This window comes from Manacus vitellinus, unplaced genomic scaffold (assembly GCF_001715985.3).
Source record: "Manacus vitellinus isolate BGI_N305 unplaced genomic scaffold, ASM171598v3 scaffold_33_pilon, whole genome shotgun sequence".
Taxonomy (NCBI): Eukaryota; Metazoa; Chordata; class Aves; order Passeriformes; family Pipridae; genus Manacus; species Manacus vitellinus.
In genome coordinates, this window is record NW_021940478.1 from 5,584,849 (window position 1) to 5,729,027 (window position 144,179).

Here is a 144,179-nt window from a genome sequence, read left to right on the forward strand (position 1 = left end):
CACTGAGCTAGAAATTGTGACAGTGCTGTTCAGACTGATGCTGATTCCACAAGAGCTTGTAGTCTCATGCCTCTGAAGTTATGCCATTTTCCAAATACTAAAAAGTAGACTGCAGAAGACTCTGATGGGCTGAAAATCATGGCCTTTGAAAGAGTTCCCTCACTTCCTTCTTAAGCATCTGGTATTACTTGATTTAGGTAGATGACTGTGCTGCAGTTTAGATCTAAGAGTAAGTCTGAATAGGTTCCTAGGTTAGTCAAAATGTTCAGTTTTGTTGAGAGACCCAGTCTGTTGTACCTGCGTTTGTGGATCCTCACAGGGAGACTTGCAGAGAATGCATCACAGAGTCATGCATGTACCTTCTCTTGCCTTAATATGCCAAAGGGATTTGAAAATAAACCAATAGCTTTCTTAATAGAAGCTATTGATGCAGAAAGTAGTGCAGGTTGACATGATTGCCATTTCAAGGTCATGTGAATTTTATGCCTCACTGAAAATAAATCATAGTATCATTAAAAAAAGTTTATTGATTTCTATTGATTTCTAAAATCAGAATTTCTTCTCAGTGCTAGCTTTGTACCTGCTCCTCCCAGCTCCCAAGTTAGATGAATTTCTGTGGCTTTATACTGAGATTTTTCATAATTTGAGTGGATGAAAAAGAAGTGCGACTGGCAATTCTTACTGAATGTGAAGTATGTTTGGAATGCTGCCTGAGGATTTCCACTGAGCAGTGGAAAGCTTTTGTACTGTGTGTTGCTGTACAGAATGGGAGAATTTCAGTACAAGTGTTCATTGGCACTTTTCAGAATGCTTTTAGACAATGTAAACTATGAGTGCATGCTGGAATTTATTTTGGTGGGTTTTTTTCTTCTCTTCATCTTCACAGACTGCTATGAAGAGATTTTAATGAAGTGGCGTTGGATGTAGACAACCAGCATCATGTGGTCAGCTAGTGACTTAGAAGCTGTTTTGTCTTTGAACCATGCTTCAGAGTGCTTGGTTGCAACAGCAAATGACAGTCAGATGACTAGGATTTCTTTTTTTGTTTTTTCTTTTTTTGCAAAAGCACCCTTTTCCAGCAGCAGCAATGTCACAGCTGCAAACAGAGATTAAGATATATTGTAATGAAAAATCTCGTCTGTAGGAACTTTGCTCTTCTAGTTTAAGCAAATTCATGCTGTGAAGGCATTAACACTATTCCTTTAGATGTACATTACTTGCATATGGTCATCCTTCATGTCCCGTGTCTCTTCTAGATCTTCCCAAACTTCTGTGAGAGCTTCTTCCACTGATTTCAATAGCAGTAGCTCCACATCTGCTGACCATTTTGATAACCGCTTTTCTAGTGCTACTCAGTGAGTGGTATGTTTTGGAAGTCCCTCCTTTTTACTGTAAAGCCTTTTAAAGGCCTTAGTTAGCACCTACACATTAAATTTAAATTTTTGTCCCTATCATTTTTGCTGGAGGAGGTACGGTACAAATTGAGACACTTGAAATTTAGAAATAAAACTGTGGCTCAAATGTCTCATCCCAGTTCCTGTAAATCATATGTTTTTCCATATACCCATGACAGTAATTCAAGCTTGAGATAGTGGATGAAGAAACTTTTTTTTTTTTTGTAATATGATTGATATGATGCCCTTTGGTTACTGTACCTGATGAATACCCTTTCCAAAAGGGATGCAGCTTACACTGTTAGAACTAGCTTTAATCTTAAAATTTGCAATTTATTTTTTTCTTTATGGCTACAAAAGCTCAACATTCCTGAAATTTGAATTAGCTTTAATGAAAATCATAAAGAAGAGGTTTAAACACTTATGTTACATTTGTGGTTTTCAGAAAATTATTTGTTTTTAATTATTGCCAAAATAAAATTTTTATAACTTTTTGGGGATTTGATTTCAGTTACATTAAGCAAATCTGTGAGCACAAAAATATTAAGTATTACTGCTTCTTCATAGTAAGCTCCTGGCTTTGTTTACAAATTGCAGTTCTTGGGGTTTTGGTTGGGTTTTTTTTTTTTTCTTTTCATATTGTGAAGTATCACTCTGTTTTTCCTTGTAGCCATTGAAATTCAAATGGATCCTAGTGGAAAAATCCACGTGGGAAGAGCATATTGATTATACTTCTGTGAGAAGAAGGTGTCTTGGTAACAGCTCTCAATCCTGAGTCACAGACATTGTAATTTTGTGAGAGACTTTGTCATCAGTGTTCCACCAGATTTGTGCTCTGAATGAAAATACAGCAGAACAGGGCTACCTCAAAGCACTTCATAAATACCTCAGCTTAAATGGCAGTCTGAATAAGAAGGAAATTAGGAAGATGACAAATAAGTTTTGTTGTTCTAATGACTAGTTGTTAGGTGTTTTGTTGTTGTCAGCTCAAGTCTTTTGCTTGTTACTTTATGAAAGCAAGCAAATATCTCTAGTCCTGTTGTCTATCTCTGCGGATACCAGGATGTAGACTGACAACTTGTGGATAAGACAGTGGTTTTACTGTCTGATTTGGAAAAGGTGCTCCCCTGAGTAAGGACAGGATGGAAAGGTGCAGATAAATAGGTACTCAGAGCTGCTAGTATCGACAGATGGGAAAGACTGAATGTTGTCTCTTCAAATGAAGTAGAGAAAACTGTTGATAGAGTAGAGGTTTCTGTGTAACACTGAAGGAAAGGGAAGCCGAGTTCCCTGCAGACCTGCCAAAGACAGTAATGCCTGGATGAAACCAGAGATTTTGTAGTGCTCTGATGTTGGCTTTACTGATAGAGAAGCCAGTTGAACTTTCTCCAGTTGCGACTGCTTTAAGCTCCCCTCCGTTTTACTGACTCTGGTATTTCTGACAAGTTTTCAGTGACATGCGCTTCATAGCTTACGAGCTGCTTAGGTTAAGGCTTTTGCAGTTGTTGGACTTGTCAAATGAGTGAAACCAGGTCTGCTGGAAGCTGTTCCTGATGGAGAAGTTTAAGCTTTGGCTGATATCTGTGTTGAGGTGACTTGGGATGTAATGGTAGATTGTTCAGGAGACAGGTTAGTCCCAAAAGTGTATAACTACACAAAGAAGTAACAAGATAAGGTAGCATGAGATAAGCATGACAATGATGGGCAAAGGAAGACAGACCAGAAGCCACTAGTACTGGGCAGGCAAGTATCAAGTTCTCAGCTGAGTAGCAAGTGACTATGATTATGTTGTATTTTACCCTATTGTAACTCAGTGCATGGTTTTGTTCTTTTAGGATCTTCACACCTATGCTATGGGGAATTTAATCGCTTTAGCCCTGGCTTTCTGTTCCCGTGCCAGAATTCCTGTTACTTTTCAATGTTGGAGAAGGCAGAAGTGAACCCTCTATCTATAGGCACTTGTAGCTAGTTCAGTTCTGTGTGCGTTTAACCATCCTTTGGCTGAAAGCTTCAGCCTAATGAGCAGGATTTATGCTGAAGCAGCACACCATCCTTCTGATGGTTTTGCTGTTAGGGAAAGGAGAGATTTTTTTGAGTGGGGGAGAGAAAGGGAATTAAGATGAGCTAGAGCTTTGGATTTCAGAACCAACCACTGACAACTTGTCTAAGTTCTCCCATACATAATTTCAGTTCCGTATAAGCTGTATCGAATTTCCTGTACCTTATTTTCCTCTGAGAATTACCTTTTTCTTGACTGAAGATGTGACTCATAAACTCTGTTCAGTGAGAGAATGCTTGCTGAAAATTTTATGCCAGTTTTATTACCTGATATAAAAAGATTTGTCTGGTATTTTGTAAGTCAGTATCAAGTAAGTATTGATGCCAGCTATGTTGGAAGCCCATCTGTGTGCAGCTCACCTCTGCTAATTTAAAACTTGTAAATACTGGACTTCTGTGTTCTATGAACACAAAATTAATGAAAATACAGAAAAAATAATCTTTTTCAGGAAGTTCTTACACTTTCCAACTAAATTAAGATTTGTTACAAAATCTGATTTAGGTAATTTGAATCTATGGAGCTCTTTAAAATATAGCATCACAAGTCTCTTTTCTATTAGTATTTAAAGATAACTCCTAAAATCTTATGCTGTTGAGTTCAAAGTTACGACTCTTTGTCCTCAATGTATTACTTGTATTTGGGATTCTAGTGTATTGTAAAGATGCAAGTTTGAGAAACTGGGTTGAAATCTCCTGTAGTATAGGCTAAAACATTGAATGATTCAGTACAAGTTGTAGGCCTTATATTGTTATTTGTGATGTGCATGCCTGAGATGTGGCACTAAGTATATTGAGTTTGTGGGATAAATATTTTTTAAAAATGTTTGTGTTTTAAAGATGGACAAAGCTGAAAAAGCCTTTGAGAAATAGTGACCTATTTCCCCCAGTGCACCATAGGGGAGAGGCAATTTTCTTCCTCCCTTCCTGCAGTATATTGTACCATGATGGTGATGCAACTGATTACTTTGTTGTTGAATTGAAGGAAATACTGTTAGATAAAAAGTCACAGAACAAAAATTTCTTATTTATGTAACAAGTACTTTTTCATCTTAGTTTGATGTTAGAGGAGAGATAAAACTATCAGCTGTTTTGTCAGTTGAAAAAACCTGTTAGAGTAAGAGAAATCAAGGCAAAAATAATCACAGAATGCCAGCATGGTTGGGATGGGAAGGGACCTCTGGCAATCATCTGGTCCAGCCTGCTCAAGCAGAGCCACTGCTTTCCCAGGATCACATCCTGGTGGCTTTTAAGACTCACCCCTCTGGGCAATTATGCCAGTGCTCAGTCACCCTTACAGTAGAAGAAGTATTTCCTGATGTTCTGGAGGAACCTCCTGTATTTCATTTTGTTCCTATTGCCTGTAGTCACAGGTCACCACTGAGAGGAGCCTGGCTCCATCCTCTTTGCACCTTCCCTTCAGTTATTTATACACATTGTGAAATTCCCCTGAGCCTGCTCTTCTTCAGACTGAACAGAGAGGCTTTGGTGTCTAGTTGCTAGTTTCTATTCTTTTTTAAATTTTCTGTAGAACCCATGTGGACACATGTTAAAACTTAACTGGAAAATTTACGACTGTCTTGAGATAATGTAGAAAGTAGGCAAAGGAGAACATACTAGGATTTAAATATTAAGAAAACTGAGGGAATACAATGCTTGCGAATGAAGATAGATATTATCTATGCACTTAAAGTATAAATGGCAAAGTATAGATATTATCTATACACTTAAACTATAAATGGTTGCCCCTCAACAAGGGCAACCATTTGAGGACTAGATTGGTATGATTTTGCTTCATGTCAGAGAATATAACAGAAAGCTGGGTTACTGCGGAGAATGGAAAAATCTTTATAATGCAAGTTAACGGATACATTTTAGAAAATGCCGTTCTGCAGCATCAAGCATATGGAGTTAATTTGATGCTGCTGATGCTTTCTGATTTCTGCTGAAGCCAGCTGAGGTCATGAGCTGGAAGACCTACCTCCACGCCATGCTTCTCCCTTAGCTGTTCTGTTTTGGGAAGCTCTGGTAGCTCAAGCACACTGCAGCACATGTGTAGAGAGTCAGGCTGGGATTGATGCTTTCCCCAAGGTTGTATCCCTCTGGACCTCAGTGTTCACTGCAGCAACATTCAAATGGTTTTGTGCAGAGCCAGCTTAATTATTTCAGACTCTCTGGATTTGGATGCTGTCTGAGAATGTCTGTGCAGTAAGCCTCCCCCTAAAAGCAGCCTGGTTTTGGTATGGCTCTCCACGAGATCAGCCCAGGTGGACCTGTATCTTAACCCAGTTCAGTGAGTGTGTTATTTCTGTGCTAGGGTGCAAGATCTATCTATGTTCTACTTATAATTTCATCTTTCTGTTGAGGTTCTGCAATGTGTCTGTCGTGGTAGTGAGGCTTATAGTTCTTTACTGCAATGTATCTACAAAGTGTTTGTTTTACATATCTGGTGGTTGGGGTTTTTTGTTTGTTTGGGTTTTGCTGTTTTGGTTTTTTTTCCTGTCCTTGGCCAGCAAGCATAGATTAGTTTTCTCCGAGTAGCTTTAGGGGGTTTACCCTCATATACGTTCCATGAATTTTTATATCTTGTTATTAATATGAAGTAGATAAGTGTATTGATCATCTGTTTTCAATCTGGATTGCCCATCATGGACTAGTATGGAATGTCTGTTCTAGGTAATTTGTAAGTGGATTGCACTGACAGCTCGAAAGTTAATTTTATTCTGGTAGCTTTACTTAACTAAGTTTCCCTTTCATTTGATAAAGGTCTGAAGTCTTTTCAGAGCATACCACCTTTGAAATTCTGCAGGTCTTATTGAATAAGAACATGTGGGAGAGAGCAAAAGAGGCACTTGCAGTTGCAAAGCAAGGTTGGTAGGTTAGCTGCTTGCAATTTAGTGCCTGATGCAATGAATTACTTCAAGGTTCTTCATTCCATCCCAGAGTTACCATAGCAATGTGGAATGTCTTTGTCTGGTAAAATTTACTCTGCAGACTCAAATTGGTTTAAAAAATTGTTGTGTAAGTCTGTTTCTACTGTAAAGGTTTTATGCTAGATCAGGTATCTGCTGCCATGGATCAAGTTTGCTTTGCTGACTGATCCAGCACTGGTAAGCTAGGAACAAGTTGAAACATACCAGAAGTTTTAAACTCAGCAGTCATTTAAGACTTCTCAAAGTAATATTACTCAAGAGTTGTCTTATGAAATTCAGTAAGGCTTAAAGAAATTTTAACTATAATTTGTGGGCAATTAAATAGTTTAATTCATTTATTCATATGCATTGCACAACATACATATTTCAGTTGGTATATAATGTAGCAACAAATACAAACTGTGGAGTGATGATCATTTGCTGAAGAGTTCATGATGTCTTGATTCTTTGATTTAATGTAGAAAGAATACCATTAAAACTGTTCAGGTTTTTGCATTATCCCACATCTGTGAATCGTATCTCTCTTGCCATTTGGTTTATCCACATATGTGTATGTGGAGTTCAGTATTAATAGGAAGCTTAAGCATGTACCAGTAAATACAAGAGGAAGTTTATTCTTTCTCTCAAATAACCTCTGTTCCCAGTTTCCTTGGCTTCTGCTGGGTTTTGTCTGTGATATTGTGCAGGACAGTGGAAAATGCAAGTTATTCAAGGACACGCTTTTCTAGATCAGTATCTCTAGAAGAGAGCAGGCCATCTGTTGCATGGCCGTAGGGGCTAGTTTCTCTAGGTCTGGAATATTTAAGGTAGGTAAAATACCTAGTTTGCAGACCTCTTTACCGTCAACAGAAGCAGATCTAAAATACATATTAATACATCTACATTTCCTTAGGAGTGAACAGTTCTATCATTGTACTTGTAGCATAGAGGAAAAGGAAAAAAGTGGCAGACCTGAGTAGTTTCCATAGAAACTTCTCAATTGGGATCTGTCATCAGAGTACTTGCTGATATGCCTGTATCTCTTTTTGGATTTAAAAGTTAGGTTGGGCATCCTAAATGTAAAGGTAATCTGTACTCCATAAAATATAGATACTGTTGTCCTTTCCAGATGTATATGAAGTTTTTTTCCAGCCTTTGATTTGCAGACCCCTTAAAGTTTCAGCTTTCATCTCTTTATGACATAATTTTCTTTTGGATGGAGAATTTTCCACCAGTTCTTCCATGTAGGAAGGGTTTTATATTGGAAGGAGTGCGATCTTAATTCAAAGCAATAGCACAACTCATCAGGAAAAACTTCTATATGTTTTCTGAAGTTACATGGAACTACATGATTCTTTTAAGCTTGTCTTAATAAGAGTCCATGTGTTGTAAGTTGCAAAACATTGCAGTAGGGGGCTTTTATAGCTTCTCACTTTTCATAGAGCTGAAAGAGTATCTCAGAATTAGAAATTTTTGCTTTAATTCTTTCACATATAGCTGTAATTGCATGGTTTTCTGACATTTATAAAATCCCCAACAACTGTATTTGTATTGTGATCATAACATTGGAGTCTAATTTACTGCCATATATTAAGTTGTATCATATTTGTTGGTTAAATTATCCTGTTGTATTTTTTTAAAATTCATAGTAAAACTAAACCTTAGCAGTTCCCTATTTTAAAAATTTTGTTCTACAAAACAAATTGTCAGTGACCAATTCAAGTATGAAGTGCAACTTATTTCTACTGCTGCAGAGAAGTGCATCCTGGAATTCTATTGGGTTTTTTCTTTTCTAGAAATAGCCATCAAGATGATGATGTTAAGGAATAATTTTTGATGGCCTCAGTCGTTCACTTATGTAACTTTCAACATCTGGTTTTATTCAGATGAAGCTGGAAGGCATTAACCTGAGGTGCCTTTTAAGTAGGGTTGTATCTGACACTGAACTGAGAAGACTTGTTAGTTTCTCCATAGTGAAATCCTGTGTAGGGAAAATTCAATTTAATGAAGAGAGTGTATTAATATAAAATAAAATTACTACTAGTGGATTAGGTTGCTCGTGTGATACTTCTAATGCCAATGCTAAAACACTAAACTAAAAAAAAAAAAAAAAGAGAACTAAAAATTCCATGTTCCTGGAAGCAGAGCTCTGCTTGGATGAGTATGCAGAATTCTCTATATAAATCCTTTGTAGTATGCAGTATAGTGAGCAGTGTTCCATAACAGTTTTTTCTAAGCCTGTGGTATGTTGTATGTTCTTATTTGGTAATGCTACAGTAAATGACAAATGGAACTGTATGAGGTGATCAGGTAGGTCTTCAAAGAGTGTTCTTTGTTTGGTTTGGTTTTTTTAAATGCAAAGTGGTATTTAGTTTTTTTCCTCCAAATAGTGATGTATGAGGATGGACATTGGAGTCCAGATGATGGCTTTGTCATAGCGTGATAGGTGTAAATTATAATCCAGACTAATTAACTTTGGACTTTTAATATCTCAAAAAAAAGGTTGTATCTTCCTGTGATATGTGTGAGCTGTTTACCTACAGCTGTTTCATCCCATGTATAACCATGTAATTCATGTAAAACTTGGCTTAAACTGAGAAATGTATTTTCCTAGTATATGCAATATCCAGTGCGAGGCTGCTCTGATCTTGACTGGGAAGGATTCACTTTTAGTTCCATATGTATGCGAATCAAACCCCAATTTCCGATAGCCAGTTATTTCTCTGATCACCTTAAAATGCGGTTAGCCAGCTATTTTGCACAGCACTTTAAAATATGGCAACAGTCTGGTTTCAGGGTTATAGATATTTTTCAGTACAAGTGAACATTTCATTAGAGATGCAGAGTGAATCTGTCTTATACAGGCATAGTATCATGACTTATCTTTTAATTTCAAGGAAAAAGATGGAGTTCTTGCTCTTCATATGTTCCGTTTGGTTGATTGTTAGTATATGGTGATATGATTTCCTGTAATCTTAGAGGAAATATGACAGCTTCTTGGCTGCTTTATCAACTAGTAGTTTTAAAAATCGATTTGGATGTTTGCAAAATAAATTCAAATTGCTTGTAAAACGTTAGTTTAGTTTTTAAAATATTTTTTCTTGAGCCTTCCTGTCAATAAATAATATCACTTAGTTTGTCTATGTTTTTAGATGATTTACAATGTAAATGCTCATGTAAAGATTATGTAATGTGGTTTTGTAGAAGAATGCAACTTCTGTTTTATTAATGTACTGTGAAAATATGGCTAATATGAAAATATGGCTAATGTGATCCCTCTTGGTGTCCCTTTAGGTAAGCTGGTAAAAATAATCTCATTTTACCATCAGAGTGAATGAAACTTAACTTTTTTCATATTGTGTAAGTCAGTAGAAGGGGATGTATCACTTCAAGATCTTATATTTTCCTACTTCTATAGTTATGCTCTATTTTCAGTGACAGCTGGATATGCCTAGGGAACACGAGCTGTCAGCAAAAATCTACTTTTCGTACTAGTGACAGTTCTGGGAATAAGAAAAGAAGTGAAATTCCTCTGGAGTGAAGCAATATTTTAAACGATTGTAGAAGTTAATAAGCAAAGTGTGGTGTTGAACCTGATTTTTAAGTTCACAAATGAAAGTAAAAACATTGCATTTTTTAACAAATGGATTAAAAAAAACTTCTTAGCTTAGAGTATCCAATATGAATCTTGGCATTCTGACTTTGTTCATCCTATTCCACTGGTAAAGGTAGGAGACAAGAACTATACACAGGCTCTCCTTTACTATCCCAGTCTCTCTCCTGGCTTTTCACTAGTACGTACTATGAAAAGCCTAAGCCTATTTCACTTTTCCTCTACACACCCATGGCACTTTCTTGTCCCGTATTGAGGTGATCCATGTTCTGCAGGTGTTGATACCTCCTTGTCAAAACTGTTCTTGTTACTTTGCTTTACCATTTCTGAAACATGAAGCTGACAGCAATTATTTTGTCGCTATTCACTAGGAAAGCTTTTAGCAAAAATTAATTGCTGCTTGAAAAGTGTTTTAATTCAGAGAAAGAAGTCTAAAATCCATGCACAGGGGACTGTTGGTAAGAATGCACACCTCAAGACAGCAAAATGAGTTCCCACTGCTGTGTCACATTGGATTTCCTTCTGGGAAAGAAACACAATTCGGCCCAAGTGTACTTCTCCTTTTCAGGAGAAAGATTATGCTTTGATATTATTGGCCAAGTAACTTAAACCTAAGATTTTTATTTTTTATTAAAAAATAAAGTGAAGAAATGTGTTGTTTTCTTCTAAAAAATTAATTTTTTTTTCCTTTTTAAGTTTCTCTTTTCAGTTCAGAAAATAGTACTCTTTTCTGAACACTGTGGTTGAAATACATCCACTCAGTATGTGGAGTACCATTGTCAGTACTTCAGATAAATGGTGATGTTTCACATTCCTCAGGTGAGCTACGTGACTGAGCATAGCCCTTCCCTTGCCAATTCCACTCATTCAAACAGCCCTTCCCATTTTCCTGGCAAACAAGGCTCTTGAGTTGGCAGCAGGGAGGTACCTTTTCCACCCTCTGATCCTTTGCTGAGCAGGTGCATCCTTTATGGAAGTGTAAAATTTGAGATTATAAGATGTTATTGTGTGATTTTCTGGATGATGGCATTAGTTGTAGGAGCTAAACCTCAGCTGATGACTGCCTACAAAGACATTGGTTAGGAGTGAGGCCTCAGATAGAGTTACCCCACAGAGACATTTTGGGTAGGTGCAGCGATGGGACCGGCCTGCTGCTGTTCACCTTTGGGCACTGCTCAGCACTGCCCTGCCTGGCAGCACCTGTGTGCTATGGCCCTACTGATAATGATAGATCTGACAGGTCTGGGTCATATTTTCTCTCGTCTCGTTTAGCTTTCCCTTCTCACCTTGTTCTCCCATGTTCTCTGATACCATAGTATCATAAATCCCTCTTTGCTGTGTAAACCCACTGGTGCGAGTTCCTGTGTGATGCTTGGCTCTTCCTTGAGGTGCTTCATTTTGTTGTGCAATTACAGCCCCAAAATTCATCTTGTCTACTTCCAGAAGGTCACTAGTGCTGCCATGGCATTTGAAAGAAGCAGCAGGCCCCTTTGCTGCCTGATCTTTCCTGAGCCCTGACTCCACCACAGCTGTCTCGGGCAGAAGCTTTGAAGTAGCCAGGGCAGGCAAGGACTATGTGGCACTACAAGCTTTGCAGTGTGAGCATGAGGAGGTGGAGCTGCCATTTGGACCTCACCCAGCCTGGCTGTGGTGGAAGCCCATCTTCCCAGGTGGGTGGCAGAAATGAGTAGCTGTGCCAGCACTGAAGGCAGAGGGAGCTGCTCCTGCATTGCTTCCTTTCCTACTGCTTGAAGCACCTGCCTCAGTGGGAGCTGTGGCTGTGACTGGGCTTTCCCTGCACTGGGGCTTGGCAGGGTATAGCCCTAGCACTGATGGTTCATTAATGCCTGTGGAGCCCCTTTGCCCAGGAGGTGTCTCAGCTGAAGTGCTTCAGCACTGGTGGCCTCTTGCCATGAAGAAGCACTTCTTTAACCACACCACTTATTTTAAAGGCAGTATCCTATAGCAAAGCAGTGGTAAAAGTGTAGCTGCATTATAAGATGTTACATATACATTACAAGCTGACCATTTAGTTGGCATTGCATTGTGGAAGTTATAATTTCACAACTTGAAATTTGGCAGTATATATCATCTAGTGGGACACTCAATTGAGAAGATACCATTCAGCCTGTATGTGTGTATAGGTTGTCTTTGTTACTGTTTCATTTCCTTCAGCTGTTTGTTTGGATAGCTGTAGGTAGTTCTCTGTGTAGATTCAGGTTCCACCAATGGAATACATAAAGACATTTTTCATTTTAAACCTTATCTTCAGATTGAACACTGGACATAATGACTTCTAGCACCCAAATTGGCTTGTTCTAGTAATGACAGCATGCTTGGGGGGGTGATGATAGCTGGGCTATGCTTTTTTGTAACAGGAAGGAGGATCAGCATTACTGGGAGAGAGCAATGATCGTAGCAGAAAACAGACCATGAGGCTGGTGTTCCTCAGCAGACTTTCATTTTGTTTAATCAATCTGAATCTTTGTAACATCAGCCTGTATGAAAAGTGTCAAATGTTTACTGTTATTGTGAACACTATAGTGATAAAGAGAAACCTAAATGGTGAACATTCTACCTTACAAATTGCTGCTGTGCATGTAGATGTGGTGCATAAGGCTGTTTCTGAGTGTTAAAATGGTGAAAAACCCTTGGTGTTCAGTTTCTCTAGGACTGTTAAAGCTGTAGAACGAATTGATACGGCAAATTGTTGGATTCATAGCCACTGGTATCATCTTAAACAGCTTCCATTTCATACATCCTGACAAAGATTGTGATTGCCCCATGCATTTTTCTAGACACCTGTTTTTTGGAGGTTTTTTCAAGAACTTTCTGGCTGCTTTGGCAAGTACATTTGTATTTTATAGCTGGATTTGTTTTATCACTTTTCAGGAGAGAGCCCTTGCCTCAAAAGTGGGCCATTAGTCATAGGAAAAAAAGGTAGTGTTACCTATGGCTTTAGATGCTTCAGTAATGATGATGTGGTTGACTTTACCTGAAAATTTGAGCATTGTTTCTCTGATTGTTACCTTGCAAACATGGCAAGACTGTAGGAGGAAACAGTTGTATTTCTGTTTTTGCCATAGCAATACTATATGAGACTGGTTCACTTTTCTTAAATATCAGTTTTTCATTGGGATCTCTTTTTCTTTAACTCAAGACTTGAATTGGATTTCAAAAAATTATCTTGCAGCTCCCAAAGAAATAATTTGGAGCCATACATACTGATCAAGGTGTTGAGTGTTTTGAAAGTCAGCTCTCAAGACTTTCATGCTGTGCATGCAAAGTTCATGTTTACTTTTGACTTAACCACTCAATGTGGTTCCCCACTGGTTTATTTTCAAAACAGTCCATTTTGCAAAGATGCCGTAAAAAGAAGAGTTTGTACTGTGCTGCTAAGTGCTATAGAACAACCTGGAGAGAATTATTAAATCAGAATAATGTCTTGAAAAAATGCAGTAGAAAAGACCAGAATCTGCATATGAAAAATAAGGGTTAAAACCAATTACTGAATAGACATCATTGAGGAGCAACAGTCCTTAGTTGGATGAGAAAGCATAGTAATAGGAAAAAAACCCCTGTTATTAGATATAAACTATATACTGTCATATACTTTATGTCCGTGGAACAAACAAGTTAGGGTTGCCAGGCACTTTTGGTTTGGTACCGTGTCACTCAGCTAGAGTTGGCAAATTTAGTATTCTCTGTAGCTTTTCAGTGTAGATGCTTTAATCAGTCTTAATCCAGGTGTTCTTTTTTCAGTCCAGTGCTGGTCTGTATGTAGAGAGGATGTCACAAGACCTTATGAGACAACTTAGACATAAATATACAAAATATACAATTAATAAAAAAAATAATCCTTCAAAAAACTTCTTTTACATAATGCAGAATGAGAGGAGAGGTTAAATACTTAGAGATGTTAGTCATGACAAAATTTGACTGACAAGTGATGAAATTACTTCTATTTCCACTGACAGTTAGGAGGTTTTCTTGACAGCTCTATGGAGTTTGTTCTTTGTTAATGTGACAACAGCTCTAATGTAATTAAATTTATTTCTGAAGTGCTACATAAAAATTAATTTCAAAGGGAGGGGAAAGATGTTAAGGTACTTAATATAATTTCTGCATGTTCAATTGTGTTAGGAACATGTTCAGTTTATTTTGAGTTCTGTTACTGAGTATTTTATGCATTTTTCTGATAAAAAGGTGAATGTGTGCATCAACAGACTTGAAATTATCAAAATTACATTTTGCTTGATCATTTTTCTTTCTCCTTCCCCTGAAATGAAAAATGTCAGGATCAGATCAAAACCTTGTGTTTGTTACTGAATTTCTTGAATGTTTTCATTTTTCTTTTTTTAAATTAAGAATTTAATTCTAGAATGTGAACGTTATGCCTGCAGTAGCATGAACTGTACTTCCTTTGCTTTTCTTAGGTAATATGTTTCTTGGTAAGCGTTGATTAAGTGGGTATATAGTGAAGTTAGTGGCCAGATCAGGAGATGTAGAAAAGTATTTGGTCATGGTAACATGCCTCAAAATACAAAAAATGGGAAAACGAAGTAGTGTATTTGGGGCAGTTAAAAATTTCTGTAGAATGGGAACAGAACTGCTTGGAACCTGTGGCACAACACTTTGTACCTCTTTGGTTTCTTGTGAGTGCTCACCTGCATGTCCAAGCCAAGGTCCCTGGCCCTTGTGTGAAAGGGGAAGCGCTACACTACAGTGCTCCTCACCTGCTGTGTACAAGGTAGAAACACCACCTTTTAGGGGGAGAAAAAGTGAATTTCTTACAGGCTGTTCAGTGAACTTGTTGCAATGCTGTATTTTTTGTTCAAATTTTCTGACGTAGTCTTTACTTAGAGACACTTTTAGAAAATGCAGTAAAATTCAGTCTTGCAGAACTTATTTAGCCTTCAATTTATAATGTGTTTTGTCTTTCTCTGTCAAAGACAGGCAACTCTTCAGGGTTATTTCTGATATCTTTTTTTTTCTTTCCTCCCCTTTAAGATCGCGCTGGAAGCATCAGTACTCTTGATTCCTTAGATTTTGCAAGATACTCTGATGATGGCAATAGGGAAACAGATGAAAGAGTAGCAGGTAAGTTTTCTGTATGATTTAGGAATCTTAGAATGTTAATTTTACTGTTGGACTTGTTTCTAGCATAAGTGTATTTAAATTAACATTTCTGAAGATGACAAGACTTCACTGTAATGGTTTAACTAGTCACTTGATGATATCATGTTTTAGACATTTCTACTACAATAACTAAATATTCAGTCAGGTGTACTTCTGTACGATTCCAGATATCGCTAGGGTAGAAATAAGCAGTATACTTAAATATATACCAGCTTTTGACAATAGAACTGTATCTTGATATTGTCTACTGACTACTACTCTCTAGCTGAAACATATGCTAAAATATTCTACATAGTATTCTGTGACTACTACGTGGATGATAGATTTCTGATATAAAAATTTCTTTCGAGTCATCTCTTAAATATAGCTTTCATGTAGATCAGTCAAATAAGCATTTCCAAACCCAGAGCAAATTTGGGATTTACTTAGTTCCGTAAATCTTTTTTGCTACAAATCTTAACTGTAGTGCTTTTCTCTCCCATTTGATTCTTTGATTGTGTAAGAATGGTTTAAGGAAGTGGCTTTATTTGCCTCTTGTTCTGAACTTAGGGGCCTCTGGCACTTTTAATTTCAGGATCTTTTATCTCACCAAAGGCAGAACCTTCTCTCTATATTTGAGATTATTTTAGTAATCTCTTTTGCATTTGAACCGTATTTCTCTAGTCCAGGTTTTTTTCTAAGTTCAGATGTTAAGTTATTCATGGCTTCTGTAGAGAAACCCAATAAAACTCTCTAGAAACTGCTGCAGAACTCTGTTTACTTCTTGTCACTTAATGCTGTTTAATATCACAAGTACATGAAGGTTGTCGATGCTGGGACTTCTGCTCACATAGTCAAGCTTTATGAAACCTGAAATAATACAAGCTGCTATGTCTCTGTTCCATGCTGTTGTCTGTACTCTGAACCACCAGCTTCCTAGCAGAAGCACTGTCATGTTCTTAAGCAACAAAAAGGCTGATGAAACACTTCTGAAAAGGATCTTGACTCAGAAATTTTTCTCCCTCAGTTAGTCTGAAATGGCAACCAGTATTGAACCAGAGAGAAGAAACAAAAGTGGTAGGAAAATCTAATTTTTCTTACCTAGTCAGCGTTACTGAGTTAAAGGACTGGATTAAATTCATGAACATGAAGCAACTTCAGGTATTTGGTGCTCTGGTCTAGAACTATAGGGACTTAGTGTTCTTCAATTTATATGGAAACTTCCAGATTTTTATTACTATCTAATTACTCTCTTTTTCAATATAAGTAGTCTGTTTCAAGGAGGCAATAGCTGTAAATAGACAACTAATCTTCTAAGCAAATTGCTTTAGGAACCCAAGTGCTTGTGAATTGTGTCCTGGAATACAAGGAAGAAACAAGCAAATTTCCAATACTTTATTTATTTTCATCATCTTAGTAGATTTTCCTGTTTCTAGACAGTATTACTTGTCAATAGTATTACGGAGAGAGCTAGTTTGATCTGTGCTTAGTGCTGTCTTTAGTACCTGAATTGGATTAGATGTGCTTATAGAAAGTATATTCCCAGTCAGAATTGACATCCAGTAGAACCATTAATCTTCTGATGGAACATTAATAACAAAATAATGATTGCTCCCAGTATGAAATGAATATACCCTAAAAATAAATATTAAATTTAATTAAGTAATCCTACAATAGATCAATATTTTGGACAATTACAGTATAGTTGATTGGCTGCTGTCATATGTAATCGACAAAGAAATTATATGTCTGGATATTTACGTTACATTTCTATGTCCCTTTGGAGATGTTTTTCCCAGAGTTTTCAAAAAGCATCATAAGAATTTGAACAAAGCAAGACTGGAATATTATTTCTGGATATTCATGAAGACTCAAAGTTTTCCAAAATATCCTATTTCTACTTAAAATTCTGGTTCAGTCATAATTGCTTAAAATATTTTGCCTCAGTTCTGTTTAAAGCAATCTTTCTGAGAAATAAACTTCAGAAAATGGATAAGTATTTAATTTGCACATGAAAAAATTATGACAGCAGAGGTTTCAAAAACTTTGCATATCTAGTGCCTTCTTAGAACAAACTCTGGCTTATAACTTCTGCTTTTGAAGTAGTTCTTAGCTGCAAATGCAGTTTGAAACTTAAATGGAAGTCCATTTTGCTTATTTCTTCTCAAATTCTTTCTTTACTGTGAAGAGCTTTGATGATTAGGAGATAACATTGTAATCTGTTGTGAAAGCTTGAGGCCATGATCTAATAGCCATATTTTCCTTTTGATAGTTCTCAGAGTGGGGTTTGAGTAGTTTCTTTTTGTAAGCGCCCTTCTCATGCTGCTATCTTTGTTTTTTACAGTTTGGACAGAATGCAGGATTTCCATATCAATTCACTAGTCAAATGAAAGATAGGACATAAATGCACATCAGTCACTAAATGTAACCCATAAACTGGTTCCAAGTCAAAAGGACTTTAAAATTTATTTCAGTATTTCAAAACTGTTAGCCCAGTTCATTCCATCTGGCATTAGAATCAAAATTTGGCATAGAAGTAAACACGTTTTGAAGAGTTGGTGTAAACTTTTCTTTTGGGAAGTGTGATCGAAGGAAGCGAAGTGAGTCTCTTCTGTGATACTATGAGCTTGACTAAAAAGATGCAAGTTGAGGATGTAGATAAGCATGAGAAAACTAACTGCACTTTCGAAAACATTCTTCATTATCTATCCAATCCTAATGAAAATGAGAGCTTTCTAACAATTTGGATAATACATTTGTAATCCACTAAGAGTTCAAAAAAAATACTTGCATCCTTACAGTTTACAATTTACTAGATGGAAATAACTCGTTCTCTAAGATTGATAAGTCTTGAATCTGAACTCATGTATTCAGTGCTTGAAATGCTGCTAAGATAAACTCAGTACTGAAGGATTTATTAGGGTTAAAAAACCTCCTCCAAATACTAATTTTCATAAAACAACAAGGGAATGGAAAACCTATTCCCTTCCTGTGGAATAAGAATATACCTAACTTGAAGTCAAATACTCACAGCATTTGCTTTAAATAGGTCATCTGACATTCAGTCTAAGGAAGTGAATCTTCTGCCACATCTTAAATTGACCATGTGCACAAGTATGCTTGTGATCTAAAACCCCTACTTTCCATAATTCAGAATCCTTATTATTGCTAACTTACCTTTCACACCTACTATTCTAAGAATCTGATAGTTTTAAAAACAGGTTTTGTTTTTCATGATAATAAAGTTAATTCTCATAGTCAAATTCCATTTCAATCAATTATGCTCTCAGATCTCCCGATGTTAGCATCGATTTCTGGCTAGACTATGTATCTCTGATTAGCAGAATGAAATACTGTCTGTGTCAGGATTTGAAGGGAAGAGACAAGCTCAAAAACCACTGGATTATTTTTGAGAATTTCATTTATCTAGACTTGGGTTCACAGTTTCTGCTTTTTATAGACCTTTTTATTTTCTTTTTTTAATGATTACTGTTACTTGTGCACAATCAAAATCAGAGGAAAATCTTAAAAAACAGACAAACAAAAACCAAAAAACCAGAACTCAAAAGGCATCTGTAATACAACAGTCATGTGCTAACACTGTGTGTACAGTTTGTTTATCCTGAAAACGGGTTTTGTCTTCCCATTTCCTGTCTCAGGCCCTGTGAAGCAGTTGTAAGCCTCTTAAATTTCGTTCCAGGTTGATTGTCTCCAAGGGTTGAACCTGAAGAAAAGTCTGCTGTAGTTGAGGTTTTCTCTGTATCTGGTCCTGTCTCATTAACTCAAAAGCATTAATGAGGTTGCCGAGTCAAGTGTTGGCTTCCCACTATGGCAACAAGTTCTCCATTATCTTGCTCATGAACTCTCATGCTGGTCTTAAGCTTTGTAGTGTGGTAGTCATATCTCATGCTGTAATGCAACTTTCTGGTTCAGGTCTATTTGTGTTATGTCCTGAAGTGTTTCACAACAACTGTAAATAAGGTTGCTTTTCTTCTTAGTGCTTGTTTCAGGAAAGGGGGACTTTGGACACCTTAAGTACGTTTGTGATAGCGGCTTCATTGCTAACTATTGTCAGAGAATTTAAATTTTTTTCTGATTGACTCAAAATGTGTATACAAATCCATAAATGTAATGGGATATCATACATGTTTTAAAGGGCATGATTTAGGACATCTGGAGTTCTACATTTACTTTGCAAGGAGGAAGATCTCAAAATAACAGTTAAGGAACCAACAACAAAGCTTGTAACAGTATGAAAGTTTGAGGAAAACTAGGTAAGCACAGGGGCCCTTGATACTTCAGAGGAGAACTACTTTTAAAAGAAAATGTCTGAATGCCGTCTTGTGGCTTCACAACACAAAACTACCTTTCTCCTGTTGTCTGAAATACTTCATAGTGAAGTATGCAAAAGTCTAACAAGATATTTCATAAGTGAAACGTAAAATTCTGGTTTAATTGGAAATAATACTACTTATACAAAAGCTAGTATTGAAAAAATTTTAGAAATACTGTTTAATTCTTCAGCTTTTTGGCCTTGGCCCCACAAGACTGCTGTTCATGTAGATTTCAGCTTGTTCCATCCCAAATCTCAGATTGTTTTTTATAGCTGTCTTCTCAACCTATGATCCAAAAACTTATGAAGTCATTAACAAATATGAGTGAATAGAATAAGATCCTTGAGGAAACTTCACTTTTAAATGTCAAAGCTCAGCAGACAAGCTACTCCTGATATGCACTTCTCTTTTAAGGTGTGTTAGGTTAGCTTCTTGAAAACTGAATCATGTAAAAATGGCTAATCTGAAAAACTTTATCTAATGCCTGGTTGCTCACTTGAAAGATTCACTTTTTGAGTAAGTCTAATTTTTTTTCAGAATGGTAGATGTAGTGATTAGAGTTCTTTTATAAATAAGAAGCAAGAGATCCATTTCAATTTGTCTCCCCTAAGGCAAGCCAGATTGTTCAGAAATGCCCTTTCCTGGCAGGAAGATAAACTGAGCTCAAGGCTCCAAATTTCTGTTCTCTGCTTTCCTGATGTAGAGGAGTGTCACTTGGGTTCTTTCCTAAGTTATCTGCAGCAAAGCTTTGGTGTATCATTTGAGGAGTGTCTGCTCCTTCACCAGGTGCAATGAGTTCTACATGTTATCAGCTCACTTGAGCATGAAGTTAAACTTTAGCTGGCTTTATCAATGCTTTTGAAGGTGTAACTTCTCTAAGGTACGACAGCTTCCTAACAGAAGGAGAGGGGGAGACAGATCAGATTATTATGTTAAAAGTCAGTACTTGATAATGGTTACAAAGAACGGGGTTAGAAGTTGCCTTTTTATTTAAGGGATTTCCGGTGTTGATTTCATTAGTACACGTGCTGAGTTAAAAATCATTACAGATTTTGGTAGAAGATCACATTTCAGTATAACTTCTAAAATAAAGACCTTTTTATCATAATTTAACATTTGATTGAAATTATGTTATAGATACTTACAAGTATTTATGCTTATATAACAAAAATACAAACAAAGTTCTTCAAATAGAAGCTAAATTTGTGACCGACTCGAAATCATCCAGGTTTGTACGGTGGCAATTATAATGGTGGCATTAGTAAGGCTAGATGAGGTACAACTGTAACAATGCTGTGTTGTAGTAGAACTGTGTAGCTGCAAAGTGACAACTTCTCAAATATACCATGTCTAGAATCTGTGTAACAGAAAAACATGCAGCAGAGTCATCTACTTTTAAGGTTGAATGGGTAAAATCCTGATGGCTTCTAAGAATTTTCAGCATCATCACAGTTCACTAAAAATTAATTCTTGCCGTCTGACATGGGTTTGTCTGACATGAGTTTTTTGGCTTTCCACGCCTTCAGACATGTCTTATTCCTATTTTCCTTAATGGGATTTCCTGAGTTTTTATAGTTTGTGTTGTTTTTCTAACTTTTTTTATTATTTATATCATTCTAGTGCAGGGCACTCCTGATCTGCAACTGTTCTGGTCTTTGAAAATATTTTACGAGAGTAAAATGTTAACACATAGTCATTTCTGTCAGAAAAATTACTCAATTTGAGTTCTTTACAATTTTCAAAAACTAACAAATTAGTAGTTTACAACTTAGAATTGTAACTGTGAATAAGTAACTCAAATGCAAGGAAGTGCTAAAATTAGGTACTTAACTATGAGAGCATTTTCTAACTTTGTTGCACAGAAGTATTTGCAGATCAGCATTGCTGAATACTAGAGAGATTTTACATATTTTATTCATTGTATCCTCAGTTGCGCTTTTGTATTGCTGCAGTAAAATTCTGTGCATCAAACTAGTTATTTTCATGTAGCAAATGTGGTGTACTGTAGTTACTCCTTCAGTTTTTATGGATAATTTGCAAACTGAGTGAATCTTTTTTCCATGCGTGCTAATTATCAGAAGTCTTAGCAACAGATGCTCGAAAGAGGAAACATTTTTATTTGCAACCTTCAGTAGCATTTCATGCAATCTAGAGCCAATGCAGTGATTCTGCAATGCATTGTCCTCTATGTACATATTTCAAAAGTCCGTGTTAAATTGTTTCCAGGCAGTGATTAAAGGTATCATTGATATTTTCTTATTAAAAGCAGCTACAATGGATTTTTTTTGCATGGGAATAAGGTAGACATTAAAATATTCTGAATAGGCTGTCTAACAGTTCAGTATTGTAGCTGTCTTGTGCTCATCTTTTCTAGTTAAGTATAAGAGTCCTTCTTTCTGGTAACTGTATATTTTGAGTGTGATTAGATTAATCTGAGAATTAATTAAATGCGTGTATTTATCTGGTAATTCCTTAAATAGGTTCCCTTAGATGGTCTAATTGTAAATGGCTATTAAAAGAACATTTGCTCTATGTTTTGCAAAAGTACAGGGTTTTAAAATTTAAGCCACCATACATGACCTCAACATCAAAACACATGAAACCCCAGTGCAAGCAAAGCACCACTGGCCCTTTTTGGAGGAAACACTGGAACATGAGAAACACATAACAGTGACCAGGGGAGTGGAGAGGAGAAGCAGGTGATAGCAACCGCTAGAATTACATATTTTTGACTCTAAAGCTGACTCTACATCTTTTAAAGTGTTGTAGAGTCTGGAATCACTGTAAACTTTTAAGAATAATGGAGCAAAGGCTTTTTTTGTTTTAGGTTTCTTTATAAGTACTGTAGAAGAGCTGCTTTTTTTGCTTTTTTTTTTTGGTTGTGCATCTCTTCAATGTATTCAGTTGAACGCAAAATCTTAATCAACTCTAGGGTATTCCTAAGACTCTTCTATTTTTAAATAGAGATTTAAAACTACTCTGTTTTTTGCAGTAAAATAAAGTATGTTTCAAAATCTCCCCTTTAAACTACTAAAATTTCAGTGTGTAATTTTTTCCAGAAGTCTGTAGTCTCAATGGGACAGTACATTCACTTCATGGTTTAAGCTTTGCTACATGGAGACAGCTTCCTCTGCTGACAGCACCTATTTGCTTCCTTTAGATCTGTGCTCTGATTGCCTGTATACTCCCCTTGCCCCAAGAAATCAAAACATTTGACAAGATCAACTCCCAAATACTATCCCAAAACCCTACAGCGAGTCCTTGTCAGACAGCTTGAAATTTTGATTTAGCTAACTTAAGGCCAATGAAACTATGGAAAACCTTCACCAGTTTGCTTTCAGACCAACTCTGCTGCATGTGTTCATAAGTTCCATAAAGATTGCATGCTTTCTGTTTAATACAAACAGTATATTTTTTTTCACACCCATCCTTGCTTTTTATATTTTATTTTTGTTTCCCTTGCCTTGGTTGGATGCCTGTGTATGTTTAATCCAAATCCCTGTCCAGTCCTGGAGTTTGAACTACGGAAAGCCAAGGAGACCATACAGGCCCTTCGAGCCAACCTGACTCAGGCTGCAGGTGGTGTACATAAACCTTTTCTTAAGTCTCTACTTTGAACAATGTAGAAGTAGCTGAGCTCATCCTCTATGAGAGAGTAAAATTCAGTTACTTTTTTTTCCTCCCCAGAAAATGAAGTTCCTTTGCAGGAACGAAAAAATTATAAATCAAGTCCTGAAATTCAGGTAGGTGGCTGGTGATAACTGAGCTTTGCATGGACTTTATGACGGGAATAAAGATGAACCAAAGATGTAGTGTATTGTTTTCTTTTTTTCCAGGAGCCAATCAGACCTCTTGAGAAAAGAGCTCTAAACTTCCTAGTTAATGAATTTTTATTGAAGAATAGTTACAAGCTTACATCAATAACATTTTCAGATGAAAATCATGATCAGGTAAAGTTTGCTTGTGATTGGGTTTTTTTTTTTACGTGCTTGCTTGCCATATTCTGATCTTGTCATAAACTCAAGTTAATTACAATGACTTCTCCTGAGCATGTAGTTCACTTCATATATATATGATTACTCTTAAAGTTAAATATGTTAGTTAGCATTCTCATATATAAAGCTTGGTTTGAAAACACAGCAGTTTGTGGGTATTTTCCCAAAAATTATAGGAAGGAAACAGTGTGTTCTTTAAAGGAATCAAAACAAGAAGCGAATTACTGTGAGTTATGGGTACCTGTATACTTTCTTGGATTCTGATGTGACAGATCTGGATCTTGAACATAATCTTTTCCTTAAATCATACTCAGTTGATTTGTGCAGGATATACAATTTACTCGTTGTTTGTGATCTGGGCATATATGTGAGTGTACTTAATGACCCTGTGTCGTTTAATACAGCACTGAAGAAACTCTCTGTCATAAGGTGTTATCTTAGATCTTTCCAAACATAGCTAAGATGATTGCTTTTATGTCTAATGTTCTAAATGATTCTGCAGTACTGTAACAGTCTGCCTCTGGGAAATTACACCTGTACTTGTGGCTGACATGGGAACAAAACCAATACCTCTATCAGTAGAAAACCTTCTATCAGCTGCACTGGCTTCTGCTAGAATTTGAGCAATGTTGTTTCTGATTCTAAAAAGTGTTCATGTCCTAGAAAAAAGATAAATTGTAATCTGTGTGGTTTTGAAAGGTCCTGTCTTTAGTATGTTACCTAGAGCTGCCTTTAGGATGAAAGTGCATTGCTTCATGAAGTGGATCCTTTCTCTGCTATTGTTTCTTGCTGTTTGATTTAAGCTTTCATCTGCTCTACTACAATGCAGTCTTGATGTAATTATTTTGCTGTTGTATGGCCTGTGGTCAAATGAGGAAGAGAAACAAAAATAAAAGGAAGTATTTTGTATGCTTTAGTTTTTTTTAATTCCTTTGAAGGATTTTGAACTTTGGGATGATGTAGGATTGAACATTCCAAAACCTCCTGACCTGTTACAACTCTACCGTGACTTTGGAAACCATCATGTTACTGCAAAAGATGTGGTGGATGCGTCAGTTGGTGTAGAAGACGATGAGTTAGAGGCTGATACTCCTATACTTGGGACCGTCCCTGTATTTGAAACAACGCCACAGTCAATAGAAGTAAGACTGTACAGAAGAAATGTTACATCTGTTTGCAATATTACTTTATTGTACTAAACTCTTTTTTTTCTATCTTGTATTTAGCAATGTTTAATAGTGCAAAAATTAGAAGATCAAATCAGTGTGTTAAACAGTGAGAAATGGTCTTTGATGGAACAAATCCAAAGACTTGAGAGGTATGTACTTACCAATCTACTCAACTGCTGATAAATGTTGGATAACTTCTCAGTGTTTTTCTAGCACATATATGGAAACATACAACTTACAGGTATGAAATTACTAGGAATTCTTCAGGGCAGGGCAGTATTTCCTTTTCAATACATGGTATTTCATTAGAAAAAGGGAGAGACTTCAAACTGATTATATCTATTATTGCCCATATAATTTAATTTTGTAATCAATTTTGTTCTTTCAATGTAACTTCTTTATTTTTTTGAAACATAATCTGATGTATTTTGCATAGGTTTTCTTTTCTCTTAGCTTTGTAACTCCTTAGTACTGTGGTGTGCACATACTGGAGTTGAGGAGGGAGCTCTTTTCAGTACATTGTCCTTATTTCTGTGCTTCAGTCTTGTGATTTGAACAGCATTCTTATGAAAGCTACAGAAATATTTCATTTGCCTTTCCTTTTCCAGTGAAATAGATCTTCTCAAGAATGAAAACTTTGCTGTGTCAACAGTTTATGGTGTAGCTCCCCATCCTTTAAAACAAGTGCCTCTCACGGTCTCAGAGGACAATGGACGGTACTTGGATATCAAGAGCTCTGAGAATGACAATAAACATGGAAACACCGAGGAAACAAGCCTTGCTTTATCTGCTGAAGTGGACTCAAGGACTTCTAAAGACGATATGCTAAATTCTGTGTCCTGTAAAGAGACAGAGAAACTGTCCTCACGTGCTCCATCATCTAAAACTGCAGTCCACTTTGATAAACCTAATAGGTTAGTGATAGGTTGTAAACTGGCATGCTATAATTAAAAATTCTTGTAAAGATAGTAGATGTTTTTCTAACAGTAAAATTCTGCCACATGAATAGATCATGTGTGTTTTGAATGCAAGTAAAATACTTACCATACCTCTAGGATACAGTACTGATATTTTTATATTGTTCCTAATCTTTTTAGGAGGGAGTACACATGGCAAACCTACAGTTTCAGTATTAAGTTTCAGCGTTTCTTTTTGCCTTCTGCTTGTTTCTAAAACCAGTCCTGTTTGCTGCAGCAATAGATAAAATCAGAATAGTGAATGGGAAAACAAGATTCTCTTTTAAGTTATAATTTCATGATTATCTTCTGTTCTGCTTGAAGAGTTGTTTGAAAAAAAATTTTTGTTATTTCTATGTAGATGTGTATAACTCAGAGTATCTAAGAGAGCAGTACATTTTTATTTATATATTTTTTGAATTATCAGAAAGGGTATCTGATGGCACTCTGCTTTTTTGAGGTTTGATTTTGGGGCAAGTCTTCACTGGGTAGCTATGATTCTTTTAACTAAAATAAGGTATTCATGTGGTGTTATTCCTTGGAGACTGAGTTTGTGTGTCTAAGAGTTCTTGAGAAAGCCTCTCCAATCTATAAAAGTCTTTTTATAGTGAAGAGAGGAAGTGAATTGTTTGTTAAGTGGTAGAATAAACCACTGTGTAGCCATCGGGAGTAACATGTACCACAGAATTAAGGAGGGTATGTACAGCTTTTAATACTACCATTGTGGACAAAGATGTGCAAGTAGATCACCTTACAATCTTATTGTTGCTGTTGCTAGGGAAGCAGGCAGCTATCTTGCTTTGTATTTTGTCAGTTCATGTAGCATTCTTTTGCTGGTGTTGATACTGTAATATGCTTCTAGAAATATCTTCTGTCTGAAAATACCAAGTAGAAATCTGTGTGACATTCTCTGCAGATGGAATATAAATGCAAGCTGTTGGGAGGCAAGAAAAAGAATACCTATAAAATGGAGTTGCTACCCCTGCTAGTAATTACCTTTTCTTGTAAACTCTTAAGTATCCTGCTTTCTCTGGATTTTCTGAACTTCTTGCACTGACTTCTAGGGTCAGGGGCACTTTTTCAGGGATATCAACTTTAGAAGTGGACAGGAGGAATGATTTCTGATTTTTTAATACAGTCCTTTAGAGTCTCATGACAAATTTCTTCTCTTTTAGTTGAGTATACTGGTGTTTAACAGGAAAATAAAACAGCTTAGATTTTTCTGAAGAATGGTCAGTGGTTTGATTTAAGCTTTCCAGAGTTTGTTTTCTTTTTAAATTTCTCTCGTATCTTAACTGAATATTTAGATTAGGTAATAATCAAGACTTAGATCTGTTGTACATGGATTGCTAAATACTTGTCTGCCTACTTTCATTTGTGGCTTGTTGCAAGTTTGTTTGCTCAGAGTAACGGTGAGTGCTGGGTGGCATTAAGTGCATGAATATTAGATTGATGGTTTGGGGATAGTGAGGATGTGTATCAAAATAGGATTAAATCACTGACTGAGGAAGGAACTGCATATTTCCAGTGGGATTTATGACAGTAGAGTCTAGAAGAACAACATTTGTTTCGCTGCTCACAGCTGTTTTAAATATAACAGCACATGGATTTATTTGAAAAGTGGTTCAATGAAGCCATGAATCCCCATTGAGTTAACTTCAGAAGTCCCCTCAAATGCAGTTCACTGCAGAAATAAGTAATGCCTGTGTAATATGTAGCTATTTTTGTACTCTGCTTTGGGCTTAACACCTCAACGAAGGGTCAAAGGAAACCATATTTGATACAAAATTTTATAGAACAGTATGTAGTACTAAATTTTTTTCCCGGATTATGCACTAGGTTTTTAATAACACAGTAATATTTTTCACTAAAAAATACATTATTTGTTAAGTATTTTGAGATCTGTGGAAGAAGCAGCACAATAAAAGTGCTGGATATTTATTGATTTCAACCCAAGGGTGGTTATTTGTAGGAGACAATTACAACAATTTATTCAGAATGTATTAAGAGAGATTAAAAACTAAGTCTCTATCCTAAAAGGCAAGATTGTTACTACTGTATCTAGAGAGTGGATTCTTGGCATAAATCTTGCCCAGATGGGAAGAGAGAATAGAAGAGCAAGTGAGCCTGCTTTGTGTGACTGCACTTAGAGCAGCTGTGCGTGCATGATGGCAAATGAGGACATGGCCATCATTGGAAAAATGCCTCATCTAACAGATTGCAGTAGAAAGCAGTAGCAGCAGTTTAAATAGACTACACCACATGTATTTATTCAACTAATTTAAGGTGTTTGGTAATTTGCACCAAATACAAGGTGGTGTCTGTATATAGCAGTCCTGGCTTTTTGAGTAAATTCACTCTTGTGGTGGTGTTATACGGAATAGAATAGTAATACTTGGGTTTTGTATTCATCATAGTTTCATATATTTGAACATCTTCACTAGTGACGTCTTGAAGAGACTTTCCACTGACTTGTATGCAAGAGGCTTGGGTCTTTCATTGTTTCTGTCCAGCATAGCCATCAAGTGCAAGGCTTGCTCCTGTTCTTCCAGTGTAAAAAAACTGTAAAGCCTTTAGTAGAGCCTGTAAATCTGTCAGTCAAGAATATTTTACAGAATAGGGACTAACTTATTGTTTAACAGAAGTTCTTTACAACTGGCTAGCATTTAAGTAGTTTAGTAACTTTTCTAAAATGAACCTTGCACAAAACCAAGCTGACTAGAAGTAAAACATGCTTCCTTCATTGAAATTTAAAATATGGTTTAAAACCCTGTACTGTCAAGAAACTTGATTCTAAGTAGTAAATTTAAAATCTGATCGTATTTTCTAAATAGTAAGAGGAGGAAAACTGGTGTATTTATGTGTATCCTCCTGGATTAAACAGTTATAAGTAGGAACTTTGATTCTTAATGTGATTTTTTTTGGTTAGCAAAGGTAAAATGTATTTACTATAGTGTTATATTTCAATCTATTAGATAAAAATATATGTCCATAGACATAATTAGATGTGTGTAGGATTTTGTGCACTCAGGTGCATTTTTAAGAGTTCAAAGATGATACCAGTTTCCACATAAGAAATAGGAATTGTGCCTCCTTTCTTAAGCTGATATAGTGTCATTAGAGGATTCAAACAGCAGATGATGATACAGAGTGAGATACTTTTTGTATGTGTTTTGGAAGACAAATGTTGATTTTCCTCTTTAAATATAGCAGCATTAGATTAGCATCTAAGTACAGACCTCAGATAAGGCAGAGGAAGTTGTTATTATGAGGAAAAATAGGATGCTGATGCTGCTTTGCCTGTGTAGTGTAATGGTCAGTAACAGTTTTCTGAGAACATTTTTGCCAAATTATCCTCTTGGGACAAGGGTGTTTTGAGACTGTTATCAGATTTTATATGTATGCTTAACGCTTTGAGTAGCTCGGCTGCATTGGCTGGTGCTGTGTGTGGCCATGAGGCAGTGCTTCTACAGATACACATTGTATGAGGGCTTAGATAGCAATTTAAATTTAATTGTGAGTTTCTGACTATGCTTTTGAATCCAACATTTCAATCCCAAAGTGGTGGTTGAGCAATCTCTATATAATGCTGAAGCTTGTAAGTTGACTGACTACTCAAATGCTTTTATGCAATGTGCAGAATCAGAGCATTAGGCAAAAATAGAAAAAATACTGTTTCTTGTGATTTCTGTGCCCACACCCCTCTGTTTGCATAATTGTGTGCTTCCTCTTGTATTGCTAAAGCTTCCTTTTCTTCATGCTTTAGTCCTATATTTGTCTGTGCAGCAGTTTGAAAGATGTTACATTTTTCGGAACTAAAAGTAACTTCTTAATTAGGACACACGGGTTTTTTGTCTTGCTACAAACTAAACACCTTGAAAGTCAACAATGATTTTAAACAAAAACTTCTGTATTATGCTTCACTTAAAACATGCTTTCCGAGCGTCATTTTGCCTAGCCGAGTAAACAAGAATGAAAGGACTTGTTTTATCAACTTTCTGATTTATGCTTTTTTTTCCCCACTCCCTTTTTGATGATGTTTCAGGAAATTGTCACCAGCTTTCCATCAAGCACTACTGTCTTTCTGTCGGATGTCAGCAGACAGCCGTTTGGGATCAGAGGTATATTTCCCAGTTGACGTAAACTAAAAGAGCCTCTATTTTGCATGGTAGCAGTAGTTAAACAAGCAATAATTGCTTTGAAACAAGACATGAGCATAGATGGAGAGGTGAATCTATGTGCATGAAACTTAAGAAATAAGGATGTGATTTCAGATTTCAGCTTAAATATGGAATCTAGTGATAGATATGTAATTACTGGGAAGGTTTGAGTCTCTAGCAGTGGATTCATGCTTTTGAAGTTACTGATAGATCAAAAACTTACAGCTTAATATGTGGGAGTAATTGAAGTATTTTTCTGGTAAGTGGTCAGCCTGCTGTAACCCTTAGTCCTCTGAAAGGATATTTTTCTGTCTTTGTGCTTCTTTTAAAAAAAACAAACAAGCAACTTGGTTTTCTAGGTATCTCGGATTGCAGACAGTGAAAAAAGTGTCATGTTAATGTTGGGACGCTGCCTGCCTCACATTGTTCCTAATGTGCTACTTGCAAAGCGAGAGGTGAGGAACCCTGAAATTTTACATTTTATTTTTATCTGGATGTTTTCTTGTTCATTTTGAAGATGTTGTATGTCATTTCATGAAAGTCTGTTACTTGCAATCATGTTCTTACTTTTGTGCATGCATCTCTGCTCCTAGAAAATGGGTTTGCACCTCTGTCAGGTGAGTTCAGTAAACCTGCATGGTATCCTAATACTTCTTCCTCTGCTTAAGGCACCCATTAGTGTTCAGCAAGACTGTTACTGTAGGTCCATCCTTTTGTGGTAGCACAGATATTTTTTTTAGAGAAGATCATGTTAATATGCATTACAAAGAGCAGAGGCTATAAGTTCAAACATTAAATTTGGTTTATTTTGACTATTAATTTTAGTAAGGATTAATGTTTGGGTTCTTTTGCAGCACTATATACTTGAACAAAAAAAATATTTTAATGTCTTTTTCTAGAAGCTCCATATATCAGCCAAGATAAGGTTCATCAAGAATAGTCCTTTGGTCATTTTCTTACAATCTTGCTCATATGTTTTCCTTACTTTTATAATGAAACTAACTAAAAATTATGAAAATGTAATGTGTATTTTGAATGTAACTAAAGATAGTGGTTTGCATAGTCATTCTTGCATAGCATAGGAAAGGAAGACTGGGATTGAAGATGGGGAAAAAAGTGACTGGTTTTGTGTGCTTTGTTGTAAGTATTGCACATTACCTGTATGTGTGGAAAAAAAACCAGAAAAACATATCAAACAAAAATTCAGTGGCCTTATAATTGACACTGAAATAAAGGGTTTGAAGTAGCATAGCTTGTTGAGCGAGTTTTAGTCCTTGTTGACAGGACCTACAGTATGGTAGCCTTCATAGTGTGTTTTGCATAAATTCATTGTAAGGCTTTGAAAAATCCTCAAGAAATTTGTACTGATCCTGTAATCTAAAATTTTATACCATACAAGTAATTATTGGTGGTTGACATGGTGAACCTCAGACATGTGCCATGTTTTGAAAGTTCATAAAAGGCTTTTTTTTTTGCTGAGGGAGTGAGGATGTTAACTGGATGCTCTGGAAATGGTTCTGTTAATAGTCTTTCAGAATAATTCTGTGAATGTTCATGGATCAGTGCCTAATTTCTGATTTCTTATTTATTCCTTTCCTTCCTTCTGCTTGGCAGGATGTGGTATTTTAGCTTCTTTTCAAAGCTTGTAGCATAATCTGTGTTAATGCATTTAATATTTGTGCGACCTTTTAGCCTATTTCCTTCTTATTTAGTTTTACAGTTGAAGTTACATATGATTACATGTATTTTTGCCTTAAATGAATTGACTGTTTCAGTTTACTTGAAAAGCCACAAGTGAGAATTGGGTAACTGAATTGCATGGGATGCTTAATTTTCCAACTATTGAAATTTGCTGTAAAAATACCTGGTTTTACTTGCCACCCCTTGCTATAACTATTGTAATGTTCTTTCAGATGTAGTCATGGAATTTGAAGGAAAAATTGGGTAGACTATCTGTTAGTATTTATTAATATTGATATTATGAAAAGCTAACCTAAGAACTAGGCTCTCTTCAGCAAGTTATAACTTTGAGTCTTGTCCAAAACCAATGTTATAATGCAAGTTTTACACAATGTTACAGAGAATTGATGTAAAAATATACCTAAAGATCACTAATTGGAGACACGTGTAACGAGTTCAGATTATAATGCAAAGCAATTGCCAGTCTGCTCTGAAAAGATGAGTGGTAGTATTTAAGATCTTACACTGGCAGTGCATTAGGCGTGAGAGTTAAACATCATTTTTTGATGACTCCTTGAAATACCTTTGTTCTTTAAGCATCCATTATGTTGAAATTGGTTGCAAAATCTTAAGCTGAAAATGTTGCGTTATGCATCTTTATTTTGGAGAAACTGAGTTTGCTGAGGTTGACAACCTCTCAGTAGTTATTATCCCTTAGCAGAGATTCAGAAGCCATTTTTCCTATGCTTTTTGCCATCTTAAGGTCAGTAGCAGCCCACCTAACTTGGTAGTAAGTGTTCCAGTAGATACTACAGTTGACACATTTCTGAAATTATTTCTTATTCTTCTGTATTGGTGCAACTTTCATGTCTGTACTTTAGGTTCCAGTGGAAGGTAAGAAAGAAGGAAAGACACAGTATTGAGTAGGGTGACTGAGGGGATCATTTTAGTTGTTTCTAAAAAAGTGGTTCAACTGGGTAAAATCAATAACACAGGATAATGGCCTGAAATTTAACTACATTGTAAACGGCTTTCTCAATTGTTTTTTACCGCTTAAACGTAAAACACATTTTAAGGTGTAAAAAACCTAAAAGTAAAATCAGCCACCAAAATCTGTCAAGTGGTATACCATAATAATTCCTTTGGCGAAACTGTAATTAGAGAAAAGCAATCTTTTAAAATTTTTGGGATAACTAATCAGTGCAATACTATTTCTTACCCTTTATAAGGTGTAAAAGTCAATGTTTTTTGTCAGAAAACAGAAGTAATCCTGTTTGTATGTACAACTTCAACACTCTGCAGTATGCAGTATGCAGTCCTTTAATGGAGTTTGGGCCAGAGTATACTTTTTGGCTTAATATTTTGTTACTCCTGTTCTTAATCAAGAAACACTTAACTTTTAACTACTTACATCCTTTATCTCACCTATTATTCCAGTGTTAGTCCTGGGCATGAAACTTGTCCACCATTAGTATCTTCTACATGACTGTTTCTATTTCACAGAATATGGGAGAACAGAGAAATTTAAATTAACAATATTACAATATTTTCTTTTACTCTGTAAAATTTAGATTGTGGTAGGCTTCTATAATACTGTGTGTCTGAAAAACAGGAATAGTGTTGACCGCAGCCTGTTTGCTGGTCCTTTTTTGGCTTACATGGCGTGTTAGTTTTGGTTTGCAGGGTTTTTTTTTTTTCTGGGGATGGGAGTGCTCCACTAACATCAGACATAAAGTAAAAATTAAGTCCCTTAATTCCCTTCTCTTGGATGTGAGGGGGTGGTGTAGTTTTCTAAGAATGAAATAGCTCAGTGTCATAGAGTATCCTTTTTATCTCTAGTCTGAAAGTCTTTCAACACTGTCTTTAAACCTAACATAATTCATGGATGCAAGGAGTTGAATGTGATGTTTAGGAACTGAATTGCTAATTGTTACTAGTTGTATCACTAACTTTTATATGCAGGTTTCCAAATAAACAGTACATATAGACAAAGAAGTTTAAAGTTTTTTCACACCCTTACCTGCATTGATTATTGTGTAAAACCATCCCTTTGGGATCTATGATAGGCTTGATTTCGACCCTGGAGTAATAGTCTCATCTCATGAAAGGCAATTAGAGTTGTGATTTTAATATTTATAAGATTAATAGCTCAATATTCTGAGTCATGCACTGATGTTATGATTAAATATTTTTTCACTTTAAAACTCAAAAGGTGAATTCTTAACTTCAAATACAGTCTTGCACAAGACAGTCCATATCAGTAGTTTGTTAGTAACTGCAGGTATTTCAGTTGCTGCCAATAAGATTATTTTATTAACTTGTTGTCAGAGGCTAAGTTACATGGCATTGGTTTACAATATAAGCATTTACTATTAAAGGAACACATTAAAAAAATAGATCATAATGTCATCCTGGTTTATACATTGTCACCTATTTGCAATATTATTACATTAATATTTGAAATAATAAAATATTTTTATTCTAACCTATTGAAGTAACCTGTCTTGACACTTAACGCTAATTAAATTTATTCTTTGAGATAATTATTTGCTAAGGAACACTCGAACAAGAAGACAGTATTTAATGAGTGAAACTATGATGCGGAAGACTTGTTGGAATGCTTAGCAAAAAATAGTTATAATGATGGAAAAAACACAGACAGAAAATTCCTTGCTACCTTCTAAGATGGTTGCTATACGATACACTTTAAAAAATCCCAGACTTTAATACTTTGTTGTAATACTTTTCATATGCAGGAGGAACCGTCTTGCATATAGCTTAGGTGATACTACTTACTATTAAAAAACCTCTTTCTTTTGTCCATAATGAAGAGCTGCTCCATATGCCCATGTAAATGTTGTCTTTATTGAGAACTTTAATCAACTCAAATAGTGAATCCTCTTCCAAGATAACAGAACATGTTGTTATACATTAGGAAGATGTTCAGAGATACTATGGTTAGAAAAATGTGGGTTTTTCTTTGGAGAGACCTATGTGAATAGTTACACAGAAGTAGAACAGAGAGAAGACAGGTTGTTTCAGTTCTCCTGTGCAGTGCATTAGGCCACTTTCATAGCATTGTCTGTCATTCACCTGTTTGTAGGTTACCTCACAGTAAAAATAACTTTTTTCTCTCTGTTATACATCTGGGTACCTTACAGATATAAACTGCTTCAGATATGAATTTGTCCTTTCAGTAGTAGAGGTGAAACCTTTGACACATGATGTCTTATTTCATCAAGTTGCAAGTGCTAACGATGTTATAATGTCAGTCTGCTTGGAATCTAATGAGAAAAGCATATCAAAGTTCTGGTACCATTTCTTCTAGTATAGTCACTGAAGTCACTAGTCACTCCTGTTGACTAACACTAATATGAACTACCAACATGAATTTTCCAAACTCACATTCCAAACTCGGAGGCAAAAGGGAAAAGAGGGGCTTGGGGATGAACAGAATGTTTAAGAAGGATCCCAAATTAAATAGAGGGAGAGTTGTTGGGTTTTTTTGAAACTTACGTTCTTGCTTTATGACTGTAGCACAAGTGGTATTCCTTCCCAAGGAAGGCAGAGTGTTTCAAAAAGCATTGGAAGTCCTCTCCTTGATTATTAATAAATATTTTAAGTCTCTATAACCATATCATGAACTTTCCTCTTGAATTTGAACAGCCAAATGCTGGTACTACTGTGTCCTGTTGAAGAATTACTACTTTCTACAGAAATTCTCTGCTGGTTTTGAGAATGAAAAATCTGAGATTTGTTAAACAAATCTACATCTAACACATGACCCTTAGCAGCAGGAAGGAATGAGCTCAAACTGAGCTGTAGGTTGGTCTTTGTTCGTCATTGTGCTGCATATCCCAAGAAGAATCTGCCCCTTATAAGTCTTTGAGAGACTTCACTTGATCTGTTTTGTCCATCTGTGAAAGCAGTTTTTTTCTTTTTGTCCCATGGAAAGTCCCCTTCACCTGCAGTTGTACCTTCCCATCCATTAGGTCTATAAGGGAGTACAAAAAACACTGTTCAAGACTTCTCACTATTTCTCCACTCCCCTTAATAGAAGGAACTGTAGAAGCACTGATGCAGCGATGCAGAGAACACTCTCTTCTCCCATAGTATGCATGAGAGAATGTGACCAATGGACAAGAAAATACAGCTAATTCCGTCAGCTATAATAACCAGCTTTCTGAAAGGTAAAGAACCAGCCTTGTATCTGCCCCGTGTCAGTGGTGTTAGGTTACTCATTAGCTTTTCAGACACAAGGTAGTAGTTTCTAGGTGAATATTCTGAGGTTTTTTTCCTTTCATGCAGACTCAACTGGAAGAAGGCAACTTAAACTTCCTTAAATTCTGTAAGAAACTTTAAAAAAAAGCAGCTCATGGCACCGTTTTGAAATCTAGCAATAGTTCTGAGTGAGCAGTTGAGATTTTTAAGTAGATATTTGAACATACTGAGAAAGTGAAGTCAATGTGATGGTTTCATCAGATGAAACAAAACCCCCATATATGTCCCATTTCATGGGGTATATTCATTTTTAAAAAGGGTTTTCATAGGAGTGCTTAAGAATACTTGCAAGAGCAGTTGGGCAGTGTGAAGTTAGGGCAGATTTCAGAAAGTTAGATCTCACTAAAGTAACAGAAGGTTCCTTTTTAAAAGTTTTTTTCAATGAGCTTTATTCTTTATGGTAAAGTTAGGAATTTTGTTGGGTATCTGCAAATTGCAATATGATTTCATAATTAAAAGATCTTAGCTTAATGTATAAGTAGTGTGGTGGGTGTGTGTGTTATTTTTGTAATATTCTTACAAATCTTTTTGAATTAAAGCAGTATTTGCAGGAGAAAAAATTCTTCTGTGAAGTACAAGAAAAAAGTAAATAGATTAACCCCCTGACTTCTCAGAATTTTAAATGGGCAAAAACTGAATTTTAAGTATCCAAAAAAAATAACCTCTAACATGCAAATTCTGCAGGGAAAGGAGCTTTCAGCTGAAGAAAGTTTAGTTCTTCATGCAGTGTTTCTTTAATGCAGGTTTTCAGTTCGTGTTACTTTGCGTTATGCTACACTTACTTAAAAACAACACCCAAAACTGACTCACTTAAAAGTATTAAGAAATAGAAATGTCCAAATTGTTCAAATTTAATTCTCATTTCTCTTTCTATCCTTTTAGATTATTTTTTTAAGCAGCGGGTAGGATATTTCCACATTCATTCCTCTGTCATAAATTCCCTAATCTGTACCATAATTGAGTTAAATATTGCCAAAATATGTACCAGAATCACATAATGTTAAAATAGATTGTGTCTTGGTCAGCTTCAGGGGTGGAAGATAGCACATTGTGTAGAATTCTTGTAAAATGAAGAAGTTTGTCAGGAGTTGACTATCTGTTCTAAAATAGAGTATTGTTTCAACATAGGACTTGCTGTTCAGGAAAAGACAAGTTGTGCAGTGAGGGTGTTGCTACTGGTGTTTACACATGTCCACCTTGTTTAACAGGCTTACTCTCAAGAACATTGTAACTAGGTCACTGTGAATGTCTGTAAGAAATGTACACCTCCTTTCAAAGTCATTACAAATAACCACAGATTTTCCCAGATTTTGTGTAATCTCTCCTAGTAGCATTAGATGTGTTTCCCGCTATCACCTGCTTGTTTGTCACGGTTTATTAATTCACAGAAAGCCTCTCTGGTGAGAATGGCTCAAAAGTACATGGCACATGTGCAAGGAAGTGTCCAGATTACCTGTCCACGTTTGTTTGGGGGTTTTTTTGCAGACACCTGGGCTGTCCTGTTCTTTTCCCCTGACCTCCCAGTCTGATGTTTCTGTCCCTAGGATATTAAATCACCTAGAAACTGTGTGGCTTCCAAATTCAGTTGGAATAAAGGCTCATATCAACAAGATCAAGGAAAGGAACTTCCAGACCATGTTTTAGAAACATTTGTTTCTTCTGGGAATGAATACCATGAGCTTTGAAGGCATATTTAGAAAGGAGGAGGTCTAAGCTATTGTGAACATCCTTATATATTCTGTCAATTAATGTTTTACACAGTATTTTCTTTGTAGTTTGTTCCTTAAGGGATTTTTGATCACTCTAAAAAGAAAATTCAGCTTTAGATATTGCCTCTTTATGGAAAAAAACCCCATCAACAAACCTTCAAAAAAATCTGATAGGTCTCAGTCAACACAAAATAGGGGATATCTGTCTGCAGTCACCTTTACCAATGTGTGTTTCTCAATGCTTGCTCAAACTTGTGCACAAAACTGTGTGCATACCTAATTGGAAATTGTAATCTTTAACTCCATGGCATTTTTCCATAGGAGCTTTGTTCCATAGATGTCTGTGGAGCTTGCTTCAGTTCAGTGGGTAGTGAAGACAATGAAATCATGACTGTCCTCTACTTCTGGTTACAGATGACCTGCATATGTTAATTGTAATATTTGCAGAGCTTTTCATTTTATGTGCTGGTTCTCCCCTGATTTTTCCTAGCAGGAAAATAGTTCTAACTTTTGTAGACCTTCACTTTTTTCAGGTCACTTAATAAGAGATCAAGACTCTAAAACATCCTTTCAAACTGTTTTGATGTTATATGACTAGATTTGTCTTCTTAGTTTCTTTTGCCATTAATGAATATATGCCCAAAGCATTTTTACTTTGTTTGGTTTTCCCCTACCCACAATCTTTTAGGAATTGATCCCACTCATACTGTGTACAGCCTGCCTCCATCCTGAACCCAAAGAGAGAGATCAACTTCTACACATACTGTTCAATTTGATCAAACGACCAGATGATGAGCAAAGGTGTGTTTGCGTTTGTGTGTTACGGGACAAGGAGGAACTTTTTTCTCTGTCAGATTAACAGAAATAATAGAAGTTGGGTATTATTGGGTGATTTTAGGCAAGTTTCATTTAAGATGGTATTTTGCTTGTACAGTGTTGACAAATTTATGCAAACATCAGGACTTTCCATTTCCATGGCCTATACTTTCTAGTTACTGAAATGTAAGAATGTGCTTGTAAGCTGCAGTGTAACATTTCAGTTCCTTTTTTTGTTTGAAGTTGAACTGAAACTCTTTTGAAACTCTTTTGTTAAAATGAGCTTTAAGATCATAGTTCTTAGCAATGGTTGATAGAGAAATCAAAGCAACTTTTTTTTTTTTTAAACCTCTGTCTTAATATGACCTAGTGATCTATATGTTTGTAAAGTAACTACCATGTTTATGTGGGAAAACAGCATGAGAAAATAGTACTCTTTCTATTTATGGTTCACTATGGTAGCAATAAAAAATTCAGAAGACTGCAGCAGTGGTTTAGGTCTGACAAGTGTTAAGAACTTTGTTTTATTTTGGTTAAGACTCTAAAAAAACGTATACTTTTTATTCTATAAAATTAATTGTTCCTTAGTACTCAGGAAATCTGACTTTGTACCGATCTTGATGAGAATATCCTTAAGGTTGAAAGACAGTACTCTTAACTGGTATGTTTCCCTCTCTAACTGTGGAAAGATTTTTCATGTTTGACCTGTAGCTCTTCCATTATTTTCATTAGAGATGTTTTCTAAAGCATCTGTATCTATTGTTGCTCTAGTCTGTCTTTAGACAAAATAGACTTTATGAAGTAGATGGGAAGCATTTCTTTTGAAGATTCTCCAAAACAGTTCTAGTATCTTTCTAAACCATTCCCATAGTAAAATTTACAGATTAGGGATAACTGAAAGCCATGGCTTTGGAGACAAAAAAAAGCTTAAATAAATAAAAGCAACTTGTGGCATAGTGGCACCATGCGGATTGAAATTACAAAAAGATGCAGTCCTTGTTCTGCTACAGATTCGTTAGAAATCTACTTCTGAAATATCTGTCTAAGTTGTTTCGAATGTTCCATGTGGATTGAGAAGCTAAAATTAATTTGTGATTGAGGGGGAAAAGAAATTACATCTCACTTGGAGTCTTTTTTGTTACAGGATTGATTGCCTGTCAAGTAGGTTTTTCATATACCTGTTTAGGTGCATTAGGTGTGTCTTTTCCAGCAGCTAAGAAAGAATAAAATCCAAACTTTTTTCCTTGAACTTGTTAATTCTTTGTTGTGAATTAAAGATTTGTATATAAGAAAACTTGTTTTCTTCAGAAATTTGGGAAGAATATTCTGCCATAAACTCCAGGACAAAACATAATATACATTTACACACATAAACATCATAATCTCTTTTAGAGGTGCCATAATAGCTGATGAAAGAACAGTTAAAATTCCATTCAAGTAAAAGACACTCTGAATAGAAATGAGATAGAAAATACTTACTAAGAATTTCAGGGGGTTTTTTATACTTATGTAATGGAAGTGTATTATGCATGCTTGGTTTTTATTTAAATACATTTAAATGATGTTTTAAGAGTCTTGTGCCATGTGAATTTAACATTCAGATTTAGTCCCCAGAACAATTGGTGTTAGTTATCTCGTGTTATTTGTTTACCTTCTGCTATACTGCACAGGCCTACATTATACATTAATGTAGCGGTTGATAAGTTGACATTTTTAATTTGCTAAATGCAAGAAACTGATATGTGATATTGCATTTCTAAGAATGAAACCATTAAAAGAAGTAATTTACTTTACAAGGTCAAATATCTAAAGTATATAAACCATTATGTGGAAAGCCTGTATTATACTTCTTGCCCGTGTGAAAGGCTTTTTGATGTGTAGCATATTGCTGTAGTCTTGTATACTAACATTATATTTAACAAGGCCACTTTTGTCCTCAAGGCTTTGATCATTAATGTACCATTCAACTTTTCAGAATGTCTATTGAATTTTCTTCTGCAAAGGAACAAATATGTGTTAGCTTTACCTAAACTACTTTTTGTACAATTATGTTAGTTTCGGAAGCTAAGGAGCTGTGAAGAAGTTAGACTGATGTTCAGGCCTTTTAGGACAAGGTTAAAACATAGTTCAGACTGTGAACTCTTGAAGATTATTATGTAATGTATCCAGAAACAGCACTCTTCACAAAAAGAACCTAAAATACATTAAGCTTATCATATCTACTCTGATGTTTTGTTGGCCGTATGATACCACTTCTTACAGAACACACATAACGTGCTGACATATTAAGGAAAACTCTAGTAAGTAATTTCTTAATATAGCCTTTAGAAGAGACAAAAGAACTCTGAACTCTGTAGTATAAGACTGAACTATTTCCCAGTGCACACAGTCACTTTTAAAAACATCTAGGAAGAATTTAGAAATGCTAGATAATATCTGCTCTACTGTATCTTCTGCCTTGTTCCTCTAGTTTGATTCTTGATTTCACGTTGTCTTCTGCACTGATTAAGCAAACTGGTGTCTGCTGAATCACACTGATTTTCTTCATATTCCTGCCTAAGGGATCAGAAGTCCATAACCTGGAAGTTATTCTCATATCCAGTCTGGACTGCAGTATTTTTAACAGCTTAATATTAACATTTTTTGTTTCAATCACGTGTTGCTGAGATCCTTACAGCCTTTCCCTGGAATGCAGGCTATTGTCATATACTTTTAAGATGCTTGCAGTAAAATATTTCAAACATTATCTTTTAATATTTTTGTAAGCTCTTGAAGTTCACTTCTTTATAGGCAAGGCAAAAGGAAATCCCAGTTAATTTTGAGTTTTCATGGAACACTTTTGAGAATGTTTGATTTGAGAAAGAAATATATTTTAACACATTTCTAATGCAGAAGATTTCAAGTGATGACTGTATTCTGCCATTATCTTTTTTTAATATCTTAAAAATGCATATTTTGTTTCCCCATTCTGTGATTAGGTGAAGTGTATAGAGCCAAAGATAGTAGTTTGAATGCCTGTTTTGGTTGCTGTAGAACTCAGAATTACCACAGGCTTTTGTCTCCATATTGCTATCACATATTAGATGTTGTTTTCTTGAGTTTTATCTGACGATTTCATTTCCATTTTCCCCCATCCTTTTTATCTTGATCAAAGGTCTAGTTCCTTGTACGTTGTAGAGAGGTAAAACCCTCGAAGATCCACAATACAATACCAAAGAGCTTGCTCTAATTGTTGGCCTAAGGAATGCTGAGATAAAAAAAAATCTTTTTTTATAGACTCTTTCTCCTAAAAAGATTCTGAAAGTGAATGAGTCTTTTTTTGATGGACTATATTCTGTAATTATTAAAGAAATAACCAGCAGAATCTCTGCCTTTCAACCTTAAGGGGATACTGTTAACTACAGTAAATATTTAGGAGTTTAGACACCACACTAAAATGGTAACAAGTTCATTCTGACTTGATTGCACAAAGTAATAATGAATAAGTGTGTCCTAATCTTACTGTGGAGGTGGTAAAAAGAGTGTCTTGTGTCTATGCATTATGATTTGAAACTGGTTATTTAAGAGTTCATGTAGGCACTAAAAGTAAATAGAACTGTTGAATTGCATGCAAAGTTGGTATTTTTGCAATCCTATTAACAAGAGAAATAGAAGTAAAAAAATCTTAGCAAGATAAACACTCATTAAATAAGTTAAAGTACCACAAATTACAGATAAGTACAATCTTACTGACATTTTAAATATATCTCTGCCTATGAATTTGATAGAACAATGGCAATTTCTTGCAAACTTTGAAGAAAGATAAAAAAATCTAAGAATATGAATACAAATAACAGGTGATCATAGATACTACTGATTGATTAATTGCTTCCATTTTGTAGTGGGCTTCAGAAGACTTCTCACAAGAGTGAAGTCCAGCGTTTTAGGAGAGATGACAGTAACTTGCATGTTAGAATATTGCAAAACCATGTCAAAAGAATTAAATTACTCGCTTTGAACAAAGTCCATTAAATCTCACAAATGCTACTAAATAAAAGCAGTATGTGCACTTCAGTGTGCACACAGTATTAAGTAATTTAGATCCTTTTACTGCATGATGCATGATAGTATTCAGTACTAAGAATTAAATGAGAGATTCAGTCAGAGACTCCCTATCTCAGACACAGGAAATCAGAAGTAGCCAAATCAGAGATTCTCAGGTTCTGGTTTGTGGAGTTTGGGATCTGCAAGATTCTGGAAAAGGCCTCTTAAATACAAAACAAGGTAGAATCATAGAATAGCTTGGATTGGAAGGGATGTTTGAAGGTCATCTGGGCAAATCCCTGCCTTGCAATGAGCAAGGACAATGGTGGCTTTCAATTTAAGATTTAGACTTTTAAGTCAGTGTGTATGGTGTGAAATCTTGACTATAGACAACTACCTGTTGCCTGTCAGCATCTGCTTTTCTCAACTTAAAGAATGTATTTCATATATTATAGAACTTTATAAACAAATTAAAGCTTTAAATTTATGTTTTCAGACAGATGATACTAACTGGATGTGTGGCGTTTGCCCGACATGTTGGACCAACACGTGTAGAAGCTGAACTTTTACCACAGTGTTGGGAGCAGGTAACTGATTATTTTGTGCTTTGCACTGGAAAATTAGTTAAAAATTCATAGATGTTTGTTTGAGGAGGTTGTTTTGGTTTTGTTTTTCAATGAATGGCAGTTCAAAGTATTTTTCAAAAGATATTTGGATGTTGTTGTCCTCATTATATATATTTCTATATAGCATTAAAAAAAACTTAAATGTGGAAAACATGTTAAAGACTATCTAGAGATTCTAGTTACTTGCATATACCAGAATAAGTTTGTTATATTGAAATGTAGATATACACATATTCATCATCAATGTTACCTAACCTATTGCTAGATAGGTACCTTTATGATTTGGACTGTGATTTCCAGACTACTGGAAGTCCGTTTTCATTCAAAGATTTCATTTGCTGATTCTTTAGTGTTGTGTTAAATCCCTGGAGTAGTGTCCACACTTCAGCTAGTTTAAATTCTTAAAAATCAAAGATTAAAGTAGTCATAAGTAAGTCTCCTGTAGATGGGCATGATTTTACTCCTGTGAGATCAACCTGAAGTTTACATGTGACTTCTAGAATCACAGTGGCTTTTTCCACAGATACTATAAATTAAAAGAAATAACTGAACAACCGAAATGAAATGCTTTTACTGTTTCATCTGAGGCATAGAAACAGAGTAACATGAGTTCAGGTGAAAATGTATGGCACTTTTCCTCTATAATGAAGAAAAGGGAGTTCATCATTGACCAAAAGACAACAAATAACTAAGCCGTGACGGAGTGGTAATGCTTGCTTTGATGACACAGTCTTTCTGGTCTGGTAATTTTCTACTGTTTCTTGCATAACACAGCAATCTGTGTCTCACAATAAAGTCCAAGCTTTAATGGCCTTAATGCTTTCTGACAGTAGAAGTATGTATTATATGCAGCAGTTGTGCTTGTATGTATGACTGATCTATCTGTTGTTTAAATGAAGCTCTCATGACAATAGAAGTTGAACATAAAATAAGCAACATTTTGTTTTCTTAGTCCTTATGAAATTTAGATTGTGCTTAAAAAAATCAGTCTCACCTCAGTAAGAGCACATCTTTGTCATCCATTCCTTGCGAATTGCTGATGCAAAATAGAAACGAGTCCAACTGTATCAGTACAGCATATCAAGCTGCCAACTCATGTGTCATAATGCATTTATTTAATGCAGTTTGCCAGAGTTGGAACCAGGTCATTATTTTCTTCAGCAAATGCCAGCTGAATCTCATTGTCACAAGTCTTTGTAGAAGGAACTCAAGTATACGCATCATTTTCTACCTTTTCACTGCTCTCACCTTGTTCATTGTGCCAGTCATCTCAGAAAGCTGTCAGGTTGGTCATGTGTGGTTTTTCCTATATAAATATATACTGGCTATTTCCAGCCCCCTTCTTGCCCTTCGTATGTTTGGAAATGCTTTCCAAGATGAATTGCTCCAACACTTTCCCAGGAACTGATGTGACGCAGGCTCGCCTGTGTTTCACTGGATCCTCTGTCTTGCCCTTCCTGAAGGTAGCAGTGACATTTACTTTCTTCCAGTCCTCAGGAACCTCCCCCATTGCCACAACATTTTGTTGATTGTCAAGAGCGGTCTTGGAATGACATCAGCCAGCTCTCTGAGTGTTCATGGGTGCATCCCCATCAGGGCAACAGACTAGCATATGTCCAATTTCTTTGAATATTTCCTAACCTGATAATTCTCTACCAAAGATCTTCCGTGCTCTAGAATTTGGCATGGGGTTTAGGGACCTCAGACTACTAAAAGCAATTCTTCCCAGGAAAGACAGAGACAAAGAAGGCAGCGAGTACCTCGGTTTTCTCTGTGGTAACATGGTTGTCTTACCAAGGCTATACACTGCATAGCAAGAGAGAAATAGTTGCACCACATGCTGCATATCATATTTTATCTGACAGCATCAGAATATTCACATTTCCCTCTCACCATTTTACCATGAAATTTTTTATTTGCAAAATTTTTTGTGTTTCATTGTTCAGCCATTACACTGGTTCTTAAATCTGACTCTACCAGGATGCAAACTTGGTTCCAAAGTGTCAATATAAATTTGTAAGGCAGAATTTTCAAGCAACTTTTGAGTGGAAAGGGCAGGTAGCATGGGATCCAGAGGTTCTCAGCAATAAGAGTTGTTTTCAGCCACATTTTTATGAAGGACTTGAGAGCAGAACTTCAACAGCATACAAATGCTTTTTGGCTTAATATGTGTGCCTTCTTTTGACCCTGATTGTTCAGTGAGACCTAGGCAGCTCTTCTACACTGGTTGGCTCAGAGCACTAGAGGGCACTTGTGTAGTTCTTAGAGGAACGTCTCTCCTGAAGGGCTACATAATACAAAATATTTCATGACATTCCAGCTCAGGAGTTATGCATATTCTTCATTCCATACACTGCTTTCCACCTTCTCTTTATTCATCACTGTTTATTGAAGACGCGCAGGCACATTCCTCCGTTGCAGTGCGTTCTAACCACATTTGAATACAGGTTACTGCAAAGCAAACAGCCAATCTGCTTGTCTTTACCAGATCAACCACAAATACCCAGAGCGACGGCTACTGGTAGCAGAATCCTGTGGAGCTCTTGCACCCTACCTTCCAGTAAGTATTAATAGACATCAAATACCTCGCTAGTAAAAGCAAGGTGAAAATCTGTTCCATAATGTAAACATCTTGTATAATTTTAAATGTTCACAAGTGTGTATGTTGTGCATAGACAGTCACATTGTCTTCTACTTTATGTACACATGTGAGATTCAGTAAATCACACTAAGAAGGAGATAGCTTATTATGAAGAAATACAGATTAATCTAGGTATAAAATGTTTCTAAAAACAGTATGTTCTGAAAAAATACTTGTTTCAGTAAAAATTAAGAAAAGATAGTTAGGACCAATTAAGGAAACAATCTGTGAAAAAAGAACTGACACCCAATAATAGAGTTCTTCAGACACTGTGGAGTGTTACAATAAGAGTGCTGCCAGTTAGAAGAACAAGCAAAATTAAGTCAGTGGCAAACTAGAATTTGAAGCTTCAGAACCAAATTAAAATGCCTCTTCTTCAATTTAGTAATGCAGTGATTACAGATTCTGTTTTAAGTCTAAACCTATAGTAGTTTTATTGCTTTAGTTATCTTTGGTTCCATACAAGTTAAAGGACTTGAGTTCTGTGCTTAGTAGGACAAAAGGCACTCTAATGAAGCTACTGACATTTTATATTCGTTCATCTTCTTTTGTGAAAACTGAACATGTAATATTCATAAAGGGATCTATGGTTGGAGGAAGGGATTTTGTTTGTGAGCACTAACAGAAATGCAAATTATTTATAAAAACTGATACAAACCCACATTTCTTGTTTCATTGGATTTAACAAATATATTTTTCATTTACAAACAGAAAGAAATTCGTAGTTCGTTAGTACTTTCCATGCTGCAACAAATGCTAATGGAAGATAAGGCAGATCTGGTACGAGAAGCTGTGATCAAAAGCCTTGGCATCATTATGGGCTATATTGATGATCCAGACAAATATCAACAGGTATAATTTGTTTTGGGTTCTGTATGTATAAAATTTTTTCTATAGATACTTCATGAGTAGGGGGGTGCATATTTCCTGTATTTTTATTAAATCTTTTCAGATACTTTTAAAAATTAGGAATATATGAATGTCGATTTTACTGTTTCACCAAGACCAAACAGAAAAACTACAGGTAGCATTAAAACTTCAGGTGTAAGCCTTATACAAAAGCTTCTCTAATAATTCATAATTTACCTTTAAGAACATACCATTTCACTGCCCACCTGATACTATTAGGCACTTTGATATCATCACTTGCTAGCAAATTCATTTGCTACAACAAAGCCTACCTGTAGTTCAACTTAATGCTGCCTAATAATGTTTCGCAGAAGTGAAAATAAAGTACTTCTGTCTTCTGAGTTTTTGAAGGCAGAGTGGTAAAATGTGTATATAAATTTTAGGGAAATAAGTACATTCTTCATTGTCTTTTGCCAGGGCTTTGAATTGCTGCTTTCAGCTCTAGGAGACCCTTCAGAACGTGTGGTTAGTGCAACACATCAGGTATTTTTACCTGCTTATGCTGCCTGGACAACAGAACTGGGAAATCTACAGTTCCATCTTATACCTACACTGCTTAATAAAATTGAAAAATTGCTCAGGGTATGTGTTCAGCTGTTTCTACATTGGAGAATTTTCTATATATTCTTATTAAATATGCAGACTTTTAAAAAAAAATACAAAAATGCAAATAGTTGGTGCTTAATGTTCTATGAGTGAAAATTTTTCCGGACATGCTTGTTGTAACTCTTTTACTTGTCCACTGGAAGAAGGAGGAAAAAGAAAAGAAAAACCACCAACCCCTCCAAAACTAAACATATTGTTCCTTAATACTCTTCTTCTTTATAGCCTAATAGCATTTGCCCAATATTTAAATTTTATAGTTTTTAATAAAGTGCAATTTTTATTAAATTAGCAAACGAAGAATTGAATGGCTTAGTTAGGTCATTTGCAATTATGATCCAGTTTGCACACTTGATTTGGTAGATATCTCAAAAGTTCTAGAAAAATTGGGTACCTCATAACTGTCTAACAGACTGAAACAAGATGCTTGCTTTCTCAGTGCAGGCGACTGCTTTATTCAGTTTAGGTGCCTTGGTCTCTGAGACAAAGGTTCCACATTTCCAAAATGTGCTAAAAAATGTTCTTTCAAAATATCAATCTGTTTATCAGCATGAACTGCTAAATGTATTGCCTGAATCTTTTGAGTAGAGGTGACTTAAGGGTGACAAGGGGATTTGGATGATGAGACAAAGTAAGTTTGTGGTTAGGCTAAATTACTATATAATTAGTGTCTTTGTGTAGAAGCTCATCGCAGATGTGTTGATTTCTTGCCAATGAATACATCATCCAAATTGACAACTTTGAGTAAATGTCCTGTTTGTTTCAGGAAGGAGAACATGGCTTGGATGAACATAAGCTTCACATGTATCTGTCTGCTCTGCAGTCATTGATTCCTTCACTGTTTGCACTGGTGCTACAGAATGCACCTTTCACAAGCAAGGCTAAACTTCAGGGAGAAGTACCACAAATAGAAGGTAAATGATTAATTTCTGATATGGATTTTTTTCATATTGATCTCCCTTAGCAAATCCTTAAGTAATGCTTCCTTTTTCCACCTCTTACTATGCTTGAGAGACTTGATTATCACCAAAAATTTTTATTCAGTCTCTGTATTCTTCTCTACTTCTTATAAGAAACTTTGAGAATGCAAAGCAATTTTTAACTGTACTTCCTAAAGGTTTCTGAAGAACTGAAGTGCTCAAGACCAGGTTGGGTGGAGTTTTGAGCAACCTTGTCTAGTGGAAGGTGTCCCTGCCCATGGTAGGGAGGCTGGAACTAGATCATCTTTAGGGTCCCTTCCAAATCAAACCATTCTATTAATCAATGGCCTCATGGTGAAGTTGAACCAGAGTCTACTTTCAATCCCTTCATATCCCCCAGCCTATATTGGTACAGGGAGTTGCCCTGACCCAGGTGCAGCACCTTTTACTTGGCCTTGTTGAACCTCATGAGGTTCCCATGGGCCCACGTCTCAAGCTTGTCCTGGTCCCTCTGGATGTCATCCCATCCCTCAGATATGTCAGCTGCAGCACACAGCTACATGTCACCTGCAAACTTGCTGAGGGTGCAATTGATCCCACTGTCCATGTCATTGGTGTAGATATTGAACAGTATCGGTCCCATTATGGATGCATGAGGGACACCACTTGTTGCTGATGTTTATCTGGGCACTGAGCTGTTGACCACTCCCCTCTGGATTTAACCATCCTGTCCGTTCCTCATTCACTGAAAAGTCTATCCATCAAATTCATGTCTCTACAGTTTAGAGAGAAGGATGTTACAGGAGACTGTCGAAGGCTTTACAACCTCCCTTGTTCACAGATGTGGTCACTCCATCACAGAAGGCCACTAAGTTGCTCAGGAAAGATTTGAGCTTGGTGAAGCCATGCTGGCAATGATAATTGCATAATCTCCCTGTATCAACATTTCTTCGTGTTAAGTGAGAGTTACATAATCTCTTCAGAGATTATTTTAACTCACTAATTTTTTAAAAAGCAAATTGATAACCTTATACAGAAGACACCTAATGATTTTCCTGCTTTCTTGGCTCTCATTTCAGACATCACCTCCATGGTGTTATCGTCTTCTTTTGTTCACGATTGCTTGTTCTCTGCTGTTACAGTCACTAGATTCCCCCGACCCATATCGCCGCTTCAGGATGTGGCCATCATCATTGGGAGCCGCGAGCAGTTAGCGGTGTTGTTGCAACTCTATGACTATCAGCTAGAACATGAGGGTACCACAGGCTGGGAGTCTCTGCTATGGGTAGTCAATCAACTGTGAGTTAATTTGTATCTTAGGATTCCTAATTTTAAAATGTATCAAAATTAATAGTTCTTAAGCATGGCCATGTTTAACAATTACTGAATAAGAGAATACTAAGTGTGATTGTCTTTGAGAATTATCGAAGAGGAAAACATTGGATTTATTTCAGGCATTTTAATTTTCATGCTGAATTGGCTTTGATTTTATTCAAAAAATATCAACAATCTAACAGAATATGTAGGTAGCTACTTGCTCTGATAAGGTTGGGTTTTTTCTTTTTTTTTCCTGGTATAGTCGATTCTCTGTTGAACTGAAGACTGTTGTATTCCATCTATCTTATGATAGTAACACGTGTTTGAAAATGTAGGTCAGACTTTTCTGGCACCTGAACCCTTGCTTTCTTCATGGGTCAGGAATTGTATGGAACAAGTAGTTAATTTTATTAGAACCAGTAGTGCTCTGTGCATGTATTTATTAATATAAACAGTAAATCTATACAAATGTAACTGGAGAGAAACAAAAGATCAGAGTAGTGTTTAATATCCTTTTGTTTCCTGATTTTTAGGCTACCACAGCTTATAGAAATAGTTGGCAAGATCAATGTAGCATCAACTGCCTGTGTCCATGAGTTCTCTAGATTTTTCTGGAGACTTTGTAGGACATTTGGGAAAATTTTTACAAACACTAAGGTAAGATATTACCTTAAATATTCTACATACAGAGTACCTTGATAATATATGTTCTCTATATTTATGGTATGTCTGAATACTCACACCTTATGTGACCATTTATATTTTCAAGTCACACTGATGCTTTTCCATAAGTACATTTAAACCTGGTATTTTTGAAGTTCTATTTCCGTTTTCTGGTTTTAGTCATTTTGGAATGGCTGCCTCATCTTGCCCAACAAGGAATGATTCGGTTTTTAAACTGTATTCTTCATATTGCTTTGTGAATGACAGAGAGAGTGGGAGAGATCATCGTAATTTTGGTGATTTAACAATTTTCTTTCTTCAGAGCAGCAGCAGTTTGTGATGTACATAAGTACTCCAGTCTGTACTTAATTGAATATTTAAAATTGATGCTTTCCCAACCTGAAATATTTTCTGTAGGTGACATCTAAACATTTTTATCAGGGAATTACATAATTTTTCTCCATAAAATAACTTCTGAATATAATGAAAAAAATATATTAAAAGGAAATCATAAAACATGAGAGGATTACCTAAAGATAAAATTATACAAGTGTGTTAGCATTACATGCTGCTTCCAGAGAGGAGATTAAAAAAAGTCTCTGGTCTTTGAAAGCCCTTTCTGTAAGTTATTTGTAAAACTATTGCTTCTATAAAATTGTTCTGATACTGATTATCATAGCTGTATTTGGAAGAGAGTCCGTCATTGATAGCAAAGATACAAAACGTAAACTTTTTTTTTGTTTTACATACTTCAACTTTTTGTGTCACAAGTACTAAATACTGCTACTTGTGTTGTGGGTACTCACTAGAAATTTTTCCTCTCTTATATCATACTGTCAATTTTTGCCAAAACTGGCTATGCTTTTTAAAGATTTTTGTTCTTTCTGTACCATCAAAAGTCCTTTTTGTGGTTTGGGGGGGAGTTGTTCTTTTTTTGGGGGAGGGGGGATTTTTTTTGTTTCATTTTTCAATTCTTATATTTTTTTTAAGTTAATAGACACTGGTAACAGGTTTTCTTACATGAGATTCATCATCCTTTGCATAGGTAAAACCACAGTTCCAGGAAATCTTAAGACTGTCTGAGGAAAACATAGGTAAGTAGCTTTTTACTCAAATGAGTTCAACTTAACTGCAACTTCAAAAAAAATGTCAATCTCTTGTTCAAATAACATTTTCAGAGCACAGTTCTCAAATTTGTCATCTTTGTGAAATGTTGAAAAATCTAATCTTAATATGAATGGAACACTGAAGTTGTAGAATGTGTGTAAGGTACAAAATAAGAATCAAATCCAAATACCACTTAAGCATTATTTTAGCATGTGTGTGTATATATGCATACATGTATATAAATTCTCTATGGTTATATAAAAAAAGTGATGAAATCTGTAATACTTAAAAACACACATATAAGCATACTGTATATAGTATATGTATTATACACATTATATACACCCTCATATGTATGTGTAAAACCTAAATTTTTCACTATGTTTCATTAGATTCCACAGCAGGTAATGGAGTGCTAACAAAAGCCACAGTTCCCATCTATGCAACAGGGGTCCTTACATGTTATATTCAGGTAAGTTTGTTTTTCTGTTTCTTCATTAAATGTATAATAGTGTGTAAAATTTATTTAAAAAACAACAAACCTTACTGTTTTCTCTGAAAACTTAATGTTTGGTAGATGAATGGGCAGCTGTAAACACATTTAAAAGCAAAGTTTTCCAGTGAGGTGGTGATGTACATTTAGATCATGTGCTGCCATGTCCCTCTATCAACACTATTAATGTTATTCCTTAAGATTGGTAGATGAATGGGCAGCTGTAAACACATTTAAAAGCAAAGTTTTCCAGTGAGGTGGTGATGTACATTTAGATCATGTGCTGCCATGTCCCTCTATCAACACTATTAATGTTATTCCTTAAATGGGTTCTTGACCACTTAACTATGAACCCTGCAAACATTATTTCGCAAAACAGATAAGCAGGTAAATTGCCACATTGTGCCTAGTTGGAGTCTTAAAATGTTAGTGTTACCTAGTACTAAAATAAACACACTATAAATAAGATTACCTAATCCTCCAGCAACCAGCAGTTACAGATTGGCATAGACATATCTTACAGGAAAAAGAAGAAATTCTTCATTATCTTACAAATTTTTAGTGGACTGTGAGCAATTAGAAACTTTCAGGAGTAATAAGTGTGCTTAAATATTGTTCTTAAAAACTTTCTTTAGTAAAACAATATGGGCAATTCAAGCACAAATATGGCATAGTTAATGAAATACCTTCTCTTCAGTGTTTGCTTTGAAAGGTTCTTGTTTTTTAACCACATTCTTGAAGTTCCTAAGGAAATCGTTAGATGCTTATCTGGTTTGTTCTCATTCATAGTTTGTCTCTTTGGTACCTGTAGGTTGTCATCACAACACTTCTACTACATTCATCATTGTACTCTCTTCTTTCAGGAAGAAGACCGCAAGCTGTTAGTTGGATTTCTAGAAGATGTAATGACCATGCTTTCACTATCCCATGCTCCTCTTGATAGCCTGAAAGCTTCCTTTGTGGAACTAGGGTAAAGAGTACACCTTGGTATTGACTAGATCTAAATACATTAGAAGCTTTTATTAAAAGCTGGTAATCTGGCTGTAATGTTAATAACTGTAGTGCTTTGGGTGAATAAAGGGTATACTTGCTTTTTTTTTTCTTGGTGCAAATGCAATCTCTGGATTAAAAATGTAGTGATAAAAGTAATTCTGACGTGTAAAAAGGAAACACAAAATTTCCACAAAAATCACTAATTGAGAATACAATAGAAATTAATTTTGTATTTACCATACTATTTTCATGTATTTGCATTCAATATCATAATTTATTGAAAATTATGTTCTTAACGTTGTAGGGGTTTTTAATTATTTGAACATGCAACATATTTTCTGGACTGCAACATGTTGCTTGTCCTTCAAAATGAGATAGATGTTTTGTTTCCTTCAGAAAGGATAAATGGTGGAGTTTTAGATTTGTTGAACAATGGATTCTTAAGACTACATTTTGCAGGTAAAGAACAGGGTTTGGAAGTATTTTTGTTTGATTGATTGCCCAACTATTTTCTTTTAGTGCAAACCCAGCTTATCATGAGCTGCTTTTAACTGTTTTATGGTATGGAGTTGTCCATACTTCTGCTCTTGTTCGATGTACAGCTGCTAGAATGTTTGAGGTAAGTGTTATCCAAACTTTTTTTGCACCTCTTTAAAATTAGAGTTTACTTTTAAAAACAGGGGTTCAGGCAATGTTGTAATTCTTAATAATTACAAACAAATAAGCTGTGTACTGTGTGATGGAGCAGAAGGTTGTCATGCAGTTGTTTCTGTATCTGTTTTCTGTTCAACAGCTCATCTCTCTGTAGGTACGTAGTTAAACATATCAAGCATCTCTGAGTTTTAACTTCTACTACTCAACCCATCATGAGTATCTAACTCACAGTTATCCTTTTCAGTAGGTTTTGTGTATATTCATACAATACACTTGTATTGTAATTCAAACTAGTTTTCATTGGTACCAGATAAGGTGGTGAAGACATACATGTAACCAATTCTGTATTTTTTGTAAAAATGAAAATAATTTAAAATAATCTACAGTTACTTTACATGCCTCATAATGACAGCTCCATCTTTCCCCTAACATCTGTAAATTTTGGTCAGGATAAAGACTGATACATATAGCTAATAAGTTTGCTTTTATTTCCACTTTATGCCTTTGTTTCATCACATGTTCATTTTAAAAGGCTCATGCAAAAACCCTAGGACATACTCAGACATACTCCTCTTGCTGCATAAAGAGAAACTTTTTTCCTTTGCATGCTAGAAACACATTTTTCTAATCAGCATTACTCTTTTTTTTTATTGTGTTTCTTCTACATTTGACTCATTTCAATAGCTCTGCAGTGGACCTCTAGCTGAACCTGCCATTTTGTATCCATTTGCAAAAAGAAATCTCAAGTCTGCCTCTGAAAAAAAGAGCACTTAATTTATCCATTAGCATTCTTTACTGCAACTCTGGAACTCATAGCAGATAAGACAGTAAACAGTCAGAATAAGCACTATCCTGAGACTTTTTTCTCCCTCTTCTCCCTTTAAAAAGAAGATGACGATTTTTGGACACCCTTAAAAAATGTTTGAGTATTTTTAATCTAACAAAAATATTTCTTATATCATATTTGTAATAACAAGGGGTTCTTTTCTTAATACGTGTTAGCCAAATATGAAAGACCTCAGTTACAACAGGCTGTTGCCTTGATTGCAGTTTCTTTTCAAATTCAATTGCATGTTGATTATTTTTAGGCGATCTATACATTCTTTTAGATTTATAGTTTCCTAGCATACTTCAATTTTTACTAAAGCACAGGCAGCTTTATTTTAGACACTCGAAAATAGTAGCATATTGTCACTTTATTGATAGCCATAGCATACATATTTATACATGGCAGTACATAAATTTGGGACGTCATCTGTGTAAAGTGGTAATAGTTGGTTTTACTATTGGAAGATTCCTCATTCAAGGAATCTGACACCTCAGAGGCTGCTGAATGGCAAAGGCCAGCAATTAGGTAATAAGATAAAGAGTATGTGACCTGCAGGACAACTGTATGGGAACAATAAAGATTCTGAGCAGCACAGAAACCACAGGCCCATCTGCATTACCCAACCATTACAGTCCATTAAAGATTGGAAGGACACCGAAGTGATTTGGAGCCATTCTACTGCTTCACTCCTTTGGTGGCAGGCAGCTTTGTGCTGCCATTTTTAAGGTGTAGTATGTATGACTAATGATCTAGAGGAATTAAAACAGGATAAAAATTTACATTGTCTGTCTCCCTCCAACCTTACATGCTGCTAACATGGCTTTGTCCATCCAGCTGTTTCTGTCGCTTCTATATATTAATGTTTTCAGTCAGTAGTTTCCTGTTTGAATATTGATGCAAACGGATTTGATTGCTGCTGATTTGAACATGAAGTGCGTAGTTGAGTTATATATAAGCTTTATTGGTCTGTTTAGGTTCAAGGCTAGGACCACTTATCTTCAGAATGACACTTGTGTTATAAAGCATGTTTTATTTTCTGTTTACTGTGCTTTACCATACTTAGAAGTGTGGTAGACCACATAGTAATGAAGCTGAGATCATTCTAAATTGTTTGCTAATTACACAAATCCCAAGCATTTTTTATTCTAAGCACTACTAGGTCTTTCTCAAAATGAAGATTGGTAAAGAAAACTTGAGTCCCTATTTCCCCAAGATTGAAAATAGGAAGCATTCTCTAGTTTAATAAATGGAAAATTGGTAAATCTGTATCTGAGAGTAAGATCATCATAACCAGTGAACTATGTCCTTAACAGCTGTTTGAAGAGTAGCCCATAAACTCAACAGATCAGCACTTTAAGTTGTCACCAGTGTTAACTCATTGTGAAATGTATTAATGTTAAAATGCTGTAGTTGAACTGATATTCCTAATACTTTCTGAGTAACAAGTATAGGAAGCTGCAAATTTTTCCCTCCAGGTGCTTTGCAGCAATAATGCATATGTTCTTTTACAGCTTTTCCCCATTCTTCCTTCCCTAGTTACTACCTTAAGGCCACACTGTATTCCGTGTCTGTGTGCACACTTGCATGCATGCACATACATGCACACACAAATATTGCTAAATAAAAATGACTGCTTTGTATAGAAGCTTCCGGAAAGTCAGGTTCCTTCCAATCTTTCACAACTTTCTTCAATTGATATTCAGAGTTGGTAAAGCAGGAATGCTCAAACAAATAGAATATAAAATCTTCTCTAGTTAGAGGGTGTAAATATTGCCTGATTTTAGTACTGATATACTGACAGCCACTGCTTTCCCCATGCTCTGTGGATCTCTTGTTGCACTGCTAGGGGAAAAACTTAGAATTTAATTTGTGCTCATTATGTAATGTGAGTAGTTAGAATATGGCTAAATATTAAAAAGACATTTCAAATTTCTCACATGAACTTACTGATTAGCTTTTTATGTTTATCTCCTAAAACCAGCAAATACATGCAGACTTCCTTACATGAGATTCAAAATGGAAATATCTAGGCTTTCCTCTTTTTATTAATGAAGACAAAAACCACTCTGTTTTGTTGAATATCTGGAGAAAGTGTGCAGCTTGTCATTTTTGAAAATTAGCAGCTTTTTGTATGTAGAAAACATGTAAAGGGCATCTGCAACATATACAGTAAATGCTGATGTATAGCTACATACGTAATGTAAAACAGATCACCTGGGAACATCTGAATTCAAACGACTTTCTCATGTTCATGGATAATAAATTCCACTGTGATTTCAAGTTTTTAAAATTCGGGATGTATTGCAAAAAATACATCTATTCCTTAGTTTGCAAAAAGACTTGATGAAGTACGTTTCATGGATATTTCAAGGATTTTCCATTTCCTACCTGCATAGACCAGCATATATACTGCTTGGATGGTGGTTAAATGTAAAGTAGTCCTGAATGACTTTCAGGAAAGCTTTTTGGCATCTGGGAAGGTGCTGTTTGTCACATTGTAAAAGGTGTGAAAGGTATCAGTCAGTGTGGGAAAACTGCATTTGGCCTACTCAAGACATCTGTTTTGCATGTGACAGCCACCTACTATGATAAATGCCATTGTATTGAGTTAAGAGCAGCATTTAGATTAAATTGTCAAACTCAGATTGGCATTGGTTTAGAATTTAGTTATACATAATTTTATTTATAATTATAATACATAATTAGTATTTGAATTATAATACACAGTTACTTGCTCAAGCTGTGAGTTCAAGTTTTAAAATATCTGAAAATAGAGAAAACATTGTATTGTTGAATTTGTCATGTTTGTGCTGATTGCCAGACCACCTCAGCTTTCTTCATGCCTTTGCATTTACGAAGCACTAGTGTAGCAGTATTTGCTTAGCTTCTAATTTTGGTTCGCTTTTTGTGTTTTTTCTTTCTCTCTCTTGGTTGTGCCACTCTTCTTCCCATGATACTGTGCTCGCTCTTTCCGTGCATCGCCTGTGATATCCCCCTGCTCCGACCATTCAGCTGTTGGTGAAGGGGGTTCATGAAACTCTGGTAGCTCAGAGAGTTGTTCCTGCTCTCATTACTCTCTCCAGTGACCCTGAAATGTAAGTTCCCTGACTATCTTATATACATAGCATCCCTCTTAATACTTAAAAAGAAATAACCATCAGTTATGTTTCTTAGTCTAGCTGAACAAAAATTGGATTACTTTTAAGCAAATGTAACCTTTAAATCACTTATTTTTAAATAAAAAGTTTTACTGCAATGCCTAGAACTAAACTGGATAAAACTGCTGAATAAAATTTAAATAGAAAACTTAGATCCGTTTAATATATTTTTATGGGTTTTTATATTTAATCATATTCTCAGTTTTCAAATTGCTTAAATCATTTCTAGCAGAAAGCTGGATATTACTATATTTTGTAATGCTATCAGCTTACTACTGCTAAATTAAGTGTCACCTGCATTAATGAAATGCCAAGTAGTTTTGACCGTACCTCATTTCTGATAGACAACTTTGGTACTTCATTTCCTGGACATTCTGATGTGATATTTCTTTCAGGCTAAGGAGGGATGCTTTTGCTAATCTCACTAACAGGTTGTTACTAACAAATGCTACAGCATGAATAGAGTCTTAGTCGCTTTAATGTCTTGTGTGGGTGACTAAACCAAGAACAACCCCAAGAGTCTACCTGCCCATCCTCAGTCACAGCTAACCCAGTTCTTCAAGTTTACCAAACCGTTTTTTATTGCATGTTGACTGGTTTACAGCTGACTCTTCGAGGCATGAGTGAAGCATTAGTTGACAAGCGGGTTGCTCCGGCCCTTGTTACCTTGTCCAGTGATCCTGAATTGTGAGTTTCAGATTGAGACCTTGAGTTAATCCTGTCTGTCTTTTTCCTGGCCTGCTTTCTTTTTTGTGTGTGTCATTGCTAGAAACTAATGTGTAACTTAAAAGTTCTAATTTTTTAATTTTGCTTTTATTAATTTTGTTCTTAATGTTGAATACATTGTAAAGACTCTATTCTTCCATTGTAGTTCAGTAAGGATTGCTACAATTCCTGCTTTTGGGACCATCATGGAAACTGTTACTCAGAGAGAGGTAAAACACCTGTTGTCAGGCTGCTGGTTTTGTAGCATAGTAGATGGATAATTTTTTTATAAATCCAGAGTAAAAGAAAGGGCAGCTTATAAATTATTTCCTTTTTTGTCATATTCTCTTCCAAAATGCTTTCCGGTTTTGCAACAGCCTTTTTTTTTTTATTGTTCTTTTGGAAACAAATTCTTAACTAATAAAAACATTCCCTTCTAAATATCAAACCAAACATAAACAAAGAGAGATGGATAAGTAAAGGGGAGGCCTGTGCTAGAAGATGGGAAATCCCATGCTCAAAATGTTTGTTAAAACATTGTCTGGTATGGTTGTGAAATCTAACTCCATTATTTCCAAATAAAAAAGCTTTATTTTAAAATGCTAACCAAAAAGACATGATGGAAGTCAGTTACCTCCACATAAGTATATTCTACCATTTTAGATGCTTTAGGATATCCTGCTTGGCTCCCAACTATTTTAGAAGAGAGGACAAGTCTCTTGTAGTTCCAGTCATATCTGCTTGATGTTCAAGAATGGCACTAAAAGACATAGTGACATTACCAAAATAATCCTTGAGGATAATGTAGAGATGCAATTCCTCCTTCTTTTTAAATGATGAGACTTTGGTAATAGATCAGAATTCTGAAGACACCCAGGATTCTGCTGTAAGCAGTAGAAATGCTGGATTTTATTTTATATAACAACTGTACAATTGAATTTCTTCTTAAAATCTTTGCAGCTTTTTGCAGAGCTTGCATTCTTCCCGTAATTTCAACATATTCTAAAAGAATGTGTTTGAGGAAATGTGAGTAATGTGAGTCAAGTCAGTGATGACTCACAAGCACTTAGAAGATGGAAAAGTTAGAATTTTGTAGCTTGGAATGCATGCCTATAATCAGTTGGGAAGAATATTGTTTTGTTACCACACAGAAATTACTGTATCCATTGCACTAATTAAAACAAGCCTTAGAGTACAGAGGTGATAGCACCTTCCTAAATGTATCATAAAATATTATTTTTTCAACTATGAACGCAAATAAAGTACTTACGTAATTTTATTTTCCATTTTTCTAACCTTTAGTTGAAGAAATCTTTTTAATTCCATTGATTTTATAATGGTTACTTTTGCATCTCTGTCCTCTGCAGAAAATTTTTCAGCCTATTAATTGAGCTACATTATAAAAAATCTCATTAATGAAGTTCTAATTAAACAAGAAAACTCCATAGTTATTAATAGCAAGTGGGAAATTTTAATAGGTAAAAAATGGGAGTGTCAAACCCAAGGAAACCTCAGGAGGAAAGACCAGCTCTATGGAAGCACCTCTCTGTAGTTAAAAGATAAATCAGATTAAAACCCTGTTAACAGTCTTTAAGGCATAAAGCTGCATTGAAGAGTTTGGAACATCCTGTTAGGAAAAAAAAAAGTAAATTAGAAGAAAGTCTAACATTTGTCATCTGAAATATGGAAGATTATAAACATACTCTGAATTGACCATAACAATTTCTAACATCTTCATTCTTTTGTGTTCTTTCTGTTTCTCTGGGAATATTTAAGCTTCTGGAGAGAGTAAAAATGCAGCTGGCATCTTTCCTGGAAGACCCTCAATATCAAGACCAACATTCTTTACATACAGAAATCATAAAGACATTTGGAAGAGTTGGACCTAATGCTGAGCCCAGATTTAGAGATGAATGTAAGTTGCATCTGTGAGAAGATGCAGTCTTGCTCTTTCTGTCCAAAAGCTAATAGGTATGCTGATTATATTGATTTTTTTTTCCTATGAGTTGTTACTATTTCAAAGGTACTCTGAGATACATTTTTATTTCAAGTGGTGCTACCACAATCTTTATTTCAAGTTTGAGTTGATCAGTTAAATCTGCAAGGGCAGTGCCATCAAAAGCAATTATTTGCAGTTCTTTTTCCACACTGTTGTGTGTGCCTGCAGGCACACAGGTGTCTGCAATTGCCACATAGCAACTGTTTAATGCTAAACAAGTCTGTGGAAAGCAATTTCAAACACTTATTCCCGTATTTACTTTTCCAGTTGTTATTCCACACTTGCACAAGTTAGCCTTGGTCAACAACCAGCAGTCTGTGGATTCGAAGAGACTGGATATCGCTACCCACCTGTTTGAATCCTACAGTGCTCTTTCCTGTTGTTGTATCCTTTTTTGGGGGGAACTTTAACTGTTACTTCTGTGGTGGTGGTGGAAGTTTAATACTTGAGAAATAACTAAGTTTGTCTTTGAATATGTGAGGTAAAACATGATATATTCAGCATAAGGAAGAGGTTTTCACAGATGGTAAATGTGGTGGGTTAGTTGGACACCAGATACCAACCAAGCCATTCTACTCCTCAGGAGGATGGGGGAAAGGTGGGGGGGAAATAAAATGGAGAAAAAACTCATGGGTCAAGATAAAGGCAGTTTAATAAACAAAAGCCATGCATGGAAACAAAGGAAAACTGAAGATTTATTCTCTGCTTTCCACCAGCAAACAATGTCCGACCACTTCCTGGGAAGCAGAGCTTCAGCACACGTAGTGGTTGCTCTGGCAGAGTAACATCATAATAACAAATGCCTCCCACAGCCCCTCCTACTTTCTCATAGCTTTTGTATCTGAGCAGGCATCATATGGTATGGAATATCCCTCTGGTCAGTTTGGGTCAGCTGTCCTGGCTGTGTCCCCTCTAAAGGTCTTGCTAACCCACAGCCTGCTGGTCAGGGGCGGAATGTTGGAGAGACAGCACTGATGCTGTGCCAGTGGTGCTCAGCAGTAGCCAAAACACTGGTGTGTTATCAACGCCTTTCAGGTACCAGCATAAAGCACAGGACTGTGAGAGCTCCTATGGGAAGGTGAACTCACTCTCAGCCCAACCCAATACAGTGGAACTGATAGATACTTTTAATAGAACAAAGCTACAAAATCAAAACCCTTGATCTTGACCAGTAAATTAAGAAACAATACTAAATGAATGGTATGGATGTGTGAAATACATGATGTTAAATATGTTTAAGATCCTTTTTGCTTTTTATTAATCATGAAATTTTCTTAGTTTTGCTGCTGTCTATGTGTTCCACAGAATGACATTATCGGAAGACAGACAAAAACTTGTATAATTTCAGAATTCAATCCTTATAATACCTTAATAACCTGGTTTTTAGTTATTTCAGAGGATTTAATGGTCAATCACTTTTTACCAGGACTGAAGTGTTTACGAACTGACATGGAACATCTCTCACCGGAGCATGAGGTGAGCAGCTGTTTACTGAGTATGAGATGCAGGTGGCAGAAAAAGTTAAAATGTAATGGTATTTAAAACCAGAATTTAAGGAGAACTGCTCATAAGTGTATCAAAACATAGGGGGTTTTTTATAAGGAGTAGGTCACATTATTTAAAAAACAATAAAAGCTTTTTAAATTTATTTCTAAACTGAAGATCTCTGCAGAGAAATATTCAACTGTCAGAAATTCATGTAGAAACAGATCTTTGTAGACTGAAGAAAAATTAATGTTTTTACCATCTTTCTTTTTCATCAAAACAAGGATACACTAAAATGAATGGCTACAATATATCCAAAGAAATACAGATGAAAGTTGGTGGAGTTTAGGAAAGAAATCAAAAATGAGGAAAGTATAGTCCTGAAATACATGGAATGTACTTCATATCTGGAGTACCATGTCCAGTTCTGGGCTCCCCAGTACAGAAGCATGGATCTACTGGGGAGAGTCCAGTGAAGGACCACAAAGATGATGACCGGACTGGAGGAGAGGCAGAGAGAGCTGGGACTGCTCAGCCTGCAGAAGAGAATGCTCAGGGGCATCAGCATATAGACAAACACCTGAGGGTCCAAAGAGGGCTGAGCCAGGTTCTTCTCAGTGGTGCCCAGTGACAGGACCAGAGGCACTGGCAGAGGATTTTTTTACTGTGAGAGTGACTGAGCACTGGCACAGATTGACCAAACAGGTAGTGGAGTCTCCGTGCCACAGGTAGCTGGCTCCAGATGGCCTTGCTTGAGCAAGGGCTTGGACCAGATGATCTCCAGATGCCCCTTCCAACCTCAACCCCTCTGTGATTCTGTAAATTGTAAAAAGCAGATTAAAATAAGCAGATAGGACAACACAGAAGCAAACATGATTTTCTCTGGTAGGAGGAGCTTACAGAAAGCAGCAAACTAGAAGAATTACAATGAGAAGCCAACTTGAGAAACTTGTAAATCTTGGTATATGCACTTTTTGTAAATACTTGAAGAAGATGAATAGTATCTGATTGAAACACATAGATGTTAAGTCAGCAGCTGAAAACAAGAGACATAGTTTAGTTGCATGTTGGAGGAAACCTTAGCAGGATGAACATTTCAAGAGATGAAGAAAAAGATTTAATCAGAATGTACAAAGGAACATTGTTGTGGTCTTTGAAGGTTAATACTGCACTTTCATGGATTACATTGTATATGAGAAAATTAATTTTATTTTCCTTATGTTTGCAAAAGTGACTTACTTGAAATGACTGTATTCTCTAGGAGTCCTAAGTCCTTATATTCAGTAACAAAGTTCCTTCTTCCAGTTACATTTTTAATCTAATAGTCTCATTCTTTTAATTTCTGTATATTATTATTTGAGGAACTTTGCGACCTAAAAGGAAAGAATCTGACTTCAGAAGGGTGAGTCAGGAGGAACAGTAGTAAACTGAGCATCAGTCAAAGGCAACAGAATTGTGCTTCTTTACCACAGGCAGCACTGGAGATGTGGCAGTGATAGATACTGTGTTCAGAGAGACCTGGGAGATGTATTGTGGTTTGGGAAGTCTTAAGAATATATCTGAAAGCTGCAGTAGGCAAAAGTTTAATTTTCCTTCACTAATGGGATAACTGATACAAATACTGCTTACTTCATTTTTGTAGTTAATGCAACTTCTAAGGTTTAAGGCCACAGTCAGTTCAAAAGATGCCCTGAATTAGAACAAAAGAGCTTATTTGACTGAGTTTGTCTTGTTAGTCAGAGAAGGAACTGAGGACTTGAATAGGATTAAAAATAAATCAATAAGGAAAGACAGCTCTCAATCCTCCATTACTACATTTTGCATCACTGTGATTAAGTGGCTTCAGGCATGATGCCAAGTGCTTTGTTTTTTAACTGGAGAGAAATATAAAATTAAAAATATTTGCACTGTGGTAGAGGCTTTGAGGCCTGGTTAGTTCTAGTGTCTGTCTTGGAAGCCTTCTGTCTTAAAGTAGTTTTCTGAAATAAATGCCATTTACTATCTCAAATAGTTAGATATTTGCATAAACAGAATTAACCCTTTTCTCAGTATTTTGGTTACTCTCGTGTTATTCACAATTCAAATGGTTATATGACTTACAAAAGTACAGATGATTGGAAGTTGGCGAATGTCACACCGATCCACAAAAAGGGCTGGAAGTAGGACCCAGGAAACTAGAGTCCTGTCAGCCTGACCTCAGTGCCTGGCAAGGTTATGGAGCAGATCATCCGAAGTGCAATCACACAGCACCTACAGGATGGACAAGGGATCAGACCCAGCCAGCACAGATTTAGGAAGGGCAGGTCCTGTCTGACCAACCTGATCTCCTTTTATGATCAGGTGACCCGCCTGGTGGATGAGAGGAAGGCTGTGGATGTGGTCTATCTGGACTTCAGCAAAAGCCTTCTGACTACGGCATCTACCATAAGCCATGTCCTGAAAAGCTGGCAGCCCATGGCTTGGACAGGGGCACTCTCTGTGGGGTTAGGAACTGGCTGCGAGGGCCGGGCCCAGAGAGTGGTGGTGAACGGGGCTGCATCCAGTTGGCAGCCGGTCACTAATCCCCCAAGGATCAGTGTTGGGCCCAGTTCTGTTTAATATCTTTATTAATGATCTGGATGAGGGGATTGAGTGTACCATTAGCAAATTTGCAGATGACACCAAGTTGTAGGGGAGTGTTGGTCAGCCGGAAGGCAGGAGGGCTCTTCAGAGGGACCTGGACAAGCTGGAGAGATGGTCTGATTCCAACGAGATGAGGTTCAATAAGGCCAAGTGCCAGGTCCTGCACTTTGGCCACAACAACCCCCTGCAGCCCTACAGGCTGGGCACAGAGTGGCTGGAGAGCAGCCAGGCAGAAAGGGACCTGGGAGTTTGGATTGACAGGAAGCTGAACATGAGCCAGCAGTGTGCCCAGGTGGCCAAGAAGGCCAATGACATCTTGGCCTGTATCAAAAACAGTGTGGCCAACAGGTCCAGGGAAGTGATTCTTCCCCTGTACTCAGCACTGGTGAGGCCACACCTGGAGTACTGTGTCCTGTTCTGGGCCCCTCAGTTCAGGAAGGATATTGAGGTGCTGGAGCAGGTCCAGAGAAGAGCAGCAAGGCTGGTGAAGAGACTCGAGCCCCAATCCTATGAGGAGAGGCTGAGGGAGCTGGAGTTGTTTAGCCTGGAGAAGGGGAGGTTCAGGGGAGACCTCGTCACTCTCCACAACTCCCTGAACGGAGGTTGTAGCCAGGTGGGGGTTGGTCTCTTCTCCCAGGCAGCTCTCAGTAAGACAAGAGGGCATGGTCTTAAGCTCTGCCAGGGAAGGTTTAGGTTGGATATTAGGAATTAATTCTTTACGGAGAGGGTAATCAGGCATTGGAATGGGCTGCCCAGGGAAGTGGTGGATTCTCTGTCCCTGGAGGTTTTAAGGTAAGACTGGATGTGGCACTTAGTGCCGTGGTCTATTAACTGTGGTGGTAGTGCATCAAGTCCAACCCTTGATCATTTCAGAGGTCTTTTCCAACCTAGCTGATTCTATGGTTTTCTCATTTACAGAGCCTTAGTTTTTATGGCTCTAACATCAGTACAGAGTTTATGCTTATCTTGGAAAGGTAACATTTGTGGAATTCGCTTGTGATCCTGTCGGGCAACATTTACCACTTATCCCTCATACTTGCTTTCCTTTTTTCATATAAACAAAAGAGTAAGTTGGGCATTTAGGCCAGACCTTCTCATCTTTAAAAGAAACATTTCACCTTGTGCAAACATTTCAGGTACTTTACCAGCATCTCTAGTTCAATGTTAAGTCCCTTCTTCCCTCTTCTCCACTTGCCTTCTATTTATTTTCAAAATAACTGGATTGTGAGTTGCATGATAATGAGATATAGTCAGTACTTGATGAAAATATTTAGTCCATATACTGTTTATAATACTTAAACATGTTATATCTCTTAAATGTCTTTAAATATAGAGTTACAACTCTAAAATCTCTCTCTTAAAGGAGGTCTACATGATTTCATAATCAGTCCTAGGATCAAACAAAGAGAACCCAAGGGAACAGGTCAGAGCAGTATGTGCAAAGCCATAATGTAGAATTGCCATATGATATTATATTTATATCTTTCCTCTGTTTTACCTTTAAGATAAATTGATTTGGGAAAGAGGAAAGAATTGCTCCACTTCATCCAAAAATTAACAAAGCCTTCCCAGAAGGAGGTGTGCAATGGCCAGCAACTCCATCATGTTACTGAAATGATTCTGAGTCCCTGATGAATTTTTCTCCCCTTTGATCAAGACTTCATATTGTTGATGTTTGGAACATCTACATTCAGATAGATGTACAAAAATGTAGAAAAGCTCCAGTGCACAGGTAGAAATGCTAAGTAACCAAAATTATGGCCACTGTACTTATAAATTTCAGGTGATTTTTTGATACAGAACAAAAAGCTTGCTTTTTCACAGGAGTTCTGAATGTATTTGTCTTGTATCTCTGTACTACTGAGTTTAAGTACCTTGTATAATGTTTTATGCAAATGAAGGACGGCAGATTTAGCAGTAAGAGTTGTAGTCCTTTTCGAATGCTGCTCTCTGAAACATTCAAGTGTATATAACACCTGCTACCTAAAACGTTTTAAATGCTGGAGTAATATTTTTGGAGAAATAGAGTGAGGGGTGGCACAGATCTGTAGACCAGGCCACTTCTTACCAGTGTAATTAAAGGTTGTGCTGCAGATGTCCAAAGCAACTTGACAGAAACCAGCTTCTTAATGTGTATAAATACATTTAAAAACAGTTACCAGCTGGTAGTAACCATTAGTGACTGATCCATATTTTAAAGATTGAAATTGGGGTTTTTTCCTTTATTGTATATATTATGGTTTGGTAAGACACTACTAATTTATATTGCTTGTAGCTTTGAGATTTTAAGTTTAGTGTCTCAAAAAAAATTGCTTCGCTTTCTCCTGAGCTGTGAGCAGCGTAAGTTTCCACTTATGCAGTGTGTGTGTGTATATATACATGTACATATACATATATATATTTATAGTTTCACATTTTGCATTATGCACATTTGCCTAACTGTTTTGCCTAAGTGTTTCAAATGCTTTTTGTCTTAATGTGTGTGTACACATTAAGTACTGTGTGAGCAGGGCAGGGAGCCATATACCTGTCCCATGAACTGTATTTTTTTTTTTTTTTAAAGCCTACTCCTGGGAATCATTCCTTATTTTTGGAGAAATGTGAAAATGTCAGTGTGGAGGTGTTTTCAGTCTTAAATACTTTGCAGAAACCTTTAACACTACAGTTGCTTAAATAAAGGAAAAAAGCCATGATTCATAGGAACCCTGGAAGACACCAGTGGAAGGATACCAAGTTTGCTTTAGCAATTCCTTTCCATTAAGGTGTTGTCTCGGGATGCCATCACACTTTTTTTTCCCTTCCTTTTTCTTTCATGCATAATGTTCATGAAGATATGGTATGTCATAGAAGCAAGTTCACTTTATTTCAGAAAATGAGGGGAAACAGGAGGACATCTGGAACTCCTGTAACTGTTTCAAAAACATTTACTTCCTTAAGGTATTTTGAACATTTTTGTTGTTTCTAGCCACAAGACATCAGGTAACTGGAGAACAAAAAAACTTTTCAAACAGTTCCGCTAATGTCAGAATTAGTTGCAGAGTACATTTCGTAAGAAGTGTTAACGTAAAAGGAAAAATGTCAAATGTCATGTATCTCTCTTCCTTAGGTTATTTTGAGCTCCATGATAAAAGAGTGTGAACAGAAAGTGGAAAACAAGACCGTCCAAGAACCACAAGGGTAAGACTTCCACTTCCTTTTTTTTTATATGTCTCCAGAGTAATGTTCTGCAGACTGTATTCCATAATGGTGTCCAAGGTTTGTGACCAGAAATCCCATACTGACATATTCTGTATTTGAAAACAGATTTTAGGAACTTTAACACAGTTTGTGGTTGTTTCTGTCTCCAGTGAAAAAGACAGGACAAGAAATATTTATTTGTATCAATAGCAATGACTTTCTTGTTTTCCCGTGTTACTTTGTCCTTAATTTTTTATCCATTTAAAGCAGTATTTAAATTTCTGTCCTGAATCTGAGAAAGCAGGAGGTGTCTGGCCTAAGTGCTTAGAGCAAGGTATGTGGTACCCACCTTGCCACCCTGGGTGGGGGCAACCTGCAGGCTGAGGGAATTGTTCTGGTCCTGAGAATGGCTTGCTCCAGGCTGCTGACCTTGCTTGCCTGTGACTAGTAAACACAAAAACAGCTTCTCCAGTGTATAAATTGGGCTACCTGTGTGAATTTCCTGAAAAGAAAGGTAGCTAACAGACCCACATTGGACATGGAGATTTGGAAAGCCTAGTGTTATTATGATGAGTTGTATGTGCTCTTTTGCATGCTTGTTGCTTGGAATGGCGTCCTGACAGGTAACTTCTCATGGATAATTATATAACTTAATAAATCCTTAGTGGTGTTGCCAGGAAGAGTTTGAGAAGAAACAGTAGGTATCTTAAGAGAAAATCTGTCCTCAATCCCAATACTTTGCCATGGGAATTGAGGGAGTTACTGAAGCTTGTTTGTGTCACACTTCCATATCTGTAACAAATGGATAGAATTTACTTCTTGAAAGAGCTCAGGCATGGTCCTGGAAGCAACTGGTAGTTTGAGAATTACCAAAATAGGAAAGCTGTACAAGAATTGAACAGAAGAAATGTGGTGTGGAAAAAGGGTCAGTCTCTCATGCATCAAATAAGATATTTCAGGGATTGCTGGTAGTAAATACTTCGAAATCACAGTTAGTCCTATTAAGCCATTGCAGAAACCAGTAAATGCAAACCTGATACAACATCTAGTATATTTTCTTTTAGGATGCAACTGCTGAAAACTTAAGTTTTGAAAAGGATAAGTCTTTGCAGTGTGTTCCTCTCTTCCTTAATTAGCCTTCCCCTTTTTTACTAAAAATCAGACTATGGTCTGATCTTTTACTGTACAAAATTAACAAGAAATATTTTACCACTGAAGAAATGACCTTTTCATATACATAAATATCTCCTTTTTTTCCCTAAGCCCTTGCTAATTTCAGTTCCTAATTTCAGTGACAATTATATATTTGACAAAGGATTTAAATGCAACTGGGATATAAATTACTGGGTTTTGTTAACAGCATGAGAATGCATGCACAGAAATAAAAACAGATACAAAAGCAATCATAAGATGCTGCTGATAATCTTGTCTTTCCCCCTTGCTGTTAGAAAAGGTTTGTCAAATAATATGGGGTCAAAGAAATAGTTTTTTAAGAAGATTAAACTTAGCATTTTTATATATTGGAGAGCCACTTCTGTTAAGCATTTTCTTTAACAATCAACAAGGTATTTCAGTCATGGCTAAGAACTTACGTTACAAGCTGATTTTTATAAAATGCCCAGCATGAATGTTTGTTTTGGCCTAGAGCTTTCCCATAAAACAGGCAGAACTCTATGTAGCATGTAATTCATCTAGACACTGGTCAAAAATTTGACATTTACACATTTTTTTTGTTTGTGGGTTGGGTTTTGCTTTGGTTTTTAAATAATTAATAAATGCAAGGACTTCTCTATAGGACCAATTGTTTCAAACAAGATATGCTACTGCCTTATTTGGATCTCTGATTACTTTTTGAAGATGTGAGACTCAGATTACTTGATTTCATATTATTGATATGTTTAAATGTTCAATTTGCATAGTAATATAAGTACTTTGGTGGCATATTTTAAGTCTGCTGAGTGCTGTGGATTATATTTATATTTGCAGTAACATAGTAATAGAAAACACGAAGTCCTAGACACTTCAGTTGTTAAATTTTAATTTTTGACAGCAGATGGCTGATATTCCCCCAAAACTGTTTTGAATGTCAATAGTACATTTCCTGGGTTTCCTCAAACTTATTCAGGAATATTAGAATAATGAAAGCACAGTTTGTTTGAAAACTACAGGTTTGTTACCAGCTGATGGGCTTTCTTTTCTGAAGTGGGCAGTTTTATTTTCTCAGTGCTGCTTATGCTTGGAAGGTATAGTATTTTCCAAATAATTTTTCCTCGTTACACACAACTCTAGGATACGTCAGTCAGGAATAGCTTCTTGTCCTTAACCAGCTGATAGCGAGTCTAAACTGTTATTTACGTAATTTATATGCCCTTGCTTTATCATGAAATCAAAGGAAATTGCATCTTACAGTAGCAGTAATTTACCTGCTAAGTTTTATCAGCTGGAAATAGGTGATTCATTACTTGATGGGAGGTGTATAATCAAGCCAAAGATATTGATTGTGCCTGAAAGAAATATTTGACTTAAAAAGTTTATAATTAAACTATCTGTAAATCTACAGTACAGCTTTAGTGAGAAGCTTCCTTTTGTTTTTTAAGGTACTTTAAAAAGAACCAGAATTCATTATCACTAAGCACCTTTTTTTGTGGTATGAAATGGGAAAAAGTACTAAGCGCAACCCTGCTCACTTTGAAGAAATCATTCAAGTTCTGTTGAAGCAGTTAACTTCAACTTGACCTGCCTTGATGCAGCTGTGTCTAACAGAACTGTTTATAACCTTGCAAACTGAAAAGGCTGTTCCTGGAATCTGGCCTATGCCAGTAAGGCATATTTTGTGGTCTTATGTATAATTTTGAAATGCAGAGTCCATGCTGAGCTTACAAGGGAGAATTTAATTGGAAATGTTTTTAAAATTGGCCCTATCTAATGTTGTTAAAATGGGAAACGTTTTCCTACAAATATGGGAAGTATGGAATATTTATTAGTATTCCTGCTATTGTACATTTGTTCTGTCTTGAGACAGATTACTCCTACTATGCTTATATATATATATATATATATATATATATATATAGTTATATATATCTGAAGTTGAGCTCACTGATATGTTGTAAATTAAAAACAAAAATCTTAATTTCACAGCATTTGGATAATTTCTTAACATGTTCAAAGTTGTAGCATGTTGTAGCTTCAGCACTGATTGGGTTGCTCCTTCCAGTCCAGTTTGTGGCAAACCTGTGGACTCTTCATTGTCCTATCTAGTATGTATGAAGTAGGAACATTCAAGCACGGGTAGTAGGAGCCACATTCACAACAATCAGAAGGAGAATGCTCCTTACCCAGCGAGGGGCTGACCCAGTATAACTCAGGGTGGGGTTTACAAGACATTTACAAGGAGATCAAAGGAAAGCTGATCAATAAAAATAAAGCTTTATTGGAAGTTACTAGATTGACAATCTACACCCAGTTTTATACTCTGCTCAGGTTGGAAATAGTTGGAAAACAAGACAGTTAAAAATTAAGACAAGAGGTCGCTTGTTTTGTACATGCCTTGCTTCTACTCTTCTGTACATGTCTGCTAGTGGTCACTGTTGGAGGCAGGATACTCAGACTAGGTAGGTCCATGTCTGAACCAGTACTGTCATACTTATACTAAAAAAAAGTTAAGGATTGACATTTCTGCTGAGAAGGTAAAGCCAATCTTTCACAGAGGTATTTGTCACTAGAGCAATTGCTGAATACGTAATAAATGCTAATGTGGGGACATCCAAAGGTACCAAAAAGTAGTGTGGACAGAAATATTTTACCATTTTCACAAGGACTGTGAGGACATTAAAATCGATTTAACAGTGTATATTTGCACTAGGTGGTGATGATTTTTCAATTCTTCATGGTCTGGTCTTTTATGTTGAAACCTCTAAAATGCAAAGACACTTTAGTTGTTTAATAAATAACAGCATAATGTTCTTTTTTCTTTGTAGTCTTATGTCACTAAATTTTTTATTTTCCTAGCTCGATGTCAATTGCAGCGAGTCTGGTGAGTGAAGATACAAAGACCAAGTTTTTGAACAAAATGGGCCAGCTGACTACATCAGGTGCAATGTTGGCTAATGTGTTCCAGAGGAAGAAGTAAGATGGGAAGAGGAACTCCCAGCTAACACTAAGATGGACCTCACAGAGACTGGTTCCTGTACTTGAAGTACTTGCCTTTTAATTTCTTCTGTCTTATGTTCTTGTAGTATAATTTTATTCTAACCTCCAAAGATATTTGCACTGCTTTTGAATATCGCTGTGTATCTGTTAATTTTGGGTTAACTGTGGTTGATATAAAACTGAAATCATAGTCTGTACCGAGTCCCTGTTCTGTGTTCTTGTCTTTCCAGCATTATTTTTTTTATATAGTGGAAGGTTTTGGTTTTTTTATTTTCTGACAGGATATCAGCAAATATCTGTATCATACATGGAGCTATTCTGACGGTACTTAAAATAATGTAAATTTGAAGTCATTGTCATGAAGTAATAAAAGTGGAGATTACTTATGTATTTAAATTATGAGAGAGTAATGCAGATTTTTTAATTATGTTTCTAAAAAGAAGAGGAAGAGCCACCAGCATTTGTCTCTGCTTCTAGGGTTGTTTTTGTAAGTATTGTGCATCTTGAATCCAGAGGAATTGCAGTATCTAATGTATGAGACTGCTTGCACTGCATCAGTCTGCAGGGAATGCTCATGTTTCAGATGCTTTATGCTGACATTGTAAATGCTGTACAAAGTCCTTCAGATAAAATTCTCTCATCTCTTATGGTTTTTTGAGGGATGTTTTCTTTTGTTGGGTTTTTGTTTTATGTTAAAGCACTTTAACAACCAGTCTATACATCCAGAGGCACATCCATTAAGTAAAGGAAAAACATGTTAAAATAATAAATGTTAATAATCGTATAAGCTACTACACAGGGTCCCTGGTACAGTTCTGCAGGCAGAGGAAGCTTAATACAGAAGAGAGACTGCTTTCATCTTGCACTAAGTGTGCAGTTCTGTGTACTTTGAAAACTAAGATATTTTGTTGTATAGATTGAATTTTGGTTCAAATTTAATTTCTGAGTATTTGAAATTACGTTGAGATAGTTTGATGTGCAGTTTCCTTAAAATGTTAAGTAGACTGCATACGTACTTTTTGAAAACAACATTACAAGGAGTATATTCAACAACTACCAAATATTTTTGTTAACAAGGAAGAATTAACAACTAAATACTTTTCTTTTTTGCAGCACTTCCCCCCCCCCGCTTCTTTATGTCAATGTAAGCTTCTGAAAGTAAACTCAAGTGCATGCATGAACTGGTATGAGGTAGCAAAATATAAAAGCTCGGGCATTCTCTGACATGGTACCATTCAGCTGGAAGTATTAACATCTTTGAGGACAGGAGAAGCAAAAGGAGTGAGGGAGTAACATATTCACTTCTGGAACAGAACATGGATGGAACAGCACGTCAGGTATTGCCCTTAGATGGAAATAATGGAGATAACTTGAGGCCTCTGACTGCTTTGTGTCTGTGCCTGTTGGCTCTGCATATACTGTTGCCTGCCATGTTTGTGTTGTGACAGGGCCTGCACACCTGCACACTGTCGGTCCCTTTACACTGCACTGATGAAACATTTTTCTTGAGGTTACAGACAGCTCCATGCCTTTGTGTTGCTTGTTACCATGAAAGTATACTTTTAGCAGACTGACTGTGAAATGGAGACATTCCTGAGGAATGGGAAGTGGTGACGTTCCTCTCTATTGTTCTGTTGTCAATAAAAAGTTTTGTATACCTACCTTGTCTTGTTACTTCTAGTCTTCTGCAACAAAGATTATTGTAACAAAAGAGCTGTTACAGAAGAGAGGTCTAATGTGCAGAAATTCTTTAGTCTTAACTCTTTTTGCATAGCGCTGAACCTGCTAAATTTCCTATCTCTGTGTGCCTGGGTTCTAGATGTGTGGCTTTACTGCCATTTTCATGCAGGGTCTCCTCCTCTCCTGTGTCTCCCGTGCCACAGTTTTTTCTTCTTTTTTTTTTTTTCTCTTTCTCTCTTCTATCTGTTCCAGCAGTTGCAGTGCCAGAGACAGCTTTGTAGTCATGAGACCAAAATGACTGCTTTATGGTTAAACATCTACTTTCCATAGCAAGCCACCTGCCTGTGAGAGTTGTTGCTCACCTACACTGAATTTCATCCAGTGTTTGGAAAACTTGCAAATCAGTGCAAGCCAAAAAACTGTGACAGCAGTTTAACTATAGATGATTGTGGCATGAGACTCTTTAATTTGTTAGTATAAATGTAGCCTCTTCACCCAACTAGGTCCAGTCTCTCCAGCCCCTTGCAAAATGTAGCTTTTGCTAGCCAGTGTTCTGCTTCATACCAGTTGTAGGAATTTGAGTGAGGATTCTAGGAAGACCAGAACAATAACCAGTGAGGTGAAAAAATTACTGTCTAGGCAGCAAACTTAAAATACAGGTTCTCTTCAGCAGGTTTGCCTCTTAAATTTCAAGTCTCTTAGTGTATGTTGGTTGCAGGAGTTTTTTAAAATGTTTATTAGTTCACCAGATATTGAAAAATTTTCAAGAAGATTGCAAGAAGTTGTTCTGTGTGGGGTTTGGCGATATTTGGGTTTTTTTCTTTTTTTTACTCCTAGATATGGCACTATAGCATTCAGAATTGGGAAGGGAAAGAGAGATCTCTTTACAGAAAAGAATTAACAGAATATTTTAAATTAACTTTTTCTCCCTCTTCCATTATTATTGAAAACAAGTTATGTGAACCTTTTGGGAGAAAATGCTTTGTTAAAAGAATGCAGTTGGCTATGCAGCATGGAAAGCAATCCATCCCCAAAGTGTTATCTTCAATTGCTTATGACTTTGCCTGAGAAAGGTTTTGTAAAAAAACCAAAATGTTGGCTTTATTGGCATTGCCTGAAGTTCTTCAACTTATTGACTTGAAGTAGGAAGTATGTTGAAGGTCTCATGCTGCCTCAGTGAAATTTCAGTGTCTTTATTTAAAATATTGACTCTTGTATTCTTAAGCAAAGGCAATCAGTGGGCTGAAGGTACCTGGCTGCCTGATCTAAGTATTAAAGATAAGGCTGACTGATATATATGCCTATATTTTGTTCTGAAAGAGATTGTTTTCTAAAATGACAAATAAGGCAAATTGCTCTTTTCCCATCTTCTAATCAAGCTGAATAAAGGGAGCTCAGTCTTCTGTCATTCTTCCCACTCCCCTTGTGCACCAAGAAGAAAAAAAATGCTGCTATTGCTGTATATAAAAGTATATTCTTGTTAGGAGAACTAAAAGCAATATTTGAGTGGATACAGGGCTAGAAAACCCAAGGAAGTTATGGATTGAAAGGTAAAAATTATCCATGAAAAACATCTGTTGTGAAGAACAAGGAGGAGCTCTTGTAATATATTGTGGGAATTCATTGCTACATGTGGATGATAAGGTGATCCAAAAAGGTGCTGAAAAGCGGAAGCATGGAATATTTCTATTGGCAGTGTAAATGGCTCCATGTTCAAGGGGTCAATGGCCCTACATTTCAGTGCATTTATAATGGTGGGTATCGTGAATTCAAAATGTTTTAAGTAATTATTGGTACTTAAGTAAACCACAAAGCACCAGCAAATGTTCATGAAGCAGAAGGTCATTGATGTAGCTGATATGGCAAGCTGATTGGCATGGCACTGATCTGAGGTGGAATCATGGAATTTCATGCATCAGCTGTAAATGCTGATGAATTATGGGATGCAGGCAACAAGACTTAAAGGAAACTAGTTTGGTGTTTTTCTGAGTGCATTTGGCTAATGTTTCTAGCAAATACACTCAGATATGTAGCTAATTTGGGTTAGTCTATGAAACTGGTCAACAAAGGCACAGAGGAGTGTGGTTGTTGAGTAAGTGGGCTGCTCAGGTTCTGGTTGTTAGTAATGTATGCTAATGCATTGTGTTTTAACTGGTTTTGGTGAGTAACCATGTATAAGTAATTGTTTTTTCCAGAGAAGCTGTTTCTAAGGTGTTCTACCTTTAGGTTTAATGCTGGTCAGGTTTCATCCATATAGGGAAGCTGTAGGAAAGGATGATTCTGCTAATAGGCAAGTCAGTGGTAAACAGCCTCTGTCTTTGGAGGCATCTGGACTATGTGCTGAGCTTGAATGTCCATCGCACTTCCAATGTGGTGAAAGACTTCCTTAGACTGAAAATTTCAATTTCCTAGAAACTTTAAACATGAGCAGTTCTACTGTAGAAGTCAGTGACTTGAAAAGGTGACTCACCAGTTGGTGTGAAGGGGCAACACCACGGCACAGTCTGTCTGGTTCCTTTCCCAGCAATGGTGTTGCACGTGCTTGTCACTGCGTCCCTCGGTCACCATATATCAGGCTAGTCTGCACCCTACTCTCCAACTTTACCATCCCACAGAGGCAGATGGTTGTTTATTCTACCATTTAAATACTGTCTGTTTGGAAATAGGGCTGTTGGCAGTGTATATGAATATTGCCATTCCCAAAATAACTGTGATTGTGGTCTTGTGCTGCCGCTCTTTACCCTGCACTTTCACAGAGATATTTCCCATTCCCCAACACCTGAGAGACCCCTTCAGCTTCTCTTGGAGGTGGAGGCAGTATGGTGGAGTCCTGCTGAAGTGACTGTAGCAAAGCGTGTGCCTTGTGGGATCATGTGTGTGTTGTTCTGTCAGGCATGTTGCACCTCCCCTTTAAATATTGTGCAAGTGGAGAGGGAAGTGGCGATGGGGAAGAAGCAGCCGTAGCCTTTAAAAGGCAATAAGGGTTCATTTAGATTTGATCCTTTGCTAACAGATGAATGCACTCTATTGATCTAAGTATGAGTCATCTCAATGTTCTGGTGAGTTTTGAAAGAAGTTCAAGATGGTTAAGTGTGCTGTTGGATAAAATGACAGGGTGACTCTGTGGAGTTGGTAATGGGGTGTTGCAAATTAATTTGGGTCTCAGTCCTCCCACTGAGGGATTGGTGGGTGTTTGCCAGCCGTAAAGACTCACCTCCAGGCTGGACAGAACTTAAGGTGTATCCTGGGCAGAGCAAGCTCCTCAGTTTCCGTGCCAGTATTGCTCTTGTCCTCAGGATGAATATATGGCTCAAGTCTAGGAGGTCATCAGGTGTCTCTTATAAACACGAACAAATATTCAAAGTTAAAAATTCACCATGACATTATATTTGCTTCCAGAATTATGCAGGCATTGTTATTACCACAGTGGCTGGTGACAACCTATCAGCTCAGTGTCTGCTTGCACATACGTCAAATATTTAACGTACTAGCGGTGGCTGGTTTTGAGATTTTTTTCTTTTGAATGCTACAGAGTTGAGGGTTTTTTATATGTTTTTATCACTGCTACATTTTTGTGGGATTGTAAAAGGTGTGTTGTGTAAACCACACCACTGTGACCAAAGAGCTTTATTATGGTTGCTCTGTCATGGAAAATATTTGTGCATTTGAAAATTTCAAGGAGACTGGGCAAAAGTCTGCTGCGGAAACTTGCTTTTCACAGGAAGAAAACAGTTTCAAGTTGACAGCATGGTTTTGTGTATGGTTTGGGGTTTTTTATTAATAGAGTTATATTTTTTAAATGGATTTATTTTAATAGCTGGAGGTCTCGAACAAAACTAGAGCCCTCTGTGCTAGAATGTGCAGATATTTTTCTGTTTTTTTTTTCTCTAGGCCACAGATTGGGTGGCACCTCCCTGTGGCAGGTGATAAGGCAGCTGGAGGCAGCCTTTCTCCCTGGCCCCATGACAGGCTCTGTGCATGGTACTCTAGAAACTGCACTGTGACCCACTGTCACCCATGGCATCCCCCCCCCCGGGAAGATTTAGAGGGACCTTTCCTAGATCTCTGACTTTGCACATGCACTGGCTTCCTCCTGCTGAGAGGCAGGTGCTTGTATTCACAAAGCTTGTATTTAGTCCAGAGCTTGAAACCCCAAACAATGTTTGTGACATGTAGTGAAAGAAAAACAATGATCTTGACTGATCAAAACCTTTCATTTCATCCCCCATCCCTCAACAGCATGTGAGAGGCAAGGAAATGGAAGCTCCTTCACAGCCTTCCTGCATATGTGAAAAGGCATCCTGGGGTGCAGCCATGTGCCTTTCAGTGTTGCTTCTCTACCCAGGTTTAACATGCAGCCTCCTAGTTCTCCCTCCTGGGAAAATGGGGCATCACGAGGGGTTGGTGTCCGTGCACGGGGAAGGGGAGTTCAATGGCATGGATAAAGTGAAGGAACAGCTGGGAACATGGACATGACTCTACGGGTGCTGCTCAGATGCCCAGTTGACTGGTGTATCCACCAAACCATTCCTTACCTTTGCTTGCTTTTTGGATTGAACGTTTTGAAAAGATGGGAGTCAAATTCAGGGATTGATTGGGAGTTAGTTGCCATTTATGTAAGCTCCTGTAAAAGAGGCATTTTTGAACTAATGCTGAAAGAGTTGCATTTTCAAACAGCTACAAAACTTGCAGTATTACATTGATGTGCTTCTTTTAAAATAGTATTTATCATGCAATACCCACCCTTCTCTCTCTAGGAAGGAGGTAAGAAGAGATCCATGTTGGCCTGCTAAGCGGTCAGCCGGGCTCCCGGTTTGTTTTCCATGGCAGGCTTTGCCAAAGAAGGGATCCTGAAATTATCCAAGGTATTATTTTGGTTCTGTCACACCTCTAAGGCTGCACATGGTTTTCCATCTCTCTTCTTTAACAACAGCTTCACAAAGGCTAGTTCCAGTTTAGGCCTGCGTGCCATAGTGGTGAACAGAAACGAGAGGCACTCGAATATCACCGTTACATTTGAAGCTTTAATATTTCAAGCATTTTGGTTTTATTCAAAATAGGTGCTTTGCAAAGGTAGCTGAAAAACTAATGTTCTGTAATATTAAAAAAAAAAAGAAATTCTAGAAAAGACTGACAAACCAGTTTTGGTGTAAATTTTTTGCTTTTATTTGTGCTACATAGAATGAATACGTGATAAATCTGAATTGACAGTGCTATACATTCCCTAGTTCATATTTTCTAGCATTCAGATTTTAGTTTCTAACAACCTACTGCAATCCATAATTAAGACTGTAAAGCACCCAGTAGTGGCTTCTGTGGGTTTTGGCTCAGAAGCATAAAATTTAACTCAGAGGAAAATGTCTGTGCTTTCAAAAAGAGGCTGTATTCACATAGTGGTAGAAAATGAGAGAAACTTCAGACCGAACAAGAAATACTTCAGGCAGGATCAGGGGTGAGAATGCAAAAGTAATCAAGCTGACATGCAATACTGAGTAGTCTGGAGCTCCTCTGAGCTGCACAGGGCTTGGCTTTACTCAATGCCTTCAAACCCTTTACACCTTCAAAGCGAGCCAGTAACACATCTAACTGCTCATGAGAGTGTGAGTTTGCTCTTGTAAATCTGTGGTTACAATGAGCAGCTGGTAAATAAACAGAGCCTATAGCCTCGGTGCTGTGCTAAATGTGAAAAGGGGAAGAGAATTAACAGACTTCTGTTTAAAAAAAAAACAAACCAACATTTCCTTGTACCATAAATACAAACATTTTAAAATGTCCTGGCTGGCACAGGGCTGCGAGTTTTCAGCAATGTGTGGATGTGGCTCTGGCAGAAGGATCTCGCCCCAGTGCTGCCCCTCCATCTCACTGGGCTCCCTCCAGGACCAACAGAGAATAACACCACTGCCAGCAGCTGGGCATGCACTTTACCCCTTTGCAAAGCCCCCCCATAAAGTTGACTTTGCATTTGTTGCGTACCGTGCAAGTCAGGTGCCGTGGTCATCCCTCGTACCCCTCATTGCCAACTCAATTTCTGCTTGGTGCCAGAGCTGTAGCCTGTCCAGCCCAAGCGTGGTGAGATCCCAACTCCTTTGGCAGGTTGACAGTGCTCTGATGCTGCAATTGCAAGCTCTATGGCTTGCTAAAACTCATCAGCATGACCCTTGCCCATTCATCTCCAGATAGCGAGGGCATCAGGAGCAGCCTCTGGCCCTAAGCCAGGCACATCATGCAGTGTACTTTTGCCCCACAGCCCACTGTGGAGCATCACACATAGGGGTCACCAGCACCAAACAGCCACATTGTGCCAGAGACCAGCAGGGGAATGTGGGCACCAAGACCTGGTTGAGCACAGATCGGGCAGGGCCCAATGCAGAGGACAGTGAGGGTGTCAAGTCTTGAAAGGAACTTTAGGAAGATTATAAAAGCTTTATGGCCTCTGGAAACTATGTAGAGGTGAAGTGAAGGTCATAGCTTAATTTTGCTGTGCAGGCAGGCCCTCCACACTAGCTACAAGAGAGAAACCCAGCAGCCCTTTCTGTCCTGAGTGTATCGCTCCTCTGAGCAGAAATCAGACCACAGCACCACCAAGGAAGGATGTTTTGTTAATATTCTCTTCATCTTTTGTGCTTGAATGTATTTATTTATTTGAAAACACAGAGAAACTTATAAATAGCTCTTTTTTCTTTCCTGATCAAGAGTTAACTAAACACATAAGTGAAAGAACAACTTCCTTCTTTGCCTAAGTCATAATCATGCTACCAACTTATTTCACAGCATGTGAGCACAGGGCAGCAAGGAAGGTTTTGTATTGACACAGTCAGCTCTGCTGGATCCTCAGCCCCTGTAAGTCAGTGCTGCCCTGTCCTGCCTCACCACAGAGGACTCCTGCTCCCCTTGTGAGAGGAGGGGCATCGTAGGCTGTTCCCGGCAGCCACCAGCTGCAGCTGGCAAGGTAGTTGCTGCAGGGTTGGTGGTGATGGCGATGGAATTTTTGGGGGTCAGGAGGGCAGTCTGCACTGTTCCGAGTCAGGTCGCAGGGACGGACCCTGTGCACTGTGTGGACTGTTTTGGGAGAGCTCCCAAAGCCCATCTTCCGCTTTTCTTCCCCTCTGGCAACACTCGCGTCCACCAATTCCCGCCGTCAGCCAAAGTAAAGTACATGGAGGAGTAGGGGGGGGGCCTCGATCTGTGCCAGAACGCCGAGGCTGCTGCATGGGCAAAGAGATGGGATAGGGGATGCGACAGGAGGCTTTCCTCAATGCTGGGAGCAGGAGGGCGGTTGTGCCTGGATGGATCAGGGGGCGAGGTGGGAGGCGGCCTGAGGCTCAAGATGTCCTCTGACAGTGCCAGGCAATATCCAGGGGTGGTGAGGAGAAGGCAGCAATTCCAGGGCAGATGCCAGCGAGGGAAGGTGCTGGGTAAGAGGAGAGCTGGAAGGGGAGGGCACAGAGCAGGGGGCGAGGGCAGGTGGATGGGTGGCCCTGCCGAGAAGGACTGACCGGGAAAGCAGTCGCCACCGGCAGGAGGAGGGCCATGGATATAGTGACTACACTTCTTGTAAAAGGGGGTGGAGAAAGGAAAGGGAGGGACAAAAAGAGGGAAAAAAAAAAACAACCCTGCATGTCAAGTCTGAGGAAATGCTGTGGGAACTACAGCCAGGCGCCTTTTTTTTTTCTTTCTCTTCTTCTTCTCTCTTCTCCCCTCGTGTAGCTGAGAGGAAGGAAAGGAAGAAAGAGAAGTAGTTAGCTCAAATGTGCCTCGCTCTGCTGCCGGGGCGCGGGGGCTTGGGTGGAAGGATCTAGTTTCTCTTCGGTGGCAGGAAAAGGAGCCACAGGAGGAGGCAGAGACGGACACCCAGACATGCCCGTCCCGTCAGGCTGCTGGCTCCTTCTCCTTTGCCTCGCTGCCTCTGGCAAACAGGTAAGGCTGCGAGCCGGCGGAGGGGGAAAGTGGGTGTCGCATCTCACACGGAGAGGTTTTCTTGGAGGAGACGACGAGGTCGGAGCTCAAGGCACTGGGAGAGCGGGATTTAGCAGAACAGCTTCGCCTGCCTTTTTTTCCCCCTCTGGTTGTTTGGGTTTTGGTTTTGGTTTTATCCCAGCAACTCATCCTGTCTCACAAGCTTTTCTCGCTTCTTTAAAATCAAAGTAGTCTAAACCCAAAGTTCCAAAGGAAACCAGAGGATCTGCAGGGAAAACAGCCTGCTTCTGCCCAGGGCAGGGTGTGAGAAACCAGAAAATATTTGCAGCGAGGTTGTTGAGGGGTATAATTTGCATGTAGAGTAAAAATAAGGCAGACTCCACCCTACCGAACAGATTTATTCGAGAGAGCGGGAGCACACTTGTCCCTCAGACGGGGGACGAGCGCGTACGGTCTTCCCAGGCCAGATACAGCTTTTCAGCCGCCCCCACTGGGGTACAGAGCCCCTGGCGCTCTGACCGTCCCGGCGCCCCGAATGTTGGCAGCCCCCGGGCGGCCGCGGGAGATGGGACGGCGTCGTGACCCCGGGCCCACGGGTGGGAGGCTGAGGTTCGTGCCGGCTACAGAACTCACTTGGAGGTTCACGTGCTGCTCGTGACAGAGCCGGGAGCCAAATCCCCATGGCGAGTTAGCTGCCCCAAAAGGACAGCCCTTTCCTCTGAAGGGGAAAGATCTGAGCTCTGCGGTTTTTTGCAGACAGAGCGTGCTCTTGTTGCAGCTTCGTGCAATGCCAGGTGTCTGATGGTCAGCGTGTTTTACACTTGGGATCGTTGCTGGTCTTCCCTGGCTTTCGGAAAGACTTTTTTCCACAGCCAGCTGTTGCTGAGCCTTGTGAATGGCATACGTCGGGTTTCCTCCAGAGGTTTGATTTTGCAGAATCTTGCTTTGCTTTTTCTAATTATACAGCTTAAAATTATTCCTCTCCCTTCGAGTTATTTAGACCCTTCTAGACTGGCAGGCTGTTTACAAATCCCATGCTATCGCACTTTCCTCCATTAATCAATGTTTGGCAGTCTCACTACCATTTGTATTTCTTTCATCTGAACTTCTAGTGTTTCTCTATCTCATTATTCTTGATAAGTTATGTAATTTTAAGTGCTCCCCTCAGCATAGTACTGTAACTGGACCATGGCTGGGTTCCCTGAGAGTAAGGTGCAGCTTCAAGAAAAAGAAGATAAAAAACCCAAACCAAAACAAAAAACCCTCTGCTCTCTACAGCTTACAATTTAGTGTCTGACCACATAGTCCTGAGAGCCTTTCCTCTGGATCCCTGGTCCTAAATATGTTGCCTAAAACCACACAGGCCTTTTTTTCCCCTTCTAAAACATACGTTTCATTTTGTCCACCCTCACTCTTAGGCTTCCCTTAAATTGCTGCTTTCCAGGTGTCCTCCATATGTATATGAATGAGCCTGCAAATTTCAAAAGTGATTTTTCATCACAGCTTTCAGGTGGTTTGCCCTGTTCCTTGGTATCCTCTGTGTCTGTCTCTTTTTTCCTGTCCTGGTGTTCAGGACTGTTCAATGCAGCATGAAGAGCAGACCTCAATGTTCTTCTTACCTTTGCTTCAGGTCACTACCTATTACATGCTTGCTTCCTTCTGGAGTCATTTTGGTTTAGTGCAGTTTTTCCCTTTGGCGTCTGCTCATTTCCTGGAACCTACTCAGCTCTTGACCAAACCTTGAAAATTTGGATTTCCATGCTATAGTTCCCAGCATGTAGAAACCAGGAGGAACTCCTCATTATTTCTCACCTCTTGATTCATAGCCTTTTGCAGGACACAAAACAAGGAACTTGTATTTATTTTGGGCTGATGTGTAAAGTCTTTCCACTGTATCCAACACATGCTTAATTCTGAGTCTGTAAGTGGTCGTACAGGGTGAAACTTTCAAGTTGCTACTGGACAAGTAACAGTACAAAATTGTAGGACACTCCAGGAAAGTTGTAGTGTAAGAATAAGGATAAGCCACAATTTGTCAAAGATTAAAATATTAATTGTTAATTTAACATTCTACCTGCGACAGTGAGCAGAACCTACAAGTCAAGAATGTGAGAGTAAGGCAAGCCTGGAGAGGTGCTGCTCCCAGCTAGCCTTTCAGGTTCTCCTTTGTTTGACTGATTTAACAGTGGTTTCTTAGAAGAGTGCTGTTTTCTGATGGAACAAATTGTGAGAATATCCGTGGTAGGGCTGAGGTTTTTCTGATGCACTTGTATTAGTTTAGACTCAATAATATAGTGGAATAGTGCTAGGACAGTGATATTTGTAATGTATTTCCTGCAAAGAATGAGAAGCACTTGGAAATGTAAGTTCATGAGTACTCACTCATAATTCTGCTGAGAATGGACATCATCATCATCATCATTTTCACCAAAGAGGAAATGGGAACAGAGAATTCGTGACTTGCTGTAGGTCACACACAGAGCATGGAGCAGAACTTCTGGGAGCAGAACTCCGCCCTCCTGCTTATCTTGTGCTTCAGCCACAAGATCATCTTTCCAAGTGATTTTGGTTTGGGTGCCTGTAGGAGGTATTTTGCTTTCTGAGGCATGATCATCTCAACTTCTTTGTACAGAATAGCCACATTTCTTTCCTTGCTTAACCCCAGTAAAGAGCATCAGTGTTACCATCAGGTGGGAGTCAAAGTCTGTGAGAATGTGCATTTGCAAGTATGCAATAAACCAGTTGCACTGCAGATTCTTCTCCCCTCTTGTGGCAATGGGATGGGTTCTTCCACTACTCTGTAATATTTACTTTATAGGGAAAGTTTACTCATTGCAAGCATCTGGAATTCTTTGTAATATAGAAAAATTTTGTCCAAAATACAGATTTTTCTTTCACTTTCCTAAAATGCACTGTCTGTATGATAAGAGAGGGAAAAAGAGTGTAACAGTGACTACACTGTGTTATGTCATGGGCTCTCCTGGTTCATTATTCCTGCTCTGATCAGGGCCAAAGGAATCATTCAGTAGAGCAAAACATCTACAATATCTAATCTAAACTCCTGGATTTATTCTGTTGTTAGCAGCATGGGCTTCAAAGCTACCATAATTCAATTAGTTCAAAATTCCATTGTGGGAATGGTTCCTGTGAGGAGCACTGAAAAGTTTTTAGTTGCTTCACAGTTTACCCCAGAATGTATGAAAAATCTTACAGCGCCTCGTATGAAAGGAATATAATGCATATAAAACTGCATCAATCCATAATTAAAGAAACCTCTCCCACTTCTTTTTTCATGTTGATCGTCATCTGCCTGATGTAATTTCTTCTTTCCCACCAACAGTACCAAAACAAACCCTTACCACATTTAACAAGTCAGTAGAACTCAAAGCTTGTCAGACATCTCGAGGGTACTGACCTATGTCATTTAGGGCACAGGGCTTTCTTCATACTGTGCCAAAAGAGGTAAAAAAAGGCAGGTCAAGCAGAGAGATTAACTTTGGCCCTAAGGATCTGATTCTACTGCCCGTTACTGTCTATTGCCCTCAAGCTCAGAAAAGCGGGATGTAATTTGACAGCTGTGCAAGAACCAGTACAGATGGTAAAAAGGATGAGTACATAACTACAGTGTATAAAATCGTGGAAACCTCAAAGTGGTGTCCTCTGGCATTTATACCTTAACATTATTTAGAGGAATCATATCTGAGTCACTTCACTATGTTTATCCATCTGTCCCTCAGAGTTAAAGTGGTGAAAGACCCTCCTGTACCAGGTACATGCGTAGATGCACCAAAAAGGTAATCCTTGCTGCAAGGCTGTCCTCCTGCTTCTCCCTGCCCCCTTCCTCTCAGTATGACCAGGTCTCCAGGAAGTCTTTTGTGGTGACCAGAGCGAGGAGGGTTCCTGCCACCACGTGCTGTGACCACAGAATCCAGACCTGCTTTCATCCTGTCCCGTGATCTGCCAGGGTATGTTCTGCAGTGCAAAGGCTGCTGGACACTTGGAAGAGGTGATTGCTTCAGGTGCTGGTTGAGCTTACTGGAGGTGGGCAGGGGGGAGAAGAGGGGAACAGAGATGGCTGGTTCCTCATGTCCTGAACTGCAGCTGTGCTACTTACACAGACTGTCCCCTTCCTTTCCATGGAAACTCAACTTGCCAGATGGCTCTGGCCACTGCTGCAGCCACGAACCCCTGGTTTAAGGATGCCTTGGTTAGCATTGCTTGCACAGAGAAGCAGCTGCTCTGAGAACGGCTCACTACTGGTGATGCAAAGCGCAAAGGCAAATATTTGTGTGTTATAAATGCAATATAAAAATTCAGTGATGTTTAACCAGGTTGTACTCTGGACTTGGGTAGGCCTTGGTCTGTACAACACAAGAGGCTACCTGCATGAACTTGCCACTTTTTATGACTTACCCTTTGAAAATGGTCCAAAGTTCATGGAATAAAAGAAAAACTCTACAAGCAATGGCTGGAAGCGGCAAGGTGGGCTACAGGTGGGAATCTGGCTCTGCAGGCTGCACTGGCACTCAGGGCAGTCTGCTGCTGTGTCTGCCCTGTGGGAGCAAACTTTGACATCATGTGTCAGCACTGGGGAAGTGCAGGTTTCCTGATTATTCCTTGTCTGTGTGTCACCACAGTGTGCTATCACATTTGCAGTTGAGTGCCTTGTGGAAGGCTCAGTGCTGCACAAGAGGAGTGATGCTGACATCACCCTGGCACTCCAGGACATCCTGGTTTTTGTCCCATACCTGTGCAGCCACCTAGGCTGCTCTGCACAGTGCTTCCCATGGTTACCTTTTTTGTTTGCCTTTTCAGGGTGTGAGTTCTCTGGGCCGAAGGCTTGGCTTTCTTTGGTGTTTGTGCAGTGCTTAGGATGTCATGGCTGCAAACAAAGCCAAAGAGTCATTAATCACCGCAGGATAGCACCCCATCCATTTCCCACCAAAGTCACAGGGAGGTCTGCCTGCGCAGGCCTGGGAAGGGAGTGGATATTTCAGCCTGGCTGAGTGCCATTGCGTAGGCTACAGCATCCAACCCTTGTTCTCTGGATACATTTCTGCCTATGAGCCCACCAGCATCCCCATGGCAGAGGCACATTCCCCATACCACTTGGCCAAATGTGTTTGTGGTGCCTCCCCTCAATGTCCCAGAAGGAGAGACTGTAGCAGGGGCTGTGACAGAGGATGACAACACAGTGGGCAGGCAGAGAGCTGAGACCAGGAGCTGCCTTTCACCTCTGCAGAACCCTCTGGCTGCCTCTCTCTTAAAATCTAGATAAAAGTGACCAGGAAAGGCTACATTTTGGTAAAAGAGCCAAGCTGTCCAGTTTAATCCACCCTGCAAGAGCCAATTAGCCAAGGAGGGGAAAAAAAAAATGAGGTCATTCACCCTTACCACTTTGTGGCTACTCCAAAAGAAAAAGAAAGTATATAGGGTCTGTTCAAGAATGACAAAGAACAACATTTGTGACTGCAGATGGGTGCAGAATATATTTAGTCAGTGGTCAAAGTAGAGGGAAAAGAAAAAAAGTCTTGTATGGAAATAAAAATACTGTGAAGTTTTGTTAGGCAACGCATTAATCTGGAATGCAGAAATAGAGATAGGGAAAAATGTGCTACTAGGTTCATATGAAGTCCTAAAACTTGCTTATGTAGCACACAAGGAAATCTATTTTGAGTATGTTATTTTGTTACAGCCTTATGAGCAGCATGTCCTTCAGTAACTTTTCATTTTTCAGTAGCAAGAAAGAGATGGTTCCTTGAAGCTGATCTCACTGGGAAAAAAACCTCTTCCCTGCAATACCACATGTAGTAAAACAGGCTGCTTATGGAAACGAGCCAGAGCCTCTTCAGATCAGGAAGGAATATTCCCACTGACTTGACTGGGCCACAGTCACTGGCAGAGCTGGTTCCTCCTGGTGACACCTAAAGAGTGGATTAATCAATTCTCAGCTGAGTCTTGAGCTCTTTAATGAAGGCAGCAATTCCTTCGTGATGGAGAAGGTGCAGATACAATCATGCAATCCTTACTCTCACACCAAAGCAGAACAGTCTGTGGGTGTTACATATTACATCCCTCTATGCAGCCATCATCTGAAGCAAGGGCTGCAGCCCTACCACTGTCCTTCATGTTTCTGCCTGCAGAATATTCAGCATTTGTTCCCTGGGCAATGCTAAAATCCAGAAGGAAGCCAAAGCAGAGCATCAGGAGGTGAAAGCAAGCTTCCCCTCTTCTTTACAAGCTTTCTCATTCTCCATGGCAGCTCAGCTATGACTGTGGGATCCCGCCTCACCCCATAAGAGATTAATACATTATGCTCCTCTCTGTGGACATGTAGAAAGAAAGGGAAGATAAACATATAGATATGAAGCATAGAAAGTCCCCATTGAACTCCTAATTTGGCATCAAGCCCAAGAAATCTCTAATGGTCATTTCTTCCACTAAATCTCAGCTTCAGTTGATGAAGCATAGAAAAATGATGCACTGAACTAAAATGCAAGAGGCACATGTGTCTAAATCATTGTGTCTTTAGTGTCTTTTTTATTATTTTAATTAAGCATGAATGGGTGTAGAGTTACTCATGGTGAGTCATTGAGACTGTACCTGGAACAGTGAGGCTGCTAAGCTTTCCTTTGGAGTGCTGCTGTTGCACCTGTTCAATCTAGAAGAGATTTGCCTTTGTCACAAGCACATCTGGGTATTAGCTTTGATAGCGTCATTATTCTGCAATCTGTTTCTGCTTGTTATGGACTGTTTGTCTTGCTGTCAAGACGTTTTGTTAAATGTTTTGATTTGGTTATCTTTTGGGTTCTTACTCTCTGATTCATCTTCAAAATATTCTACCTAGTAGCTGTTAGCCTTTGAATTGCTGTGGCAGTGGGGGCACCACGTAGGTTAAAGCCTGAGGTTTTGCACCAAAGTGCGGGCAACATGCAGGCACTACAGACTGCCCAGTCATTGAAAATGTTAAGTGTACCCCTCTGGCTGTCATGTGAAGGTGACTTGGTCTCTGAATGACAAATGTCATGCACGTGATGACAAGTCTTCTGTCCACAGAAGCAAGCTGGCTGATTCACAGGTTCAGCTGGTAGCCGTTTCAGCCCTGCCATCTCCCGCCTCCATCGTCTCCCATCTGATATACCTGAGGTTCCTGTCTGCCATACCCCACCGCCTCGCTGAGAGTGGTCAGTGCAGCACTTCTCCTTCACGTAGCCTGCTGGCTAGAAATAGCTCTGGTGGGTTTGAGATTCATGAATGGTCCTTCCCATCGGTGGAGCAACACCAGTTGTTCAGGTGTTTGCTTTTTGTCGCACGCTAAAACAGAGGGACAAGGGGAGTAGTCAGTGGCTTTTACCACCATTTGCCCATGTCCTGGTCTCACATTAGTTTTCTCTTTACCTCTTCATTATCGGTTTTATCCCTCACACTCTTTCTGGACTCTTTAGGTATTCAGGCTCTAGCAGGGTTTCAAGAGTCTATTTTTAAGAATGAAATAATATTTAGTTTTAGCTGTTGCCATTTCCCGGCTCTGTTCTACCACGTGGTGGTAGTTCTCTGATGTGGTTTACTGGTCACTGGAAAGTTGACATCACCAAAAGCATTTCATTCACAATCTGAGATTTTTGTGATGAATTACAGACCTGCAAGCAAATAACTGGAATTGCAAAGCTGTGACTTGTGTGCTGCTTTGATGTAATTTTTATCAACAGTGAAGACTGTCTATGAAGGAACTCTTGCATATAATGTGATTACAGTTAAGTCTTTAAAATAGGACTCCTTGTTTGCCCCCTAAACCCACAATTTAAAAATTTTCCAGAGTCATTCATTGTGCACGGTACTATTACGCACCTCAACAGAGTGCCCGGGAGCACCAGCCGCAGAACAGCACCCATCAAGAACCAGATTCTGTTTTTATCCTTAAGCAATTTTTTAGGCAAACCCCTAAAACTGGTGATAGGCTGAAGAAATCTGGAGTTTGGTCGGTGATACTGCTGACCCAAATCAGGTAGGAAGCTGGGAAGGGTGTAGGCACACAGTCGGTACCTGGAAGAGGAGAGGCAGTGGTTCATATTTGAAGCAGCAGCAGATGACTGCAGAGGCCATCTTAGCTGGATACCAGGGTGCCGTGCTTGCAGGGGCTACTTCAGATCAGGAAATGTTGCTCAAAGCTCAGTCCTCTTGACAAAGGCAAATAAAGCCTTTGCTCTAAATCCACAGGAATTTTTTAGTTCTACAGCAGGCAAGACTGAGGACCTCAAAAGCAAGTGGTTTGAATAAACCTGGGCTCCAAAGTATAAAGAACAAGTGGTGTGTGCAAGGTGGGACAGATTGTAGTTGTCTCTCCCACAGGTACTTTGATACTGAGATAATAAATGGAGAAAAAAATGTGCTTTGCTCAGTGAAATGATGACAGATGAGTTGAATACCCTCCAGAAACAACTACACTGAGCAAGAAGGTGTCATCTTAAAAAATAGTTACCCCTTGACGTGTCTTTTTACATCTCAATTTTTGCCAAACTAAGATTAACATTAATGAGCAATCCTCATTGAGGTCTCAGGTTCTTGTTCAAAAGTGTCATGGGAAAAAGACTGTGGAAACCCCCGACCTTGTTCTTCCAGATTTTTTTTCTTTTAAAGGAAAGAGGCCCATGCAACTGTATCTTTTCTGAAATGTGAAGAGCAAGAAGTAGTTTTAGCATCCATGACACACAGCTTCTGCTGCCCTCTGATTGCTCAACAGCACAAAGAATAAATATTCCCTTAAGCCTGAGGACAGGAATCTGAATGTGGCTGGTTCCCCCTTTAGAAGCACCTGTGTGGAGGGTTTTTTTAAGGTCCAAGTAACACATGAGTGATTTTAGCGCTGTCATCAATATTCTCCAGCCCTAAAAGCACAGACACACTCTTGCTTAGCATGCTTTTCAACAAATAGGCAAGAAAAACTGAAGCTGAAAAAGCTGCCTGCAGCTCAATGCCAAAATACAATCTTTCTGCAAACCTTGACATGAGAATGCCTGTTTTTCCCATGAAGTCAGTAGTGCTACCCATGTGCTTAAAGGTAAGCAGGTGTTTGTGTGCTTTACTGGACTGGATCCACCAAGCCTGGAGGAGGTTTGTCTTTTTGCCCTTGACTATTTCCCTGTCAGATATACATGTTCTGAGATAATGTTAATCAAACAGGAAAGCTCTCTCTTTCTTAGGAACTGGGGTAAATCTGTGTGCTTTGCACACTTTTGAAGTGACAAATTAGATTTACATAGGATACCTAGAGCTTTTTGAAGCGCTTATTTGCGTGTGGTGTTGGGATTTAATGGGCAATTTCATCAATAGCGAGACCATTAAAGGAATAGCCAGGCTGGGGTTTGTCTCATTTTAAGCACTTCAGAGGAGGTTGGCACCTTCTTATTCATTGAGGCCTGTTCTATCCCTAGATAAGAGCTTGATGGTGTCCAAATCACTCTGACCCACAGGCCAGCATCTGATGATAGGAAGGATGTTCCAGGGGTTACGGAGCAAACTTGAGTCTTGGGAGACTTGGTTTGGTTTCCTGTCACCTCTGTAAAGCCAGCTGGCCTCTGGGTGCAAGTTCCTCATCTGCAAAATTAATTACACTTCCCTGTCTCAGAAGGACACAGTGGCAGGAATGTGCTGGTGATGGCGAAGCATTAGGTCATGGTGCTGCCAGCAGCACGAGCACTTCTCAGCCCCCAAAGGAAGTTGATGTACAGTTTGGGACAGACACATACAGCCCCCTGGCAGAAGGACAAAAAGGGATAGCCTGACATCAATGGGACTGTGTTAGCAAAAAGGCCCAAGTTTGGCTCCCACCCTAAGAAAACTCCAGGTTGCTTTGATCTCCTTTCCTGTCCTCTCTTCCCCCGGCTTTCATGCTCAGCAGGTCCAGCCAGTCCATACCAGTCCAAAATCCCTCACCTTCGCAAGGAGGCTGCGCTCGCTCATGGGTGCTGAGAGCCTTGTCTTTCTGCCATTGGGCATAAATCAAAAGAGGGAATATTGCAGCTCTGTGAATTCATTGGCTTGAGTGAAAACGGGGAGGACACAATTACAGAAGAGACTTTTTATTGACATACAGAATAGATTTCTGCAGCTGGAGCTGTGAACTATACCGTAACAATAGCCCACATTATATGATAAAACATAGGTGTATGAAACAATTTCCGAAAGGTGTCCAAGCAGTTACTCAGCTCCCTTCACTTTGGCACCAAGGCTCTACTGCTTCTCCTCAGGCTGAGTTGTGATTCTCAGAAATTACTCCAGACCCTTTAACTGAATGCTCTTTAGCAGATTTGCATATCCTTCCCTAAAAAGGATGACTTCGCCCTTGTTTGACACTTCAGTAATTTTTTAGTCTTTTCGTCTAAAAGAGGAACTATTAAACTGTGGCAAATGAGGAAGAAGAGGACGTTCTGTGACAAAAAGAGAATGACTGGACCTGCTGTTAGTCTCATCATTTTTGTTGCCTTTGCACATGGCTGGGTAGGGAATCATTTGCTCAAGACTTTCTCTCTGCTGCTTGGTCCTGCAACATCACCTGAACCCCTTGCTGGACAGCTTGGTGTTTTAGCAGATAACGCCTAAATTACATTACAGAAATTGAGCTGTTGAGTACAGGAGTGTTTTTGTCATTTCCCCAGGGACACTTAAGTGATGTCACTGTTCATCTGCCAGGCTGGCCCGGCTTTCCTTTTCCTAGATCACCTCTTACCTTGCCAGAGCTGATCATTATCTTTTGCTGTGTAAACATGGAATGCAATGTTTATTCCAAAAATGCATAATCTAATCACAAGCAAGGTACTGTTGATGAATGTAAAGAAAGAGAGAAGGAAATGATGAGGTAACAGAAGATTTCTTGAAAGACTAGACTCTTGATTTGACCTGGGATTGTTGTAATTGTATAAAAAAAAGCTGTAAGTTGTTTATAAACTTCAAAATATGAAAACTCAAGACCTCTGACTTGTGCTACTTTTTCTGTTCCAAACATAGCTAGCACTGTTTTGATAAATACAAATCATGCACCAACCCATGGCTCAAACTCCAAGCCAAAAGGTAGTTTTTTAAAGAAAAATTTCAAACTTTTTTTGGTCATCTTTAATTTACCAGACCCTTCCCAGCATTAGAAGAGGACAAAGTGCTTACGGAAAACTATTTTCTCTTTAAAGAGATTGCTATTGCTTAAATTAGGAAAGAGGAGATGTAAAGACTTGGAGGTAACAAGGGGAGAATGGTAAGTAGAGGAATGGAAACCACTATCAGTAGGCACAAGGCTGTTATGTGCTATTAGATGGCAAAAGTTCCCTCTAAACAGCAATAGGAGCTTTGTTGCAACTTTCTCCTATTAAATGAGATTTTATTAAATGTATCCAATAATGAAGGATTCCTTGCTATGGGCTAGATTTTAAATCACTTTATCTATTGCAAGATCAACAGTTGGTTGTAAGGTGTTGGGTTTGCCTGGAGGACTCTGGGAAGCCAAAGTAGGGTCAGCGAGTGCTTGGCTGGCCAGGATCCCTACCACAAGCTATGCCCCTAAGCCTGGCTGAGGGAGCTGGGCTGTGGGTGGGACCAGAGTGTGTACAGGCAGCTGAGAGCAGGGAGGGGATGCAAAGGCCAGTGAGGGCCAGATACAAGATTGCAGATGCCCTCTCATGTACCAGTTTCAGGTGGTTTGGGGAGGGGTTGTTTGTGTTGGTTTTGTTTTGGTTTTTTGAGACGCAAAAAGCTGTTGGCTTAATTGGATCACCTTTCTGGATGGCTGCCTCAGTTCTGTGAGACCACCTCTGCAGGACACAGTGGAGACATAAAAAGCTGCAAAATTCAAGTCCAGTATTTTCTAGCCAGGAGTATTGTGGATCCAGTGGGAAGCTGGGTGTTTCTTCTTTTTTGAGAGTATAAATCATTCACCTTGCTTGGTTCCTTAATGCTCTGCATTAAAACTGTCAGTTGCACAGGTCTTGTTTGATCTGAGGTCATTTCTGTGAAAGACTACAGAAGTATCTCTATGCCATTTTTTTCCCTTTACAATTGTTTTAAAGTCATAGATTTCAAATAATGGAGTCCTGTTAGAAAACCTTATATAGCAGGCCAAAAGTTCACAACAAATGGCAAGAGGTGTTATTTATTTGTCACCTGGCTCTATTCCAAGTCCCTGTGTGTACAGCGTGAAGTACATATTCTTAGCATGTCTACAAAGCACCTTTGAAGTCATAAATGTTGGGTAACTTTTACTGCTTAGCTATCCAAAATGCCACACAGAAGAAAAGTTTTCCTTCTGTCTGCCAGCACTGTGACTAGGTAGGTCTGAAGTTCTCCAGGTGTATTGGTTCTCATGTCCTCTCTTTCCTTCTCTGCTCCAGCTGTCACTACAAATCACTCCGCCATGTGAAAGCGAACAACACTATGAATACTCTGGACGGTGCTGCACAAAGTGTGAGCCAGGTATGTGAGCACTGACTGGGCTGTACCAGCTGCACAGCTGAAAAGCTGACTAGAAACTGCTCTACAGGTCAGTGAGGTGGCTGGCTCTTGTGACTCCGCTGATCTATTGGCATACCCTTGCAGGTGCATGATTTCAGGCTTACCAGTGCTTTCCAGTGCAGGAGTGGTGCTGCTGGCCTCAGCAAAAGCCACAGCAGCTATTTTGTTGAGATAGCACTTAACCACTGCAGGAGACAGAAAGCAGCATGTAGGTAGGACTGCTCCCAGGCCATCAACTTCATGAATGTTTCAGTGCCACACTAATTGGGGGCCAGATTGACAAACTGAAAAAGTGCAGGGATTGTTCACAGCAGTACTTCAGTGTTAGTCCAACCTGTTATTTTTCTCTAAACAACCTGTTATTTTTCTCTAAACAGCTTAGACAGCTTTGTGCGACTTCTGGGTGACCTACTTGTCCTTTTCTCAATCACAGGAAAGTATTTGTCTGCTAGATGCACTGGTACTTCTGATAGCGTGTGCCAGCCGTGTGGCCCAAATGAGTATATGGATGTCTGGAATGAAGAAGATAAATGCTTACTACATAAAATATGTGATCAAGGTGAGTTATTCATACTGCAGAACCTTTAATCCAAATTAGTGAAGCATGAAGGTGGGAAAGTGGATCTAGGGATGTTGCTTTGTTCCGGTACCCAACACTGGAGGCTGGGCTTGCAGAAGACCCTGGTGGAAAGTGAGGTGCCCAGGCAGCAGAGATTCTGTGCTGTGCTGAGCACCATGACCATAGTCTGTGCTGCTGATAGTGGTTATCTGCACTTGGGCCGTTGCCTCCTGCGAGTTGATCTTAAAGGCTGTCCTTTTGCCCAGCATTCTGTGCATTTACTTCCCCTAATGTGTTTGTCTCATCCTTCCAAAAGCTCCATTTATTTTCTACAGCAGCTACAAGGAGTATTGTTCAGGAGTGCAATTGGTGAGGACCTCCGTGCTGATGAAGGGTCTCCCATGCTTCCTGAAAGACAGCATTTCCTCTAATGTGAATGGTGTTGCATCTGGCATTCAAGCAAAGCAAATAGGTAGAACAGGAGGCTCAGAAACTTGAGGCTTACTATCAGAGAGATTTTTACTCCCATCTACTTTCTCTTTTAGGGAAAGCTTTGAGAGAAGTGAACCCAGGGAACAGCACATTCCAACGGCAGTGTGCTTGTACAGTGGGCTACCACTGGGATGAAGACTGCGACTGCTGTCAGCGAAATACCATGTGTGCTCCAGGACTCGGAGTCAAGCCTCCTGGTAAGATACAGAAAAGGAATGTATGAAGTGAAATGTCCAGCTCAGGCCTACTGGATGATGCCAGAATTGCATGGGTTCTGACATTAAAGAGGTTACTTTAGATTCTCAGATGACTGTCAACAGAAGATGCACACCTGAGTTGTCATTACTACTGCGTATAACCTTCCTGGACTGTTTACATTTTGAAGGCTTCTACCTCTGTAGTTTAAATACTATCTTGGATCAAGTGACTTTTGCAAGATATCATGTGGACATGGCAGTTAGTTGCAAGGTGTTCAGTAAATTTCTAATGTTTGCTGAGGTGTCTTGACTGTGAGTCACTAGGTCATGCACTCTTTGGGGGTTGTTCCTGAGGCTGGATTTGCAATCTGGTTTTGTCCAATGACTTTTCTTTGCCATTTTATAATGTTATAAGCAAGTTAATAGTGATTAACACATTTCAGATAGCACAAGTATTCTGTTTTAGCCTGTATTCTGTTTTAGATGGCTAGTAATGCAAAGATTTATTACAGGCATTTACTTCATTCTTAAGTCTGATTGAAAACAGGATGCAAGTGTTTTGTGGGTGGAAAGTACACAGTCAAGCTCAGAGTTGTAGTGAACACTGGGAACAGCTGCACCAAGCCTAAGGAACCCCAAAAGAGCAGCACATAATAGAGTAATGGAGGAAGAAGTGCAGCCCGGGCCTAGAGCACAGTTGCTGTTCCAGCCTAGCAAATCCTGATATAGCATTTTGTTTGCGGTGACTTTGTAGAGGTGACAATACCAGTCAGCATCACTGTCTGTGGCGTAGCACTGACATGAGGGAATTATTAGAAGGGGAAGGATGTAACAGCTGTGTGTTTTTCTACAAAAACTGCAAATGGCTCCTGGTCATTTCTCATTTTGATCTTGTAGAGAAGAGCTCAGGTGAGACAAGCGTACTTTTCACTGCTGACATGTGACTGCCATTGCTGCTGTAATGTAACCTAAGATCCACTCTTCAGGAAAGTTTTCAGGAGAATTGCTGGGGGGAGAATGGAGCAAGAGGATGGGGAGCATAGTCACCTTCCTCTCGCTTGAAAGGAATTCACAGAAACTCAACTATGAAATTTTTCTTCCTTTACCACACACAGTGCAACAAGACAAGGACACATTGTGCATACCATGCCCCAGAGGCTACTTCTCAAAGGTGTCTTCATCCACCGACGAGTGTAAACCCTGGACCAAGTAAGTCCCTGTATCTTGTAAAAGGGCCACACCAGCCAGAAGGCAGGGAGAAGCCTGGGTGAAAGCATTTCTCAGTGGGGTGTTCCAGGCTGCCCGCAGATTACACAGAGCATCTCTGTTGGCTGTACAGCAGTGGAAACATCCTCATGCTGAAGCTTGAATTCTCCTTAGAGGACAGCAAGAGAGCAGTTACAATGTAACCACTGAGCTGGCACAGCTGAAAATAAAGAAAATACCTGATGTTCTTAAGGGTAGAGAAATGTTGTACGTTACAATAGACAGCACTTCTCTGCATAAGACTAGGAGCCACATTAAACTTCCTCTAGAGAATGTAGCCTCTTTATCTTTCTTTTTTAGCTGTACAGCTTTAGGAATGACAGAAATCATGTCCGGGACTGACAAGACTGATGCAGTTTGCACAGAACGGAGGATGTCTGAGCCATCAGAAGACGGTGTGTGTCCTTGTACAGGTTATCTGTTCAGAAGTAGAAGGGAGGAGGAGGGATATGATTACTAGGGGTTTTGGCTGGCTTAAATCCATTCCCATTGTGGGTGACCCTAGAGAGAGCAGCTGTAGACCAAGACAGAGCTCTTGGAAAATCCCACCCTTAAAAATTGCTTTAAGCCTGGTGGCTCTAAGGCCTATGTCCACTACTAAGCTGAGTTTCACACCTCCCACTAAAACTGCATGGCAAGTAGCATTGCTGTTATACCTATGACCTCCATCACATTTACAGCTCATTCATTTTTTCAGCCTGCTGATTACCATACACACATTATCTGTATAAAGACCAGCAGCTCGTGTCCATGCTTATTTTATAGCAATGGATACAGTCTCAGCTCAATCCCTCTCAGATAAGCCCTTCTTGCCCACTGCCCCTTTCCTTCTCCAGCATAGGTATGGTACCCGGGAGGCTGCTTGCCTGGCATGGAGTGATTCATCATAACCTGAGATAAAGGACAGAGTTTTCCTGCTGAATTCTATAGTCTCTGAGATGTATGTCCCCTATTCCCTGAGTGAGATCAAGCACAGCCCATGGTCTGCTGGCAGCTTGCAAGGCAACATTCAGGGGAGCATTGAGACCGAATCACACCTCTCTGAGACACCAAGGCTCTGGTTTTTATGGAAATGTCTTGGTAGCAGGGACCTTCAGTAAGGGAGCTGTTGTTCTTATTACAGAAACTAAAAATCAAATAGAAAGGAAAAAAACCCCTCTCCCCTAGAAAAGCAGGTGAAATGAGCCAAGTTTGTTATACTGCTGAGTCCAAGCTCCATGTTGATGGCACTGTCTTTTTTACATCCTGCAGGAACAAACAAGATCTTATATGTGTTGATTGTCATCTTGTTTTTTGTGACACTAATTGGCATCGTTGTCTTCATTGTGTACTACAAGAATAGGGGGAAAAAGCTAACAGGTACGTGATAGCTAATGACACAGCTATGGCTCTCTGTGTACTCCGATTTCATGTGTAGCCACTAGATTAAGAAGCTCAGGAGTTATGCTAGAAGTTTTGTGCTATCTCCGTGGCTGTCCATATGGATATGCTTTACCTAGCACAAAACCAGGCTTCAAATTCCCTTCCTCTAGGCAGACAGTGTATTACGGCATATTACTGGCAGTGTATTGCAGTGTATTACACTGACCCATGGGGTGACCACCCTGGAGGTGGGCATGACCATGGTGTGGAAGGAGGAGGGGTGGTGCTGGGGGCTTTCAGGGCAGCATGGCTGCTCCACACCACATGGCACAGCAGACTCCTTGGCCAAAGAGAGTCAAGGACAGACATAGGGGCTTTCACTATCTCCTGTCTTCTTCTCCTCCTACTTAAAAACCTACATCTGGACAGGTTAAAATATGGATTTCAAGACAAAGGCCTTATGTGTATTTGAAAACACAATGGAGGCAATGTTTCTAGCTGGAGGCCAAAGTTCTGATAAGATAAGGAAGAAATACTAGAAGGAAATAGCATAAACAGTAAAAGTAGAAAAAATAGGAAAATTCTAGCAAGGGCATACTGGATAGCAGTGGGATACTGAGTTTATTATTAATTGAGTGAAAATACTTTCAGTAGTTACTCAACTCTGTGTTAAGCCCTTGGTCTCCTTAGTGAAGGACATACCTCTAATGTTACGTTCATTTTTTATTTTTTCCCCCTAAAGATGGAAAGCTTTCCATCACCTCCTTTCCCAAGAGCTAGCAACTTATAAAATGTTTTGGGAACAGTGGAAGGGAAGACAGAAATCCCTTCTTGTAAAGTATATTTCAGCCTGTGTTTTAGAAATAGGCTGCCTCTGCCACTCTAAACATGGGTTGTGCTAAATCTGGAATTTCTGGAACAGACTGGAGGAAATGGTGACTCTCCTCACAAACCAAATACTGTGTAGAGCAGGTTAGGGGGGAACGCAATTTCTTTGACATTTCTGTTGCCCTGCTGCTCTGCAGTGACAGTCCCTCATTGCCTTTGCATGGTGAATTCTGCTAACCTAAGCCTGGGAGAATTGCAGGCTCAAGAAGAAGATCTGCCTGCTTTTGGGGGGATACTGGCAGTAAACGTGCAGTCATTACTGGGAACTGGCAGTGGCTACAAAGCTGATCTATCTTCAGACATACAAAACCAGTGTAAGCTTCACATGTATGTGAGACCTGAGCCCTACAAAGTCTCCTAAATGTGTAAACAGAATACCAGAATTGCTAACTCTATTAAGTGGCAGCTGTTGCCATAAAATATGTTGGACTTAAAGCTTTTCTTTGGGAGATACTCCAAGGAAATTGGAATTAATTTCCCCATTAAGCATACCCTGATTAAGTAGAGTATGCTGTATTTGAGCTTGCCATGCTGTGGTTTCAGTGGCTTACCCTCTTCTCTCCAGGCTTCTCACTCCTGTCTGGGAAGGGCCTTTGGGCCATCCATGTGACTTCTCTTGAAATAGACCATACCGCTGCAAGCGGGTCCTTGTTGGGCCAGTCATAGCTTGGTGTGACATATGACCAGGAAAGAAACCCCATTTGATGTGGAACACAGTTTAACCGTGGTCTATTTTAGGAGCTTGGAAACATTTGTTCCACAGAAATTATCCCTGTTCCAGTTACAATGAATCCTCAGCTAGACCGATGCTGGGACACTTTAACAGTCAGTAAAAACAGCTTACTGGTTTTATTTAATATGATATTGTGGATTGTGAATGACTGTGGGTGTTTAGGTCTGTGGTTAACTTCAGTGCCTGCTATATGTTACAGCTACTCTTTTTGTTTTCCCTACAGTAGATCTACAGAACTGGGCTAATGAAGTGTGCAGCCAAATAAAAGGAACAAAGGTAAAGTCAAAGGCACTGTCATTTTCTCCTTGTTTTATGTTTTGCTCATGGCATTCCTGACACCCCTTCTGAAGTAGACTCCATGGTAATGTTTGGCTAGAAAACAAGTTTTGAGTTCCTCAAAAAATGCTTTCAGGTTTGGCTTTTTTAGTCTGGTTTTCTGTAAATATGAGGCATATGAAATCACTGTTCACAAATAGCTTCTGAACCTGCTCTCTGGTTTCAGCCAGTTTTAACAGAGGTAAGAGTCTCTGTGATTGTTAAATATTTATTAGAAGAAAGTTAAACATGAGCCCACCATTTGCTGAACACCTGAGACTCTGCCTAGGAGAGAGCCCTTCTAAATCCTAAGAGCAGGAAAAGATTCAGCTGAGTTTACCCCTTGTTACATACCAGAGTGATCACAGGCAAGAAACCTGGATTAGGGGCAATGCCAAGAATGCCAGGCTTTCGCTCTGGAAGAACACCAGATCCCATCCCGAAACACTCAGATGGTGGCACCGGTCCAAGTTGATGTGCACAGCCTGCTTCACACCATGGGTATGGACTGAGGTGTTTAACGTGCATGCTCTCCCCACCACCCCTTCTAGGAGCTCTGCTTAGCTTAGCTGTTGAAAGAGTCAAATTCCACTGCTAAAAAAATAAACAACTCCATATCAAACAAACCCACCTCTTTGAGCAGGCAGTTCCTCTTCTGTCTCATTAGTGTTCATGCAACCTTCTGCCTTGGCAGCTGCTCAGATCCTCTGGGACAGAGGAGTGAATCAACAGCAATTAGTGGCTGGAAGCATTTACACTCTCTCTTCTATCCTGGAAGAGCTGAAGAGACGCTAAAAATTAAAGGTGTCAGTTCCCAAATACTTGTCTTTAAAGCAAAACTGGCATGAACTGAAGGAAACCCTTGAAGTACTTCTCAATCCCTTTTTTGGAGCTGCAATCAAAAATACAGTGTTACTTTGACAAGTACTGACAACATGATGTCACGGACCTTTGCATTTGTTGTCCTAACTCTGTGGGTTAAAGCAACCTTGTCTGTGTGACTTCTTTTGGTTTAGCTTGTCTCAGGCCTTCTGAATCAACCCAGGTTCTTTCTTCAATCATGATATTAAAGATTCAGCCCCCAATAAGGCCATCACAGACCAACAGCTCTTCAGACACATGGGGGTTTCCAAAATCTAATGAGCAGTAGTTAGATGGGTCTTACTGATGGTCCATAAGGAACAGCAGAATTCAACAATTGTTCTAGACTTATTAACTCTTCTTAAGTGACCTCATAAGAACTAGGAATGGTGGTCTCACAAAATTTAATGTTATTGCCCCCCTCCCTGGACCACCAGCTCACCCACTGAACCCAGCTTCACTAGTCACAGTTTCACAGCAGAATAGAATTACACTCAAATATAGCAGTGCTGCTCAACCTCAGCAGCTCCACACAGAGGAAAAAACGTAATCTGCCTTTTCCTTCTTTGTCTAGAAAATAACTTTCTGCTGATCTCTTTACTGAAGACCTTTTTACTTTGAATTTCTTCCAGGAGCCCCCTAGAGGTGCGTTTGTTACTGTGAACATCACAAATGCTGCTGTACCCCAGATCTCTGAAGGCACATGTCTCCTGGGCCCCTCTGGCTCTCCTGTCCCTGGAAACTCAAGCTGCACCAGTGGTCCCACTCCATGCAGGGACGGGAGCCCCAACACAGAGCCATGTGAGGCAGGAGATTTTTCTGTGGGAAGTGAGACTGATGATTACCATTTCCCACCAGTTCCCACGGAAGATGAATACACAGATAAGGATCTCAATAACACTGATTATTTATCTTTACTAAGTCAGACTGCCAGTAAAACCGTGTCATCATTTTCAGAACCAATGGAGGCAGGGGAGAATGACAGCTTTTCAGGGATTGGGAGCACAGAGGACGTATCAGTCTCTCAAGGATTTCTCCCTCCATCCAACACAGATGGGGCACACATTGCCAAGGACCAGCTTCTTCAGAAATCTTGCCAACATGCCCACAGTTGCCTGAAGGAAACGGGCAACAAAGAGACAGATGGCTTTGCAACAAACTGTGACTCAGAGAAGATCTGTGTGAGGTGTGGCATTTCATACAGGGAATCTCCACAAAAGTGGAACAAACCTCGTTGTGCTGTGGCTGACAGTACCTTCACCTCCCCAGAAACTGGCTCCTGTGCACAGTGCACCTGTGGTTTGAATTTTCTCTCTGCTGGTCAGAGCACTTTAGGAAATGATCATGGTTTGGAAGATGCATCTTCAGATAGTACCAACAAGAAGTACCAAAACACAAACAGAAGCACTTCAGGGACACACAGAAGCACTTCAGGGACAAACAGCAGCACTTCAGACCTCCCTCCAGCATCTGGTAAGCCCATTAGGCTTGACCCATACACTACTGTGTAGAATTATTCTCTGTGCTAGATCAGTAGAATTCAGAGGATCTGAGTTAGAATAAAAATAAAATGATGCCTTTTCACTTAATTGCACTGAAGCTGATCTTAAAAACAAACCTGAAATAGTAAGGCCACTTGGTTTATGGTGAATTCTGCAAATAGTATGAACCCAGCGAGGGACCATTGTCCTGCCCTGATCTAACCAGCAATGCAGAACCCATCTTCTGGCTGTCATTGCAGAGGTCAGGCAGCTCTGTTAGCAGGTGTGGGTGTTGGAGGAAACTTAGAAATAAGACAATATAGGGATGTAGAGGCTGAGTCAAGGAAGGGTGCATAATGCTCAGACAGATATTTTTCATTCAACAGTCTGCATGCATGTTTTTGCTAATAGATTAAATCCAGTTACATTTATACAGTGGTCAGTGAAACTCCAGGTGGAGCTGTAACCTGGTGGCTGCACCTGGTGTGAAAGATAATGTACAATTTTCTGCTTTTAGCTCTTTCATTTTAATTCACTAGGATATAAGCATTCACATAAAAATAGTTTCACACAGGCACTGTTTCTCCATACACACGTGCTTTGTCCCCTAAACAACTCTGAAACACTGCTGCCAGCTTGCTAACTGTCTACCAATTTATCGAGTAAATATATCAAAATTGTCAAATGAAAACAGGGGAAAAAAATCACCAAAACAAAACCAGCAGAAGGGAAGTTATGAGCCTTCTCTGGATGAAACCTTCTTCCCTCAGACTTTTTTTCGGTATAAAAGTCTGCAATCTGCCTGTCATGTCTTATTAGTCATTTTAGATTATAAATCTTAAAGTCAGATATTCTATTTTTATTTCTATCAATGCACTGCCAAACATAATGAGACTTTAGTTTTGAGTAGGACATCCAAGTATTACTGTAATACCCACAGCAGTTGTAAGATGTCCTTCTTTAAAACCATGTCGTGCCTTAAAGTTTCTTACAGAGACATTCTTGTTAGTCTGCCAAAGCCCCAAAACAACACACTTGAAGGTCCTTCCTCTCTCAACATGCATGCCATATGGGAGTCTGAAAGTGTGTAGTGTTCATCTTCTGAAGAGCAAAAACTCTTTCTGCTGCTTCAGTTTCCTGAAATCCTAAAACTGTGTGGTTGCTGTCTGGTCTGTACAAAATGCAGCAGAAATAAAGAGAACACAAATTATCTTTTTTGTTATTGTTGGAAGGTGACTCTTGAGATAAAACTGAAAGTAAAGTTGTATTTGATACTGCTTTTCTTTCTAAATCTGACACAAAGAAAAAGAGAAAATATTAAGGAAAATATTAAGACAATAGAGCAAACGGGAGAGCTTGAATTTAAGCGACATGCTAGAAAGTGCCATCTTAGATCTGCAGCGTAATTCTTTATATAGGATTTTAATTGTGTTTGTGCTTTCAGATATGTACATGCTCTAGTGCCATCTGGTGAAACCTGAGCACAGATACTGTGTTCCTAATCCGCCATTTTTTAGGTACGACTGTAGGAAGGTACTGACTGAGCTGTGGGCAGTATCAGAATGTGGGCTAGTTAATCTGTAGGTAATGTGGCTTGCTGGCTGAGTAATTTTTCTGTCCACAGAATGGCTATGCCCTGCTGGCAACACGTGGTTGCAAAAGGACTGGGACAGGGCTTAGCCATAGATTCCACACCAGAGCACCCCAACCACACTGGGCCTGCACGTGGAGCTGCATCAGCATCGGTCATTTTGCCAGGCCTTGTGAAATGCCTAGATGGAATAAATGTGCTTGTAAAATAACTTTCTGTAAAGCTTCTCAAAGCAACTGAAGCCACCAGGCTTTGCACACAGTCCTGCTAAGACAGAATGATACAAAAGAGGGTCGATGGAAAATGGGGACGAAATTCTATGACGTTTTGGTTTTAGTTCTCTAACACTTAAAATGACAACAGAAACATCAAACTCTGTCCCTCCTGTGAAACAACCCTAGAGGACCAAAGTGAACCTTTGCACAGGTGCCATTTACAGGGGTCACCACTGAGGTAGATAGAGGTAAAGAGATAGAGGTAAGCCTTCCAGCACGCTTTCAAACCTCACAAGCCTGGAGGCAGTCAGAACGTGAAGAGTTGGTTCATGCCCACCTCAAGTCCTGTGTAGGGCTACAGCATAACGCATGAGTGCGGGAAGACTTAGGTGACTCACAGTAAGAGATGGTTTTGCAGAGCCTTTCACTTCCAGATCCCAAACCAGCCTGGTTTGGCAGCAACAAACAGTTCTTACCACCTAGAGGACATCAAATGTCTCAGAGAAAATTATTCACCTCTGTTGTCCCAGTTCTTAGTGAACAATTACCACAAAGATTAATCTGTCATTGTAACTAATATCATCAGATAGTCTGAAGAGATCAAAAGGCTGCAACACTGCAGAGAATGACACTTTTACTCTGAAGGTGTCCCTTAAGCTTTTCAGGTTGGAACCACTTCACTTAGTACAGTCCAGGAAACTCATGTGTCCATTTTGTGTGCTTTTGGGCCTCAAATATTCTTTTGTTTCAGCATGGTGTCTTCAGAAAGCACTGAAGATTTGCCAGCCACATTCAACTAAAAGTTATGTGTTAATCTACCTTTTTTTTTTTTATTTCCCTCCCCACTGCCACATATATTTCTGTATTCTTGATCTTGTACTGAGCACTCGTAAACTTCACAGCACCTTTTGCTAGTGACAGGCAATCTGTTTAAAGACAAACAGTTATTTTTGTACTCCCATTATGCCCAAGAGTTTTGTTGATGGCAAACAGCCAAACTGAATTGAACATAGGGGGAACAACCGGCACAGAAAAACTCCCGGAGAGAAAACTCTTATGGGCACCTCTTGTTAATCAACAACACTTGGAAAGAAAGCAGAGAGCTTGCAATGCAGTGGTTTAGCTGAAAGAAATAAGATTGCTTAGGGGGGCCAATTAGAGAGATGCCCAAGTGCTACCCAGACTCAGTTGTGAGCAGGCACAGGTCCTAATTCTGCACAGCTGGAGCCCAGTGTCCATTGCTGATGTGCGAACATCACCCGTGGCCACTGGGAAAACAGCATTTTACTGGGCTGGGCTACGCTTAGCTGCAATGAAAATGGGAACGTCTGAAGTGTTGAGGAATGTAATGAGGAAAGGCACAAAACATCTAAAAGGTCTCAGACTAGTCAAGTCATGATTAAGTGAAGCACAGCCGGAAAAACATTTGTTAGGAAGAGTGTTCCCAGGCTAGGAAGATTTTGTTTACTTGGTTCCTTTGGTTTTTTTAATTTTCAAACTTTAACAAACTTGTTAGTTTGACGTTGAAAGTTTGTTCCCAGTTATTTTCTTTCTGCTCTGTGGAGAGTTTATTAATTCCTGGAGCCTGGTCCTGCTGTCACTTGAATCAGTGACCCATCTCTTGAATAGCAGAAAGATTGAATTTATACTGAAAAATCTCTAATCGCAGGCAGACTGACTGAAACTATAACTCTGTTAGTTTACTATAATATAGACTCAGTCTCTTCACTTGAATTGGTATATATCCAGGTAAATCCATGAGGGTGCTAGGTGAGTACCAGAGTGTACCTACATAGAGGATCAGGACAATATAAGATAATCATATAAGCTCCATGTCATTTGGGCACTGTGTGACTGTGTGATCTGATGCTAAGCCTTTCAGTATTTCCGTAAGCCTACTACCTAGCCCACCCACATTGTGCAATTGATTGGGGTTTTATTTCCCCTCTGTTAAACAGTGTGATTTCTGGGACTCTAATAAATCTCATAATTAGAAATAATTACACCGCAAACCACAGGTAAGTTGGACACAGCCTGTGCATCAGGCAGCACAGGGAACATGAGATCCTCCCACTCTCTCTTGCTTCCCAGATCACAGCTCAGAGAGAAAATATTTCCAAGCCTTCCAGACAGGCTCCTTTATATGACAGACTTTGTCCTGAGGAGACAAAAATGGAAATAATTAAAAGGCCCAGTGGAAGGCATTGATTCTAAGAGCATCCTCATGTCACGGGGGAAAAAATAGTGGAACAAGAGGAAAGCTACCACAGCAGATTAGGTTCACTGTGCTAAGCGTCCAGCTTGTGAGGGGGAAATATTAATCATGACTGTCTTCTTTTCTCCCCTCTCCTTCCCCAGGAAATGTGACTGGAAACAGTAACTCCACCTTTATCTCAAGTGGACAAGTAATGAATTTCAAGGGCGACATCATCGTTGTCTACCTTAGCCAAAACTCTCAGGAGGGGACAACGGCCTCTGGGCTGAACGAGGAGAACGTGGGTAGCCCCGTGCAGGAAGAAAACCTTAGCCGCTGCGAGACTTTTGCCGGCAATGCCCAGCACTACAAGGAGAAGTGTGCAGAGCTGCAGGGTGCCTGCCCAGCCCCAGGGAGTGGGGGGCCACGGTGGCCTGGTGTAGCCCTGGCCCAGGAGCGTGGCCCGTCCTGCTGTGGACAAGCCTCACAGCCCGTGCAGGAGGAGGGGAAGCTGGGACACTTCTCGGAGAAGGTGTTGAACTGAAGGGAAACGGTGTCCTCACTGCGGGCCAGGGCGCTGACAGGCAGCCCCTGATGGGGCGTGGGGCTGCCGCCGCACTGCCAAAATCCCAGGTGTCATGACAGACTGGGAGACTGTTGCTGCCCCTGGCGTCTCTTGGGAAATTTTACAGCTGGAAAGGACCCTTGTGACATACATGCCAGTGGTAGTGGTGCTCTCACTGAGGAGGTGACGGATGGGGACAGGCGCACGCGTGAAGCTGGGCGCTCTGCCCGCACATCGCAGAAGCAGCAGCAGAGCTTTCTCCTCTCCCCCATGGGGCGATGGGCTCCCTGCCTGACCCTCATTCCCTGGCACCTCTCCCTGGCAAGCGGCAAAAGGGAGTTAAGATCCTTTGGTCTAGGGACTCTGTGAGGAGGAGAACACCGCTGGTTGGGTGTGCAGGGCGCTCCCAGAGAGGGAACAACACGGTAGAGGACCAGACTCATGGGGACCCTGAGCACTGCCTTGGGGTTTTCTTTTTGCAACTAAGCTGTACCCATTTTGCTGGGTCTTGGGCCTCTGGTGGTGGAAGGAAGCTGTGGTGCCACTGCCAGCCTTTGCCTCCCTGTGGTGATCTGGCTGGTGACATCAGCCCTTTCCATCTTTCCCCAAGGAAGCAGATGCTCCAGTCTCAAACCAGTGCCGGAGCCAAGATCCTGATCTGCCCTTTATTAACATGTGGGTATAAATAGGTGTGTGTGATGCTGCCACAAGCAGATGATAACAGGCAAAATAGAGCTGATATGCCTTAAAAGCGTATCAGATTAATCTCAAGCAAAGAGCATTTATAGTGACCCTGATTCACCTCTGCCTTATTGCACTTTGTCAGTGGAGTTCAAACCTCTGGAGATGAGAGTGATGCATGCCTGGTATGCTGCTTCAGGAATAACATTGCTATATTTAAGACACATTGCTGGTACCAGGTGTAGGAAGGGTCTGTGATAACCAGCTGTGTGTATTTCCTCAGTGACAGAAGAGGGAGGAGTTACCCAAAGATGGAGAATTTGATCAGGGTCAAACACATGTTCCTTCATCTGCTCAAACAATTTTGTCATTCCCTCTGATATTTTCATTAATAAGAAGAGACTTATTTAGGTAGCATGAAGCTATTGCCAGAACTTGGCCTGTATGAGCTGAAGTCATAGTGTAGCCACTGTCACACTGAGAGCTGATGAGCAATGGGACCAAAGGTTTGGCATTAAAGAATAATAGTAGTTGTGTTTAGAAGGGAGTGTCAGCTACTCAATCGGCTTTGGTTCAGGTCCAGTATCCTTAAGCCTCCTCCAGCAGCCACTGTGGAGAAAAAGGTGAAGGGAACAGAGTCTCAAGGAACTCTCAAGAGAAAAGTATAAGATTTTTAATGATTTTCTGACAAGAGGAAATGTTCTGACATTATGCTGCATATATGAGCACTGCAGGAACCTATGTGCAGCCTGAGCCTTCAGGAAGGCAAGTGCTGTGTTTCCTGCCAGACAGCAAAGGGATCTCTTACCTAGTGTAGTTTTGGCTTCCCTGGTGGAAAAGGTCTCTGGTAGGGAGAGCTCTTCCCCAGGAAGGTTTAAAAGCTGAGGTTCACTGTATAGCTGCTCTATTTGCTCTATGAGGGAAGAGTACCTATAAAGCTGACAAGGTGACCACTGTCATGATGAACTTCTCATGCATAAAACAAAAAGATGCACTTAGCCACCTTCACCCCTCAGGAGAATAATTCTGCATTGCTTATATACCTGGAATGTAAAGTTCATTATAAAGGTAAGACTCTCTCTTGGGTGGCTGACAAAAAGCGTGCATGAGCAACCAGTCTGTGTGGCCTTCATAAAACTAGACTACCCTAGCTTAGACTTAGCCAGGCAGGTAGATTCAGTGATGGCCCAAGCTACCTCTGCTTCTCTGAAGGCCTGTGGCTGAGGCTCTCTTATCTGTGGTATTCTTTTGTCTTTCCTGCTGGATCTTTTATAATCTCTTTCTAGCCTCCTCTGGAGTAACTCTCTATCCCCTAGGCACTGGTGTAACAGGGACAAGGGCAGCAGAACCACCTTCAGGCAAGGTGGTGCAGCTATTTTCCCACTTCATCTTAATTTTTTCAGTTGTATTTTCCTGGAAAGCATTCTCCAGGACATCAGTCCTGCTGGAAAGCATTCAACCAGCCCCATTTACAGGGCAGGTGGGACTGAATTCTTGTGCTCATCTCTGGGTAAACTACCTGTCTGAAAGTCTCTCCTCCCTCTGGAGCTTCTTTCTTCCTTTGGTTTGTATCCGCCACCAGAGACCAGAGAGCTCAAAATCCCAGTTTGAGAGGAGACAATGGGAATTTACTACGTGTCCTCAATGAGGACACATTTTTTACTCACTGAATTTCAGGTTCCTACTGAGCAAGGATTGAAACTGGGATCATCAGCAAGCATGAAGAAAAGGTCCTGTATGGAAAATGTGATGCGCCAAGAGGTCCAATTCTTTTTCTTCCTCCAGAGTCTACTCAAAAGTGAAGAAACAATATCACAGCCATCAGCATGCTGCATGTTCCCTGGGTCTCTGCCTGACTGCTTAGACATGGATCCCAAAGGGTCTTCTTTATCCTCGTGATTTCTTTTTTCATCAGTTTGGAACTGGGGCTGGTTTTAACATCTGTTTGTACAACAGGGACCTATGCATTGGGCACTAATTTGGAGGCTTCTGGCTGCTATTGTAATACACATAATTAATGATAATAAAAATCTGAAAGATTTATTTGAGAAAAAGTGAAGATTTTATTTCAATTAATGGGGAAAATAAAAGACATTATTATATACCTGTGCCTATTAAAAAAAAAAAAGAGCAAAATATTAATATAAATGCATCCCTGGTTAGGCTTTTGTAACATTTTTTGTATGTAGAATTGTTTTAACAAGAAGTGCTTCCCATCCACGGTATGTGCCACAATGCACATTCCACTCATGCACAGAACCAAATAGGAGCTCTCATAGATCTCGTGTGGTAATGCTTTACTGGTGAGAACTAGGCACTGATTCCAGCTGAAACTTCCTCCTGCACAGCATGCATTTTTACAAGTCTTTTACTCTGAGGAGTCACATGCCTTATCCATGGTGAATATATTAGGTGTTCTTGAAACAGCCACTTCAGACCTGGAAGGACAGCAGTAATTCTGCACATAGCCATGGGAAAACAGGAACAGTCTTTTGCTCGAGGGCACTGGACAAGTCCTTCTTATCCCCATGGAACACACTATGGCATTAAAGATCAATATAGATAGTAACTGCTGTTAATCTGTGTACTTTGCTACATGTTCACACAGAGACTGGAAATAACTCTGCAAGGCTTACAGCATACCTGGGAGTAGCATGACTAAAATGTCATTTCCACTTGTCCATTCAGGTTCCCTTCCTTTTATTATATTGATGGCATCTGAGCAATTACACCTCTGTGTCTATCATAAAACAGAACCCTGCTGAAGAATGTCTTTGTGCTAATCAGGTATTTAATAGAGCTATAGTTTTATAGATACCTCCATTCAAATTAGGCAACAGTGCTCCCTCACCACCCCACACCCCCTCCAGCCTTAAAAATAATCTACAATGATTGGAGAATACATTTCTGTCAGCACCTTGGCAGACCCTCGCATATGCCTGTGTTTCCCATTGCTCTCACTTTGTTACTGTGGTTGCTTGTTTTGTCCTTCTGGTGAGCATCAAAGTTGGTTGTGACCTCCAAGTTGATTGTGTCCTTTCTGCAGCAAGGTTTGTTCCAGTCTTGCCTTCAGGCCCTCCAGCACACTTTTCACATTGTCCAACATCTGTTGTGTTGTAAAATGTGAGCGTACATGTGCATGAACTTAGGGTAAGACTGTTTTATTACAATTCTCTCTGGCTTATGAACAAGGCAGTGACAGCATAGCATTAAGGAACCATGATGCAGTAGACAAGCATGCCAGAGTGTCCGATCCAACACTTTCTAACATTCTTTTTTCTTTCTTCTTCTTTTTCTTTTGGCTACCTGGCTTATGGTTTCTTTGCTTTGGCTGAGGATTACCACAGCCCTTCTGGTTCATTCCTTAGCTTGCCTGACCACTTCATTGATCCTCAGACATTGCACCAGTTTTTACTTACATCAAAGTTGGCAGGTCTGTTGCATCATATTTCTGTTGACGGTCTCACATTTCTATACAATATATGCAGATGACCACGTGTGAAATTGCTCCTGATTTCAGCTTCACGGGAAAGTGTTAGAAAGGTTTCCAAGGAAAGCAAAGGAGCTCAGGAGTTTTGGGGACCACCTGTACAAGCAGGTCATATAAAAGTCAATGGGACTTGACAGAATGCATGTGAGGCCATTGAGAGGGTTTGCCAACACCACTGCACACTTTAACATCTTTGACAGGTCATGGAGTTCAGAAAAAGTCACAGCTGACTGAAAAAGGGCAAATATTACACCCTGACTGAAAAAGGGCAAATATTACACCCATCTACAAAAAGAGGAAAAAGAAATATTTGGGAAATTACAGATTAGTCAACCTCACTTGAGTACCTTGAAAAATTATGGAACTCTTGGAAGCTATTTCCAGGCATGAAGGAGAAGGCAACTGGGAGAAGCCAACACATACCTCAGCTACTCAGCCTTCTTCCACTGTCAGTAATTTATTATTTGTTCCATCATTGCTTCCATAGAGACTTGGGAGGATGACCTTCCTCATGAGGATCAAGGCAAAGAAGGGATGAAGGAAAATCTTCAGGTCTCCCTCTGTCTCCCCTCAACTTGCCAACCCTATTTTAACAGTGGACCCACCTTTTTCTTGTCCTTCTGCTTGCTAACATACATGCAGTATGTTAGTACTTTCTTGCTGTTCTTGACATCTTTTGCCAGTTTGGGCTATGGCTGGGCTTTACTCTCTGCATTTCTGCATGCCTAAGTGGTATTTCTGTATTCTGCTTTGGAAGCCTGTTCCCCTTTCTATCACTCTCATGTTCCTTTTTTTGCACCTCAGTTCTCTCAGTATCCCACTGTTCAACCAAGCTGGTTTCTTGCTGTGCCTGCTCCTTTTCCTGCTTAGGTGGATGGACTGCTCTTGTGCTTGGAGAATGCTGTCTCTGAAAGTCTCCTAATGCTGCTGGTCACCTTTGGCTTCCAAGACAGACTCTTCTGGGATACCTTCTAACAGCTCCCTGAGCAAGATGAAATCTCCTCCTATGAAGGTCTGGGGCTTTATTCTTCTACACACCTTCTTCACACTCCGTAGGGTAATCTTATCAGTGCAACCAAGGCTGCCACTGTCAGTCTTCAATTGGTTTGAAGAAGATTTTATCTGTTGTTTCTCTTGACCTGTCAGGTCCTCCATAGCAGACACCTACCACAAGTTCCACCACAATCCCTTGATGGTGACACCTCTGATTTTGACCTGAAGGCACTTAGCTGACCTGCCCTCTTGCCCATGTCCTCAAGTTGCTCTTTTACTTGGAGTATAAGCCCTCCTCGTCTTCCATCTTTTGTCTTTCCTCAAAAGCTTGGAAGCTTTTTTCTAATAGAGCCATTTCCCCAGTTGGTTTCTAAAATGACAGAAACCCCCAACGTTTCGCGCAGTTCCCCGCTATTGTGCCTTTGTCTGGCTGTAGGTCTAAAAACTTTACCTTGTGCCTGGGGATGGGCCTTCCAACCTCTCGCCTGTAGGAAGGGGAGGGTGAGAAGCAAGGCTGGAGCTGGAGCAAGGAGCTAAGGCTGTAAGGGCTGTGCTCCCCGTTCTCACTACCTTGTGGAAATGTGGGGAGAAGACAGCAACTTGCCGCTGCTGGATATGACTCCTGCCCCTCTGGAGGAGGCAAGGTGGGCAGCAGAATCCTGGAGGCTTTGTTGTTTCCAGTGGCCTGTACCAAGTGTTACCCAGTGAGACCTGGGTCCTCTCTTTCCCATAGGGGAAGGAAGAAGCAGCCAGCAATTGATCCAGGGTTTCCAGCATGTGAAATCAGGTCTGTGTGTGTGTCTCTCAGAAAAAATCATTGTATACAAAATGGACTGAAATTGGCCATAGGCAGCACATAAGGACAAACCATTTCAAATGCAGAAACTACTGGCCTAATAGACTGTTCCTATTGATCTTCACTGAATTTTAATGGAAAGCTATTTATACAAAGTCTCAATTATTTGAAGCATCTTAAATGAGGATTTAGAAGGTGTTTCTCAGCATGCAGGCTTGCCATTACAGTTCTCTATTACATAGCCTTTATGAAGCAGCTTACTTTCTTTATTCTCTCTGGTTTTGTACAGTTCTAACATTCATTTATCTTTTTCGTGCTGTAGGTGCTGCTAAAGCACAAAAGTTCTTGCTCCCTGTGGGAATTACAAAACAGTCTCCCCGAGGACATTTGCCTTTTGCACCATTTCAGTTCCTCATTGGGTTTTTTGCAAACTTAGCTGGTGATAAATGAGCTAGACAACAGATGGTAGAGCTCATACTATAACACAGAAAAATTTTCTTTAACAGGGGTTTCTACTTAAAAATGCAGCTGCCCACTGGTGCACGGACAAATTTCCTTCTGAGAACACCCTTTTTAATGTATTGGAGAATGGGATGGATGCAAGCAGCTCTAATGATCATCTCAGCAGGCTACTCATAAATGTTTCCTGAACCCCCTGTTCTTTTCATCCTCACTCCATGTATCCAACTTGTCTGTTGGATGTGCAACACTTCAGGGATACATTAGAAACCTGTCCAGTTCACTCTCTTCACTTACACACTTACAAAAAATTCATTGCAAGGGTTTTGTCCCTTTTGTCTGAAAGGATGCTCCAAGTATGATAGAGACATAAAAAAATCCACTAGAGTGCCTAGGTTTTGTCAGTCAGGCTGGCCTACTATATTTAAATGTTGATATGCTTTGAGTCTGTTCTCTTCAAAGTCATGTTGTCAGGTCCCATTCATGGCCACTACACTACACTTTTATCTGCATTGTAGTAACTGTTCCAACTGGTGCTCTGTTGATCAAAAATACTAGAAATTAGCTTAGTGGTTTTGTTCTTCCTTGGGAGGAGATGGAAAAACACAATAAAGAATTCTGTCCCATTAACAATTTTTAAAAGTCTTGAAGATTTGTTTCCTTTTGTATCTCCATGTTTGCGTTACTTTGACAGTAAGCACTCTTCAATGCCAGCATTTTGTTCCTCACAGCATAAGTTTAGGTTAGATACCAGAAAAAGGTTCTCCACCCAGAGAGTGGTTGGGCAGTGGAACAGGCTTCCCAGGGAAGTGGTCACAGCACCAAGCCTGACAGAGTTCAAGAAGCATTTGGACGATACTCTCAGGCACATGGTGTTATTCTTGGGGATGGTCCTGTGCAGGGCCAGGAGTTGGACTTGGTGATCCTTTTGGGTCCCTTCCAACACAACATATTCTGTGATTCTGTTACTTTTTGTTTCTGGGGATGACTGAAGGGTAGGATTGCTCTAAATCAAAGATGGAGTCTCTTTCCAAATTGAAAAATCTCACATGGTTCCTTTACTGGATGAGTGGGCACAAAAAGCCCATTTATTTTGCTTTATTATAAAGCCCACCCTGCTTTATTGTGACCAGAATATGCCTGCTTCAGGGACTGCAGAGCCACTGACTTGATTCCCTTGGAGTTCGTGCCAAACAAACCCAATCACAGCCACAACTTCTTTAGCCTGCATCTGAATAACAGCAGCTGACTATGCTTCAAAGAGTAAAGACATGCTTGGGTTTGGGGATTTTATGTGCTTTTTTTCCCCTTTTCTCTAGTATTCTTTCCCTGTCCTAAGCTTATCATTCCTTTTTTGGTGCTAATACAAAGGTCACGGTTTTCGGTATGGTGGGTGAGTCATTATCATGTTTGAGCAATGTGATCAAAATGGAAACTTAGGAGTCCCAGCGTGGTGTGTTATTCCGTGCCGCCAGTGTGCACCAAGAATGCCGGCTCTCCTGAGCCTGAGCATCACGCGTGATAGCTTATGGATCCCTGAGATCGGAGAAGACGCTGACAGCGCCGCACGGGAATAAGCAGATCTCTGTTTGCTATCGGGCAGGCACACGTAACGCCTTTAGCAGCCATGCATACGTGCACACGTTTGGATGTGTACACCTCTACATCCAAGGCTGGGGTCGGCCAGCCCGGCGGTCCCTCCGGCGGCGCCGCGCCGCGGTCCCCGCCCCCCGCCTGTGCGCCCGGGGTCCGGCGCGTGGCGCCGCAGGGCAGCCGTTGCCCTGAGGGAGGCGGCGGGGGCCCGCCCGGCAGCAGGGGAGAAGGAGAAGGCGCGTTTTCGCCGCAGGCAGCTGTCTCTGAGGGGCTGCTGTCCCCGCCAGGGGACACGCCGGCCCTCTCGCTGGACCCCTCCCAACAGTGAGAGCGAGGTAGGGAGAGCCTTGGCTTGCTACTGTTAGCGGCGCAGCGAAGCGTAGGGCGCAGGCAGCCAGCCCCGACCTGGGGCAGCCCTCCGCTCTGACGCGCCACCTCACGCCCCCACCGCCCTCAGCAGTCCTCACTTGGGCCCCGGGTAACGCTCTCCCTACGAGCAGTGCGAGACTGCAGAGCCACAAAGCCAGAGGGATCCTGAAGAGCCAGCCTGGAAGGAGGCAGGGCTGCACATGAAATACCATACAACCTAACCTGCCCTTAAAACCACAGAACCGTAGAAAGGTTTGAGTTGGAAGGGACCTTAAAGATCATCTGGTTCCAATCCCGGTGCTGTGGGCAGGGACACCTTCCACTAGGCCAGGTTGCTCAGAGCTCCATCCAACCTGGCCTTGAACACTTTCAGGGATGGGGCATCCACAGCTTCTCTGGGCAACCAGATCCCATGTCTCATCACCCTCACAGTGAAGAATTTCTCCCTAATATCTAAACTAAACCTGTCCTCTTTATGTTTGATTTCATTCCCCCTTGTCCTGTCACTGCATGCTCTTGGTAAAAAGTCTCTCTCCATCTTTCCTGTAGACTCCCTTCAGGTACTGAAAGGCCACAATTAGGTCACCCCAAAGCCTTCTCCAGGCTGAACAACCCCAACTCTCTCAGCCTTTCCTCATAGGAGAGGTGTTCCATCCCTCTAATAGACTCGGTGGCCCTCCTCTGGACTCGCTCCAACATGTCCATGTCCTTCCTGTGCTGGTGACCCGAAAGCTGGATGCTCTAGGTGGGGTCTCACCAGAGTGGAGTACAGGGGTAGAATCACCTTCCTTCAGCTTCAAAAGAAGCTGGCCATGCTCCTTTTGAAGATGGAAACACTTCAGCATCCCATGGCAATATAGTCTTAATATGTTACTTCTCTATCACTAAGTAATTCTTCCTAATGTCTAAATTAGGTCACTGATGCCCTGGTTCAAACCTGTATTCCTGTTTTCAGGCCACTATATACACAGAATATATTATTCCTGTGCTCTTTGAATACATATTTTAGCCTGTTTCACCCATTGACCAATCCTTAAGTGAAACGTATAAATTTTGTGTCCAAAGTCCATGAGGTTGCTTTGCCCATGGAGCTTAACAAGGGTCTATAAATAGGGTAACTGGGGTTCTTCAAGGAAATGTAAATATGGAGACAAAATGGAAAATGTATCTAAATCCCTGAAGCTGCTTTGAAATCCTCAGCCAACAAGGATAAACAGCCACAGCAAATAACGTAACTGAAATCTGAATGGGAGGAATAATAACTTATGAACAGATGCTGATGGTCTTAAAATGAGATCTTATCAGCTGTCAAAGTCAGTGGGACCTTGGGCTCCGTGAACACAATGCACATAATTATGTGTTTTACCAAGTGGATAAACTCAGGAGCTCAGCTAGCTGGGTTGCAGCCAGCGCTGTGTGCCACTCACTAACATGCTTTACAAGAGCAGACATTCAATTAGTAGAAAACAAAATCTAAAGAGGAAATGATTGCTTTTATTGGTCCCATACCAGCTAGAAATTAAAACTTTGAAATCAAAGACTGTTTTGTGCTCAATTTAAAGCTTTCTTCTCTGACTCTTGTTGTACTGGGACAAGAGTTGTCTCCATTTCAAATCCTTTCCTAGAAGTCTTCTCATTTCTGAGCTGTCTTTGAGAGTAGAAATTCTGGAGGGGGGGGGAAATCAATTTACTCTATTGAAAATTATAATATGGAAGTAACTTTTTCCTGCTAAGTCTAACCTGGACATGCTTTCATAAGGTGAGAACTGCATTCTGTTTAACAAACTCAACAAAGAGAAAAATATTCCTTTTATAACTACTATAACTTCTGTACTTTTGAGTCTGTTGATGACATTGAGTTTTAAATACAAAATACATTTGTGCGTATTTCCCAATTGCCATTTCTGTAAAGAAAGATGTATGGCTAAAATCTAGCTTATGTGTGAAGAGCATACATATATCCTAAAAAGGAAAGCATTAATGTAAGATTGTAAATTTATGAACAAAGATTACATATAGTAGAAAAAAAAAAGGTATGAAACTGTAACACTGCTACAATAAGAAGTTACATTTTTAAAGCAAATATTGGCAGCCTGGTAATATCCCGGTAGTCTTTCATTGCAGTAGTAGCTATCACACACAGTGTTAAAAAATAGTTGAATATTTGTGTACTGATTCAAACTCCATCAAAAACAACACAAACAGAACTTGGGTTCGCCTAAGATAGCTTTCAACAAAGCAGAGGCATTACATGCTTGGTTAAAGAGTGAATTGCCATGCTGAAAAGTGATAGTAATAGTATATAGTAAATACATAGTACTAGACTCTTAAGCAAGTGGATTCATTCTGAAAGAATTTTTTCTCTGTTTTCCCCAAAGTTACATGCATATAGATTTAAAGACAAAGGCACCAGAAAGATTTTCTTGCTGAAAATCTTTTCTCACTTCCTAAATCACCCAAGGATGAGCCATTTGGTGTTTCATGGAAGGCTGGTGAGCCTCAGATGCTTAGTGGCCATGGATGAATCTAGTTGGCTTCTTTGTGTTCAAACCAGTCTCAGTAACCCAGTTCTATAAGAAGCGGGTCCCATCACACAAAGCCCAGGCTGCTTTTCTGCCTCTGTAGACTAACACAGGGCTTAATGTCCCAAATATCAGAGAATGACCAAGGGCAGGTACAGTGTTCAAACCACTGTATGGCACCATAAAGAAAAAAACCCTAATCTCGAGCGGATAGCCTTACTTCACCCTGCTCCTTGAGATAGAGCTCATGCATGGGGGCTTAAACCCTCACCCCAGTGGGATACTACCTCGTACACTGAGTTTTCACTAGACTTCGGTCTTGCTCTCTCTGTCCCCATTTTAGTTTTCAAGTGCACTGTGAAAATCTATGCTTCTTTTCACAAAACTTTTTGGCATAGGCTTCGGTGGCTACAAATTAAGTAATCGTGGCTCTGCCTCAGAGAAAAGAAACAATGTCACTTTTCAGATTAACAGTGAGAAAGACATGTCTGCAAAGAGCGAGACTTGAAGGGTCTCTTTTCCCTCCCTAAACGGAAGTCTGATTAGAACAGCTTATCCCCTTAAGGCTGTCACATTACCAAAGATGCTATGTGTAACTCAGGGTTCCTGGATTCTGCAAGCAGCCCATATATGACTTTCCCACTGGAATCATTAAGTGTTCTGCACCTAGCAGCATTGCTTGTGTGACTGGCCCACATATGAATATTGGCACATGTCAAGAAAAATGGTCTTGCGAAGGCCTCATAAAACTGAAGCCTGTAGTTTACTTTCTAAGTCATAATGTTTCCTAACCTGACATTTTTGCTCCTCCCCCAAACACCAGCTTTGCTACCAGCCCTTCTACTCCTCCAGCCCACAGAAGGAACCCTGCCCTCGCCTGTCCTCCTACATCTGGCTACGACACTAACATGGCAATTTGGTGACAATGAGGGAATCACCTTCAACAATTTTACGGGCAATAAAGCTCTAAAGATGGGTTTGAATTGTCAAAAGGGAACTTCTTCACAGGTAAAAAGCTACTTGATTTCTGTGAAATTTCTGTCTGGCTTGAGATTTCTTCTTGGTTTAACACACGGTGATGCTCACTGTTTAACATATATACGCCACTGTTTAGCACACATTGATGCTTCATGGATGTACATCACTCTTTGGCACACTGTGATGAACTGGTATTCTCGCAGACTGTGGCCCCAGAAACAACGACTTGCTTCTCTGTGCCAAGCTGTGGTGGTGTGACCCCATTCCTCTACTGGACCTCTCATTTTGAACACCGCCCAGCTAATAGTGTCTGAACAGCAGACTGCAGAGGTGAGCTTGCAGTGCTGCTGTTGAAAGGTCCTGGCCCTATGTTGCCTGCTGGGTGGAAAAAGTTTGCAAATTTTCTGAAATATTGGACAAGGTCACTGTGTCTTCAGAAGGTCTTGCTGCTTAGTCCCATTTGCATCTACATGGAAAGAGATAAATTCTCTATCAGTTAATTTGGGTGAACTCTGAGGTCTCTGGTTACCCCCACAATTTGCAATCCTGCTCGAATCTAATTATGTTTTTGACATTCATGCTTCCTCCGTAGATTAAGGTTTTGTAGCTCTGACCTATATTCGCTGAGCCAGCAGCTGCAGCTCCGTATCATTACATACTTGTTACTACCTCTCTGTTGCTGGCTGTCAGTCTCATAATGAAGTAGAGCAGAGCATGTACCCCAGCTCCTAGCTGCCAGACCTCAGACATCATGCTACGTGGCCACTTTCATTCAGGTTTCAAGCCAAGGTTTCAGCTGGTGATGTGGGGTGACTAAAGAGTCAGCACATGGTCCTTCAAGTGTCTGCAAGGGCAGGTACAAAATAGGAAAGGGGATCTAGGCAGTAACCTCCTATATTGCTTTCACAGCCATCTCCAGGGATTTAAATTGCATGGGCTGTGTAAAAGTGTTTCCTTTTTTATGTTGTGCACTTCCCAGCTTCTAATTTGCTGAATATTCACTATTTGTATTACCAAGAAGGAAAAAGAGAAGCTCTTAATCTCTCCAGATCATTTCTTATTCTCCATGCTTGCTCTCAGGTCCTCTCCTAGTTTTCTGCTTCCTAGTGAATATTGTCTCACTCCTTCACATGTCACTTTAACTGGAAAGGTTTCTCACCTGCTATTCTTTATGAAATTCCTCCTAACCCTTGTGATACATTTTCTGAAATAGTTTGAACAGTAAATACACAATATTATACCGGAGTCTGCCCGGTGCTCAGGCATTTGAAATGATCTTAAATTTTTCTTTTTTATTTATTTTTTTTTTAACTTGCACACATTCTTTAAACTTTCCAATATCTTGTCAGCATTTTTGGTTGCATATTAAGCAATGACTTTAACTGAGCTATGCATTGCCACCTGGGTTGCTTTACAAAATTGTGGTAGATAGTTTGGAGCCCTTAAGGTGCTTGAAAATGCTCTCATTACTCCTCCAGCGTGTATTACTTACATTTATTGAGTCTGAATTTCACTACTGTTCATCTAACCAATTCTCATCTCTGAAGATAAATAGCAAAGAATTCTGAGGGCAATTTGCTGGGAAAAATAGGGACTTACTTCAGTTACCAACTAGCCTGTTTAATGAGAAAAACATGCTAAGTGAAGCAAAACTCCGCAGACTGCACTCGAGCAGCCTGCTGAGGTGAAAAGGTGGGGACCTTCAGGTTTAGATGCTCAGATTTCACATGTAAGTAATATAATAAGGCAGCGCCCTTTGTGGTCTGGAGGACAGTGTTGCCAGGGTTAATGAGTGATGCCTTTCATTTGCAGAACTGTAGCTGGTTGGCTACTGTAACACCCTGATCCTACAAGTATTTTTAATGAAATACATCAGATGGAGCAGTGGTGCTGGCTTCCTTCTGTAAACGACTGTAGTTTTGAGTCAAATAAGAAATGAAGGCTTTGTCCTAGCCATGTAGGGAAAATTTCTACGTAGGAATAATCATGGTGAAGAATATTCAGACAGCATGTGGATCCAGCTTTTCAGGCGATTTATTAACATAGCTTTTCCTGCAAGCCAGAAAAAAAAAAAAGAAAAAAGTCAGACAGACATTTGGGGCATAAACACGTCTTTCTGGCAGTCTTGGATGGTTTCAAATCTGGGAACACCCACTCCTCCCTACTGTCTAGAGCAAAGAGGTCACTGGAGTGTTTCAGTGCACTTTAGTGACTTTCTGCGGGGAAGACAACCACCACACACAGTCTGAAAGCTGCTTGCCTTCCAACAGCTTAACTATTTATTCTGAAAAGCACCAAAATTATCAGTAAATGAGAACTGTGCATCATTTTCTGATCTGTTCTGTGGTACTACTGTATGTTGCATTACCAAGGCATGGTGTCAGTTGCGCCACTGAAGTGATATTTAGGATGTGAGCGTGTTCAGGCTCACAGTGATTCTGGTCACCACAATCTTTTCACCTCATATATCCCCCTTTTAGTTAGGAATCTGGGGAGGACAACTTGTACTTCCCAGAATCTTTCTTGGTTTTGAGGTGAAGAGGTTTGGGGAGGGTGGGGTGGTGGGGATGGAATGACTTACTGTGAAAATAGCTCCAAGACAAATACTGGGCAACCCCTTTGAGCATCCCAAGTATTTTGGTACTCTCTGGCCACTAATTCTGCTGCAAGCAGATGTAAAGGGGTAATGGACCCACATGCTTACACAGCCTCAAGCCAGGGTGTTGTCCTACTGTGGCCACCTTTGCCATTCACTGTCCCACGGTGCTGCTGCACCCTCTGCACCTGCCTCTGCTTTACAGAAGAGCTATATTAGAGCCTGCCAAATTCAGTAATGTTAATCTATTTCTTATCCTTCTCCTTGTAATATCTAGTTGCCGTAGTTACCTCATGTATCTAAGGCAACCAGATGTTATAGACGGAGGCACTGAAATAGTATCAACAAGGGCAAAAATTAAGTGTTTTAGCTACTTTACCTGAGTTAAGCCACTCTGGGCTCTTTCCCTCTTGGTTCTGTAATTTGCCACCTCCTCTGATCAAACCTGCTGGCCTGTTCCCACCTTCCTCGCACAGGTGCTTGAGTCTGTCAACATCCCAGTGCCTGGGATGGCAGGGAGTCATTCCCCACTCCACTTCCCCTGGACCGATGGCTGTGGGACTGCTGTTTTATCAAGGACCTATTTCTGGGATCATAACATATTGAGGATGCGGCAGTGGGGAGCAAGGGTTGCTTATAGCTGCAGAGCTGGGAGCAATAACCTGATTTTATTCAGTTTGAGAAAAATCTACTCACAGAATGAGGATTTATCTCATTGTCTGGTTTTTTTTGGAATAAGAAAATGCTTGCAAGTAAGTCAGATGGTTTTGGGTTTCTAAGTACTGCCCCACGGAGAACCAGTGACTTCTAGGACATCAACAATGGTGCTGTTTTCAGGACTAAGATTGTCGAACTCAAAATATTAGGCAGCTTTTCCCTGTTCCCACCTGATTAAGGAGCTCGCTGAGCCAGCAAAGAGAAAATTAAATTGTTTCTTATGTATCATTATTTTCCTTTATAAAGTTGCAGCTGCTCCAAGTTGCCCAAAAAGTTGGACGTCTGGGATGAGTCTCCCTGCGGGTGCAGTACAGCACATGGGGAATTGCAAATACAGCACTGAAAATGCGGGAAACACAACATGCTGCAAGAAATAAGAATGACAGTGCATGCATATGTCAAAAGTCACTGTTCTAGGATAACTGCTCTGCATGAGTAATATTTACAAGCCATAAGGCAGTCCAAAGGGAGGTGATTTCCCAGGTGTTATTGCTATATGCAAGTTACACAACTTTTAAAGATCAATGTGCAGGAATGTTTTTGCCTCTTCTCCCCGCCCTTCCACGAGGCCTTGAGATGGATGGAGAGGCACCTGTATGCCAGTCAGGTCTGAGAGGAAGGAACATGCACTTTGCCACACTATGAGTAGGAAGTGTGTCACCAGACTGCAGTCAGAGGTGTTCCCAGAAACTCTCAAAGGGCTTTTTGGAGTATGTGGCCCTCTAAACCATTTTTCTCCAGCTGCAGTGCTGTATGGGTGGCTTTGCTTTTGCTCCCAAGTGGCATGCACAGGCAGGGCTGCTGCTTAGCTGCTGCCAGATGTGCCTGGATAGAGGGCACCTGGAAGAGGAGGGTGGCTGCTGTGCCCCACAGGTACCCCAGAAAAGAAAGAGATACTCCCTTGAAGACTGAGAGATAGGAATAGGCTGGGTGAAGTTCATCAGCTCTGAGCTTTGACAGCTTTTTGTTTTAAAAACAGTTTTGTTTGAAATGCAAAAAAAAAAAAAAAAAAAAAAAAAAAAAAAAAAAAATAATCCAAGCTGGAAACATTTTGGGGTTTTTTTAACAAATTACAATACAAAAGGAAGTGTTGAGCAGATGGATAACTACTAAGCCAACCAGGGATGCATTACAGGGAAAAGTAAAATTAATTCTGTAAGGCACTGCCTTTATTCCATCATGGGTTTCACCTTACAGCTGTTGTCTTTTCACTCTGTCATTTTTTCAAAAGCTCCGATTTCCATGTAAGAGCCCAGGGAGGGCTCCTAAGCAATTAATTTCACATGGTAAAAGAATCTTCCTCTCAAGGTTGCAAAATCACAAATTAGACATAACACCCTTCTAAGGCACCTTTCTCAGGCTTGAAGAAAGCAGGTGTTTAGTGTTACATTAATTTTAAACCCATAATTAGTGTAACTTGAGTCTTGGACCTCTTCCAGTTTAATTCATTGTATTCCTTCAAAAGAGACTTCCCTGCTGACTTTACGTGAATGCGGCAGGCCAGGTCTTCAGCTACCCAAGCCTTTCCTTACATTGTTTCGGATGGAGGAAATGAGGTGTCAGGGAGCTGCCACAGGGGTTTCTATATCGCCTCTGCAGTTGAGGTGTGGCTGACACAGCCTGTGCTCCGGCTGCTTGTTGGTCGTTAAAGGAATGTTGGTGACCCACAGGTCGCTGGTGTAAGAGAGAGCTGCCTTCGGCTCCTTTCATTGCTTGATGTGCTCCAAGATCCAAGATCATCAGAAGTTGCTTAATCAGGTTTCTGCATCATGCCTTCTTTGCTCTCAATCGAGTGGATCCCCTTTGGAGTGCCTGAGTTTGACTGAGCATTTTTCACATCCTGCTCTAGCTTGTGCAGCTGTGCTGGTGGGGCGGCTCCTGCCAGAATGGGAGCTACACCTGTCGGCAGGGAGGGGGCATTGCAAGCACCTTTTCTTTTACCTGTTGCAGGGAAACAAAACACCAGCAACTGAATAAAACAAGTTGGATTGTTATCACAAATGGCATAAGGGATTGCTTTCGTTTGCCCTCTTGGAAGCAAACTGATATCACTGGGAAGTACTTCATGTTGGAAGATTTGAAGCACACAGGCTCAGCTTGGGGAGAGGCAGGGAAGAGGATGCAACCAAGCCCACCCTTGACTCACCGTTGACAACCACAGAGCTTCTGAAGTAACTGTTATTAAGCAAAGAGTGTTTTGCACATTATGGGTATGTTTCCTCCGTGGAAAGCTGTGAGGAATTACAAGGCATACTCTCGAGAAGTGGTACCTGCTGGAGCAGGCTATGGCTGTGGTATTGTGGTACAAGCTCACAGCCTGGTTACAAAGCCAGTCAGTGTGGGTCAAACCTGCCTCTGCCTTTGCTAAGTTGTGGTTAAACATGAGCTACATGATCTAACCCTCTCTTGTACAGCTGCTGTTCGGCAGAATATATCTGGGACAGGAGCAGAGCTAGAGGAGAATAAGAGGGGGCATGAGGGGGGAAAAGACTGTGTGTGTTTCAGCCAGGATTTGAATTTAGCCGAGTACTTAATTGACAAAAAAGACACAAAAATGCCATTGTGCAAAAGCAGTTTCAGAGCTTGCCCTCCTTCCAGGAGAAAGCAGTAAGGTCAAGGTGAGGGGAAATGAAGGCCTGGAGGAGCGCTGTGGAGGGAGGATCACGGTGCTGGAATATGCTGGGTGATTTGCAGTCTGATACAGCCTAGAAAGTGTGAAGTACCATGACTTACTGGTATTTACTGATCTTGGCAGGATATCTGTCAGGCCTGCGTGAGCAATTAGTGCTGATTAACAGTTCCCTCTGCTGGCTGAGCTAATGAAGTTATTCCTTCAGTTCTACAGGCGTACTCCAGGTACTGCAAGGGCACAGTTAGATTGGGCAGCGTGGTATCTCCACACGTAGATTAGCGACATAAGGCAGTAACACAGGGGAACTATGCAACAAATAGAAGTGCAGTTCACTCTACTGCCATCAAACTCTTCTCTAGTAATAAAAAGAGCAGAGCGGCCATAGACTCTTGTCCTCGGGGTGATTTTGACAAGCATTTCCCTGGGTGATTCAGAGCCATTGCTGACAATACTTTGCATTGTGTTTATTGCTGCATGATTTTGCAGATTTTTTGGTGTGTGTATGTGTGTACATGCTGTCTGTTACGGGGTTTTGAATGAGGATATAAGTCTATGCATTATTTAAATTTTATCAAATATTTTTAAGACATTTGATATTTGATCAATTTTTTAGGTGGATCAAAATTCTATTGTTTAGACCACTAAGTTGACTTCTACATCTCTTAGACAAAATGGAGATGTGGTGACTTACCACATCATTAACAAGTTATGAACTTAATAGTATACACCTCTGAAGGTTGATGTCACCCTCATATAAGAAAGGAAGCCAGGCTGCCAGCACCTAAGCCATGTTCCCTTCTGTCCAAATGACCCTTTCTGATGTGGTTCCTCAGGGAAGGAGAGCTTATAGCAAAACCACTGTCTGCTCACAAACAACATCAGGTGTGGTCACAGCTCAGCGATTCTATGAAAACTTTTTAACAGACAAATGTTCTTTTCTTACCTTCTGTGTATTCAATTTTCTTTTTTCTTTTTCCTTTGTTTTTCCCATGAACCTGCCTATGAATGAAATGCCTCAGCTTCTCCTTATATTTTTGCCATTAACTTGCCAGGTGCTTTTTGATACCTCTGCCTGTTTCTGCTCTCTGTGGAGGGAAGCTAATGTTAACTCACTTGTTGCAAAGTGCTTTACAAATAAACATAAAAAAGGCTATGAAACTGTTAAGTAGCTGTTTTCACTTCCAGGGTACCTGGCCCGAGCCCAGTGTCTTAGGCAGCTGAAGACTTTCCATGAGGAGATTCCTGCAGGTTTCTGTGAAGAGCTCTCCCACATCCCTTGACACCAGCCATCACTGTCCAGTCAGAAGACAGGCCTGAGGCGAAAAGACTGCCTTCTTCCTTCTGCCAGAGAAATCCTGTTTCACTCTGGCCCAGGCTGTAAACTGAAATATGTGCTTCCCGTGCCGTGGCTCAAGCTTCCCAGGAAAACTTCAACTACATCCAAAGTAATAACTGAGCACAAGCATCACAGGCTAAGACCAGGCTTACTGTGGGAATGGCTGGATGCTGGCAGAGAGATTGGCTGCCATGGGAGGTGAGGACAGCCAAGTCAAACAACCGCCGTCTGGTCCCCTGTCCTCCTCCTCCTTGTGAGCAGCAGCCCTCCCACTGCTCACCATGAGGCCAGGATTGGGGTGCTCTGATCATCGGCCCCACTAGCCAAGAGGTGAGGGACCCCTTCCTCGCCTGGCTTTGCCAGGACTTTGGGATCCAATTTGCCCCAGCATGATGCTCAAGTGCACCTGACTGCATGTACTATAAATCACTCTCACTTTCCTACTTGAGCCCTGGGAATTTGCACACAAAAAGCCCCATTAGCCTCAATCAAAGGAAATTTAGATTGCCGGTGTTAAATAACCAGAAGAAGACAGTTAAGCTGTGAGTAGAACATGTTTCCCACTTAAAAGTGAAACGTTTGCTGGTGTCATAGGATTTTTTTTGTAACCTGTTTATAACAGTTGTACTGTTCTGTTTGCTGGGTTTTCACAAGAATGTTGGAATTGAACTTCTGTAATGAGAGGAAATTGAATTTCAGGAAAGGTAAAATGTCATGCTATTTTTTTCAGTTTTAAATATTTTTACAGAAGGTGTTCAGCATTATTCATAGAAACATGATTTCACCCTCACCAAATTAATTTAATTTGGTTTATGCTGCTAATAATATTAACCAACCGAATGATAATGGCATAGAGCTACAAATAGAACCACTTCTCTACAAGTCCTCACCCTCTTCGTGGTTTGAGCTATCAGGTCCTCTGTGGTAAAGAGGAGGTCATAGTTAATTACCTTCAACTAACTCCTGATTTATTGAAGCACAATCAAGGTTCAACTTACCCCTTGCTTTATATGCTGGGCTGTTTGAACCATTAGTCTGTAACCCTGCTGATTTAAACGGGCTAGGAAGTTCCATTGTAGGAGAGAAAAGAGAGGCCAAGTGGAACAAGCACAGGTAGAAATACATTCTTGACATGCGTTTGCTTTCTGACACGTACCTGGTGCTTTACATATGTCAGTCACAGGGGAAATTCAGAAGTTCTTGTGTGAAAGCTCAGAATTATCAGTATGCAAATAGAGAAATGTGACTAAGTAGTCTCACTGCTCCCAGTATTTCACATGAAAAGTGCCAGTACTCACAGTGCAAATGTAGCATGCTGTGTATGCCCTATCAAGCCGAGTGTATGTTTTGGCGTGTATGGATGCATCAAATCTAAGCTATAAGGAGCACTTTTCCTCAGTTAAACAATGTTTGAATTAGTTGCTCCTTATGATTTCCTACTGAATTAAATCTTACGATGTAAAAGGGGTTTCCAGCTTTCAGGATGGATCAGAGCTGTCTCTGAGACGTTTGCAGTCAGAAAAAGATACTCAAATGCACACAATGCTCAGGAGGAAAACATCCTAGGAAAAGGGATTCAGCAGCAGCAGCAAGAAGGAAGCGGGTTGGTTTGAAGCAGAAATTTCTCACCTTTTTCCATTTGCAGAGCTGAGAGTAGCTAACTCTTGTCTCCTACCAGGGGGCTGGGAGACCCCTGAGCAGCAACCCCAGAGGTGGTCCAGGAGCCCACAAAGACAATCTGAAAACCAGTGTGGGGTGATGAGCTTTGCAGGTGTGTTCAGAGTGATTCCATCCCATGCTGGGGACCTGTATGTCTGGGTGCAGGAAGGTGACAGCGCCGCCAGGGCTATGGAGGAGGGTTTGGGTCTGGAAGTAGGAGGCGAAGGAGAGAGCTGGCAGGTGGGGAGATGCTCAGCCAAGAAAGATGAGAGAAGGGATTCATAATAAGGTGCAGTAAGAAACGTGTTGAATTTCAGAGACTGACACATGCTGTCAATAAACCTGTGTGTTTTAGAGAGAAAAGGAATAAAAATTAATTTTTAAGACCCTAAAAAAAAAAAAGAATATTTTGGAGCAAAGCTGTATTTAATTTGGTTATAATCTGCTGAATTAAGATATATTTCAACTTGACTGAAGACTCCCAAGCACAGCTCATAGAGGAAACCTGATCACTTTTGGCAGAGGGAAGAAAAAACGTCTGTTAGAACTAAGTTCTCTCAGCTGGCATGTCTATTGCCAGAGATCAATGAAAACCAGAGGATAAATAAAAGCAGATTTTGAAAATGAACCGATAGACATTCAGGCACCAATTTTTTTTTCTATGTGTCTTCTTTTTCTGCCTTGGAGAAAATGAAATTGAAATGTATTTTATTGACAAGCCCATATCTTATTTGCACATTTGCAAGACTGATAAACAAGTGGCTAGTGTTGTGTAGGCCTTGGATTTGCTGCCCAGTCAGACGTATTAGCTTGTGGACACTTAAAAGTGGTGTGTCTTTCAAGGTGGGACACAGTGTTCTGCTTTAAAAGAGAGCACATGGCCCAGTTTTTAACCACATCGAAGGAATTAGATGGGAATAAAATTGCTGAGCAGCATGCTGATGATTTTATAAAAGCTTAACTGTATTTCCCCGAAGTGACTTGGTATTTCTAAGGGAAAGAGAGAGTAAATAGTATGTTTGTATTTAATAACAGAGATATGGGGTTGAGAGTGCCCCACATAGGCATAGCTGTATTGCAGGATCTTATGCAATGTAGAAGCATCCATGATTAGTGACCTTGCACAAGTCTTCTTGTGTGCCTTCTTTGCTTTAGATTCAAATATGCTGCAAGAGCTGGGCTTCTTTCCAGTGTCTTCCCCATCCGACCTCTCTCTTCTTGCTCTTTTTCCTCTATTAAACAGCACAGCATTTTATTTCCATCTCCTGCAATATTATTGCCATATGTTGTCTGTCTTCCACCTCTAACTGTTCCCACTTGGCCTTCCTCTCTGATTTTGATTCTAGGCTCCTTTTTCCCTCTCTCTGCCTTTTCCTGTGCCCGTGCTCTGAGTAACACCATCCCTGTCCCCACCAAAAGGGACAGCCCCTTGAGCTGGTCTGCACTAGTCACTGCTGCTGTCTTCACTTTCTGAATAGGTAAGGGAATGAACAATACCAGGTTTTCTCTGACACCACTTTTTCTGCTTTAATGGAGTTTACTGAAGGCGTGCACAAGGCTATTTTATTAACTGCTTTCACTACCTACCTTAAAGAACCTTGCTTTTTTATAGTGTTGATAAAAAGAAAAGAAAAGGGCTAAGCCACCAGGACATTGCGCAGAGATCAATATAATTTCATTGGTTCCATGTATTTCCCCACTTATTGTCCACTCCATCTGGCTTAATATCTATGCTGTGAACTCTCCATCCTTTCTTTCTGGATTTATGTTGAGTGCAATGGGATCCACATCCTTGACTGAGATGCACGGGGCTTTCTATAATTAAATATTTAAGAAGAGGAAGAGTAGTTGAAATTTATCCATTACTAACTCTTCTTAAAGCTGGTGTAAGACTTTAATATAGAATTCAAACAGGGAAGTCTTTTATTCACAGGTCATTCCTGTGCTTTTTGTATATAAATATAAGCTTTACAGTGAGTGGTTTATAATCTAGGTGGGTTTGAATCTGTATTTTCTTTAGAGCAACAGCGAAGAAAGAAAAAATATGAGCAATGTGGAAAGGTGGAGTCTGTTTCTGTCATACACTGTATTTGCACTAAAGCCTGTATGATAGCTATTATGCAGTGCTCAAACATCCTTCTTGGCTGTAAAAGTGAGAGAGCAGGATGCCTGGCAGAAGAGGTCTGTCCATCTATCAATATTACTTTCTTTTTTTCTTTCTTTCCTGAGACCAGCACCACTAAAGTCCTTAGATATTAGTAGAAAGGTGTAATGCAGGGGGAAAATGAGGTTGGATGAAACAAAGGCTTGATTTAGTAAAGAGCCGCGATACAAGGGAAGTCATATTCTTTCTGGTTAAAAGAAAGAATCTTATCAAGACTGTCTCTTTAATTTCCCCATAATATTTGATGCAGCCTCCTAGTGCTGCTCCTATTTAATGAGCAGCAGAACACAATGACAGCTATAATTTGGCTAATTAAGAGCGACAGGCAAGGATTCTTCTTCAAAAGCAGGAAAAAACCCATCATTTCTCTTAACAGTTCGTTGGCAAGTTTGGATTTTCTTATCAGCATGATGACCTAGTGAAGTGCTTCCCCAGCCAGGTCAATGCCTGTTCAATCCAGACAGAGGAGCCAGAAATCTCCTTCACCAATATTGCCTGAGGGGTGACCAGCCATCTCTGACAACAGGCCCATGCTCCTCGAAGACACGTGGGGAACCACTGACAGGACCCACTGGGGCCGAGAGCTCAGTGGTAGCAGCCTCTCCCCTCTCCCACTCTCACTCCTCCCACCAGTCCCTGGTGAGGAGTAGGAACTAGACATGCTCCAGACGGCTGTTTCTCTGCCCTTCCCTGCCCAGCATGGCTCCCAAGGCCGCTTGGAGGTGCAGATGCTGCATTGGTGATGGCACAGGACATGTGGAAGCGGTCCTGCAGCTCCTGGGGTGCAGGAACCAGAGTCATGTCCTCCCACCTCCTTACACATCTGCAGTTCCTCCAAGAATGTGAGCAAGTGCCAACCCAAGCCCCTGTGACAAGCCAGCTCTGAGGACAATGTGCCTGGGAGCAAAAGCTTCCGGGAAATGCTTCCACATGCAAATGAGCATGGTGACACTGGCCACTGCCAAGGCCTCAGGTTCCGGGCAGGGAACCCTAAAGTCACCAGCTGGCCCCTTCTCCATGGCCCCTCCTGCCAAGCTTCTTTCCAGCTGGAAAACATATACTGATGCCTGGGCTTGTTTCTTCCCACATATAGTACCTGGCATTTCATGCACTTGACAAGGTTCCTGTCACCCCATTTCTCCAGCCTATCAGGGAGGGCAGAAGAACCCTCTGGATTACCTCTGAATTATCATCCTTTGCTCCTCCTGGTTTGGTGTTGTCAAGAAACTTGCTGAGAGTCCACTCTGCCCCAATATCCAGATCATTAAGAAAGGTCTTCAACAGGACTGGGGCCAGGACTGTTCCCTGGGCTACACCACTGATTACTGGCCTCCAACTAAATGACTTTGCCCTGATAATCACCACCCTCCAGGCCCAGACATTCAGCCTGTTTCCAATTCTCCTCACTAGCCGCTCCTCCTGCTCATACCCCAACCCTATTTCCCAGTTCTTTAGGGATCATCCCCCTGTTTCCTCTTTTGTTAGTACTAGGTCACCTTAAAAGCAAGTTCAAAGTTCTTCACCATTCTCGGGCAGCACACAAAATCCTGCTACTACTTTGGGAAGCAGAAGCAGAGGAAAAACAGAACAAAGGAAGATGCTTTTTAAAGCAGAACCTCTGGGGTCATGGGGAAATGCCAACATCAGATCCTACCAAATACTACTAGAAAGGGACCCATCAGGACTCTCCTGGCTTATAACCAATCTCAAAAACATCTCTGAGGTTTTTTTCTTTAGATATATTGCTTTTTTTTCAATCCAAAACCAAGCAGCTACGGACTTGGAGGATTAATCCATTTGAAAGACCATACTCTACAAGCTGTCTCCTTCTATCTTCCAACACTGGAAAGCATAGGCTGCTTTCCCAAAAGCGGAAACAGAGTGAAAAAACTGAGGGGTATTCTCTGGAGGTTGCTGCACCCTTACACACACCTTACCTAACAATTCCAAGTATGACTGGCAATTCTCTAGTTTCATCACCAAAACACAGAATAACACACAAGTGGAAGGTAGACTTGACATTTACTTTAAAGAAACACAACTGACAGGTGTTTTAAAATGCTTGCTTTGAACATGACAGCAACAGAACTGCCATGGTTTTCAAAGGTGAAGTTACAAACTAGACAAACACAAGTCAAAACAAAGAAAGGATTGACAGGCTGTGCAAATGGTGTTTCCTCCCTTCTGTCTGATCTGAGGATTTACTTTTGCTCTACAGGGCATGTCCCATCCAGACAGGCTAGCAAGTAGTATCCTACACCAATTCTTCCTGATGGGTGGCCATCCATCCTTGCCAATCTGTCTGTGGTCTGCAAAGACAGATGAGATTATTAGTTATTTAACAATCAGATAAATAAAACGGGTACCATAAAAATGGTCTCACAATAGTCAAAGAAGGATTTCTCTACTCATGTCACCTAACAAATAAAATGTACTCTATGTATAGCCTGGCTGCAGTTGAGCAAGTACTGATTTCAGGGAAATCCATACCTATACACTGTCCTATAAATCTGCATAGGTACAAATTCAGGAAGTGATCCCACAGTGTCAGTGACACCTTGCCAAGTTTGTGGCTTGACACAAATCAAATTATCTGGAGAGAACTAGAATGGAAAGAAGTTCTCCCCTCTCTCCTACACAAAAGTGAGGAAGCGATCAGCCCCCCTTCTTCCACCTGAGTCTGGGAAGATGCGCTTCTTTATCTCAACAGCTTCAGAGAAAAAGAATCTCATGGAGGGAAATAGAAAGGAGAGCAGCAGAAAGCACCAGTACAGAGAAGCAGATAATGAATAACTCAAAAGGTTTTCTTATGTTGGTCTACCCAGCAACATAAAGAACAACTAACTGAAAAAGAAGAAATCACCTAAGGAAAAAAGTGATAGACTGCCTTTTCATCAGCCTTCAGGTGATTTTTAACACACAAACACACACACACACATACCCCACCTCCCCACATCTCCTCCTTGAGATCAGAAGCCCTGCCGGGTCCCTCAGCATCCCAAAACTCTGCAAAGAAAGTCCATAAACTGGCGTTTTTGAGTAGACACACTCCTTCCAGATCTGTACATCCACCAGTCACCACAGATTGGCCGGTGCTCTGTCCCACTGGATGAGAATGATATGGTGTCATATGATGCTGCTGACATCTTTTCTGGCTCCTCCAGTGGGGGAAACAAAGTGCCTTGGGCTCAATTCCCCAGGGCACTGCTCATCACTTTTACCATTAATCCTGTAACAGCTGTTTCTCCACCACCACAGCCATGAGAATCAGCTGAGCATCACCACTGCACACGGCCAGGTGCTCGAAGTGCTCATCGAAGCCAGACACGCAAATCGTTGAAACCACCACCGCTGCCACCAGAGTGCTGTACAAAAATTCTTGTTTTCAGTACAACAGTGACTGAAGTACCACAAGTAAGATCAGACTCTCCTGAAGACTGATTTTCACAAAACACCTCCCCTCAAAACCGAAAGAACACTGAAAATAAAGATTGAATAGTTCAAAGTATGTTATGACACTTTGGGGGATGAGGTCTCCGCCAAATCAATTGCTAGGTTAAGTAAGCTCAAATATCATATCTCATTACTATTAGGGGGATGTCTGCTTGGAGGTCTTTGCAAAAAAAACCAATTTTTGAACTTAAAGAGACTCCCAATATACAGCTAGCAACAGCTCTAAAGCAACTACCACTGACCCAAGCCTGCAGATTTCACTCTGGGCTTAGAAAACATCTTAGGTGTATTTCCATGACAGTTGAAGCCGGTCTAAGTCAGAGCTGGCACAAGCACAATTCCAGCCAGACATTTGCTTTGCCCCAACACAATGTTTATCTCATGGTGTGACAATTCAAAGAGCAAATCAGAAAATTAACAGACACAAAACCGAAATTACCAAGCTGAGGGGGAAAACAAAAACCAATAACATTTTGCTCACACAACTACCTGAACCAATTTGCAGTGAGATCAGGAAAACACCAGCAGCTGACACTGTTGTCCTGCACCCTTACACAGTGAGGTACGTGGATGGGTCAGACATAGGAGCAGAGCTCAGGCCTCTCTGCTGAGCACTGGAAAGCAACTGGCAGCTTTTCTTGTCCTGTGCTTGCTTCTTGACCTTGCTTTCCTTCATGGCCTTTTGATCCTGTCTCCCTCAGTGTGGCTGAAACCTGGCTGTTTTGCATTTTTCTTTTTTTATCTCTTCTCTGTAATTGCCTCCTGGAACTCATGCAACACACTTTGCTGTCAGCTACTTTTTCCTCTGGTGAGGTCTGGGTTTGGAAGTTTGAAAGACTTTTCCTAGTTCTAAAGACAGCACGAGGCTAAAAGGCAGCATTTTCCACAAAAAGCATACATGCCCATTATACCTATAGAATAAACAGTATCCAGAATTTGCTAGTTTTATGGACTGTCCAGGACAGGGGTTCTGTTGTATAGAATGATGATCCAAAGGATGAGGCAGGGTCTATTTCAACAGCTCTTACGTTATTAGCTGTTCCTTGATGAGACCTATGCTGGTTGTCTTTATAGGCTTCTTGGCACAGAAAGCCATATCTATAAAAGCAAACGGTATCCAATATTTACACTCTGGGTGTATATGTAAGCTCTGCTTGAAATTATACTGCCTATGTTCCGAGTCTTATTTATACAACAGCAATTCTGCACCCTTATAGTCATGTAAATGGGCTCTAAAGAAGACACAAGTATAATTTGTAGCTAGCCTCAGGACATGAATTCCCTCCCACCATTTGGAAATGTGTTATCAAGCTGCATCAGATTTCGAAACAATTTTTATGCAGCAGAACAAAATTGCATTGAGGCACCTACTGCAAGATTAAAAAAATCCCAGTGTTTGTTTCTGTTCGTGTCCTGGTCAGCAGTAAGAAGGTAATGCTCCAGTTTTCAGAGACCATCAAGAATTTCATCACAACCAGTACATCCCTACAAATCATTTCAGCTTTGACAAAGAAACATTTTTCAATGCAAATTCATTCTGTTGGATGTTCTCCTTGGTTCCAACCATCTTACTTTCATCTTAAGCTCCTTTTTTTACATGGCTATGGTGCAGTAAAATGGATATTCATGTTGAGTGTTGACAGGGTTAGGCAATGTGGGTTAGGAATAAAGAATTCCTAATATAATGTCCCACTTCTGCTGCTCCCCTTATGATACAATTTGACAGAGGATTTATTGCAAATGATGTTGTTTATGAAAAACAATACTTTTCAGTTCTGATATCATTCACTAATTCACACTGAATGCAATGCAAGATAATTTTCCAAAACTTTGGGTTTTTTTCTTCCTTTTTTTCTTGTTAGAGTCAAAAGTTCTGACTGTTCTGATGATATTTAAAAGGGCAGATAGTGCTTAGGGATAAATCAGCCTACTTGAGTGCCTAAGCGCGCTGTCTCACATTATCTCATTGGCAAAGTTCCTGATCTGCAGGAGTTTTAATCTGCAATTAACTGCACACTATGGACCAATTCTGCCAGCCTTCTTGGGATAAAGCTTTGAGGTGGCCACAGGAGAGACAAGTGAGCAGGAAGCAAGCTATTAGGTGTTGCCTACCAGGTCTTACAGTTAACAAGTAAACCACTGCTATTCCGACAACATCGCATGGCAGAGCAACCGTGTGTTCTTCAGACATGCTGTCGAGGTTTTTTAACCTGCTGGTTTTTTATTGCAAACAAATATTTTGGTGTAAGACAGAACAAGAGAACAGTGCTAAAATGTGTACTGGGTGCCTTTACAGCAGCAACAGTAGATAGTGCTGGGTCAGTGTCTGGCTAACCAGAGGCAATGAAGTGCAGCTGTATTTCTCACTTCTGTCATTAAATGCCCTCCTTCATTTAGTGTTTTCACTGTGCTTTCATTTTCTGCCTGGGGAAATCTGACTAAGTATTAGGTCCATTTCAGACAGGAGACAGGAAGACAGAGACAAGAGAGGGCTGGTGCCACAGTCCTAGGCTTCACTCCTCTGAGGCACCAGCTTCACCTTCCCCTGCCTCACCAGGCCTACAGATTTTACTTTGACTCTCAAACGTTTTACAAGGCTCCCAAATAACCATTCCCACTCCAAAGTGTGATTCCAGTTCACATTCTTCTTCCTTAATTTCTGCTCACCATTAAAGATCCCTTCCTCCGGAAACTTTCTAATTTCCCCATTCTTGTCCTCTCCAATTGCTCCCTGCAGCCATCAGTCCTGAAAATGGAATTGCTGAAGAGAATTAATCCACTGGGAATGAATTCCTAAATTATGAGGCTTAAGCATGTTTGTTTCAATTTCTATACCTTGAAAAAGACCACAGTAATTTCCCACTGGTCTCCCAGGAGAACATTAAGTAAACAATGTTTGAAAAGCACTTTGCAGATGGCAAAAGAAGTCCAAGCATTTCCAGAGATCTAGTGAGAGGACACATTATTTTATTTTTTTTTCTCTTATGGTTGCAAACTTATTTAAAAGGAAAAGAGATGTTCAGGGTTTTTTGGCACTTGCTGTTTAAAATTCATGTCTCTGTCATATTCTTTTGGCTTTTCTCTTGTGTTCGTTATTATGTTCTCTAAGTGTTTAAAAAACATGAGCTCTTAGGACAGTAGAATTTTTAAATTAGTCAGAGTGTGATGTTCAGAGGAATTGAGGGATCTGGGAACCCCTTGGAATTCATTAGATGCCAGATTTAAACCACATATCTAAACTAGATGTTTGTATTTCAATATTATTTTTTAACATATTTAAACAGAGTGTTCATGACTGAAGAAGGGCAATCCCTGGAGACTCTTTAAGACAGGAAAGGTAGAGAAAGAAAGAATTGGGCAAAATTATTTTGCAGCTGGCATCTGACACTGATTAGTAATTAAATGGGTAAAAAATTAAACTCTCAAAATTATTTAAAATGCATGCACAGAGCATCCTTTCCCAATGGGCTGGAATGCCTTTTTAGGGATCCAACAAAAGGCTGCAATGGTAAGTCATTTGATTTAACTGATTTTGCCCCCTTTTCTCTGAGAGGTGATAAAGCAGGTTGTCAAGAGAGATAAGAGTGCTGCATTGTGGACTGTGTGTTCACAAGGTTTTCCAATTTGAGCCTTCTATCATCAGGCTTTCTCATCATCTTCAAGCAAACTCAAGACATTATGGTCTGCTATGCTTTCAGTGTCTCAAAGTACATCAGCCATATTAAAAACATAGAAAGCAACATGTCCCTAAGAGAGGATTTCTTAATTACTATTTTATTGTGTATCTTATTACTTTCTAGAGGCTTTATTCAATGCTTTGGCCACTGCACAAATGCATAGGAAGGCTCTGTCATGGCCATGTGAGTTTATCACCAAAATGGATGCAGAAATATTGCATTAAAAAAAAAAGAAAGTTTTTGAATAGGGATTGGAGGCAAACACGGTAGTCCCCACTGGTCCCAAGCCAGCCAGCTCTGGAAATAAGTATCTTCTTCCACCCATCTTGGAAGCATCTCAGGACCCATCCACGTTGTCCTTGTGGTAGTCTGACTTGAACAAGCAATGTCTTTCCTTGCATTAGGCAACATTGGAACCTCTGTGGAAAAGACGCTGAGCAACTTTGTTTGGTCAAAGTTGCAAGAGCAAGAAGGGACGGCTGGAACAGGAAGGACCAAGAGATTTGGCACAGATCACAGCAAGAAAACTTCATTTGGGCTAATAATAGACTTATTAATGGAATTAATTTCAAAGACCATCAAAAGACTTCTGAAGCCCATTGATATCGAATAGCAAGTATTGAGCAGTTGGCTCAATAAAATGACACAGAGAGGAAAAAAATGGGATAAACGAAGAAAAATCTTGAAATTGCTCAGTTGAGAAGAAGATGCTAAGAAGTTTTTTGACAAAAAAGTTTTTAAATTTATTAATTAAACCCTGCCGTATTGCCAATGATTTCTCACGCAGGCATTTTAGTTCTTCAGAGCCTGCAATACTTTACAGTATTTTACACTCACCTCATGAGTACAGAAGATGCCCTGTATCTTAGAAATTACTTCTCTTCCTTATGAAAAAGAGTCACTGCTGTTCCTAAGCCTGGACATCACCAAAATAGCCAAACCATCCAAGCAGAGGAAGGTCTTGTAGTGGGAGTCTGTGAGGCTCCAGAGGGTGAGGCTGGAGACTGGTGGAGCAGAGGGCAGTAATGGCCTCCCATGGGCTGCACTTACAGCTCCAGGGATCCAAGCTGGTGTCCAGTGCCCATGCATACTTTAGGTATTTTCTGTACCACGGTCCCCTACTTCAGGTTTGCTCAGGATTTGAGATTTTGACACTAAAAACCCAATTTGATGCCTTGGACCCTTAAAAACCAGTAAAGTGGGGATACCGATTTCAGTAGGAACCAGAGCTTATGTGGGTTTCTTGTTTCTTCTGTAGGAGATATTGACTCAACTGATTAATTGAATTACTTCTTTTTTCCAGAATAAATTTTGTGATGCTTTTCTTCATACACCCCAGATTGTAACCCATCCCACTTATATGCTATAAAGTCCTAATAAATACAGATCAGACTTAAAGAGCTTCCGCAAATGTCATTATTTCAAGGCAACCTACTCATTCTTCAGACATGGAAAGCCAGAAACACCTCCAGAACGAAACACCTACACATCGAGAGATTTCCAATTTCTCCTTTTATTCCCAAGAGGTTGCCAAACGGAGAACTCCTGCTTTACAAGCAGGGATTCACAACTGAACTGAATACTGGACCACCTCAAAGAGCAAATAAGAAAACTTTCAGGGAGAGCTGAACTATGGGCAACTCAAAATAAACACATATTGCATGAGAGGGCAGGAGGAAAAGTGAAGGTTGCTTCTTTGGACTTGTTTTCACAACCTACTCCACAATAACTGATTGTCAGTGTGTAACACCTGCTCCAGTAAGTACTCCTGCACTGTTTTTAGGTTAATGCATGCAATGGATGCAAACAAACAGCAACAACGTACCAAGGTGAGCTGAAGTTGAGCACTTTTTGAACAGTGATGTTGTGTGCCTGGAGCCAAAAAACCAGTGTGGAGCAGAAAACAAACAAGTAGAAAAGCCAACCACCTCACACCTCCAATAACACTGAGCTGTGCAACTGAGGTATTCATTTTTCCACCAGACCCCATCTCATCCATAGGCTCACGACAGCAACTCTCACCCCAGAGGAAGATCTCTCCTTTTTTCCTTCAACCAGACTTGCTGGCAAAGACCTACAGGGTCCCAGCTTTGACAGATTGGCTCAAGCAGTTGCAACTACAGTTCCGCTTTTGAAGGCTTCAGTAGGGCAGAAGCCTCATTTGGCAGGAGGGGTTTTCCCTAGCCATAGGTGAGATGCTAAGCAAGGTTCGAGCTATGGAGAATACCATGCTCTGAGCACTGTTGGTGACTGCTTTGCACAGTGACAGCGAGAGCTGTGTGTCTAATTTGGGCAGCAGCAGATGGATCATTTAAGACAGAAAGAGACTGGCACTACCAGCAGAGCAAAGGGATAATGTGTTCCTTCTGCAGCACAAATCTCATAAGTGACTCATGACTCTTCTGCAGCTCACGCTGACACCCCTTGGTCTTTGTGATTGTGACTGTACATTTAAAAGGTCAAGATATAGTGCTTCTTCCCTGGTCCCTTGGAATCCATACAGATGACAGTTTTGCTCTGGAGAACCTCCAGTGCACATGATGGTTCCTCACGGTTTGACCAGCAGGTTGCTCATCTCCTCCTCCTGGTCCAAGTGAAGAGATTATGAAATAATCTAACCAATATACCTTTCAGTTTGACTCCGGGTGCTTGTTGCATACATAATTATCATACACATGACTAATATCAGGTAGGCCTGGTGCCTGAGCCACACCCACATTCCTCCTGCAAGCCCTCATTTCAGAACAGATTTCAATTAACTTTCATCACATGTTTAAGATGGCCTAAGTCTTTTCTTTGTGTAGGTGTTCAAACCTCAGTGCTTTACACTTAAGGACGCCCTTCACCACTAACTAGAACAGAGTCTGGTTTGGGCATGCACTTAAATGGTCTTCTGTCTAATGGTCTTATTTAAGGGGGACTTCCCATGACAGCAAAGCCCTGACATTAGCCGAGCGGTGTGTGCAGACTGCTCATGTTTATGAGCTCATGTGCTGCTCCTTGTGAAGGCACACACTGATGGTTCACCTGTAACACCCTGGAGTCACAGGCATTTCACCACTGTCCTCGCTGAAACATTAGAAAGCCTGAAGCTGAATGGTGTTGAAAATCCCATTACTCTTTTCCCCGAAACGGAATTGTCATATAGACTGGGTAGTAGCTTTCTGTGCAAATTTCATTTCTGAGTACAATATGCCTTGGTACTGCATGATATATCCTGCCTTGACCTCAGGGGGATCTGAATCAGTGCAGGCCATGCTCTGTGATGGTAAAATCTCACAGAAAATTTCCTTCCAATTTCCAAGGAAACTGATGGACAGAAGATCCAGGGATAAGAATATCCCAACACTTATGAATGCTTAACTCTCCTTAAATTCTCTTGACAGCTTTATATGGAGAAAAGCAAACCAATACAGACTGCCATGCGTACCACAGGCTGAAATGCCACACAGGCAAGGAACCTGCTCCCTTTGCACAGAAGAGTTGAAATAGACCCCCCCATCTTAGCAGTTTAGTAATGTTTCCATCTTTCATAGGTTTCTGAGCTGCATCCAGCTGAAAATAGTAATAATTCACCTTTGACAGTTATGCAAAAGAAGACTGCAGCCTTAGTTCAGCTTCCCTTGAACAGGGAGCTGAAATTTGCAACCGTGTTTCATAACAGTACCTTTATTGGCAAGCTTACCAAAGAGGCCCTGGGATAGGTGACCTTTGCAAATGAATAACCAACAACTTTAACTTTAGAAATAGTCTTTCATAATGAAGTTGATCCTGGGAACACACCCTCTGCCTACGCTGAACTTATTTTTCAGTAACTTTAAATCCCAAACTATGTTTAAACTATTTAAACTGTGCTTAAAATTGTATGTTTACTCCTACACTGGATGCTAACATATTTACGACTACGGGTCATCTTCTGCATTTTACTACTCATATTGAATATAAAGTCCTAAAAATGTCTGTCTTCAATCCAGACATGCCTATTAAAAAAATGTCATTTCTTAAACATATCTTCAGTTTTCAAACATAAGCTTGCTCAACTCCTGCTGAAAAAGAGGCTGAAAGAATAAACTAGCTCAAATATTCATAACCCATCACAGCAACAAGAATTAAAAAATCATAATAACAACCTATCAATTTGACAGTCTTTATTTGTAGTGAATTTCAAGTTGTCACATTCTCAAGGCTTTTTCTTCCAGATCCCAGGGCTAAAAGGTAACTTCCTCCCATTTTTATGAAAGGTAAGTTACACAAAAAATGCCAACTGTCATGAGATAAATGACAAATCATGAGTCAGCAAAATTGCCGCAAAGCTTTATCAAGGAACTCATCTTTTCTTCCAGATTGTTTTGGGTTTTTTTTTTTTGTTGGGTTGTTTTTTTTTTTTTAGGTGTGACATTTGTCTGACATTTTCTGAAACAATTCCCTTACACCTTAGGAGTTTGGCTGAAAGACCTGACAATAGCTCATAGAACTGACTGTGGATTAAACACATCTGCAAACTTTGTATTAAAAAGTAGTTGATCTTCCTACAGTCTGGGAAACAAGAAGAAAGGGAATAAAGGAGAAAAGGAGGATAGAAAGATTTCTTTCCCTATTTATGTATCTTCTACCCTGTAGGATGGGAATCCATGCAGAGATCCTCACTGAGCATTTGTTACAGCTTTTTTTTTTTTTTTTAAGTGAATACACTTATTGGCAAAGACAGTACCCAGGGAACAGTATCAACATGAAAAAAAAATCCTGATATATTTATATGAAATATATATCTATATATCCTGCAGCATTCCTATCTGATTTTTAAGTGGGCCACAGATTAACCTCATTCCTGTTCTTACAAAACAATTTTAGCAGATCCTTAGTAGGATCAAAGGCATAAACAAAATGAATTTCACAAACTGTGAAACTGGTTTTATGTGTTGCTGAAATTAATGCAAAATCTTTTGACTGTGTTAGTGAGAAGTCAATATCGAAAAAAATAGGATTATTAAAAAAACTAAAGAAATGTTATGTGGAATGGTGGTGAAGGCTGCTTTGTTAGTTCCTCCCTTCGCTTCAGCATTCAGTTCAGTGTCCCAGTGCTGTGTTTTTTATTTTTCTTAGTGGCTTTCCCCCTTCTAAAAGCATTGCTGGGGAAGTTTTAGGCCCGGTAAAGAAAACCCCCACAATGCCAATGACCTCTTTGGAAGAACTTAGTGAGGAACGATGTTTCACTCGAAAGACACATTGTGGCTGCCTGTACATGGTATGGTGACACACTGGATACAGGAAACAGTCTCTCCTTGGCCTATGTATCCCCTGGTGTTCTCCACAGCTCATGTATCCAAACAGTGATGGTCACAGCCAGGCAGAAAAGTGGAGCCAGCAGCCAGTGGCAACCAGGTTCACAGAAGGATCTGTCAGTAAGGACAACACTTCTAGACCCGCAATGAAGCCTCAGTGCACTCAGGAGGCTCTGGGGCTTTGATAATTTGAACAGGGGTCATGCTGTACAGGTGAAAAGGCAGCAGGGGGGGGAAGACTCAAATAGCCACTATTCCTTTTGCTGTAAATCCAGTTGTGGCAACAGCGGCTCTCTTGGACACAGCTTCTTGCTCCACGTGGTACATTCCTGGCCCTTGACCTGGGATGTCAGACCAGACCCCTGATGTACTCCAACGAGAGCCACTTCCCAGAGAGGGGCTATGAGGCTCCCAAACCAGCAGTACTGTCCTGCCTGCTCCTCCGCCTGCTCTGTGTTGTGTCAGAGTTCATCTGGCTTTCAGCTCAGATAGAGATTACAGACATACTTTTCCCTCTAAGGCTCTGTACCATTGCTTACGCTAAGTCAGCATGACTGTGGGCCCAAGTCATTAAAGATCTATGCAAGCTATACATTTTTGTAAGAAACCGGGTTAAAAAATCTCCAGGGCACCTGTCCTAGGCAAGATAATTTCATAGTATTGCTGTTGTACCAGCTTGTCACTGTTTGAGCATTTCCCCACCATGTCCTCATTCCATTCACAGCCCTGAGTTTCACTTTCATTTCTCCTGGGCACTTAAGTTTCAGTTCTCTTTCCTCGCTGCCCTCTCCCTTGCTGACACCTCCCTCAGCTACTGAAATACTTGCAAGTCAGCCTGAAATTTCCTTGTCTTCTTTTTGCTTTCTCATATTATTCCTTTTCCTTTTTTTTTTTTTTTTTTTTGCTGACTGTACATCTTTCATATGTTTTCCTCAAGTATCATAGTTTAAGCCACTAAGAAGGGGAAATCAAGAAGAGTTGAGTTAATCAGGTTCTTAACCTTATTTGTGAAACTAAGGATCAGCTTGGGAACTGTCACAAACAGGGATGGGCTCCAACTACACTCTGTACCAGGGGAACATACTTTCAACCACTACCCTCATGCGTGTGCAATTTATCTCACCTTTGTGGAATTATGAATGGACCAGCAGACCTTTTCTTTCGTCATTCCCCTCATCCCCTTCCCTCAAAACTAAATTGCTTCTGCACTCTCTGGGGTGTTATCTGTTTGGAACTATGTCATGTTTTATTTGAATCACAGATTGTTAAAGTAGGAAATGTTATTTATAACATTTGTATAATTGTAACTTTGAACTTGTAAATTCTATTCAGACTGTTGAAATACCTGCTCAAACTACTAAGCAGAAACCTCAAGCCTTGTTTCTGCGCTTCCAAGATTGCAGCTTGGCACATCCCCAGAGATAGTCACGGTAATTTTTTTTTTAAAAAAAACATAATGATAATATGACAAGAATTGCTGTAATTCTAAAATTACTACTTCATAATGACAATGTAAGAAAATATCATATTGGAGTGATAGCTGCTTTGACTAATGACCTGAGACGATTCACAGGTCCAGTCAGGCCCTAACAGGCAAACAGAACCAAATAAAAGAGGATAAAAAAAGTTAATGAGACTTTGTGTGACTTTTCTTTGCCTTCCTGGCCCTGGGACCACCAAAGAATGGTCCAGGATGAAAGGGTAAGACCTGACCCACTCACCACTCCACTCCTGCGACACCTTGACACCAATGAACAAGGAAAGCTGCACTCAGTCAGGTTTAAGTCCATTTTTGTCACTACAAGAGGATCAGGCAGTCATTAGGAATATGAAAACCTAACATCTGCTACCTAGAAGTTAGTCCTTTAATATTTTAGAATAAAATACGTATATTTGCTGCACATATATAAAAATGCAGGATATGGTGTAGTCTGTAGCCACCATACAAGACCGCTCTGTGGCAAATCCGAGTGATGCATACAAAACTGTTATAATCTGCACGACATTTTCTTAACCGTTTGATAAACTCCTTCCTTGTAGCACTGTCGGCTTCTGGTCTGACAGATAAGGAGGAGTCAGCTCTGGCAGTTTATTGCTGTAAGCAGTTCAGGGACGCTACTCTGTATACTTGTAATTAAAACTCGTTTATATTCTTGCTGTGCTGTTCTGCAAGCCACAGACTTGATTCTGCTTTCAAATACACTGCCTTTATGTAACTGTGCGGGAATCGAAGTGAGGAGCATTGCAACTTTCTGATTAGTCAGAGCACTGCTTAATCTTATAATCGTAGGCTCTTCATCGTCGTGAATCACAACAGCTGGGAAGAGGATGGGGGGGAACAAGAGTGAAGAAAGCATGCTCTTTCCTAACAGAGTATCCCTAAACCATTTTGCTGTCCTTTATTTTTTCTGCAATATTCCGTGTATTTCCCTAGCGTAAAAAGAGCCGGGTAGAAAGCCACGGTACTGTAACAATGGCCATTTTAAAAAGGAGACCTCTTACAACAGCAATAGTTTCAACTGCGTTAGAAATTAGAAAGGCCCGTAGCAGCCATGTTCCTGCCATCAGCTTTGTTCCACCACCGGCACTGCACAGCTCCGGGCCTGCTCCTGCCGGCTCTGGGCAAACCCACGTGGCTCTGCACAGCAGAGCCATCAGCCAACGCACGGCCGTACAGCAGGGAAATCTTTTACCCAGAAGACA

The 144,179-nt window shown here is 39.9% G+C and overlaps 2 protein-coding genes across 6 annotated transcripts; both read left to right on the forward strand.

Annotated features, from left to right (window-relative positions):
- The first annotated feature begins 24,410 nt into the window (after positions 1-24,410).
- RELCH (RAB11 binding and LisH domain, coiled-coil and HEAT repeat containing) lies at positions 24,411-72,904 on the forward strand. Of its 3 annotated transcripts, XM_025895569.1 has the most exons (25): positions 24,411-24,563; positions 24,648-24,739; positions 25,199-25,504; positions 29,592-29,667; positions 30,066-30,161; positions 38,065-38,177; positions 42,712-42,802; positions 45,330-45,401; positions 46,194-46,334; positions 46,809-46,973; positions 47,761-47,908; positions 49,057-49,213; positions 49,765-49,888; positions 50,940-50,988; positions 51,394-51,473; positions 52,358-52,464; positions 53,007-53,106; positions 56,983-57,065; positions 58,000-58,063; positions 59,610-59,748; positions 60,100-60,216; positions 61,220-61,308; positions 67,046-67,116; positions 71,128-71,314; positions 72,382-72,904. In XM_025895569.1, exons 2-24 carry the CDS (start codon positions 24,714-24,716, stop codon positions 71,246-71,248), a joined length of 2,535 nt encoding a protein of 844 aa, XP_025751354.1. In that variant the 5' UTR covers positions 24,411-24,563; positions 24,648-24,713; the 3' UTR covers positions 71,249-71,314; positions 72,382-72,904. The 3 variants fall into 3 exon arrangements, with proteins under 3 accessions (XP_025751354.1, XP_025751355.1, XP_025751356.1); XM_025895570.2 differs by lacking the exons at positions 24,411-24,563; positions 24,648-24,739; positions 25,199-25,504; positions 38,065-38,177 and having other exon boundaries at positions 29,594-29,667; positions 71,128-72,426; XM_025895571.2 differs by lacking the exons at positions 24,411-24,563; positions 24,648-24,739; positions 25,199-25,504; positions 29,592-29,667; positions 30,066-30,161 and adding an exon at positions 35,480-35,576 and having other exon boundaries at positions 71,128-72,426.
- Positions 72,905-77,712: 4,808 nt separating this feature from the next.
- On the forward strand, positions 77,713-108,788 carry TNFRSF11A (TNF receptor superfamily member 11a). 3 transcript variants are annotated; one of them, XM_018076895.3, is made up of 11 exons: positions 77,713-77,813; positions 80,656-80,865; positions 93,240-93,321; positions 93,794-93,919; positions 94,465-94,608; positions 95,724-95,817; positions 96,175-96,269; positions 97,126-97,233; positions 99,081-99,133; positions 100,666-101,506; positions 105,679-108,788. In XM_018076895.3, the coding sequence occupies exons 2-11, from the start codon at positions 80,806-80,808 to the stop codon at positions 106,056-106,058; spliced, it is 1,983 nt and encodes a 660-aa protein (XP_017932384.2). In that variant the 5' UTR covers positions 77,713-77,813; positions 80,656-80,805; the 3' UTR covers positions 106,059-108,788. The 3 variants fall into 3 exon arrangements, with proteins under 3 accessions (XP_017932384.2, XP_017932386.2, XP_017932385.2); XM_018076897.3 differs by lacking the exon at positions 80,656-80,865 and having other exon boundaries at positions 77,725-77,813; XM_018076896.3 differs by lacking the exon at positions 77,713-77,813 and having other exon boundaries at positions 80,573-80,865; positions 99,084-99,133.
- Positions 108,789-144,179: the final 35,391 nt, after the last annotated feature.

Bases quoted from the DNA above. Each gene is read 5' to 3' on its own strand.
- RELCH (XM_025895569.1), top strand. From the start codon at position 24,714: ATGGAACAAATCCAAAGACTTGAGAG. The intron at 30,162-38,064 runs GTGAGGAACCCT...ACAATCTTTTAG, and splicing joins TGCTACTTGCAAAGCGAGAG to GAATTGATCCCACTCATACT. The intron at 42,803-45,329 runs GTAACTGATTAT...TGTCTTTACCAG, and splicing joins TACCACAGTGTTGGGAGCAG to ATCAACCACAAATACCCAGA.
- TNFRSF11A (XM_018076895.3), top strand. From the start codon at position 80,806: ATGCCCGTCCCGTCAGGCTGCTGGCTCCTTCTCCTTTGCCTCGCTGCC. The intron at 99,134-100,665 runs GTAAAGTCAAAG...AATTTCTTCCAG, and splicing joins GCCAAATAAAAGGAACAAAG to GAGCCCCCTAGAGGTGCGTT. The intron at 101,507-105,678 runs GTAAGCCCATTA...CTCCTTCCCCAG, and splicing joins AGACCTCCCTCCAGCATCTG to GAAATGTGACTGGAAACAGT.